The sequence below is a fragment of the Agelaius tricolor genome, unplaced genomic scaffold (assembly GCF_023055355.1).
Source record: "Agelaius tricolor isolate 1412-34295 unplaced genomic scaffold, bAgeTri1.0.p SCAF_5, whole genome shotgun sequence".
In the NCBI taxonomy this organism is placed as follows: Eukaryota; Metazoa; Chordata; class Aves; order Passeriformes; family Icteridae; genus Agelaius; species Agelaius tricolor.
This window is the reverse complement of record NW_027269265.1, coordinates 19,001,611-19,145,789: the sequence shown is the minus strand read 5'-3', so window position 1 is coordinate 19,145,789 and position 144,179 is coordinate 19,001,611. Positions and strand designations below refer to the sequence as shown.

Here is a 144,179-nt window from a genome sequence, read left to right as displayed (position 1 = left end):
GATGATATTCTACTCTGGCCATATTTGATAGTTCCTTTTCTCACTGCCAGTATTTAATACTTACTATAACTTTCCACCAAATTCCTGCATTTTCTCTTCAACTTACAGGCAGATAAAGAACAAAGCATATATATGAAGAATTTGTAAGAAATTACACAGCAGAACATGCTAGAACTAAAAATGGATATGCTCAGCTATCAACATTTTCTAACAGTGCTTGAGTTTGGGCAAAGTTTCCATTTCTCACACCTCTAATAGGCAGCAATAAAATTGCAAACTCTGGCTCTAGACAAACATTTATAATATTCCTACTTCCTAATGACTTCCCTGGGACTACTTCTTTTATACAGAGAATAAACTATGGAACATAAATTGACAAGAGACGAAGATGACATGCAACACTGAGATTTTTTGTTAAGAAGGAAATCTCTCAGAACGAAGATTTTTTTCATCTTGTTAGCTTGACAATTTGTACAGGCTTTCAAGATATAAATGTTAACATAACTGTGTTAATTCCTACGTTACAAGATTAATGCTAGTGACTTCTGTGGAAGTTTTCTTTAAGCAAAGACAGCCTGAACCCTGGATACAAAAGGATTATCAAGCATTAACCTGGATCTCTCCCAGGAGGGAAATATACTCAGAGCAAATAACATTCTTCCCCAGTTACTTGTTAGATTTGTAGTTCAGATACCAGCTGAGATTGCTGCATCTCATTTAATAAGGACCATAGAATATGACTAGAGAACAATGGTACTCTGATAGGCTTGGAGTCTGACCATGCATTTTTAGTCTGTCAGACCTCTCTCAGAAAGAGGTGCTGTCCATTGTGTGGTAGGTCTGAGCACTTTGCTTCTTAAAATTAAATTAGAAATGAAGGTCAAATCATTTATATATATATATGTGTGTGTGTGTGTGTGTGTGTGTGTGTGTATGTATATATATACACTTATATATATATATATGTAACACATTTTACTTTTTAATAATCTGATCCTTAAGGTGGTGTTAAAGGTTAAGTTGAAGAACAAAGTTCCAGTTAAAATAATATATTTTGCCTTAAGATTGCAGTATTAAACAGTTTCCTGGAGAGCCTCTTGGCACACAGGCCCTTAAAAACAAATGGGACAGTCTCAGTAAAAGGCATTTTTGCATTCCACATTGCAGGGTTGGTATCATACCATAATAGTCATTCTCATGATGAGACTTGATGGCTAACCTGCCAGAAAATAGCTGACTTTTTTTGGCTTTCTTCCTCCATTTTTCACCCGCCCCCCTCTGCTCTTTATAATATATTTAAATAGAAAAAAAAAATCACACATTTTTGACAAGTAGGAACTGGGGTCAGAACCAACCCCCATCTCCTTCCCAGCTTTCATCTGCCTGAAGCAACATGGCTTGTTTCATCTCTTACCTAGGAAACAAGCCAAATGGAGCATGCCCTTTGCAAGAGCTGCCTCTCGTATGAAGAGCCTGTCTTTTCTGAAGGACAGGCTGCTCCTCCCCTTCTCCTTAACTCAAAATTACTTCCTATAAGGTTCTCAAAAAAAAAAATTGAAAACTTTTAATACTCCACTAAATATCAATATTTCCATCAAAGTACATGAAATTTGGATTCTTGTGGACTAAAAGATGTAGAAACAATAATCTTTCTTTCCTCTGGAACAGAAAGAGGCCATAAGTGCAATGCTAGTATGAAATGGGCAACTTCATGAAAAGTTTGCCTGTGCTATGAACAAAAGCACATAAAGCCTCAAAAACACTAAGTGATTCATACAGAAGTCATAATAGCAAGTGCAATTTTGGTTTAAAAGTCAAAGAGCTGTGGGTGCGGTTTGGTTTAGGTTCTGGGTTTTTTTCAGGTTGAAATTGTTTCGCTGTCTTCACAAAAGTGCAAAAGAAAGCATTATTCATACCTTGTATACACATTTCAGCCAGTCACCTATTGCACTGACCTGCATTTCAGGTGTGCAGTGAAATTAAAGTTCTCATTATTCTATGAAGGATCTTAGCATTGCTCACAAATTGTACATGATAATTGGAAAAGGGTGGAATGGACTATTTTGGCAATGACTTTGGCACCTCTGGACAAAAAAGAGCTGTCTAAACAAAAACATGTGCACAATATTCTTGTTACAGCAGTGTAACAGAGCTTCCTGTCTCATCATTTCTTAGCTTAGTCCTGAGGAATTTGACTGATGTAACCACACCTTAGCATGCATGTGTAAAATACTAAGGGAAAAGAAATATATTTTGCATACATTCCAAATATTCCCCCCTTTTTGTTGGAATTTGGAGGGTTTTTGTTGTTTTTTTGTTTCTGGAGATATGCTTCTATTGTATTCCATATACTACTTTTTATGTGAGAGATAGTAGATAAATTTCCAGGGAAGAAGGGCTCACAGAAGCCACAGAGTGACACAGGGAGTTCTCATGTATAGTGTGGACCACAAGTTTTAGGAGGGAAATTGTTGTTGAGTTAATGATTTAACATTGTAGTCAAATAGGTTCATACAAACCCAAAGCTTTCAGATGCTTCCAGTTTTAGTAACTGGTCTAACAAAAGACAACTGATGAAGCAGAGTTGCAAGCAAGAAACTGTTCACTTAACAAAATCAACAAAATAAAATACATGAAAAAAGAAGTAATAAACACTTAAAGTGTGATCTCTTAAGTATTGTACTAACAACGCTCTTTAACAGGGAATTTCCACTATACAGATTGGCAAAGGGGTGACATAAGAAAACTGAAATACGACATTCTACAATACTTCCACACTTCTGTAGGCTATTAGGCTAAAGGTCTGGATGCTGAGAGAAGAACTCTTTCAACTATTAACCCTATGTCAAAGAATTTACAGTCTACCCTACGTACCAGTTTGATGTCCGGAAAACTAATATTAGTAGGAAAAAATTAAGAAGAAAGCAAAAGAAACATGTCCAAGTTGCTTCAGCTATAATATAGAATAGTTTTTGGAGAAGAGTTGCCTAATCTCTACCCACTAAGACACTTAAAAGCAGACTGGAAAAAAAAGCAAACAAATTTCAAATATTCTGCTTGTAAAAAAATCCTGTTCAAGCTGGAAGATGTTTAGTTTCTTTAATTCCAGTACTGCTTAGTGAACAATGAAAAATAAAGTGGTTGGAATAATACATTTGGAAAGAGGAAAATCATACCATTCATTAAAATTTGTCATCTTCATTGCAGCTCAAATTAACAAAGGCATCATTATTTAGGAATGCATTTACATTTGTATTTAAATTTATACTTTTGCTGAGACAGACGAATTACAAACTCTGTGGTTTTGCTTAGCTTCCTGCATTTAGATGCAATTCTAGCATATTACTGCCCAAAGGCCATCGTGAATTACATTTCAAAAGTGGGCAAAAGTCTGTCTTCTAATTCCTGTAAGTAGCACTGAAAAGTAATTGGATCACCAATGTTGATGGAGTGATTAAACAAATTCATTCCTCTAGCAGTTGCTCATGAACCCATTACCTAAATCATGGTAAATTATGGAGTAAGAGTCAGGTGATAAACTGGTTTTGAGCTGGCCCTTTCTAGTGCCATCAGAACTTAAATCTAGAACACTCTAGTTTAGTTGAGAATTTTTGCCAAGGTAAGTGGTGGTCTTTGGACATTTTCCCTAAGCTATCTGTATGAGAAAAGCCAATACCAGAAATACTCCAAGGAGTGAAAATCAGGCTTTCCCATTACTTTGTACTCCATTGATTCAGTTAAATACTATTACCTATATGTTATCTATTCCTTTAAAAAGTTATTTCCATTTCAAACACTTCAATAGACACTGAAGCTTGTAATCAATATTAAAATGCACACACACTTATTTATAATACACAACCCCGTAATGTGTACGAAACCCAGCTTTTGCTGCTAAGATGATCCAAACACCTTTTATCACAGTAAAGTGTCTCAAAAACTTCAAAAACATAATTTCTTGAACACTAGTAGTAAAAAAGGTCCCCTTCAGTAACGTCTTTACAACTTTCTACATGATTTAATATAATGGAAGGTACCTAATCCCTGAAAACCATTATTTAAAATTATCCCAAATCTATTTTACAGCTCAAGGTAAAATCAGGGAAATAAATGCAGCTCTTCCACAGGTGTAAAATATGGGAAACAGGTTTGCACTGTCTTTACTTTCCTTACTTTCAATTTATCCTATTACAAGCTGAACTGTCAACCTGTTTCTTGAGTTTTCATGTTTTCCCCACTGCTTTTTTTTGCCCTTTTCCACCTGTATCTGGACAAATTAATCAGTCATATCAGGGCTTTGTAATGAGCTCTTCTAGAGAATCAAAAGTTTCTTCAACTCTTTCAAAGAGTGTGGGGGTAAGGGTGAGCTCAACACTAACCTCCACAAGGAAGAAATCAGCAGGAATTCTTCTGTTAGAAAAAAAGAGGATGAAGAGGAAGAACATGGCGGATCAAGTTATTGTTCCTTATTTATTTTGAAGCAGCATATAAAAGTCTTGATTTTTGACATCTGTTTGCCCTGTGCAGTTGTTCCCATTCAGAACCACCTTCTGAATTTCTTACTAACAAGTTTTGAAGAAAATGCTGTTTCCTTATCCCCTCTGAAAATGTGTTTTGGAAAACTTATTCTGTTTTTGAAACATGCTTTGTATTAATGATTTAGTAAACATTGTGTTCATGAGATTGCAAAGGTACTCTTTGAGCCCTACTGAAATGGAAAAGAACTCACTGGAATGAAAAATACATGGAAACTACTGTTAAGAGTGCAGAAAACCTGATTTCCTGCAGTCATGTCAAAACCTGATTTAACATATGTATAATTAATATGTTATGAAAAAAAACCCTTAGTCTTCAGAAAACATTGGACTGAGCCTGTTTTGTCGGCAAAAGATGAATCTAGAGGTAATCTAAATGAGAGAAATTGCTTATCTGATTCTTTTAATTTAAGCCTTTGCGTGGAATTTCTAAGTATAAATAAATAAGCAGAAATACAATTTCTAAAATGCCTAGTCCATATATAATGTGTAAGTAGAAGTGGGTGGCTCTCATAGGTGGACCTATGAAATATAGTAACCTTCAGAGGCTATACTTGACAATTAAGGCTTATACAAACTCTTTGGAAAACACTATCTTAGCTAAGGATTGCAGCTGAAGACATGAGAATTTTAGTTAGAAATGAAGTAAACAATTCTTGGAGAGAAAGTGAAAAAGCGCTGGAAGAAATTTGGAAATAAGCAACTAAAGGAAGCTATGTGATTCTTCTGATTCAGGCCCAAATTTTTTTCATCCAGGTTCAAGTCCTTTAATAATGTAATCACCATAAAAAAGCCTTCATTCTTCCAGTATCCAATTGAGAGGAGAAGGCATCTTGCAAGGGTGGTTCTGGATCTCAGTGTCTTTACAGATGTCACTTACACAAGACACCAAGTTCAGTTCAGGGGAAACTTGGTGAACTTAAGTTTTCATATGGAATATCAGAACAGACAGTTCAGTTGTCTCAGATGGTTTTAAATTTCTCTGTTCTACCTTTTCCATATTACACTGCAGCATCTCATTTCTGCTTTGAAAGAGCTGCTTCTAGGGCTGACAGAGCAGCTCTATCCTCCATTCCAGTCAGGTCTCTGTTTCTACTGCAGCAATGAGCAGCTATGCCAAAGGCGGCCTGCCATGGCAGTTATTTTAAGTAGTCCATTCACTAAAACAAATATAGAATAACAATTCAGAGACCACAGAAGAGTCATCAGCTAGTGATGATTTACCAGAATAAAGTTCAGTATATACAAACTGTTGACCTAGAAATGATTGTATAAGCCATTACTAATTTTCTGAGTCACCTAGTCAGATCTCCATTGGGTCTTAGATAATATCTTGTAGCTGAACTCAGAACTGCTAACACAAAGCTATAGCAACTTCTCACCTAACAATTACTCATCCTCACTCTGTTGGGTGTAAATTTGATACGAAACATTCCTTGGTAGTTTCTGCCCCCATGCAGCCTACAGAACTTCTGTTCTGAGTGAACACTTAACGTCTTCAACATTTCTGTAGCCTTGAGGGAATAAACTTATTCAGATGAGCAGAACAAAAAGGCTGGTTCGTGCCCCAGTTCTTACTTCCCTTGAATTCTAAGCAGTCATCCATACAAATGTTGATTGTGATATGGATGTAAAGCGAACCATCGTTTTAGTGTGCTGCTGCTCACAGTGTAAATGACTACATAATGTGAGTACTGAAAGGGGCCCCATCAGCTACAAAGAGCAATCTGATATTGAGGTACAAAGTTCATATTTTGCTTCAGATAAGTGAATTATTTTCAGATATATCAAACACTTGACTAGGCAGTGAGAAGTTATTTATGAAATTAAATTAAATCTTTTGTTTTGAACAGAGTAGCCATAGAGATCTAAAAAAAAGAAAAAAAATCTGAACCTCAACTCTCTGCTTACTATAGTGATTAGCAAGCTGCATGTTGTCTTTCCTATCAAAAATATATCTTTTTTTTTTTTCTATAAGACTTTGAGCATCAGATTTTCTTTGCCTTTCTGGCCTTAAGCACATGTTCAGCTGATTGGTTACAAGAAATTCTTTTACAGCCTCTGGCTAGCTGCCACCTTCCAGCTTGCTTTTCCACATTCTTGAAATGATCAGTCTGTTCCCCCTGTTTTGGGGGGATGAGACCTTGTGGTTCAATCACCTTTTAACTGAGTTTCCAGGAGCACAGAGGTAAAAGTTTCCTTTTACCTGCCTACTGTTGCACATATGCCTACTACATTTATTAAATATACTTTGTCATTTTTCACTAACTAAAAAGCAATACTATTTTGGAATTGCAGTTTCTTTTGTTTCTGCTACACTAAGCAATACTCATTATGTGTATGTGTATGTGTATGTGTATGTGTATGTGTATGTGTATGTGTATGTGTATGTGTCCTGTCATTTTTTTTCCTTCATATATTAGCATTAGTTCAAGACAAAATAGGTATGATGGAGTTTGTTATTTTCTGCATTCTTAATGACAAAATGACAGCATGCTGAGTGTAGACCCTGTCTCAGTCCATATCAGTCTGAAGGAGCCTGGAATTTCCATTTTTGGTCTCCCTGTTGGAAATTAGTAAGTCACTGATTTCTAATCTATTCCATTATCATTGGCAAAAACCTTTCCATAGAGAAGGTGGACAATAAGAAATTATTATTAATATATTCTTATTACACATACAATAATATAATTCTTCTATTAATTATCCAGACCATCTTTGAGGAGACGAAGTTTCAGGGTCACTGTTTTGTCATACTTGTCTGTTTTTTCTAACAAATTCTTTTGATTTATCTCCAGGTATTCAAGGAAGCTACCACACAAATACCTTGTAAGCTATAGAAAGTTTTACTGCAGTACAAGTATTTTCCTTCCTGCCTACACTTGAGCAATTTTTTCCATAAAGGATTCTGAATTCTGAAAACATAATCTGGTTATTTTGTTCCTCTAAGAAGGATTCTACATCCAGCACCTCTATAATGTTTTTTCAGTATATAAGTCACCAGTAGATCAAGACTGTGTCACAGACCTATGCTTTTATTATAACCCCTACACTATTTCTCACTATACCTGTTTTGGCATTCTCTTCACCAAATAGGATTCAATTTTATTTTCAAATTCAGTGAGAAAAACTTTTAATATGTTAGACTAACGTACTCTCAATCATGGCCAGAAAGATAAATCATCATATCAATTAACATAGCTTTATTATCCCTATGTATATTTATGTCTAAAATATATATTAGATATTTTATCATGTGACAAAGTTGGCATTGTGCTCTTCCAGTTCATCAGTCAAAATGTACTGTGAAAATGAGTTAAATAACTTACAAAACTACGTTTAAAAATGTACAGTAGATGGAAAGCCATAGTTACATGCAAAGTGTATTAACCAAGATGTCATCTAAAGCCATAAAATGACAAGAGGGAGCTTAGAGTTGAGAATGTAGATGAAAGACAACTATATATACAATTTATATTCATATAAACTCACTTACATGGTTATATATATGCTTCACTATATATAATGATGTCTGAATTCATCTTAGATAAAGACATTGGTTATAATACTGAAATAGCTTTGTGGATGAGTTTATAATGAAGTCAGTCACAGGATTATATGAATGAATTTTCATTGGTGAAGGATCACCAATCACCAACCTAGGGTAATAAAACATTCTCTGTCAAAAAATTGTCACTTAGGCATATACTTCCAATATTCAGTACTAGGCTTTCTCAAGACTGTCTATAATAAAACTGAAAGTTACAATTGAAATCACAAATGATAAGAACCTAAGAAAAACAGTGAAAACTGTGAATTAGAGACTGACTGCAAGCCATTTCTAAGTTGGGCTCAAAAAAAAATATTCAATATCAAACAATATTTTCAATAAGGAAACATAAAACATTAAGATCTCCTCTGAAATACAAGATGGCAATCACCAGTTTTCAGAAAGACTAACTAAATGCCTGGGATGATTGAAAGAATGAAAAAAATATAGAAAAATAAAAGAATTTGATAAATACAGAAATAAAAGGGTTTTGAGGAAAATATTATTTTGATATATATAAGTAGAACAAACAAGTTAGATGTTATGCAGGTTTAAGAGTTATTGAAATAAAAATTTTAGCCAGTAGAGAAAGCAGTGGTTTATGAACAGAACTAATTTTTTATGTGACTAAAAGATCACAGAATATTCAGAGTTGAAAGGGACCCACAAGGACCATTGAGTCCAATGTTTAAGTGAATGGCCCATACAAGGATAAAACCAAGAACCTGGGTATTATTAGCACCATGCTCTAACCACCTGAGCTGATCTCAGGGACAAAAAACTCTGCATCATGATCTCCCTGTCCAACCAGTCTTCAATAATAGTGCCTCTTTGGTTGATCCAAAAAAAAAAAAAAAAGAAATATGAGATTGTGTTTAATGAGCCAGGAGGTCCTAAGATGCAGGGTCTAAAAAAACCTCACCAGTTGTTACCCTTGTCCACTCACTGGGAATGTTTTTAATTGAAAGGCAGTAATTAACATCCTGAACAGTAGTTACATAACTACCACTACATGATATGGCAGCCAGCTACAAAGGACATATACTGAATTTCATCCAGCAATTTTCAAACAAAATATCCCACATCCTGTTAAGAACCCCATGGTATTTTTTGTGGCCTAGTGTCAGTCTTTGTTCCTATTCTGATCAAAGTCCTAAAATTTCCCAAAAGTTGCACATTGCCATGTTAGTGGAGCAATTAGCAATCACCACTGTGTTTTCCTTGTTAATTTATGTTTGAATCCCTTTTAGCCTCAGGGCTTTAGATATCTTTAAAATAATTGTGGCCTAACATTTACTATGTCCATTACAGTTCCAGTTTTCTAATATTTGTTTAACTAGAACTGTTTCACAATTCCAGAGCTATAGGGATTTACTTGTGCTTTCCCCCATTTTATGTTCTTTAATTCAATCAAGCATATGCTAACTAAAGCTTAGGACTGTGAAGGCAAAGATATTATATGATTTTGATTCTATCTCACTTTTTGAGAGCCAAGACCCATTTGGTTTTTTTGATTGCTCATACAGAATACAAAATAAAATTAAGTTCAGGAAAGTGCAGCTGGAAAGAAAATTCTAGTTGCTTTATTTCCTCCTCAAGAAAAATTCTACCATTGCCTGGGTGATAGATCTTTTTTCCATAAGTCTGAACAACTTTGAACAATATTGAGCATGAGCATTGAGCCCACCAAGATCATGACAAGGTGAAAATGAAACCTTTTTTAAAGAGGGTTCAGGAGATTCAGCTTTTTATGGAGCCAGATCCCTGATACTTTTGTGCTTCTTACTCAATCTGTTAAATGAATTTCAATCCAATGACTCAGACTTGTAAGATAATACCAATGTTTCATGCATTTTGAATTTCATAAGTTTAAATATTGATTTAAAATAAGACCATTTTGAAATATATGTAAATTTCTGTATTGCTTGTCAGAAATACATTAGGCCATTTACATCTATGGAACTATTCAGGTTTGGGAATTCATAAAACCCATAATCTTTCTGTGACATCCTTCAGATATATTTTAGGACACAAAAATCTTTGTTTGGGCCTTAGCATCTCTGTATATGATACACATGATCACAGAAAAGTGTTGTTAATTGTATAAAAACAAAATTCAAATATTTTAGTAGAGAATAATACTATTTGAATCATTAGTCTTCTAGAAAGCCAGAATAGAAATGCTCATACTAATTTCATCAGGAGATATAATTTTCACCTAGATTGTGTTGGTGACAAATCTCACAGAATTTGTTGAGATGAAGGACAAAAGTCAAATATGATGCTCAATTTTAACTGAGATAGAAGCTCCAGGTACAAAAAAATCCCACCTTCTTTCTGGACTATTTCACCCTATATGTTTTAAGGATCATCATGGTATAATGAACTCTTCAACCTTGACACATCAGTGAAGGGAACACTTTTCTTTTTAATTTCTGTACAAGATGAATTTTGCCTCTAAATCCTGCTGTGCAGGGGAGTTTATAGCACTAATGAAAATGTAAATGTAATAATAGTCTAGAGCTATGATTACTACATGTAGGATTTTGTGACTAAGCAACACCTACTAGCTAGTCAGTCTGGGTTTTTAATGTCTTTGAAGGACACAGACAGCTACCTGAATCACAAACATTTTTACATGTCTCCCAAAATACTTTTAGATCCAGAAATTTTCTGTAATATAGTTTGTGCTTTTCAACTGCTTAATAGTTATGAGAAGGGTTTTTTCTAACTTCTTGGTTCTGTCAAAAGAAGTCCAGTGAACAGAAAAACAGCTAAGAAAGCAGATCATAACTTCAATACATGGTGCCTGGTTGGGATTGGAAACAAAGGCAGAATGGCTGTTTTGAGAAATAAAGCTTGACAATTTTTTTAACCTATTAACAACCTTTAAGAGACACTGAAAGGGTTCATTAAGTGGAAAATTACCAAACAAAAACTTGCTGCTTTTTTTGCAAGGTTGCAGATTTTGGAAGACTTACTAAGCATTATTTTCATTACAGTAACATTCATAAGCACAGTCCTAATCTTTTGCAGCTCTGTACATGACTCAATATCTTATTCTATGATTCTTCTGCTTTCCACACAGCTGTCTAGACAAGTAAATGATGTAGATACATGTCTCAAATCATCATACTGCTACTAAAAGATGTAAAAAAATCCTGGACAATGTAAGTAGAATCATCAAGGGAAGTTAGACTGAATATTTTTCCACAATGGTGGAATTAGGAAGACTGATTTTAAACTACAACAAGATCTACTATTTATACAAGACTTTGAGAAAGAAGAGAAGAGGCTAAAAAAAATGCAATGAGGAGATGCCCAGAGAGATTAATCTCTTTTCCTTACCAAAAAGAATGTGTCTTATTATATATGTTTAAAGACTTTGAGATAAAAATACTAAATGAATAATCACTGACAAGCAAAAGAAAATTATTAACTGAAACTAGAAGATACACACTGAAAGTAGCAATAAGGTATAGGGTTTTTTTTGGTTTTTTTTCTTTGTTTGGAGAGGGTACTGCAGTGAGCTACCTTTATTTTCTTTAGATATGTTCTAATTAAATACAAGTTAATATGATCACTGTTGATTATAGTTTCATGACTAACAGGCAGCAATTAACTTTAAGTATCTATTAATTTATTGTAATCCTCCATTTATTGTAATCCTCAGTCCTCCATAGGACTGAGATTCCTATAACAATTGAAGAAAAATATCGCCAAGAGCAGCAGATAAAAATTCAGTCCTTCAAAGGGATGGAAAGAAAAGATGCTTTTATATTTAGAAGATTTTTGGGAAGGATGATCTGAGGAGGATGACAGTGTTATGGTGTAATGAATGCAGTCTCCACTGAAGGGAGTTATTGAGATAACAACAACAACTTTACAATTCAGGACCGAAATTATCTATTTTTGTCTTACATGGAGAATAGTGTAGCCCTTTGCTAGTACTTGGTTCAGAGCCATATAAAAGGCCAGAAAAAATAGAGCCAGTGAAAATCTATTTTTGCAACCAGTGGGAAAGACATGATCAGACCTTGACACACTGAAATTGCCTTGTTTCTGATATAGGGAAGATTTTCCGATTGCTGGTGAAACTTGAGTCAGGCACTCCCAATTCCTCCTACTATGCACACAGGGCATATACAAAACAAACATTGGTTGCATGATTTGCACTTTTGTTGCATCAACAGTAGCAAGCAATTGTTTCCCATCCCCATGTGTCTGGGCAACAACAGGGTGCTCACTGAGAGCGGAGGTGGGGAGACCCCATTTATGTGTACCAGCTGAGACTGGCTTATTTGGCAAGTCCACAAAGACTGGGGGAGAATTTCCTGAGCAATGAAACAGAGGTCTAGTCAAACTACTCCTCCAGGAGGCATTGAAATGTGAAGTCCAAATTTGTACAACTAAATACAACCACATATTTGAGGAAGAAGTCCCAGCTCACTTGCTCTCCTATAAGGAATAGAATTCCTCTACAGTAGAATTTTTCAATGGAAATCAAGAGTATCATCCAATGACGAAAACCTACCAATGGGTAGGAATTAACCAGCTGGAACAATTCCCTTGCCAAACAAGCTCAGCTGCAGCATCAGAGTCATATGAGGCCATCAGAGCTGCTCTGGATAAGCATCTGTGCAAGGTTATTTTTAAATAAGATAGAGCTAACAACAGCTAGAGAAAATAACTTAAATAGGATTTCTCACCTGATTAGGAGATAGCCATTTCTGCAATATTATGAAGATAGATCTTTCTTCCTCTAAGCTTCAAAATTTCAGTACTCAGTCTTACAAGAGGGTTTTTCAGGCATTGTACAAGCCTTAAGAGAAATCTCTTCTTAGTTTCAACTTCAAGGAGAATATATTGAAACTGAGCTGAGACAAGGTGTTAAGGCTGGTGCTGCAACTTTTGTAACTGCTTCTGGTCTCTCCCACTTTATTTTTTTTTCCTGGATCACAAATAGTATTTGCTTCACACAGTTATTCCTGAGAAAATTTAAAGCAGCAAAAACATAACAAAACCTCTACAACGGATGTCAGCATAATTACAATATATAATTAAACTGTTGAATTCACAGTCCCAAAAAATTACTAGGGTACATTCTTGAAATGGATTATGTATTTGTTAATATAAAAATCAACTTTTACAGATATTTACAGGAACAAAACTATAGTGCTTGTCAATAAATAACTCAGTATTACAGGATCTTTCATAGACTTGCCAATTTAATGCTAATTTTATACAAAAAGAAATTAAATGCTTCATAAAAAGGTAAGTAAGTTTCATAATCAAAGTGATAGTCATCATAAAAAGAATGATGTAAATCTAAGACATACTGTTACTGACAAATGGTATATCCTAGACAGACAACTTCACCATTTGATTTTCTCACATACAGCTCCCCAGTCTATAGCCTGCATGTCATCCTGCTGCTCTTATTTAGGAATTCCAAGTAGGAAGCACCTCACTGTCAATATTAACTGTATATTTTTTAGGAATCTGAAGTGGGGTTTCTTTTATCAAAAACAAGGCTTATTTTTGGTGCGTTTATTTGCCCTGTGAAATGAACTGAATGTATTTCAACTGGAAATAACACTGCTAGATTTCCTACTCTAATTCCATACATTCCCTTATCTCGTTAAGAACCTCCCAAATAACATTGATAGCCCTGTCTCTCCGTGTCTAAGACTGCCACTGACCAGTCATTCATCTGCTGAGGGTTGTAGTTTTTTATATTGAATAAAGTTTACAAACACAGGCTTTCTAATCCATTATTCTACTGAATGAAGTTTACCAAATAGATGAAATCAAAAGACACTTGTAAAATCCTTCCCAGGAAGCCAGGCTCCAATGAATGTTTTGTGATAAAAAGTGATCAAGCAATATCTTGAAGCATGGGATTTGATTATTCACAAACACAGAAGTTTATCAATATAACACATCTAATACAATTCATGCAGTACACTACATTATCTATGCTTTGATTTAAACATAACCCTGACACAAAAAGAGGACAAAGGAGCAAAAAATTTAATTTAGGATCAGTCTGACCACAGGCATATTGCAAAAATAAAGATTCAGAACTTGACCCTGGGGGACATTTGGAACATTAACTGCAATGTGAATCAGGCCTTACTTTGAACAGAAGTCAAGAATGTTTTTCCTATATTTATTTATTATATGCAATTTATATTTTCCTCATTTAAAAGAAAAATCTCCAAGTATCTTAGTGACCAAAAATTCATATCAAGTGCCTCAAACACATGATATTTATGTGTAGCAAGGGCCTCCAGATACCATTTCCAAACCTCCCCTTAAAAAAAAAAATACTGAGTACACTCCGTAGTTCTGTGCTTCACCTATTTAATAATGGTATGTCAGTAAAAACCACAAATGAAATGCAGGCCCATAAAAGTTTTGCTTTGGGAAATTTCTTCCAGTTCTAATTCAGCACTAAAATAATTTCTGCATGTCTTAATAATCAAGATATAATCCTTATTGAGCAGAGTAATTATAAATACAGAATATCTTTTACATGTTATTATTTATTTTATAAATTACAAAGGATTGTATCAAAGTACTAAGGTAACCAAAGTATTGTAGATTTCTCTTCTTAAATGAAGGAGGGAATTTTTCCTGCAAACATAACATAGAAAACCAACAATAGCTTTATCACTTCTCAAAGTCTCTTAGCTGGATCTTAGGAGCCTTCATCCTCTTCCTGCAAGGTCATGAACAGTCCTGAATTTCTGCTTCACTGAATCTGTTTGAGTCCTCTGATTTCTCCCACAAATATATTAACCTCTCTTCTCAAAATATTGTCTTTCAAAGCTCCCAGACCACACAGTTTCAATACCCCAGGAGGTTTTTGTGTTGCTGTTTTAGTGGTTCTGTGCTATGTTTGGATGGGTTGTTTTTTGTTGGGGTTTTGAGGTGCTTTTTTGTTGTTTTGGGTTTGTTTGTGTTGTTTGTTTGTTTGTAGTTAATTAGCCCCCTCGTTTTCTCACATTTATCTAAAAGAAAATTTCATTTGCATTTGCTTTTGATATAGCTTAGAGTATTTTTAGTACGATATCATCATGGACAAAAGGGGCTAACAGAGACCTGAGGAGGAATTACTTTGTGCAGTTCAAATGCATTACTTCTTGCTTCACCCACCATGTAAACAAATAACAGATTACACCCTCCTTATTATTCCAGTTTTGTAGGTTATGTCCTGAACTGTTTCTTTGGCTCTCTTAGTTGGGCTAGCAATCACACGAGCAATGAGCTCATAGGCACTAATGGCTGAAAGCCTAATGCTTGCAGTTTACCCTTGCACCTTCCACACTACAGCTTTGTTCATATGTCAGATTGGATGCTTGCTTTTTAGTAACAGCATGTATGCTTTTTACTCAGTTTGTGATCTATATTGTTTACTTTTTCTGCTGACCTTGCACATGCCCAAAGGTTTTCAATCTTATATTTAGCAGCTGATTGTTTTCTCCTAGATTTTTCCATGTAAAACAGTTTAAAAGAAAAAGAAAGCTTTAGACATTGTCAGAGGAAGCTTATTCTCTAAACCTAAGTATTTTCCAGAAGAAGTCTGGAAATTGATGTTTTTCTTACGATTCCTAAAATTAAATCCTTCACTTCATAAGTAAGTATAACTTACTTGATTTATTGACAAAAAAAAAAAAAGGAAAGAAAAAGAAATTATTAAGGGACCCTTGATATATATGGCTTGTCCAACCAGATTGAACAGGCAAAATGCTAACCTGAGTCCCAGTTTCTTAATAGGGACCCAGTCTTGGTCACTACGGGTATCCACTCCTTGGTCAGAGCAAGTATCAAGTGACAGTGACATCCACCTTGCCTTTACATTAAGCCACTTTCAGCAGTAATAACAGTGTCAGTTGTTACAGAATTTTTTAATTGCCCAGACAGTTATTCTCTACCTCCCCTGTCATAAAAGCACAGCTCAGATGAAACATCCCATGGGTCTGTTCTGGCTTAGAGACTGCCTTTAGGACTAAATTTTGTTGATGAACTAGATTTTAATCTTAATTGCAGCCCTCAAACTCAAAGCTACATGAGATTTCAGGGATGTCAGCATTCACAGCAGCAGCAACATAGAAACCAAATCACTCCTCCCCTCCCCCAGGTGCAATCTGGCTATGGCACTCTCAATTCTATTATCACTTCTGTTCTTGCCAAAAAAATGCCAAAAAATCTTTAAAAAAAATCACAGACATTAATTCTCAGATAATTCCAGATGGAGTTTTGGATCAACATCTGAAATATTTATTAACTGACCAAAAATATTCTCCTTTAAGACAAACATATTTATTTTTCAATTATAAAATCAGGTATTGAAGAAGTTTGGTTTTAATGCTGTGTGCTGTCACAGGTTAATGGAGCAGACAATGTTTGAAATCAATCAACCTTGCTGTGAAAATATATTCATTAGTACAACTAAAGAAAGAACATCATCTTTAATTCAGAAGTCAATTTAAGATTAAATTGGCATAATAGTTAGATAAAATATTTTAGGCCTTAGAGGAAACTGTTTAGTGGCTGGGGTAGTAAAGAATTAATTTTTATAGCAATGGAACATTCCCTATAGTTTCTGGGCTTGCAGCATGGAAAAAGTAAAAATGATCCAATCAGTTTTGACAGGGTGCTTGCTACACATGCTCAAACTCCCCTTTACTAATCCTGATCTTTAGGCTGAACCAATATCAGCCACCCTGAGAACTGGAGAAGGAAATTCTGTTGAATTTTTCCTCAGAAAACAGACTGCCTGCTGAAAACTCCGGAGATATCCTATTCTACTATCAAACAACTTCAACCATGCTTGCAATGAATGAAATTAAAGTAAGCAAAGGCACAGAAAGTACCAAGGCCAAACTGGAGAAAGAAGGCAGCTACTCCAGGATCCCAAAGAACCCACAACCACATTAGCTGGGTTTATGTTTTTAGTGCAGAAAGGTCATAATCAGCTTTGCAGTTCTCATATGGAAAGGTGGTGTGTAAGGACAGGAATTGTTCAGAAAAATTGTTCAAAAAAATGCTAGAAAGAATGCTCACATGGCCCTGCCAGGTCACTTTGATTCACAATCACATCACTCTCATTTCTCAGGAAGGAGGAATTGTTTCTCAGAAAATGCAACAAGAAAGGAAGCTTCTTACTGGTTAAAAACTATTAAACCATAAATAATTATAAACTATAAGACTCTAACAAACCCTTTTGCAAAAGCAGCATCCTATCTACTTCACAGGTGACAACTCATCTGAAGAGGAAATCCAGGGGAAATCTACCAACCCATATCTGTGACCTTGTAGCACATTCCTAATAATTCTTCCAAAAACTGATCCAATTATCCCTGATTAACCACATTTCTCATAAATGGAGATAAAATAAAGGGAATGCTTGCCTTTCTGTTGACTTTGACGAAATCCCAGGAAGTCAGAATAGATTTCTTTTAGGATGTGAAAACACTGATAAAACACATACTTTATTCAAGAAACACTTTTAAAGAATATTAAACCAGAAAACCACACTTTAATCTTTTAAAAGACAATAAATAGTTCAATTGAGTAAAAGGGGAAAATAAACTAGCTTTAATTATTCAGACAAGACATGACAAACATGACTAGAAATGAAAACATCCTTAACTGAAACCTTTTTTCCAAAGTAACTCCAGTGGTGGATTTTTTAAAGAACAAATACTACTTGAACATCTCTTAAATAGATGCCAGGAAAATCATTCTGGGAAAGAATTTTAAATTCTGCAAGTGATCCCGTGATGACATTAGATTATCCTTCCATTTATGCTTAATAATCTGTAAAACAGTGGATAATTTACGCCAGTGAAACCTCAACTTGCCATAATTTCATTTGCAGTCCTTAGTGAGCCAATTATACAAATTCTCTCACCTTTTTTTAACTGACTGTCTTTAATGCATATTGATCTGATGGTATACAGACTATAAATCTGTCTCTCTTCTGTGGAGAGAGAATGAAATAAAGTTTATAATTGACAAGACAAACTTGAGTAGTTTAACCCAATCAATCTATCTAATCAAATGTCACTCACACTTACTGTCACTGTTGAAGTATCTCCTGCATTTAACTCATGAGCAGTAATAACAGTCACCCCAAAATCTCTGAGGATAAAATATAGGACTCAGGTTCAAACTAAAAACCCGAAGGACATGCATATATTTATGTTGTTACATAAATGTAAGTGTATAATCAAAAAAAAATTATTATCCTGTTTCTTGTGCACCTGTGAGGGAAAACCTTTTAGATAATACAAATTAAATTAAAATGAACAAGTACTATACAAGTTTGTGCATAAAATAGAACAATGGGATTAATACAATTAATGCTTCTTTCTGGATCCAAGTTGATTAAGGCTAAAGATAATTATTCTCTCATGAATAGTTGACAACTTACAGGAATACACTGTATTTTCCTTAGATTTCATCCTATTCCTCTACCTACAAAAGGCCACAACTTATTGTCAATGTCAGACTGGCAATCAAGGAATGAATAGGCGGGAAAGTCGATTGCATTTTATCAAAATATTAAGTTTGGGATAAAAAACTGTGAAGATACATGTGCTACTTAATATGTTTGTCCTGTTATTTTTAAAGCATTTCTTAGAAACTGACACTTTTCATACTCATTTAGAAAAACCTATTTGAAAGGTTCTCTACATTTTCTTTATGTCTCTGCTAGGATGGATCACAAGTAGAAAGAATGTATTCAGCAGGTATTCGAGACAGTTGTGAACTAAATTACTCACAAAAAATTCTTGACATTATTCAAGTAGTGTTAAGTCTGAGTAATGACAGAGACCGGAAAGGACCTTGTTTTTAGCTGTCATGATCCATTAATACAGCATGTATCTTTCCAAGATGTTTAAGATTATTAATATCTCCTCTAAAGCAGCTGCACTGGGCTTGGTTTGAGCCATTAGATATTTCCTGGATGTGTGCTAACACAGCCAAAAGCCATTTCAGTCTCTCTCCAAAACGTTCTAAGAAGTAATCTGAAAATATTTGAGCTGAGGGGCTTAGATTAGCTTTCAGAGAAAGTCAACAGCCTCAAAGCAAAAGTTAACTAAAATACCTTAAAAAGCAGGTCCACATATAGCAGAACAATCAATAATTTAGGATTCTTTAATTTCATTTGAGACTACATTTTCTCCAGCATGTTCAGAGTTTCAGGAGAAATTCCTAACACTCAGTGTGTTTTTATTAAAAAAGTGGTTTTATTAGTAGCTTTTGTCTCAAGGCATCTCTGAACTTGTGGTCTCATCTTACTGTTCATCCATTCCTCTTAGTGCCTTAATCTTCCCAACCTCTTTCACTATAGATAAAAAATAGCTTTTTAAAAAGCATTGTACCTCCATAAACATGGGCCATGATCTCCAGGAGCCTCAACAGGTATTACTTATTTATAGGGGTCATGTCACCCCATCAGAGAAGACAGGCCAAATCAAAGGACCAAGCTCAGTCTTCAAATTTGTAATCTGCCACTGAAATCAGCTTCAAGCATTTTGTTAAGAGGAATTCAAAGTATTGCACACCTTGTAATAATTACAGAATGACTCTACCAAATCAAGAAATAGCAAAATCTCAAAATAAACAACAAAACCACCATAAGGAATAATATCAACTCAGCTGCAGATATTTTTCTGCCCCATCCGGTGCTAGAGGAAGCAGGTTTCCTTTTCACGCTGAGTATATAGAGTTTTGACTCATATTACCAGGAAGGCTGAAAGGAGAGGCCTCCCCCAAGCTTCTGAACTCATCTGGTATCTACTCACACAAAGACATCAATGTTCTGAGAGAAATTAGCCACTGGAATGTTTTTGTTTTCAAAACTGTGTTCTGAAAAGGCAGCATTTGCCGCACATCTGGAAAAAGTGCTCATAGGTTAAGGATGAAAATCAGAAAGTCTTGAGAAAACAAAACATGAAAAGGGGCAGACTGGGTGGGAAAGCTGCTGCAGACTAAGTGAGAGGATGAAAGGGAGCTATCCTATCAGGAGGATGTCTTGCAGAGAAGCTTACAAAGATAGCTTTCTCTTCTGGGGCTTAGAGATGCTTCACTTGACACACTTCACTCCCCAGCAGAGTGGGAGGACAGCTAACTTGAGATTTTATAGGAAAGTGAAATCTTTGAGATATAAATACATAGAAAGGATCACAGAAATTTTGCACAAGGTTGGTTGGGTGTTTTGAGTTGTTTTTTTTTAAGATATCCTATTTTGCTAGAGAAATGCCTTACTACATTCTGATTGTAGGGCATAATGGGTGGGAGAAAAGAAAGATACAGAGACCTTAAATGCCATTTTCTTCTGGCCTTCTTTTTTGTCTGTGGTCTTCCTAGCTGTATTTAGTAGTAAAGTATAAACAAATAGGTATAAACAAATAATATGTGAGGTGTTCTATAGTACATAATATTCCCATAATCAGCAATGCACTGCCTGCTGCAGCCTTTTCTCCTGCTAATCACTAGACCTCAAGCCTGTACTTGAAGTTCAGCTCATAGTTATGAATGCCTCTACAGTTCTTGCAATCCTTCCAAACAATTAAATGCACATTAGTAAGGGGGAAGTTGAAGCTCTTTTCTAGTAAGCAAAATTTGCCATTGCAAGAAGAATCATCTGACTTAGATTTCCAATATGGTCTTCACAATTGATTTCATATGATCTGACCATTCCCATCTGTAAAGACCTACACAGATCTTTCTGTTCTTTCTGTACATACAGAAAAAAAAGACTAGGCAGCCATCCAGCCTTTGTATAAATATGACCTGTAATGAAGTGGAAGGGAAGAAACATCTAATGCTATATAAATACAAAAACAATAAGATGTCTGTTAAGGCATTAATTATAACCAGTAAGCTCAAGGGTATTTACCAACTTGCAGATATTACTGTGATGCAAGAAAAAAACATCATCCATGAACAGGACTGAAATCAAAGAAAAGGTCAGAAAATAATCTCCTTCCATCACAATTATGCAGACAAGTTACCAATATATGAAAAGGATTCCAAGTGCAATGGTAAGTCTCAAGAACAGTTATATCCAGTCTGTGAAATTATAAATTTTAAAATCAGGAAAATATTTTAAAGCAATATAATATAATATCAATATAATGTGCACAGAGAGAGAAAAAAAAACACTGAAAGTGAAATCATAGTCTATTGAAAACTCTAATAAAGATTAGCGGTTGACCTACAAGTCAAAGACTCTTGACAACAGATTTTAAGGCCAGAGGTGAGTAGTAGATTGTCTGCATGCTATAATCTAAGGATTTTAACTAATCATTAGCAGAGAGCCTATGTCAATTATGTAGTTTCAGTAAAACATGCACCTGACTTGAAAGCAGCAAGATACAATCTACCTCTTTTCTAAACAGTTTGTCCTCTAAGTATGTTGGAAAATGCTGATCGGGATATCCATAGACTGACAAGATCTGGGATTTCAGTCTACCATTTCAGAGTGTCAGTCAGACTATCTCTCCATAATGATCAATAAATATGAAGTTCATCTCTATCCCACACCCAAAGCACCATTTCAAAGGAAAAGATTGAATAAAATGGAAAATTATCGAGACTTCAGCCTAGAAATGAAAAGGCAGAGGGCCAGAATCAAACAAAAGCTTTCTCTCTGTTTTTCTTATTGACTAGATAAGGTCAATAAGACCTTAATAATAATAATCTATTTTTTCTCCCCTGTGCCTACCCAAATTAAAGTCTTGACTGTTGAGAAGCCTGGTCCTGCTGTTTATCTCTCCAGGACATTGCACAAGAAATTTGTTTGGTTAATGTTTCAAAACTCAAGTCATTTGCCATACAAAGAAGACGCACAGCAATAATGACTTTTATCACTCTTAGAGTTTTCGCTTTCAGCATTTCAGTTCAATTTTCACCTTTGCAGAGCACAGAAAAGTGTCTGTTGGTATGGATGCCATACTGCCTGGGTTCCCTTTTAATCTTGTTGTTTATAAATACATACATGGTATGTATGTATTTATACACCTGATGAGCCCCTGTTAGTGACTGTGACCTTGGTAACAATCCATGACAGATATCGTCAGATAATTTTTTTATATGCACATTTTTAGCCTATCAAATCAAGTATATGTTCTTCTACATACTTCTTGAAACTTAGAAAAGAACATACCAGAAGTTTAAATTTTCTGGAAACTGGTCAACACTTACATGCTCTCTTTACAGTCACACAGCATTTTCTACCACTTTTGTGCTTACCTAATAGTTTTTAATCAAAAATTTCTAATATAATGCAGTGCCATTGTTCAAACAAAGTGTTAATATCAGTTTATTTAATCTCATTTTGGAAAAAAAATAACATTTTTAAAAGAGGGGAGAAAAAAAATCTAAGCACAGATGAATGAAGGAGAGGGTGATGCACAATGTACACGGGGAGGTGAGGGATGAATGAGAATCCAAGTAGATATAATAATACTAATCTTGTATTCAGCCATATGTGCACACTAAAAATCAAGGAGCTGTGAAAAATGCTTGAACTGCATTGCATATATGTCACATGTATGTGTCAATGTTAAGGCTCCTTCAAACATAAATCTCTCACTTTACCTGAGAAGGGGAATTTAACTGAGCCATATTACAGAGAGAAATTCTGTTTTGACTTGTTTCCCCCGATAATTGTATTTGTTTCACAGACTTAGTTAAACCCAGATGGCAGATGAGAACAGTGTACAAAAAATTTTTCCTTGTAAACATTGCTAGCAGAGATTGAACAGCAGCTGACAATTCAGAGAAAAAGACCATTTCCTTCGGTCTAATTCCAGTCTGAACAAGTGGTTCACTGTGAACTATGAAAACTTGAGATATTCCTTATTTCACACACAGAATTGCTCTTGCAAAATGAAAACTAGCATCTGTTAGTGGTTTTAAACCTGCGCTAATAAATAAGCTTCAAATATTTTCCTCATCTGTGTTGGACTGGTATAGCATATTTCACTTCAACCAAGTGCATCAAGTGGGTAAATTAATCTCTTTTTCAAGCTACCACAGAAAAATGCAAGGGACTTAAATCCATCCTTAGCTTTATCTGCACTAAGATGAAATGTATTCTGGTGATTGACACAAATGCTCATTCAGTATTAATAGAGATTTAGACACAACATGACTGACACAAACAAGGTTAGCCTGTTCTGAGACATACATATTCTCTCCACCCCCTTTCACTGCTGTGAAGGCAGAAATTGGATTAAAGTCAATCCATCCTGCACCTCCAGCAAAAAAATTTGTCCCCTGGCTGTCATAAATGGAACATGGCTCTTAATCATCTATTTCTTGCCTCTGTTATAGGACCTGGTTAAGAGCACAGTCCAATTACTAAATGCTTTAATCGCCTCCAAAAGATACAAACCATTCTAGAGAGCAACAGAAAAACTGGAATTATCGAAACTTTTCCACGTGGTAGGCCAGAGCCTTAACATATATGGGGTTGAATTGCAGAAGAGCTGAACCCCATTTGCCCCTGAAACTGGTAGAAACAGCTTTTGCTGAGTGTCTTGAGAATTAGATCACTGCATTGTAAGTTATTGTGTAATCCTTGATTATTTAAGTAAAATCATCCTTCCTTTCCTGCTCGAGACAAAAGTGATGCACTAAACAATGGTCTGAAGGAAAACATTTCCCAGAACATAGCAGCAAAGGCATCAAGATTGTCCCTGTCTTCCAGAGCACTGCACGGGGATCAAATGACATATATGCACTGCACCTCAGGGCACCACAAGGACCACTGTCCCCTTAGCAGCTGAGTGCAAAGGGGAGCAGGGGCCCAACACAACAGGCAGAACCAGTGCTGGCAACAGGAACCACCAGCATGGCAAGGAGAAAGCCCAGTCAGTGACAGAAAGCACTGGGGACAGGAGAGAGGGCTAGAGACAGAGCAACACACCTAAACAAGGGGTGGAACAAGACTAACATGTTCACATCAGGAAAAGACTGAATTCACAAACCTGAGCTTAAATGAGACCATTTCAGGGGTGAGTGCCTCAGAGGAGACAGGTCAGGGCCAGTAAAGCCTATTAGCATTTTCTGCACTCTGCCACTCTTAAGCTATTCTTGCTGCCTCTTACTGCAGTGGTAAGGGAAGGATTTTGGAAAAAAACCCAACAACGAATAAACCCAAAAACCTCATTTTTGTGTCTGTTTCCTCTTGAGCTTAAAGTTTTGTATTGTTCATCTTCTCTCTGCTGAGGACACAAGGTCTACAGCTCTTAGAGAAATTAAAAGAAAAACACAGACTTAGCCCTTTAAAAAAGAAAAGCTCAAATGAAAATAGTCCTGCAGGTCATGTCCCTAATGCCTAAATTATTTGAACAGCTGTATATCAAACCTAACAGAATTGTGTCCTTTAGTTAGCTGTGAAACATTTTAAGTAAAAGTCCGAAAATGTCAAAACATTTTATATTTAGTCTATACAAGTGCAGATTCAATGGCATGTATGGGGGAAATATTTCTTAATTTTTTTCTATGACAACTGCATGCACAGCATCTTTTCCTCTACTTGAATTTTTTGACAATTAATTTCCAGTGAGAATAGTTTGACTGGTGATAACATCAATGGGAATGGCATTGTTATCAAGGGTTCAGGAACTTACAGTCTCATTTTATGTCTGACTGGGTATGAGCAGTCCCAGGTTACAGTTTAACTGTAGTTATGGACTATATAGCTTCATTTTTTTAATCATGAGTTCAGGCCATCACTAATTTTTTCAGCACCATCATTGTTACAGAGGATTCTTGGAAGAACATGTAGAATGTGAGACAGTTCCCCACACTGTAAAGATGATAAATATTATCATAGATTTAAAAGACATTTCAGGTGCGTTTTGGTTTTGATGTGTTTTCCTCTTCTAACATTCCATTTATAGCCCAGATCAAATTAGAAATACTGGCCATAAACCATATTTGAAATCAAAGGAACAAATACAATGATTATGCCTTTTAAAGGAGGGATCTTGGCATAGTACTTTGTTCTCCTCTTCATGAAAAACAGCTGAATGATGCCAGATCCCCAGCAATGGACCAGTAAGAGAGAATGATTGCCAGGGAGAGAAGGTAAAGGTGCCTGCCACCTCATGGAGGGTGCCTGCCACCTCTGCCACCTCTTTATGACTAGTTTCTTGTTTGGAAGAAAACTGAAGCAGAAAAAAAGCAAAAATTGTATTTGCCACCTTTACTTTGAGGATTTTGACATACCCAAAGAAAAAACTCCCTTCTGTTGTAGCCATTCTGTGAATAACAAGAAAATTTCTGCCACTTTCTCACTTCCACAGTTAAAACCAGTTACACTCTGGCATCAAAAATCACAGAATCACTGAATATCCTGAGCTGGGAAGGGACTCACAAGGATTGGTGAAGTACAACTTCTGCATGAGACAGTCCAAAGAATCACACCATGTGAACATTGTCCAAATGCTTTTCAAGCTTTGTCAGTCTTGGTGCTGTGACCACTTCCCTGGGGAACCTGTTCCAGTGCCCAGCCACCATCTTTGGGTATCCTGTGGGTGAAGATACCTTTTCCTGATATCCAAACTAAACCTCCCCAACACAAGTTCAGCCCATTTCCTCACATCCTGTCACTGGTCACTAAAGAGAGGAGATCAGTGTCTCTCCTTGTAACTGCAGTGAGGTCTTCTCCAGGTTGAACAGACCGAGTGACCTCAGCTGCTCCTCATGAGGCTTCTCCAAAGCCTCATTCTCCTCTGAACCTCTCTAACAGTTCAATGTCTTTCTTATATTGTGATGCCCAAAACTGTACACAGGACTCGAGGTGAGGCTGCCCCAGTGCAGAGCAGAGGGGGACAATCCCCTCCCTTGCCTGGCTGGTGGTGCTGTGTCTGGTGCCCCCCAGGACACTCTTGGCCCTCCTGGCTGCCAGGGCACTGCAGACTCATGTTCAACTTTCCATTGACCAGATCCCCAGGTCCCTTTCTGCAGTGCTGCTCTTCAGCCTCTCCCTCCCAGCCTGTCATTCATCCAGGGTGCCCCATTTCAGCTGCAGAATCAGTCACTTGTCTTTGTTAAGCTTCATACAGTTGGCAATTGCCCAGACCTCTGATTTGTTGAAATCTCTTTTCAGGGCCTCTCTTTAAGAAAGTAAGCAGCTCCTCCTAGTTTTATATCATCTACAAACTTTAGTATTCCTTTGAGTCCTGCATTCAATTTGTTAATGAAGATATTGAAGAGAGCTAAGATGGAGGCCTGTGTACCCCACTAGTGCCTGAATAGCAGCAGCACCCATTCAGTGTAACCCTTTGCACCTGACCCATGAGCCCCTTGCTCACCCATCACATGATGCTTTTGTGCAGCTGAAGGCTGGACATTTTGTCCAAGAGGACATCATGAGAAACAATTTTAAAAGCTTTGCTGAAATTCAAGAGTGCATCAACTGGCTTCCCTTGATCAGCTGGGTGGGTTACCTTGTCATAAAAGGAAATCAGGGTTGATAAGCAGGACTTTCCGCTCATGAAGCCATGCTGACTGATGACTGTGTTGTCCTTCAGGCATTTTTCAATACTGCCCAGAATAATCTTCTCCATAACTTAACCAGGCACTGAGGTGAGACTAACAGGCCTGTAAAAATTAAACCCCATCTGAGTTTTTCCTCTACTGTGCACTATGACTCAGAAGTAACCCCCAAAATATTTCACAGAATCAGAGAGAAAGATTTAGGCTGCAGTTTGAAGGAAATGTAAATATAATTCTTCATTATCTTTATTCATAAAAAATTATCTGTTTATAATGAGATAACAAAAATTGGGACAGAGCAATGAAGAAAAAAGTAACAAGATATAAATATCCTTTCAGTTCTATGGAAATTCCCTTCCCTTCCCTTCCCTTCCCTTCCCTTCCGTTTTAGGACATGACAGAATTCTTAGACTTCTCCTATATGTGCTTTTCCCCTCCTAAGAAAGCTGAAACTCATAAAATTTAGTATGACTCTAGAAATTGTTAGGAAAAATAGCAGATGTCATAAAATCTGAGAGTATGTGTCAGTGGATTTGTGAGAACCCAAGTAGCTACAGGGAAAGATTTTCCTGCCTAAGGAGAAGATGGTATAGGGAGTTGTGTGATATGAGGTCCAGCATGTTGGTGGGCAGCTACACTTCAAAGGAGGGAGGCTTGAATCACATAAGGCAAAGAACACTTGATTTTTAAATGAACTAAGAAAAATTTTTCTTGCCTTGAAGATCATCTTAACAGTTTTCCTAAATTTTTTTATATACTGCATTCATTCCACTTTCATGTTACTTTTATGAAACACAAGTCATAAACTTGTTTCATTGCTCTTCAGAGGTACTTTTGTGTCCAATTAATTTGGTACCACACTTTGTTCTAATTAGCCTGGAAATCTGCATCATAGTTAATTACACTGTACACCATTCGAGAGCATGGAAATAATTAAATATGTTTTCATTACTCAACTGGCCTGGAAAAAGTATATACATTTCAAGCACTAGTCCTGAAATGCACTTTCAGATGCTGGCAGTCAGTTACAACAAAACTTTCAAAAAAGCCTGAATATGTTGTTGGAAATACACAGCAACAGTCAGAACAATGAGCCATGTGAAGTAATGTAAAATTTACTCTTTCCTTAAAGGGACCATATATCCCTGTAGAACATCAAACAAAGAAAAAAATCCAAGAGACTGTGTGAAATATATAAATTTAATAGCTATGAAGTATACTTAACATAAACAATAGTATATAAGCAGTAAAGTTAATTGAAACTATAAATACAGAAAAATTTGAAAATCAAACCAGCAATTTTTTTTTCAGATTCTTCAAGTAATTAAAATTCAATAGTTTCACTACAAAATAGTGCACTGTGATATGTGAGCAGGAGATTATCTTTGTTAAACAATTTCATTTTGGTAGTTCTTCCCCAAATGTCCTCTAACTCAGCTGGAGTTTTATTTTCACTGAAGGCCTGTGTCCTCAAATGATTTAGGTGACTAAACAGTGGGCACACAGGTTCCCTTGCAGAGAGCATTCAGAGTCCCCACAGCAGCATGCTAAAAGGCAATCATGGGGGCTGGAACCACTCAGTGCTCCCCAGCTCAGCCATCACTGGACAATAATTAGCCAGGAGGGAGACTCTGTGGTCAGGAACATGCCAGAAATGTCACTCACACCTATGTCCCAGTGGCATGTACCTGCCATATCTCACCCCCAGCCCTGAGCATCCTCCTGGAGGGAAAATCAGTTTGCTGCCTTCTCTGAATCACAGAAAGGGTAAGGTTGGGAGGGACTGTGGTGGGGTCATCTAGTCCAACCACACTTTCTTTACACTGAGGTGGGCAGATTTAATGTTTTACTTTAAAAATAACCCACAGAACCAGGTCATAACTATGGAAGTGTAAGCTTTTCAGTTTGAACAGCCTGGTCTGTACTGAATTGCCTGAGATCTATATCTACGACCTCCTCAGTGGTCTGTTCACCTCTACTGCAGGTGCACCAAGCATTGGACACTTTGAGAGAGTCCCTTGCAGAATAATCACTCTTTTATATTAAATCTGTATCAAACAATGAAGAGCTTTTAGCAAATTAATCCTTAGAGCTGTGGAGGTGCTGATAGTTCCATTTTTGGAAAAAAATTCAATGTATAACAGATCTTCCAGACTCCAAACCCTCCAGGAAGGTAAGTTTTAAGAAGAGAGACATAAGGGAAGGAAAATTCCTGTGGTTGGTTAAACTTTTAAAGTATTGTAATTTACACAGTGTGGGAAAAAATCTAAAATAGAAATCGAAAATGTAAGTAGTAAAATTGTCAGCAAAGCTTAATTGTTATGAAAATGGTAAAATGAGATTTTCTTTAGCATTGTGGTGATATTTTTCCCCCTCAAAATGAAATTTTGAAAATTGCATCCCGTATACAAGAAATGTAGTTTTAGAAGAATCATTAATTTCAGCCAAATATGATCCCCTCAAGATTTTTTTTGACCTGGACTATTTCTTAGCTCCTGCAAGAGAATCATTGTGAATAGACACAAAATTTATATTTCAGCTTGCATTTTGTCAGAGCATTTAGAAAGGTTATCAGGCAAAACAGAGAACTAGAAGAAAATCTCTTTCTTTATCATGGACTTCAAACTAGCTTTCAGAACCTATCCTCCCCAATGGTTTGGGAAACCAGGAGATATGCTTACTGTGAGCATCAAGCAGGGAATAGTTTGCTTCAGCTTGCCTTTACAAATGAAGCAAATCAGATACAAAATTTGTTGCTCATGGATTTGCAAATTTGAAATAACCCATTCCTTTTTGAAGCTAAGCCAAATGAAATTTGACCACCTTATAAAATATTTTTCTATTTAAAAATGTTATTTGTATGATCTTTTTTCTCATTACTTGACAGCTATATTAAACAAAGAGAAATTTAAACCTGAAACATATATGCCTTCATTGTTGTAATTTAAACTTCAACAGTAACAAATTCAAATGTCAACAATGAAATGTATTCAACCTAAAACAATATCAAGATTAGAAGAGGCATTTTTTTTCTGTTCATTATGCTAATTTAAATTTCTAAACATGATTGTTTCAAATTATTGACTTACAGAAATTAAACATATTTTCACTTAATTGAAGCCATTTGTGTGCCACCAAACTCTTTTTTGAAACTATGCAAGGAGGCAAAAAAGTTTTCAGTAAATTTTTGTTTCGATTTTACAGCAATGAGAGTAAAGCTGTGTAAAAGCGTCCTGAACCAGACCAAGCAAGTTTTGGTTAGGAAGTGAAAGCAAAGTAGTCATGCCTTAAGGATGATACCTGCAGCTTAAACACTTTTGTTTACTTCTGCAGTTGAAGTAGAATCTGTGGTGAATAGGTACATAACACCCAGAATCCAGCTGAAAAGCCCACTGTACTCATTAACATTCTTTTCATTGACCTCAAAGGGTCAATGCAGTCTGATGGCCCAACCTGTTGATATGCAACTGTGTTTGCTTTCACAGGCCCATTTCCAGCTATGGGAACATGCAACAGATTGTACAGAAGCTGCTTTACTTTTAAATGGAATAAGTAGCAGCTCATTTATATGCACTGGATATATATCAGCTGTTATTTCTCTGCCCATTGATATATAGCAGAATTTATAGGAAAAATAGAGATGATAGTATAATTATTGTAGATTTTCTATCTCAATAATGATGGTGTGATTTACAATAGCAAAACCATAAATATACTATATGGTGATTTCCTCTGAAAACTATAACTTAATTTGAGAGCAATGCTAGATGAGCTAGGTATAATAAAAATCACCCCACTGCATTTGTTTCTGTCTTATTATATTTTAAAAAGCCTCCATGTGACAAGAGAAATAGAAAGCTATCCGGTTCTAATTGCTCCTGCACAAAAGGCACTTAAAAAACTTGTGACTTCCTGACCTAGTCCAATATTAAGCACATCTGATTGGCAACTTTACTGAACATCCACATTTCCCTTAATGAAAGGAAAATGAGAGAAAACTGAAGATCACATAAGTACATTCTAGTCAGCAGCTCTATGCAAAGTTGAAAACTTCAGGAAGGAGAGGTTCATAGTTTAACCTCAGGCTGCAGGTCAGAATTTTTACCCACCTTGGAGTCCACAGAGAGTCCATGAAACAAAGGAAATTTCTGTCACAAAGTCCTAGGTAAACAACAAAACTTTAACACTTCAGCCTTAAAAGAGTATTTTTCAACCCTTATTTTACTCTTAAATGTAAATAACAAGCACATAAAATTCCATCTCTTTTTTTCTCTGTGAGGATTAGGCTAACAGACTTTTCACTGTTTGCTGGGAGACTGAATAGAGTGTTATTGATTTCAAGCAGTTTGGAGGATGAGAGGCTGCTGAACAGAGGCCTCTGCAACAGCAGAAGGTGGTGTTGGTGTTGTGACAAGTAATACAGTAGCAGCAATTTAATGGAGCATTTCCTTTTGTACATTAGTTAAAAATTAATTTAGAACCTGGGAGCCTGATTCTAATTTCAAGAAAATCAATGTTTAAACACCCACTGAATGGTACAAGTGAGAGATAAACTTCCAAATTATTGACTGCTGCTGCTTATGTCATCTGTTTGCAGTTCAGGTGTCTGGTTTCTTAAGGGATTTTAGCAAGATTCAAAGTCTTTCCTTATCTCAAACACTGAGCAAACTCAGACAGCCTCAGATATAATCTGTGCCACAGAAGGACCAGTCTGACAAGCCAAGGCGATGCATCACTCCCATGACATTCTGGATTTTAGAACACACGGAATTACACTAAATAGCTGACGCTTCATCTTTGCTCTCCCAGCTGTTCAGAGCAAGCAGATCCAGTTCCAACTGTGCTAGATCATCACTGCTTCTCCATACTATTAACAGAAGGGTATCTTACCTAGACAAATAGCCATGCCTCCAACTTCTCAGCCGTCTCTCACTCTGCAGGTCTTTCAGAATCTCCTTATTTCAGCAGCATGATCACAGACATGATTGCTTAAGGCTAGGAAAAATCAAGATTTTACAGGAAGAGGAAATATTGTCATTGAAATGAATGATAGTCCAGATTTCTGAGACAGAAAGGAAAAGGCTGTTTTTTTAAGAAAAAAAAAAGCCCCAGTTTCTGAGTAAAACTTGTCTGCTTTTACCAACTGCAGTTGGTTTAGCTTCAGACAGTTTAACAAAATTGCTTCTCCTTAAGGATGGATGGTCACACCTATATAACATCCAGATTTCTCAAAAGTGTTAATATTACCATAAATATGAACTATTGCAGCTAGGACTTTCTAGATGTAATGTGGAATTAAATTTGCAGAATTAGAACACCGTCTTTAGAGGCAATAAAGTCAGTTTTGTTTCTCACATGCTGAAGATTTGTGCTCTAATTTTTTTTTCCCAATTCAATTCCTTTTGGTGCAACATTAGGATTAGGTGTGCCCTAGTCTAATAGATCAGGGTAGTTCTGTATCAATCACCAGAAAAGGCAAGCTTATGCTTACTAAGAATTTGAAGGAGATTAGATAATTAGCTACAAAGAGTGAGCAGAAGAGACAATTTATTTTCAGGGCCGACCATAAATAAAATTCACTCACTTTGTTTTATTAAAGTATTCAACTTGTAAATTGTTATTTTAGCTGACTGGATCGTGAAAGTTAGGTAAACTGACTGAGGCAAGGAGAACAACAAAATAATCCTGAAGTAAAATGTCACAAAAACAATAGGAAGAGATTCTCTAATTTTTTCAGTGGAGTTGGTCCAAAACTCATTATAAAATTTTAAACATGGTCCAATATAAAATAAGCCTAACTTTTGTATTATCTTATTCTGCCTGTTTTACTACTTTACTTGCTATATTTTTTGTGCAATTATATGTTTAAGTATCCTCACCAGCAGTATGTTCTTACCTGTAATGACTGCAAATAGATATGAATAGATGTGGGAGGAAAATGAGATTTTCTGTTTTGTAAATAGGTAGTTTGTTTTTTTACTGTTTCTTTTTAATTTTATTCACTGAAACCTGGCCAATATTTTTCTGACAACCAAAATATTTAGTTTTGGTAAATTTTGGATGTTTGTTCAGGTTTTTTGAACTCCAGGAAAAAAGGTAATTTTTTGGGGTAGAATAAAATTTACATGTAGTTTTTTGCTTTCAGGATTGATCAAGGGAAATGCAAGAAGGTAGTTCCTCTACTGAACAGCATAGAAACACAGCAAAATATATTAAAGACCTACTTTCCTAGTACAGTCTAACAGCTTCCTCTGATCTGAAGTTCAAGGTCTTCCTGAGTAGCAGGTTTTAACTTATATTTATTAGCCTTTCAAAGATTATTCTTCTTTGAGTCTGTTTAATGAGCTTTAAAATTTATGTAAATTTTTGGCATTGGCAAATACTTTAGCAACAAGTTACACAGATTAATACTTTTTTTTTTTTTTTTTTTTATGTAGAAGAAAACCAAAACATGCTGTTTGGTTTGAGCCTACTATATGAAAACATAATCTGATTTCCGTTGCTTCCTGAATTTAGAGAAGTAGTGAATAGTCATTGCATATAAACATGTCTTCCCCAGGCAAATAATGCTGCTTCAGATCTCTGTAATTCCCCCCTTGTTTGTGTTTTTCTGTCTTGTATAATCTTAATCTATTTGTATGTACTTAATATAGAAACAATTTGTTTCCCTAATCAGCCTTTTCTCCTTTCAATGCACTTTGTCTTTTTTACTACATCCCATTTTAGGGTAAAATGAGCAGAAATTAACTAAATATTGAATCTATGGGCAGTTAAACAACATGGCAATATGGTAATACAATTATGTTTTCCTTTTTATACTCAGTCCCTATCCTAATACTTCCTAGCACTCGAATGATTTACATACATTTGTTGGGTTTTTTTTTTAATATCAGAACTTAACAAGATTAAGTGTGTCAAGACTTATAAAAGATCTCCTTTGCTTTCTAGGGAGGAGATGAGGGAAAAAAGTTTAACATATTTAAAATTTAAATCTACAAGATCTTGAAGTAAAAAAAAAAAAAATTTCAAATTAGAATTTTGTTATAAACTGAGTGATCTAAAGAAATGCAAACAATAAATAAGCACTATATTTAGTTAATTTATTGAAAAGAGTTGAAAAAGAACTGTCTAAAATGCCCTGTGCAGAATCTCTTCCTCACCCTAGCATTTTCAGGCTGACTTTTCCTATCAATATTGTATTTGGATATATTTTTCAGCAACCGTGAGGTGTTTAAATTTTTGCCTTTACATAAGAAAGCCTTCAGTTCTCATAGGAAATTACTGGAAACAATAAACAAGAACAAAAGTCTTTTGTGGACTCCAATCTGCCATTTTGGAGAATGGAGCTAGATTAATTAGCTGGTGCCAGCATTCCCATGTCTTTGCTGGGAACAAACTATCTCTATCTCACTGCCTGGCTCTCTGGAGTGCTTACTTGGCTCCTGTTCTGCCCTTCTGCACTGTGGAATTTGCACCACCAGCCTGTGCACAGGGGAGCATCACTCAGGATATCAAAGCTGCTCACATCACCCCCACACACAGCCCAACCCTGCCTTCTTGGCCATTTGCCTCTCCACACCCAAAAACAAGAAGGGAGCACTGGCCCTCTTGATTAATCATAAATGTGACTCCTCTTTTTGAAATAACTGATGCTTTTAAAAGGATTTTTTTCCTCCAAAGACTCACTCTGAACACTCTGATTTTGTAAATCCTATTTGCTTGAGTGATATTTGAAAAGAACTGCAAATCTCCTTTCCATTCTTATTTGAACCCCACATTTAGATGAAAAGAATAAGAAGATTTTTCAATTAAAAATAGAGAGAAATTAGGCAGGTGACACTCAAAAGTTTTATCAGGTCTTCAGTGATCTGTAGAAAGTTAAATATTTGTTTTCCAAAGTAAATTCCACAGCACATTCATCACCAGTGTTCAGCTCTGTGAGATAAAATTTAGCTGTGGGAGCACAAGGCAGAAGTCAGGGGCATGCCATTGAAAAATACAGGTGCTGAATCTCTTTCTGACCTAGAAAATGTCACTTAACTTTAAATCCTTCACCTACCAGATTTAAATAGACAACAATTGCTGTTACCTCAATCAAAAGGAGCTTGTGGAAGTCATGTTTTACCTGGCTAATATGAGGGTGTGCAAAGGAAATAGAGATGTGCTATCCTTTTCTCTCAGCCTCAGGATGTTTAGTCATGAATGGTGATGTGATATGACAGGGAGAGCAAATATGGTAAATGCTCATCTGCAATAGTTATTATGATTATTACCTCTGCAGCAAGTAAAGAACACATTTTAATGCAAACTGAAATGGGACAGACTGCATTTTTGTTTCAACTTAGTAGCACAAACTGAAATTGCTGCTAGATTCCAGCTGCTGAGGTGCTGACTTTGGGCTTGACAGCTGTTTCCCTATTCCTTCCACCATATCACAGGCAGCATGCACAGGCCTTTTCCCAAAGAATGGGCCAGATACACCTACTCTGCTATCATCCTCATGGAGAGGGTCTCTGCTGTTGCTGGCCACCTAAAGGAATGACATTGTTGTCCACACACACACAGAGCTGATGAAGACAGGCTGGGTTTGAGTTCTGGGGAGACTGAAGTAGATTATTTCCCTTAGTAGATATTTCCTTTGCACAGTCAGGGTAACCCATTAAAGATGTTTTACCTCCATGATCTTTCTGAGAGGGAAATCTCTAAAATAGGTGAATCAAGGTCTTAATGGAACAAGCTGGCTTTAGTCTGTGTTTATCCTAAAGCCTCAGCATGCTGTTGCAACAGCATAAAAGAATATAAAATTCAAATAGGTTATATTTACAGCCAGTGTAAGGCCTCTTTACAGTGTGCAAGTGATAGAAACAAGAAACAGGTATGCCTGCAAAGGACTTTGAAGGGAGCCTTCTTTTATTGGAAAGCATCATAATCTTTCACTGTCTCAAGAAGGGTTTTTTTCAGCCTTTTCTCTTTTTGTTGTGAGGAAAGGTTTGGCTGCAATCACTTTACACTTATGGCTGACAAGAATACATGGCACTGTTATCCATGACAGTATCCTCACTAACCTGATGAGCATGCTGGGGAGGCTTGCTCTCGCCAGATCTTTCACCACCCCAAGGGCTGTCAAGCCTGTTGTCACTCACATGCTTTGGAGTGCAGCAGATCCAGCATGGGGGTTGTGTATGTGGGAAGCTGAACAAGTTACAAGAAAAGGGCATAAATTAGGAAAAGAAAGGAAAAGAAAAAGAAGATAAGGAGGTATTTCTTAATGGTAGTATACAATAAACAATAAACAATGATCCACAGTGTGCTAAAACTCTCTGGTAAAGGAATTGTAAATGCTGTTCTAATGAACAGTTATGCTTCAAGCATATCTCTAACTTCCTTAGGCCAGATTTTAAATTCTTTATTCATTCATTAGTGCAAGTCTTGAAACTGATAGGATTTTTTTTTTCTTTACTCCAGATAAAGAACTGTGAATTTGGCCTTTTCCATCTGTATGATTCATTCCAGCATTGTCAAACTGAAATCTTTAATGTTTGGGTTTGATAACCTATTGTATACAAGCAATTTATCAAAAGTGTTATTAAATTAAAGGGTAGCTGATTACAAAAGATTTTTCTCTTTGATTTACCAAAAGTGACACAGTAACCAAACACACATACTCTGTTGTGTGCAATTCATCTATACAACAATTTTATCTCAAAAAAAGGAACAGAAAAGGGATAAATAGGTCAGACACTGTGAGCTCTACTTTCGCATCAAAAGTTAAACTGAAGTGTTGAATATGAAATGAAGAAGTGCTCATGCAAATCTCTGGCATGACAGACCTTAATCTCTTCTCACCAAAATCACTGCAAATTAGAGGGCAGCCCAGGAAAGCCAGTACTCCAGTATCAAAGAGTACAGAAGAAAGCCACTCCCAGAGTCCTAGTTATGTAAAAAGCAGGTTGCTATTTAGAAGCCTCACCCTTAGAGGAAATCTGATATGTATAAATTAACTTTCTTAAGAGAAAAGAACCTTGATAACTCTGTCAAGGAGGGCTGTTGATCTGGATGTTGGAAGTAGGAAGCAAGGGTGGCTGAAACACCACAGTGCAGTGGTTCACACTTCAAGTTTAACCAAACCTATTTTAAGTTTCTTAAACCAGGATATGTAGCATTCAGAAGATTATATGCCCACAAATTGTTAGAAAGGCTACAGAAAAATCTACAAAGAGGAGGCCAAAGTCTCTTAATTTACCAGATCACTAAGGTACTAAGACTCTACTTACAGCCACAATATTCAGGCTAAAAATCAGTCATGAATTCTCATTAATTGCCACTGGAACTTGCTGTTTCATGGGCCCAGAGCACCAAAGCATTGAGTGTTCCCTACCAGTGGCATGCCTATTTAACACTTTGCAGGAGTTCTGCTCCCCCAATCCCCACTTAAAAGATCCTGATACATATTCTACTCAAGCCTTGCAAGAAATATCAAGGAAAAAATAGCAAAATAAAAATAAATTAGATATGCAAACCGAGATTTTCTAAAATTATGTAAAGATTATATATACTAAGATAATTTTCCTTCAGAAAGGAAGGAAAATTTTCCTTCATGAAAGCATGATCTTGCCCTTGCTGCTATTAAAATCCATGGTCTACCGGACTAAAAGTATGCCATAAAATGCCTGTAACCTTTTCATTCTGTACCCCTAATTTTGTGCTGCAATTGATTTCAGGCAAGTCAATCCTTATTTTTGACCATATTGAGTTAGGAATTAGGGGCACAGGTGGTAAAACCTAAGAGGTTTTGTCCAGTATTTCACTAATGAGCTATTCCAAGGGAGAGAACTGGAAGGGAAATTAAAGAGAACACTGACTTGAGATAACTACATACAACCAGCTGTCCAGTGAGGTAAAAGCCCTGAGGTATAAATTGGTTAAAATTCCTTGGCTTGGAGGAGAAAGGATATTTGCAGTATGAGATCACACAATCCTCTCTCTGAGCAACAGGTGTTTTCCTCTGAAATCTGTGCTTATGCAAAGATAGAACAGCAGCAAAAAGCAGGTAACTTTCAGAAGTCATATCCTTTAATAACTATAAAATCTTTCTCTACTGTACTTTTGTGAGCCATAACTCACCACTTTTTTCAATCCCAGTTACAAAATTATAGTGTTATTAGTTACTAAATGTTGAGCTAATGCTGAGTTAATGTTGAATGCATGCTAGCACAGTTTATGAGGGTGATTCCTAGAAGACCCTCTCTGGGAGATAAGAGTAACCTGAGATATTTAATAGGGAAATGAAGCAAGCACGTGAAATAATTTATATAAATATGTTTTACATAATTGTCTCACTCTGCTGAGGTGCTTGATAAGTTGCCACTGTGCCAAAAGGAGCAATATTAGTGTCTAATAGCTATATCCTCAAAGGTACTAAGGCAATTTTCTTCTCTTTTTACTTCAGAATATAGCCAGAGATATGCAGAGAGGCAGAGTGACTGATGCCTAAGCCTTGTTTAAAAGTAGTATTCAGATCCCATTTTTTACTCATGGGCACAAACCAGAAAATTTTCTCTAGAGAAAAGGTAGTGCAGAGATGGTTCTTTGGATATCACTTATAGTGTAGGAGTTCAGCAGTGCTAGGAAGAACATTGTCTCTATAGGATCAGAAGTTCAGAGCAAAGTTCAAGAGACAGCTTTTGCTGGACAGAAATTTGGAGCTTATTTCATTCTTTCAGTACTCACTGTCAAGAGAATGTGACATGAGAGCAAAGTCATTGTCTGGGTAAGGAATAGTGACTAGAATCCCTATTTCCATCTATCTATGGTGTCCCTTACAACTGATACCCTTTTTCATTATCCCTAGACCCAGAAAGTGATGTTGCTGTGCTCATAATTAACATATGTAGAGATGCTAAGCATTGTTCAAAGACACAACAGCAAAATAAAACTTTGCATTCACAACCACTGTTTGTTTAGGAAGAATACAAAGATACTGTACTAAGAAGGCAGAAATAAAAATATGAGAGATACACTGGACACAGAGATTATTACCCTTTCAGGAGTTTTATAAATGTGTCAAGTCTTCAAAACGGAGTTACAAGTTCTCTTTGGAAACATTCTAATGAAGAAATTTATAAATGTATTTCGAACTTCTTCCTGGAACTCATGAATTATTTCTCCATTTTTCACAGATGCAAACAGTGGTGAAATTGCTAATGTAGTTTGGTCTATAAAACACAACTGGAAAAATAATTGCTGCAACAGTGTAATATCTCTTTAATTTTTCTTTTCTCCTCCAAGTTAATTCTCATTAACTTCACCTCAAAGTGAGTTTCAGTGCTCCTGAAACTGCTGTGGCTGTTCCTGTCACAGCATATGCCTTGTGCTAGCTGTTGTCTGCCTGTGTCCTTGGTAAGAGAAGTTTACACTTATCCTGTCATCTCTCTGAGGCAGCTGAAAACATACCAAGAGGCAAAAATCAGAGTTCAAATCCAAGTCACACCAAACTCTGAACTAATGATTATCCAAAGTGGACAAACAAGGAAAGATGTCACCACTGATACTCACATCTTATCCAAATAGTCAAGAAGGGAAAGAGTAAAGAAAACAAGGACCTCCTTATATTCTATTCTTCCCCCTCCTTAATGTGGATGACCAGGGTACACCCTGAATACAGTGACAGCATTTGGATGGCTTCCATGCAGTGCTGTCAGGGTGGGATACCAGCTACATCAACACTCAGCCTGTATTCTGGGGGTTCTGAGGTTCTCAACCATGGCTTGAGACCTGATTCACTTGACTAGCCCACCGATTGTATTTACATGGAATTCTGAGGATTAGAAGGTGAGTTTTAATGGTGAAATGTAATGCATTCTATTTTATGTTTTGCAGATTGGTGTCACCTACTCTTTTCATTTACTAACACACTGATTCCCAAGCATGCAAGTTACTAGATTCATTTAAAGAAATTATTCTTAAGGCTATATTTTTTCCAGTGGTAACAGAGAGGTCCAAACTTCAGTCTTAAGCACCATAACCTGGATCAAATAAAACCAAAATATGGTCTTAGAATCATGCCACAATTTGGCGTAGAATGGACATCCAGAATCCACCAGTCTATTCTTGCTGTGAAATCAGTGTCCTTGTAGGATGCCAGTGACTGACATAAAGGGGAATTTGTATGTGGTTCCATACACGTGAGATCTTTTGTTGAAAGTGCTTTGATCAAGCTTGATTGTTCCCTTTCATTTTGTTTAGTAAAACAATACAGATGGAGCTCTCCAAACAATGAAAAATTGCTCTTCTGTGTGCCTAAGTGAAAAATACTCCATGGAGTTTTTAAAGGGATTAGCTAATGCATGTAGAAAATAGATCTTTCCTGAGAACCATGTCACATCTTTCAAGCAAATATTACAGGCACAAGGAAAAGGGAGCTGGAGAAAATAATGTTCTTCTTAGTAGTGTATAGTTGTCCTTTGTTGCTTCAGATATCAGATAAAAGAAGAAAAGTTCAGCAAGACCATAAGTGGAATGGGCCCAAACCCAAAATACAGCCATCACAGTATTAGACACAGAAAAAGATGGAGAGTAGGGAACTCAGGATATGACAGACCCATTGACTATTTCATTTCCTTTGAAACACAGACTTTTTCTGCTTTTCATTAAAGATCTCAATGAATATTTCTACTCTGAGAAATGTTCATGAGCTCTCCCTTTGTGTGGGACAGTTAATAACTTTCAATCAATTAGACTAGACCTTAGAAAAGCTCCTCTCTTCCTGGCTTGCTGTGACTATGATGCAGGCATTTCCTAAGTAAGTACACTTCAATACATTTCTATTCTAACAGCACTAGTAGTGACCTTTAGAGCTGAAGCCAAAAACAGGTGGTGAGGTATAACATTAATACTGTTACAGTGATTTACATTATCTCATTCTATAGAATCAAATATGAATTTATTTGATTAATAAAATAGCAAAAACCTGACCCAAAAAAGACTTGTCAATAATCAGGGAATATGCTGTTTTCAATGCAGGTAACGTCATGAAATCAGGAATAACTCTGCTTAATATAAAGACTGAGAGAACATAAACTATTTGTGAACCAATCAACAAGGTTGTAGTGTGAATTGTTCACTGATTCATATGCCATTTTTGATTTTTTTCCACATTAGATACTTCTATCTGCTATTTTTAATTCTTGGTTGAGAAAACTGCTCACTCAAATTTCATGTGCTTCCAAAGCCAAATAAAGATATGAATTTCTATGGATTTTAGACATATGTATGGTGTTAAAATTCACAGTGATGCATGTTAGGGAAGGATCCTGTTCTCATTTCACACTTATGACAATCTGGAGCACCTCTTTTTACTTCAGTGAAGATACAGTAGTTCAGTCATAAGAGAATGTGGGTCCTAGATTTCAGTATAGCTTTGTACCTTTGAAGGTGTATTTTTCTTCACCCTAAAATATGCATCCCCTGAACAAAAACTTTATACACCAGTCTGCCCTTTAAAACCAAAGAACAAGAACAAAAGGGATTATGTCAATGTATAAATTTCAGGCATCAGACTTAATAAAATATTTCAAATCCTAAAAGTGAAGAACTATTTTAGAAAGATGAGGTACCTTTGCAAATACCATAGCAATTAATCTGCTCTCTAAAAACAGTTCCCAAATAATTCAGAATCACAGTCAACAAGCAACTATGCAATAAACATCTACAAATAACTATGCACTCTCTTTATAAAAAAGAATCCTAGCTGAAACAAGTAGATGGATTTGGCTAATGTTACATGTTTTTGCATATGTAGGAACTTCTTAAATATAGGGGTAATGTTTGAAGAAAATGCCTAATTTACCCATGCAAGGGCTATTAAGACTTCAACAAAGCAGAAAATTAGTTAATGCACTCAAAACCTTGTTGTTCTTAAATTACATAATGTTGCTAACAGCTTAAAGGCAGTTATTCAGGTTTACAATTCTTCCCATGCCTGATACCAATGCAGATGAATTTAGTAAAAAACTGCTGAAGATGACTACTAAAACTGTGAGGAGATGAAGGTGTCCACAAAGAGCATTTAATTTTGTTTAGTGAATTATTGTATCTTCAAATTTAACTGGAAATGAAAGAAATGGAAATGAAAGAAAACCTCACCCTACAATTCAGATAGAATTTTAGTCAAAACTTCCCTAGGAAATTGATTAAATGAAGGAGAAGAAAGAAAAATAAAAATTACTAAATCTAGGTAATGAATTCTTTACTAAGTATTCTTAGGGCTTCATCTTACTATGCAAATATGTGCCAGGGTGGATCTATTTTTCCAATGAAATAAATTCCATCATTCTTATTTATTTTCTGGGGTTTTTTTTTTTCATGTTAATTGTGAATCTTAGGGACACAATTTGGTATCCCCAGGTATCCTGTAAAAAGCAAAAGCGCAGGAAGACAAAGAAATGTAAAAATGTCTCCTGTACTCAGAAGAACCATGGCAAGAGAAGTATCTCCTTGGGCCACTGCCATTATCCCAGCTCTGCAGCTGGCACCAAAATAGCACAGTAACTGGAGACACATAAATATCATAGATAATTATATTCCTTTCAGTTCATTCCAAAACCAGGGCCACACTTTTCAAATGTCACAGTGGTGCTGGCAGATCAACACTTGCACGCCTTTGACTGCGCTATGCCGAGTTCTCAGGTCAGCCAGGGCTACCCTGCACCTGGCCCCAGTCCCACCCTGCCCCAAGAGATCCTGCTGATCACAGCCATGGAAAGAGCCCCCGTGGGGGCAGACTGCTGGCTCCTTTAACTGCATTTACACACAAAAACTCTTTCTGATGCCTTGCTGGTTCATAGAAAATTGTCTCACCAACATTTGCTGTAGATATCTGCTTTGCTGAGTCAGTTTCCCTTATAATAAAGATTTGTTCACATGAACATCAGCAGTAAGTCCAAGTGGCCTCAAATTCATTATCCTCTTTGGAGATGTACTATGTAAGTGAGCTTCCATATTTTCTCTTTCTTCTAAGTTTATTCCTTGTACTTTATATTTCTTTTTTGACAAAGAACAATGTGATAAAACCTTATTTCCTCTTTAGTTACAGGATCGCCCAAGCTCTTATTTTTATTTTTAAACTCAGTGCCATATTTAGCCTCAACTATATATTTTTTCTTTTAAAACACTTGTTTTAAGATATAATGTTAACCATTTTGAAACAGAAACAGGTAATATATTCCTTTAATTATTAATTGGGTAAATATTTGGGGGTTTTGAGGGGTACAGTTTAACAATGAGCTGAAAATGGACCATAACTGTAGCCACCAAATAGGCAAAATTTTTCATGACTTCATGTCTTTATTATTGAAAAAGGACTTAATAGACAAGTTAGGTGGCATTAATGTTCATCATTTTAGAATGACTATTACTATCTGGGAGATGTGCATGTGTTAATTCAAGGTTGGTTGCAAGACTTCATTTAGAAACAAGTGAAAAAAAGGATGAAAATTATAATTCCAATCAAGAGGAAGCTAGTTGTATAGAAAGGGAGTTGAAATTATAGTGGAACACATGATCATTCTACTATGTAATAAAAAATGACTTTCTTTGTCTTGACTCCAGTTTCAGAAAGTATTAGTTGGACTCACTCCTGCACCAAAAAAGCTTTTGGCTGCACTGCAAAATCTTCTTAGTATTAATTGAGATTTGAATGCAAAATGAAATAGCAATTTAATCCTAGAGTAGGTTTACTTATTGTGGTTAGCTACCTATTTACAGTTTACCTGTAAGAGAAACAAAATAAAATTAAAAAAGCATATCATACGTAAAAAATATTGTTCATATAATCGCTAAATTCTCTCTGCCTATAAAATTTAACTTTACCAGTATCTAATACTAATATACTCTGCAAAAAGCTTACATACAGATCATACCCATATGAATACCTTTATCCTCTTCTGTAATTAAATACATAAATACAACAATGACTTGATGAAGGCTTTCTATCAAAATGTGGAGGAAAAGAAAAGAAAAGAAAAGAAAAGAAAAGAAAAGAAAAGAAAAGAAAAGAAAAGAAAACAAAACAAAACAAAACAAAACAAGAGAAATTTTAAAAATAAAAAGAAAAGAAAAGAAAAGCTAGTGGTAGATTTTTGAGCAAAATGAACAACACTTGATGAAATATTTTTTGGCCAAAACAATTGCATCTAGTTTTCCCAGAAAAGCAAAAGCTGGATACATTTCTTTGTTTTGTTTTGGGTTTTTTCACACTTTATCTATATATGTTAGAGGAGCCCACGTTAATGTCTTCCCAAAGTCTTTACTAAGATAGTTTATATCTCCTTTACTCCTCTTCCTTTGTTCTTTATGCTTTATCCCACTGTTTTATTTGTACTTCAGATTAACTTGAAACTTGAGTCTTACTTTTGTTATAATCATGATCTAAGGCTAAATATTTTGGTCAGGTTTTGGGGGTTTTTTTAATGATTAAATTGGTGTACTATCAGGAGAGGTTTTAAGGCAGTAGAAACTGAGATTAATAGGCTTATGGTTCTTTATCCTGCAGGAATTGCCTCTGTACTGGTAGTGTTTCAACAGACATGTTTCAAGTGGTACAGTTCTGGAGCTGACAAGGTTTTACATAGCTCAGTTGGCAAAAGAGCAACTTACCGCAGGGTATGAGTGTGAAATTACAGCAACGTGGTAACTGCCAGGTGCATGTTCTTATCCCACAGAAAATATGGTGGAGCTTTCCTCTTACCTGCCAGCTTGTCAAACAAGGCATCAGGGCAAAACATGCAGCGTGCACTGGATGTAAAAATCTTTCCAATAGAAAGCAGAGCAAGAGCCACAGATGAGAACAGTCATTACAAGTAACTGCAGAACTGCTGGGTTTACAAAGAGGGATGGGAAGCGTAGCCTTTAGTTACTTATTTATAAACCCCACACTCACTCCTCAGAACACAGCTTTTATCATGCTTCTTCCATTCCATCAGTGCCTTTGGCCCAGCAGGTCTCATGGAATGTGCAGGATTAAGCAGTCAAATTTAAGCAGTCAAACACAGACATCTTTACTCAGGGGTACAGAGGTGTAGCAAGAAAACCAGCTGAACATTAGAAAGTGCTCATACAAAGTCTATTCCCTCCTATAGGTAATACCTTCTCACTCTGCCAGCTCCTCCACATGTAAATCACATCAATTTACACTCCATTTCACTGACTTATACTCTAGTAAGTGAGTGTAAGTAGGTCTTAAGGTGTCTAACTGAGCAGAAAGGACTCTAAATTACACATTTTATGCATCACCTCTGAACTTAGCTTATAGGTTTTAAACAAAAGCAGAGTAATAAATCGATAGTTTGGAGGAGGGAGGACATGAAATGTGTGTCCATTTTGGCTTCTCGAGGTTATCACTGTATTTCATCAAAACTAATAAAAAGGTCCTGCCTTTTTACTTGAAACACTATTGAATTCAAATTTAGATATGCACCAATTTCTTTAGGCAATTATTTAAGCGGGTAAAATTAAAATAGAAAGACATGAAGACACTAAATAAATCAGGATTTAGCTTAGGTTTCTGTTGGTGGTTTGTTTTTTGGTTTGTTTTTTTCATATCTCACTTTTGAGCTGTCCCTAAAATCTCTCAGAGAAAAGCATGATATTTTCTGTTTGGACCATGCTCTGAAACCTCTATTGTTAAACTTCGTTCTGATTCACTGTCAGTTCTGCAATGGAATATGCATTTAAGTAAATTGCTAATGAGATTTGTGGCAAAGCTATGAAGCTATGAATAGCATCTCCGAGTCAGTAAAATAGTATTTAGAAACAGTGGAATCTATTTATTACCAAATTACTTACTCCTGAGGTCAATTATTGCTACAAACATTTAATTAAATGGTGATGTAAATTTGATGAGCCTACTCAATACAAGCAAAGCCTGTTCTGCATTTTGAAAAGGTGAATAACAGATCTGTCCTTCCATCATTCCAGTTAAAATTAATTGGTCTCCTGGAAGTCTAGTTATAGAAAATATGCAAACTCCCTAGTTCATCTTCCCCAGAATCTCATCTCCATTAACTTAAAAAGGTACTAAGAACGAGGTTTCTCAAAGCAGAATAAAAGAACAATGTACATTAATAATAGGAAAAATCCTGAGGGTTATATCTTGCTATGGAGGGGTTTTTTAGGATTTGTTTTTTGTTGCCTTTTTTGTCCCCTGAGGTAGGGGGAGGATTTCTTTAAGGTATGGTGTAGAGCTGGAAGGGAAAGAGTAAAGCTAAGAAAGCTTTTATTATTAGTGCTCTGCCTCCACAGTTTTAAAACAAATTCTGGCATTTATGAGAATGGGGAATGGCATTGCTCTGTGACTTCCCCCCTGATAACAAGTTAATTAGATGCCAAGTGCTAGATGCTGGATTCTATGCATTCAAAGGGATACTAAGGAAAACAAAAGAATTTGGCATCTAAATAGCCTGTGTTTGCTTCTGGAAACAATTATTTATTTTAAGACTTCAAAATTATGACAATTCATAGAATATAGAAATCACATTTTAGAGTACATATTTCATCGCAAAGATCTTTTATTTCAATTCATTCTTAGAAAAGATAATTATACATCAAGGTTACCCCCATAGTACTGCACTGTACAGCTATGAAAATCAAGACTTTCTTTTATGCATTTGCTGAACCAGACATTTTCTTAAAATCCCTTTGTTGAAAGAATGCCCAGTATGATGAATGACACAATCTTTTGGTCTTCATTCAGACAACATTTTCAGTGAAATAAAAGACATTTTCTGGTGTAGAGCCCATCAATTTACCTTTGTTTCAGCTGGTCAGAGTTAAGAACAGTTAGGAGGGAGACTTGTGAGTGTCAGAACCAGAAAGACAGAATGAACTACTTGAATTCTTGAAACACTAATGTTGCATTACGTATCTGTCTTGCTTAGTGTCTCTAACAATAAGCTGAAGGAGGAGATGAAGTGCCCCTTCTTCAGGTTTGCAGGTGACAACCAGGAGTGGAGGAACAGTCAATACAGTTGAGGATGGAGGGGCCCAGGCTTGCTGACGGAATGGGGTGAAAAGGAGCCTTATCAAATTCAGCAAAGACAAATGTAGAGTCCTATACATGGGAAGCAGAGCATTTTGCAGTGTTACAGGCTGGGATGGATTGGTTCCAGGCAGTTCTGCTGGAAAATTCCTGGAGTTTGCAGTGGTTAGCAAGCTGAACATGAGCCATCAGTGTGTGTCTGCAACAGAAATGGCTAACTGCCTTCTGAGCTGCAGGAACAAGAGGAGAGCACATTTGAGAAACCAAGACAATTGCTTATTCCCATTTACATGCCACTCTTTAGAATGCTATAGAGCTACTTCGTCCAGTCTTAGCCAACTGCATCCTGTAAAGACATTGAGAAAGAGCATCATAGAATAATCAAGTCATTGAATGCCTTGGTTTACAAGTGACCCTGAATATCATCTATTTCCAAGTCCAGCTGTGGGCAGGGATGCCACCCACTATATCAGGTTGTACAGGGCTCCATCCAATCTGGCCTTGAACTTTGCCAGGTATAGGGCATCTACAGCTTCTCAACACAGCCTTCTCCTGTACCTCACCACCCTCACAGTGAAGAATTTCTTCTAAACATCTAACTTAAATCTGTCCTCTTTTTGTTTAATACCATTTCCCCTTTCACTATCCCCTCTATTTTATGATCACTCTTTAAGTACCTAAAGTCCACATCACGTTCTCCCCACAGACTCCTTTTCTCCAGGGAAATCTACCCCAGCTGTCTCAGCTGGTCTTCATAGGAGGGATGCTCAACTCCTCTGACCAGCTTAGTGGCACTCCTCTGGACTGGCTCCAACAGGTCCATGTCTTTTCTGTGCTGAGGACCCCAAAGATGGATGCAGCACTGCAGGTGGGGTCTCATGAGAGCGGAGTAGAGGAGAAGAATCACTTCCTTCAACCTTCTAGACACTCCTCTTTTGATGTAGCCCAGGATATGGTTGCCTTTTGGGGCTGTAAGCACACACTGCAGGCTCATGTCCACCAGAAACCCCAAGTTTTTCTCCTCAGGCTGTTCTCCAAAACTTCGTCTCCCAGTCTGTGGTCATGTTTGTGATTGCCCCAATTTAGGTGCAGCACCCTGCACATGAACTTGTTGAACCTCAATATGTTCTTGTGGGCCCACTTCTCAAGCTTTTTCCTGGTCCCTGTAGATGACTTTCCATCCTTTTGCTCTGCCACACCCACCACTCAGCTTCTTGTCATCAATCTCACTGTCTGTGTCATTCACAAAGATATTACAGAGCACTGGTCCCAAGAGCCCTGAAGGACACAACTCACCACCAGCCTCCTAGACATGGAGGTGAGGCTCACCATTTTGTAGTTCTCAGGGTCTTCCTTTTTACATTTTTTAAAAATAATAGTGGTGGTTCTCTTTTTTCCAGTCACCATAGGCTTTACCTGAACACCTTGACTTCTCATAATAAGGGAAAAACTTCTTCCCAGAGAAAGAAGTCAAGACTAAATAGATTGCCAAGAGTACAGTCTGCATCCTTGGAAGTTTTGAAGTTCTGAGAGGATAAGGTTCATCTGACAATGAGTTGTTCCTAATTTCAGCAATGTCTTGAAACAGTATTAAACAGTACTGTAGTAACAGTGAGAAGAAAACCCCTGGAAAAGATATTCTGCATGTCAAGCTGTCTTATTGAGGATTTTGTTCTGAAGGACCATCTCTCTCTCTAGCACTGGTGCAAGACACTACTATAATTGATATACATCATTCTGAGTAAAATCTTTTTCATACTTATTTCCCACCATGGAAAATAAAATATTCCAGGCCCAGCACATTTTGGAATGACCATGTCAAAGGCATTTGTGCCAGTCAATCTGTACATATTGGCCATGCACTTCTTAATATGTCTGTCCATCAGAAACATATTTCACAAATACTCGTGATCTCTGGTCTCAAGAGATGTGGTTCAGTGAATTCACATTAAATATGCTGCTTTCTCTCTGGTTTTGTTGCATTTTAAGTGGGAGTTATCTTAAAATTTTATTTACCTTTAGATAAGTAAGCAAATTAAATTAAAGCCTTACTTATGACTCTTCAGCCTGTTTCCTTTCCATTAGAATCAAAGGGGACACTATTAAAGAGGTTAGCTAGTAATTGCTGAAAAATCCTTTTTAGCAGCATGAGTCTCACACATAAATGTACACAAGAAACTCATTTAAATGTCCTTAATTGTAATTATCTCATTTACCCCTTAATACTATGAAAGTATTTTTGGATGCTTTAAGAAATACATTTTATTCACCCAGTAGGCTCTGGAACCATTATTCTACATTGTGTAAGTAGATATTCAGTCACATAATTATATTCTTTTATCATTATATATTTAACTGTTTTTTGAGTTCTGTTTACTTTTCAGCTACAAGTCCAGCATATGTATGAAAAGAAATGGTAAAAAACCTGGATATGTGCACAAAATCCAGTAGGCGCACACAATTAACCACTGGATCTGCAGAGATCACTACAGCAACTTGCTCATAATTCAACTTTTCTCTTACCACTACCAAAAATCATCTGCATGTTTTTCTGAGATCTAAAAACTAATACAGCTGCTATCAATGTAAACCCTTTACTGAGATGTGGAGGATGCAGAAAATCTGCCATCTACTTTGCAATAGGCATAACCAAAACCAAGGATTACTTCAGTGAGAACAACTTCTTTCTTAAAAGAAATCCACAATGGAAGGGTGAAGAACCATTCCTGAGAAAATATCAAACATTTTGCAACATCATTTGTAAGGCTTTTTCAACTTATATGAGATGTTATCATCAACTGCTCTTAAAATAACTACTGCTCTTAAATTAGAAGCAAAACATGTCAAAAGCAAGCAAGCAGTGAGACTGATATTTTTTTATGATTTAAGAGTTCACACCTTATAAGAAAACAAAGTTTTTGGGGTTTCAATACAGCAAGACGCCTACTGCCAGCCATTCTGACTTGTTAGGATCCTTTCAAAAAACTGGAGTCCATGAGGATTTACCTTTAGCTAGTTATATTCTTCTGAGAAGGGAGAAGAATTTCTGTCCTGATAATACCAAAAGACTCCTTCCACACCCAGCGTTCAATGATTAGCCCCCCAACAAAACATCCAGAGTAGATGCTCTGTGACTTACACTGGCTTAAAAAGGGCATTGCTCTTTACTACCCAACTAGATTTGGAATTTGTAAAAGGCTGACACACAATTTGACAATTTCCACTAACCTGAGTGGGAAACAGTCCTGTGGTGACAGGATCCTTTCACAGAACACTACAGGTAAGCAATCAAAAAGAGCGTGCTGACACGTTCATCTGGAGTAGAACATGCACCAGAAAGTGATGTTTTGTCTTCTTCACACTTCCAAAATCATCTCCCAGATGTACAGTCTGTGCAGGGTTGGAAGGAAGAGTCAGATCTTTTATTAGTGCGCCAGTTTTGCTTAGTTGGCAGATGGGGTTAAACCATGACAATTAGAAAGCTGCAGACTTGTTTAATCCAAACACACTAGAACTACATGGAGAGACAAGTTGTATAAATGTTGAATTTGGCTTAAAGGTTGCATCAGTACAGACAGATCCCTGGCTATGTAAATATATTTATTTGTGTATACATTGCACTTGTACACTATACACTGTATATATGAAAATCTCTGTGCTGGAAAAAACTAAGGAAAAATTATTTTCACAAAATATTGTGTTGGAAAAGGTAATAAAACAAAAAACCCTAATTTGCATTTAACACTGAAAAGTGATTTGTTTGCCATGGATTTTCATGGTTTGAGAAATACATCCAAGTGAAAATAATAAAAAAAAATTGACAGGCTGCTGGTTAACAACACATTGAATCTAAATTAATAGGAAACAGCATTTAGATACCCACGTGTTCCCAAACTTGCTTAAATTCCTACCTCACATTTTCAGTTTTTGTAACTTGTATTTTCTTTTCAGACTTTTTCTCACACTTCCATTGAAGGCTGCACAAATAGTGTAAATGATACTGTTCCCTGCATCTTTTTTTTAGGGAGGTCTTTTTGTAAATATCTTTCAAATCATGTATGGTGCTATGAGCCATCTTGTCACTCTTTCACAAGAGGAGGGGAGAGGAGAGCTGATGAGAGGGGAGCTGATGAGAAGTGAGAGGTCACAGAGATATAGAAAATACAACATAAGGCAGATAGATTATTTAGATAAAAGAAGTGGGAGGTGATTAATTTAGAGGGCCATCATGATCCTTCCTCAAAACATGACCAAAATCCTGGCACTGCATTCCCAAAATGTAAAACAAGTCACAGCCTTCTTTTTTTCCAAAATTCTTTTGTGCTCTGGCGGATGACCAGAAGTATCTGCTGAGTTTCAGAGACAGCAGAAACCTATTGTTTACCAAAAGATAGGGAAGGACTTTGGACATGTGGCCTGAAACACTGGATGAACCCAGTTAAAATCTTTTTTGCCTCAATTTAACTCATGAAGAAGACTTTCAGTGGCAACTACATAGCGCAGTAGACCCTCTTCTTGATCAGGAATTGTGCCACAAGGTCCTAAATATAGCCAGTCACCCTCTGGCTCCATACTTTAATTTACAGCTCTCTCGGGCCTGTTACTCATGTACTTTCCTGGCAGTTGTGTGGCAGGAGTAGGAAAGCCAGAAAACACTGAATTTGAGCAGTTAATGTTAGGTGGAGAGGTTGAGCAATAACCAGTTGAGCAGACAGTAGCTGGAAATGATGCTGTCAGATATTCAAGAGAAGAGGGTTTTTGCTTTCACCTGCCATTACTAAGCAGCGTGAGAATGAGGACTGCAGTTTTCCCTGGTACACCATTTGCTGTGTTTAGATACAAAAAAAAAGTGGCGGTAACACATGAGGAGAAAATTTTAAGAGATATAGCTTCTGGGGAGGAAAAAGAAAAAAAAACCCTGAAAATATGTATATGTCATTTATAGAAGATGTCTATGGGGTAGGGTCATTTCATCTTCCACTTCATATTGTCTCTGCCTATAGGCAGGTTGGGATGGAGTTTAAAGCTGGCATCTTTTGCTATCTATCCTACAGGGGCAGAAACAGCTGTATAAAATGCAGAGATTAATGGGGGCATTTTCCCTGACCCTTTTTCATTTTCTTTTGTAAGTTATAACAGCACAGCCACTTGTGCTTATTACATTGCACTTTGTGATTTAGGGCTTGAGATTCTGTGCTAAGATAAAAGGAGGTTAAGAAATGAAAGGGTGGGGGAATGAAGGAGGGAAGAGGAGTACAAGAAGAGAAAATCAGACAACATGAGAGGACTTATGTCCTTTGAAGTAATAAATAAGCCTAAGTTGGAAAGTAATAGAAATAGTTAATCCACAGTATACTTCAGCACAGATGAATAAAACAACAGCCTCAATGACACAAGTGGCAGCAGTGGCACAGCCAATCTATTGGCAGAAAGGAGGTGTAAGGTAGCAAAGGAGATTAAATAGCAATGAAGAAGAGACAGCCAGCAGGCCTGGCTGTGCTATAGCATTTAGCTGCACAAATTATGTGGCAGGAAAAAGCAAGCTGAACAAAAAAATTAAAGAATTTTCCACAGAACACCAGAGAAGCAGAGAACATGGGAAGTCAGAGATAAAGTCTTGTCTGTGGCCCTGAAGGACAGAAAAATAGAGTTCTTTCTATCTGGTACGGCTGGAATTTGGTTTTTCACCACTTGCTCAGGAAAAAAACTATGAACTTATTCTATTCACATTGTGTTACTAGCTGTTTCTAGTTGAAGTTTGGAAGTTTTTCCAGAGCCATGTTGTACTATATGCTCATGAAGATCACGAAATAGACCAGAAATAGAATTCCTCAATCTTTCAACACGGGTGGCTGCCAGGAGCCTTGGATAAGTACCTATTTCTTGATTGTTTCTTAAGAATGAATGGCAGCATTGATAACAGGTGATGTATTCTGGTGTTTTGGAAGGAAAATGAGAGAGTAGCAGCTGGGATGTGTGGGTGGGTGATGCTGTAGTTGACAAGGAACCGGTAACCAACAAAAGAGTGGAGAAGAGGAAAAAAAATTTGTTACTAAAGGAAGTTAAGGAGATTATTCCAATTTGTTTGCGCTGAGAAGGTTCATATGTCATAATCTGTAGTAAGGTACAATAGCTGAAAATTCAAGGTAGACATACTCAAATGTATAATTGGCATTGAAGATAATTAGTCATCATGATGGATTATCTCATTATGTGTCCAAGCTATGTGTTCTTTTTCAGTTAAAATTTACTGGCTTAATAAAAACATTTAAAAATCAAATTAGACATACTCTAGAAATACTTCATAGACCCCTTAGATTATTTCATTGGTAATTAAAAAAAAAAAACTGTTAAAGATTAGCTTAATTTCATAATACAGTGTACATAAAATATTTCTAGTATTTATAAAATTAATTGAAATTAAAACAACATATGAAAAATTAAGAAGGCTGGTGAAGTATTTGTCCTGTTTGACCTGGCTTCTGCTCTTTGTATTAAAACTATTTAATAGTTTGCACACACTATCAGAAATTTCACTTTTGGTGAAAGTAGAAAAATTAATTACAGAGAGACATTAATGTAAACTGAGTTTCAGCAGATTTCTTGTGACCTGATATTATTTCTAGTCTAAATAATTACCAAACATGAAATAGTGTCTTGTTCACCTGAGCTCAAGTAAATAAAGTCCCCAGGCCTCTGAAACCTGCCTACTTGAGGTAATGATACCACTGTTAATCTGTCTGACTCTCTGCTAAATGCAAAACCAAACCCATCCGCATTTGTTTTCATGTCATATAAACCGCCATAGTTTCATTGATTCCATTGTACCAATGTGCCTTGGTTAAGAATCTGAAATATAAAGTGTATACTATTTTATCCTCCTACAGTAACCTTCTGTCTGATAACCTTCACCTACTTATGAAAAGGATTTCCTTGTGAAGGAAAGGTTGCTTATTTGTCCCATCTTACAGATAAGGAACACAGTATCTGTACAGCCCAAAATTAATGTTTCCACATTTACTTCTTTCAAAGCAGCCCTCTGAAATCTGAGTTCTTTATCTAATTTGTAAAAATTTGTTCTATAACCCAGTTTTGCTATGTCTTTTAAAATAAGATATAGTAAAGATGATGAGACAGGTACCTAGGAGAAAAAGGACAAGCAAAAGCAGTTGTATGATAGGAAAAAAAAAGGAATATTTTAATTAACTAAAAAAAACCCATGATGCATGATAAAACCAAGAATAAATGAAAATCATCAGTAACAGTCCTTATCACCTTCTGGCCACCAATCTAATATTTATCAGCTGACAATTGTGCAGAAATTACTTACAATAAGTGCTTTTGAGTTTTAGGCTATGTCAAGGATAATGTCCAGAGCATAAAAGATAAATTCGGAAAAGGTGTGTAGGTTGTTGTGGTGTATAACAGGTCCTCAATACTGAGATTTATCCTGCCTTGCTGGGGCACATTACTCTTGTAGATAAATAGTAGTGTTGACTATAAACTATTGCTAAATGCAGAAAAAAAAGCATTACCAATATTTCTGGGTTAAAACTGCCAGAAGATTACAAAAACACCTGGTAATTAAAAACAATTAAAAGCAGAAATCAGCTAGCAAGAAGTAATGGATGGTCCAGGAGAATTAAATGAGGAAGAATGCAGACAAGTGCAGAAAGATGTATAGAGCGTTCAAAATGCTAACGGATGACAGACAGTTCAATGCAGATAAATGAAGTGCAATTATGACTTTGATGAGCCTTCATGACACAAGACTACTCTTTGTTCGAGATAAAATATGAGGAATATAGATGAAAACAGATGAAAAAAAATGAGAGACAAGTCATTGTGCATCATTAATAAGAGATAAGAAACAGAAAGAAAAAGACAAATCAATGCATTTAATGAATCTTAATAGTCCAATTGTCTATGTCTCTGGATTAGTACATGCATGCTTCATAAAATATGATCATTTAGAAAATACTGAGAAACAAAAGGGAGCTTCTTCATGTTCTGTTAAATACAAGGTGTCTAACTGAGCACTCGACTAGAAAAAGATCATCAGTTTCCCTGACTTCTGCTTCATCATCCATAACTTTTTTAATCAAGATATGTAACTTGAACAATTGGCCAGGTGGTTTATGAATTTTTTGCACGTTTCTCTGAAGTGTCAAATAATGGCACGGCCAGAAGTAGTAGGGTGTTGGCACAGCTATACCAATTCTCTGATTCATTGCATCAAAAGTTGTGCAGCCAGTGTGATCTGACTCAGCTGACTCAATAGAGTTTGCCCTGCAACAGCAGGAGACATTTTTGTTCCATTTATCTCCAAGTATAGAATTCCAGATTTGTGATAGTAACCAAATGGGTAGAAAGCAATTTAATGGCCTGCCTCTTAGTACAACTACAGAAGAGATGTTCCCAAAGGATCTACTCACATGTCTCCAATAAAAGATTTCCTAGGAAATGATAAATTTAATAAATAAATAAATTTAATATCATCCCCTGCAAACCTGAAATAAACCTAGCTAAGTCAAATAATTCTATCAGAGGATAAGGTAGGTGACAGTAGACAACAGCCTGAGGCTATAGGTAATGAAGAATTCACAGGTACTGACTGCAACATGCTCCTTGGCTTGGGTATCACAAGGCACAAACATTATTCAGCATTTCTGGACAATTTAAAATGTAAAATAAAAAGGGAGGGGAAATCAAAACAAACAATCCAATAATGCAACTTTAGCAGTAACAAAAAGTGAAATAAAACCAGAACTGTTAACTCCAATCTTTTCTTAGTTACAAAATTGAAAATCATGATATTTAAAGCCTGCATTTGTAATGGAAATCATGACAGCAATCTATGACATGATGTGGAATTCTAACCCAATATTCACTAGGATTTCCTTTCTTCAAATAATTATCTCATTCGCTTATTTTGTCTTGGTTTGTTAATTAGTTTTTTGGGGGTTTTTTTTTAACTTTTTTCTTGTTTGAGGATTTGCATTCTTGAAAGTTGGAGACTTTTTTTTTAACTTTAAATTAGAGCTGTGACTATTGACTCATTTGCAGTGGGGGATAAACACTGGTTAAAGTTATTACCTCCCCCAGTTGTCCACCCATCCCTTTCCTCATTTTCCCTCAACAGGAAGAGCTTTTTTAGACTGGCAGCATCCTCTGATAGTTATCAGTTTACAGCCTAGCAAAAAAAAAGGAAGCTGGAAATTGACCCTGGTCAGTGCTAGTACATATTTTGCTGTCATCTGCAGAGGTTCAAGAATACATCTCAGTAATGTCTGCTGCAAAAAAAATGTACTTGCAGGAACACAGAAGAAATTTTTGATCAATAATTGCTTGAGTGTCCTCAGATCAGGTGACTGTAAAATCTGTGTGTCTCAAGCAATAGCCTAACCCTATTATTAGGGTATTATCAGGAATTATCTCCATCACATCAGTTCAAAGAATTATAAGACAACTGTTCAAAATGGTAATGGTGTATCTCCTCTCTGACTGTCCAGTCTCATGCACAAAAATGAAAAGACTAAGAAAAGAGAAGCACTGATAGCATCTGAAAAGAGCTTACAACTTTCTTACATGTAGATGAAATATTCTATCTTTCCAATATGTAGCGCAATAGACTGTCCAGTATATATTAGTAAAACTAACTATTGTTGGAGGAAAGAGCTTGATCTTGTTTGTTACTTTATGAACTGGCCCTTCAGAGAACTGATGTTATGTATTCATCAAGTATTACATGTTTTCAGTAAGTCACTGGTGGCTAGTGTCATAAATCCAGAGTCCTGGGCCCTGACCAGATCCATCCTTCCCTGGGAACCGCCCTCCTCACTCCTTCTCTCCAACTCTGCTCTAGTGCAGGGCTTTGTGTCACCTTGGGGGTGCCCAGATGCAGTCACGACTGGACATGTGCAGGTCTCCAGTCCTCTCTTCTGGATGGACATTGGACAGGCATGATAGCCTTCTTTTCAGTCTTGTCTCCAGCCCTCTGTGAACACTGAACCTGAATGTCCATCCTGGTATGCCTGGGGATATTAATGAACCCTGCACCAAGACCTCTTTTTTGTCCACCAGGTCTCCCTTCTGCAGGACTGGCTGAGGGCACTGCCTTTTTCTGGGATCACCCTTGACTTCCAGCTCATCCTCCCTTTTTCTTGCTGTTCCCTACATCAAGTCCAGAAATAAGCTGAAAATTATGAGAATGCTAAGACTGGCCATAACAGTGTTCAATAGCCAACAACCTTTGAGACCAGAGAAATCCAAGGACAAAGGCAATAGGAGTATATAGTCAGCCTATTTTGTTCAATGGTTGCTAAGACTATTTGTGTTTGACAAATGCAAGAAACAAACACCAAAGATGCTCCTATAGTGAAACCCCAGCTTCTCTGAGCTTGTACAAATCTGTCCCTCTGATGAACAAATTCTGACAAATATGCATATGCTTCAAAATTAAAAAAGAAAGAGCCAAAACCGGAAAACTCTTCTCTCCCTAACTCATTGTTTGGACTTACTAAAGTTCACCAATTAATGATTGCATACTCAAGCTGCTTCATTTTCTCCAGGGAGGATTTCACTCTCTTCTCTAACCCTACCAAAAAGAATATCTTAACTTCTTAGCATTCTTTTTGCCTGAGGCATAGAAAGGAGGATCATTTTATGATGTAAGTAAAAAGTTCAGTTTATCCTGGGGGTACATTCCTGGCTCTTCTTCATAACTACTCCACCTAGGACACTTTAACTGTGGCATGTTTAACTAAATAATCTCATGGTAGATTTCAAGTGCAATTTGTCTCCACCAATTAAGCAGAATTAACTGAATAAAAAAACCCATCATAAACTGAAGAAGTGTCTGTTTGAGTTAAAACAAAAGAAGAAGCAGACCTCAATTACTTAGTTATAAATTCTGCAAGACAATTCAATATATATGTGCACACATGATTCAGAAAATGAATTTTCCATATGCTGTTATCTTTACATATAGCTGGGGTTTTATATCAAATGGTCAGTACTCTTTCAGAGGTTGGATGTATATGGTATATATAAAAGGCAAAATTGGTCTTTCCTCAGGGATTGTTCAAGGTCTTGAGAATTGCAAAGACTGCTGAATGGAAAGCACAGTTCCACAAGAAGAATGGGATTGCCTAACAATGACTCCTAGCTGAATTAATTTCACCCTAAATTTGCAATCCTGGTGCAATTCTGCAGATGGGTTTTCTCACCAGAAGTTCCTTCAGCATCCCATCAGTGAAGCAAATTTAGACTTTCCCAGTTCTGCTATACTATGGGAATGAAATAAAAAAAATCTACTGGCACTAGGCACCATATCCTCCATAATACCCACTAGTAATCAGCCTCATAACTTTTAGCATCACATTTCTACTTCAATGTAACACGTGTCACTCATAAGTGCACATCCCTTCTCTTTCTCTCAGCAGGCCAAGCTTACCTGGATGGGTACCTTTCACTGGTTCAGTAGATCTAATCAGAGATCCTTGTTCCTTCTAACAAAATTTCCCTTAAATCTAAAAGGCAGTGTCTTCCTGTTCATAAAGAAATTACTGAAGTGACATAGAATCTCTTTAACTAAATTCTAACAAAATGTTTTTGGTCTGAACAAAATTAATCTGGTGCCCTCTGTTTTAAAAGAGTTGAAGTTGTTGACTGTTGTGACAACCTTCCTATCCCCCTCAGTCCACAAATCTGTGATGTGGGTGCTTTGCACTGCTAAAGAGCAAGACAAATGGTTTCACAAGATATTTTCACTGCCTCAAAATCCTCTTGAAGACCTGAAAGCTTACTGCTAATTTATCAGGATTCAAAATACCATCTGCCGAGTATTCTTTTTTTTTTCCTTTCAGGTAATCAGTCTGTACCATGGTGACATGTTTTTCTGCCCTCTAGTAATAGTCCCTGGAAAGGGGACCTCTTGTGCATCAGCATGCCAAGATTATTGCTCATTTATTTCTGAGTTTGGAGGTGAAATCATGCCACCTTGACCCTGATGGTCAGGGTAACATTTTTATTGCTTTTTCTTTAGGTAATTGAAACCAATTTTCCTTTTCACCTAATCTTTTTACAACAATGTGTTCTTAAATAAATAAACAGAAGCTTTACCAAATGATGCTACCAGTTTATCAGAATCTAGGGACTAATCCAGAAAAGGTAAAAATCAATACATTTCAATAGAAAACTTGCATTCGCCATGGTATCTTATTACATATAATTAGCTGATACTGGAATTGAAAGAGAGTTAACAGTTGTCAGATAGAGCTTGAAATATTTTGAAATACTGTAGATCAAAGTTTGCTAACTTTGTGTAAAGTGACACGTGGAAATCAAGCAGATATAAAGCCAAAGACATGCCATGTGCCTTGGGGTCTATATTATAAACTGTAGCATTTTTTAAATGTTCTCTCTTTAAATAATATTGTGACATTTTGACCACGTTAATCTTTTAAAAATAATGTTCTCCTGTCCAACTTTTATATATTCTCATTATTCTAATGTTCATCCATGTTTATTGGGCTGAAAGAAAACTGGTTCCTTGTCCTGGTTTAGGGCAAATCTGGGAGGAAACATCCAAAGAGCTCCCTCTAGAAGGCAGATTCGAGTGACCCTTCCCCCTACTGGTTCAGGCAAAGATTTCCTTGGTGAAAAGTGGAAAAAACCAGTTTATTTAACAAGCAAAGTATTCTGGAAGTTCACTTTCTGAAAACAAACTCTGTGCTTCTTCTCCCCTCTTCTCTCTTGGAACCAGTCTTAAAGGTGCAGAACTTAATATCCAGCATGAACAGAACAGACAAGTGGGGATACAAGCATCATAAAGTCACTCTAGGACATTCCCCTTTGATCATTAAGAGGCACTCTGTCATAATTATAACCATCCTCTAGAAAATAAAAAAGGCACAGAAATTGACTTGACAGAGACAAAAGTGAAAGAATGATTTGAGCTTGCCAAACCTGTGGATAAGAAAGTACAAATAAATGTGATTTTTTTTACTCAGTAGGAAATTAGAATGAGTGAGCTCTTGAACACCCATGGGAGATTGGGAGGATAGCCTTGTGATCAGAAGTTTTCTCTACAGTAGATTGATAGTCTGCCTTCTAGGGTTCTCCACTTAGAATGAAAGAAGAGCACTGAATGCAGAAGGGGCAACTTAATGAATGCTGTGTGACTTTCTGTCACACCTCAAAACTGAGGTGTTTTATCTTTATATAGTGAAGTAAGAGTTGTCTGATAGAAGGGTGTGGATTATGTTTTTCCAGAAACATAAAGGTGCAGTGACAGAACCAGAGATGGAAGATATTCCTCTATTTTAAAAGCTGACTATGACAATGAAAAGGACCTTAATGATTACGCTTAGAAAATGTGAAAGTAAAAACTTTTGTTGGCTATTTGTGTGTTATTCAGAAGGTTTTACTGATGTCTTCCACTCACCATGCTAGATTGTTAGGTCAATCATAAATTAATTCTTTTTTTAATATAGGTGTCGATTTCAGTTTTTCTCATTATTCTATTTTCCCTTGCATTGCCTTTACATGAAAGAAAAAACAAATAAAACCACAAAGAAACAATCCATAACAATGTTTAATGACTGCTGGATTCTTATGTCATGATTTAGCCACTTTAATTACCTTAATTTTATCAAATTCAACTAAATGTTGGTTGGATTGATCTACATTTGTGCAACTGTCATCAGCATGAAAACTATTGTAATTAACATCAATATTCTATAACTATGTCTACCTGGTTCCCTTCCCCTTCCCCTTCCTTTCTGCCCCTTTCCTTCTTTTTCCATCCCTTTCCTTTCTCTTTCCTTCCCCATCCCCTTTCCTTTCCCTTTCCTTCCTCAAAACCTTTTTTAATAAGCTGATTTTCCAAAATTTGATGAAGAATATATTTAGTGATTTTTTTCCTTCTGTCAGCTGCATGAATTTAAGGCCTGAAGTAAAATTTTTCATTACAGACAAAACTGAGATCATTCAGTATGATTTAGACCAACCTCTCAGTTACAAAATGATTTCCATTTCCTTTTACCCTCTTTCTTGCAAGCTGCAGAAATCAATCTAACAATATAGCTGGAAGAAAAAAAAATATTAAAACAGACACTTTCATTTTTATAACTTTTCTTAATGTTATCCCATCTTACGTTTTCTATAAAATAAGTGAGGTTGTATTATGGATCAGTGGACCATCACTCCAGGCTAGCCCTCTTGTATGATCACAGATAATTTAAAGAGAATATATTTCTATAATGTCCTTTTAGTTTACAGCTTTTCAACCATGCAAAGCGGTTTGCTAGCAAATAAATAAATAAATGCATCCTTGACACATTTATAGTCTGGTGATGGTGAGGGCAAAAAAATTGTTTAAAGTCCAAGTAATCAGACTATCACCAGGATTACGTGGAGAGGGGGAAGGGGTGCGCAGCAGTTTAAGCAGAGCGTGTTGGTAGGAGCGAGGGGGGACACGTCCATCCTAGCGCTGTGCTCTGCTGCCACCTTGGCCGCGCCGCGGGACGTGCAGGTGGCTCCGCTCCGCGCCCGCGGAGCTCTCGCTGCGCACCTGCGGCAGCGCTCCCGCTCCTGCCTGCGGAACCTCCCTCGGCCAGGGCTGCTCACGGCCCCAGCCGCGTCACTGCGGTTACAAACTGGAAAAGGATATGTGGGATGTCTAAAGGGTCAGTTTTGGGGGGAGTTTTGGGAAGGGGGGGTTGAGTGTGGCTGGTTGTTCTTCAAATGAGGTTCATTTGCCTGCTGCGCTTCAAATCGGAAATTGGAAATGTGGATGGGAGGAGAATATTTTTTTTTCCAGTCCTTTTGCTTACTGTAGGATTCATCTCCTCCCTTGTCCAGCCTTATCTTACACATCTAATGAAGAAAGCACTGAAATTCCCATTCATACACATCTACCTGCCTCTCCATCCTTCCTGCAGCATGACCACAGGGGCTCTGGAAGGACCGCCCGGAATACCAGCTGCAGTCAGAGGTCGTGTGTTTCCCCCTCCTTTTTTTTTTGGGGGGGGGGGGAGGGAGGGGGTTGCGGGGGAGGGAGGGGATGAGGGCAGAGTAGGGTGACAGAAATATCATAATGCACTTTAAATATATATAAATGAGTACTAGGCAACCAATAGAGTTTGTTAATCTTGTTTCCCTGTTGTCTTGACGTTGTCTTGACATCGGGCTCTGGGCTGGTGGTACACACTTTGGAAAGCTTTCAAGCACTTCATTACTTAATTTCATCTTTGAATTGCACATGCTTTTCCCTCAGTTTCAAGATTTCTTGTGCTTAGGAGGAAACATGCTCTGACATGCTGGAGTTTGGTGGTGGCAAATATTTCCTTTGAGTACAAAGTGCATGTGTGAAAAAGGCTTTTTTTCCTTTCTTTCTTTCCTGAAAATATGTTTCTTTCTCACTTGCTCCTTTCTCTGTTGTAGTTAATAACCTGTAAAAGAGCTGATTCTGGAGATCTGAGTGAAATGGCACTTTTGGAATTGTGCTTTTAACCACACCACGCTGGGGAAAGTGCAGAAGCTCTCTATATGTGCGTATAAGAGGAAGTCGTGCCATGCAGATGAGTTTGCAGACACGGTGACAGAGGGGGACCGCAGGTGAGTCCCCAGCGATCTGCTTTGCCAAGAGGATTTTTCCAGCCCCTAATCACAGAAAAGCCCTCCATCTGCTCCCCAGAGTTGGCGGTTCTCATCTGTTTCAAGTGAAAATAACCAAGAATATAAAATGACAGGTAAAAAAGAATGCCCAGCCAAGTAGCCGTGTTGTCCTGCATTCCCCCCAGCCAGCATTCCCCAGTTCCGGGGTCTCGGTCCCCGGGCGAGAGAAAGAGCTGCAAAGGGTTAAGCCGCTGACTTTCTTGCTAGGCAAAGTTTGAGGAAGAATATGTCTGAGGCTGGATACGCTGCAGCCCCGCGTTTGAAATCTGTCACCCTCACTTAGGAGCGCTGCATCTCTAGTTGTCACCGGTGAATAATGATCGCACGGCGATAAGATCGCTCGGCGGCGGTGCGCCGGGGCCGCCTGGGGGAAGAGAAGACAGGAAATTGCGAGGCGTTTAGCCGCTTCAACGGGGTGTTCTTCTGTGTCATCGGTGGGTGTCAGGGTCAAATGACCGGCTGGAGAGCAGTTTGGCAAGATAATTTCTTTCCTCCTTTCCTTGAGAGCAACCTTGGGTGTTGGTGACCATTGGCAGCTATGGAAAACAGAGACCTCGGTGGTGATCCTTAAAATAGTACCATGCTGGAGCCCAGCCGTGCTGCCACTTTCTCCCCTTTCAACCTGCCGGACCCGGTGGGCTTTGGGTGACCTACCGAGAAGGAACCCACTTCCGCAGGAGCAGGTAATGCCTGATTAAGTCACTTTCTGGATTGACACAATCTTGATTTGACCAAAACGTATCCTGAGTATCATTCACTGATTTGAAGTAGAGGCTGGTTGAGGGTCCAGGGACAGGGAGAGGAACAGGAATAATTCCGCCTAATCCCTCTGAGACTGCGGAGCAGGGCAACTGCCTGCAACCTTGCAGAAGTTTTTAACATTTCCACTTTCCTCCCTCATTAGGGGCACAGAGGGCAGAAATACTTGTGATCGACAATGGCCAGCTCTGCCTCCTGTGCTGACGACAGGTTGCTAGTATCGGGGACGTGGAAAACAGAGGGACAGGTGGATTACACATGAGAAAGAGAGGTTTTTTCGCCAGAAAATTCACTGGCTGTCCATCAGTTCATGAAGGTGATATAAATCATACTCAAATGAGAACTCTGAAAAGTATGCAGGGGCTAAGAAAGAAAGAAAGAAAGATCTTAAAAAGTAAAAAAAAAAAAAAGTACCTAGCACATTAGCCTTTGTACTCTACAGGACTCCTGATCCTTTCATCCCTCGGGACCAGCTGGCAGCTGTGAGCAGTTTCGGCCACAGAGCAGCCCCTGGGGATGCGGGCTCTGACCGAGGGACTGACCGGTGTCACACCCTCTTCTTGCCGGCCGGCTGGGACCCGCGGAGGGCCCCGGGCTGCCTCCCCTCCGTCCTGGGGGCGTAAAGCAGGGAGGGAAGCGGGGTCTCGTCCTTAACTCCCTTCCTCTTGCTGAGTGCCCTGAGAAATGCTGGCTACCTGCGCTCCCCGTCCGTGCTCGCTCCCCACCCCCATCACTCCGCCTAGGTGAGGGAGGGCACGAGTCCTTCTCCGAGCGAGCAAGCGGCGCGGCTCGGCTCGGCTCGGCTCCGCTTCGGGCTGTCCGTACGCGGGCACTCTCCGGAGCCCCTCGGGGGGCAGGAGGTGGAGGGCAGGGCGAGTGCGGGGGCAGGAGCTGCGCCGAGCACACGGCGCTGGGCCGACCCTCGCCGGGCTCCTCGGTACGGCTTTATTGAGCCTTTGAAGTCGGGAGTGGTTTAGCCCCCCCAAGCGAAGGGCGAAGGAGGCGCGGAGCTAATAGCGAGTGATTCAGCTTATGAGGTACGGCCGAGCACATAGAACCACTGAGCAGCCAGGGGTGAGGGGGAAGCCAACCCCGAGGCATTTCGGTTCCCTTTTCTGTTTCCTCGACACATGGCATTGATCAGCTCCCTCTCCTCCATCCCTCCTCAGCCCGTTTCTTAAAGTAACTCGCAGCAAAAGCTGTGCTGTGCGTTTTCTTTACTGAGAAATGTAGGAGTTTGAGACAAATTCTCTTCGCACACCCCACGTCCTACCTTGACGGCTGTATCCTATCGCTCAAGTGCTTCTCGGTATTAAATAGCTTTGTGTTTAAGTGGACTTTCCAGGACAAGGCAGTAGCCTACTAGGAAGCTGGACGGCGGGGGAAGGGTTACTCTGAAACAAGCGCAGACAGCCCGGCATGCAAACACACACACACACACACACACACACACACTCACTCTTATATGTACACACACTGAATGTGTACAGGAGAAATAGGAGGGTGGAGGGGAGTGGGTGTTGTTACCGCTTTAGGGCAAAAGACGGTTTCTCCAGAGGTTTTTAAGTCTTTATGGCTGATGATGAAAATCAGACAGAATACTAGACGAGGTCCGTCTCTTCCCTGAGGGTTGGAGATTCTTTTATTCTGTGTTATATTTGTTGAATACTGGTGCTGTGTATCTAAAAGTTCGCAAGGGAGGAAGGAGAGGAAAAGAAGGGGGTGGGGGAGGCGGGCTTGTCGGCGGCTGCACATGAAATATCGCCATGTTGGTGGAGAGCACGGCTGTAATTATTGCTAGCGAGGGCATCTCCCAGAACCGCCGCTCGGGGAGTTTCTCAGCTCACTTCCCGGCTTCCCTTCCGATACGCTCCGATACACTCGGAGAGTCCCCGGAGCAGCGGCGCGGGGCAGTCCCGCCGCCAAGGACGCGGTGCGCGCACCCTCCTCTCCCGCAGCGCGGCCCCGGCGGTGAGGCAGGGCGGGGAGCGGGGTCTCCGCAGCCCGAACATCCCCCGGCAGCGCCGCCCGCTTGGTTCCCACTGCTGAAAGCGGGGGAGCCCAAACAGATGTAGCTGGCTAAATTGTCCTCAGCAACCTAGGGGTTAAAAGCAGCCGGGGGGGGGGGGGGGGCGCGGGGGGGACGGGGAGGGAAATAAGGAAAGAAGAAAAAGAGAAAATCTAGCCTGACTTTGCCTCTTGGAAAGCTTTAGGTTGCAGCCCTGCCTTCCAAGCATTCTTTAAAGTAGAAATGTGGGAGGGACTCCAGGAGAGAGAGAGATGGCTATCAACTGAATTCATTACTGTAAACATCTCCCTGGGGTGTCAGGCAGGGAGGAAAAAAAGGCACGACTTACATTAGCAGGGAATAGTGAGATGTGAGGCATCACTACTGCTAAGATCATCCTGCAATCCCGGCTGGAGGCAGGCGCAGGACTTGGAGAGAGCCAGACACACGCTCACAAATATACTCACATACATGTGTCCGATGCCTTCTCCGACTTACGAGGGTCCTGGGTCGCCGATCCTACTCCTCATGTGATCTTTTCATCATTTCCAGAGGATAGAAAGAGACAAAAAAAAAAAAAAAAAAAAAAAAGGGCAAACAACCAAAAAATCCAGAAAGAAAGAAACCCCAAGACCAAGCGTAGCCGCGGTCCCCTCTCGTTTATTTTTTTACCGGAGAAGGAGGAACGGCGGGGGAAAGAGAGAGCGAATCGAGGAGAGAAAGTGCGTTGGGAATGCCAGAGCCGTGGGCTGCGCGCCGGAGGAGGAGGTGGCGGAGCAGGGGGTAGGACGATGCCGCCGCCTCGTAAGGGCGGAGGAAGGCGCGGGAGGCGCGGGGGTCGCTCGGAGCGGCGGCGGCCGGCGGGGAACGGGCCCGCGGGGCCGGCCGGGAGCGGCGCCGGGCGGAGGGCGGCGGCGGCCACCACCGAGGAGCGGCGGCGGCAAAGTTTTGGTGTGGGGGGCCAGAGGCGCGGAGGGGGATTACGATCCGTGCCGGCGAGGGATTCCCAGACACCGCCAGGTACAGTTGGGATTTCATTTCTTACTCTTTTCCTTTCTGGTAATTCTAGCCCCGGGCGATCTAAAGCCGCGGTGCCCTTTGCCGGCTCCCAGATGGCAAAGTTGCGGAGCCGGGATCAGGCTGTGTCAGAAATACCGCCTTGGCCACGTTAGAGCCCCACGTCCCCGGCGCCGGGCACGCACAAGTAGGATTTATGAATGGCCGGCGGCAAGTGCGAGCAGGGTCCCCGGGCTGCTTTGCGCCAGCGTGTGGCTCGGGAGCGGCACTCGGAGCTGGCAGCTGCAGCCAGGTCCCGGGTGCCCGGTCGCGTTCCACCGCCGAGCAGGGAGGGTGCCGAGCCTGGCCCCCACCCCGTGGGGAGGAGAGAGTCGAGGACTACCCCTGCGGCAGGGGCACCGGCAGAGCGCCCCTGTGAGCACCACCAGCGGCTCTGTTTGGGAGGTGGCTCGGGGAAACGGGACCTTTAGAGGTGAGCCTTGCTTGGGAGAGGTAGTCGGCTTAGTTCGGCGCTGCCGAGTGTTCAGGAATCTGCGGGGAGAGTCGGGAGCTGCGCCCGGCAGGAGGATCCACCAGATCCCCATCAGCAGCCTCCGGAGCGGGGCTGGCGGTGAGTGGGTGGGGGAGAGGTTAAGGGAATCGGATCGAGATTCGGAATACAAAGGAGCCGCTCAGAGACCTGACGAGTTAGACGGAGATCTGACAAAATAAGAATAACTACTACGGGGGGGTTGGGTGCGTGGGGATAGTGCGTGAACAAGAAATAGCAGATGGCAAAAGGAAGTCAAGCAGCTGAAAAGACCCCTCTTGAATATGATATAAAACCCCATAAAAGATAAATAAACAATCATTAAAGTTAGGAGAATAAGATTCTCCACCTTCTTTTCAGAGTGGGAAGCAGTCAACAGGAGCTTTTAATTAATTTTAATGGAGGAAATCTGTTTTAGGGCTTACAATAAGCTAATAAATCCAAGGCACAAATCCGTGTAAATTCCTGCACTGGATGTGGAAGGTACTGATTGTATTTCTTCAGATACTGCCTTTTGCAATGCAGCGTTCAGCCAAATGGAAAGGGAGAGGTTCCTTACACGAGGAGCAGGAAAAGATACTAAAAGCAAGTCAGACCTCTTCCTCTCTACCTCCCTCTCCCTCTCTCATTCCTTCCCTCTCCCTCTACCCCCACCTCTCTCTCTGAAAGTGAGCGTGTGTGTTAAAGAGAGGTTTATTTACTGTAACTAACTTTACAGTGCTTGCAGGGAAATTAAACCAGTTTAGAGGTTGAGATTGATCAGTTCTTGGATTTAATAAACCCAACTAACCATACAAAAACCCCCACAAATTTCCATGGACTAAATTCCTTGCTGCATTCACTGACATGGTCTTTCTCCAAAAAAAGACCTTTACATATTTGTAGTTTGAGACAAAGCTAATGAATTAATTTTTGATATATGTATTTTTGGAAGGAGAAAAGTTCATCCTGGCTTTTTTTTCAAAACTCTTTTAAGGTACTGTACCTATATCTCTATTCACCTTTCTGTCCTTTTTTCTTTGAAAGAGTCAATATATGCAATGTTATCACAGAGATATAAACTTTGCATAATGAAAAAGATCTAAACATTGTACGATAAAAAAGATATAAAAGAGGTGAGTTTAAAGTCATTATTTCTATGTGACAAAAGTGATGTCAGAATGTGAGTGTTGATCTTGTTTCTGAAAATTATGTGAGGAGAGATTTCAAGAGGCTGTTTCAATGGTTGTTCTGTGTGCTGATATGGTAGCGAGGCAGTTAAGAGAGTCCAGGCCTGGAGTACTGTAGGTAAAACAAGTCAGAGCACTGTGCAAATACAGTGTCTATAAAACTACCTGTGACTAGAACAGTCATCAGTGTTTTCCAAAGTCCAAGGCTTTAGCAAGAAGTGGAGCTGGAATGCACCCAGCGTTCTTAAGAGCTGCTCCTCACGCACACATACACCCTGTATTTTGTATAAGGTGATGTTATCTGTGTTTGGCTTGGGGAAGTCTGGATCTAATTTGAGCCACTGTTACAAGTTACATTTATATCCTGGCCTGCTGGATAGCTTGATTTAGGATGTAGACATATCTCCTTTGCGCAACCCTACACCCTTCCAGTTGGAATCTGCATTACATAGGCTGTGCTTTCCTTCAAGAACCAAGAATGTGCTTGCATTCAGCTGCTTAAAATAGCAATATCTAAAACGTGGGATGTCATTAGGGCTGACTCCCCTACCCTTCCCGCAGCAAAGGAGGACAGACAGAGTTTTACCAAGTGAAGAAAACAAAAAGCAGTTAAAACAAGTACAACTATCAGGCTTTTCCTGTACTGAACTGTCTATTTAAAGGACTAGAAAGAAGGCACACTTAAGATAGGACTGTTTACAGGAAGGTGAGAGCTTTATTTCTTGATCATTTCTATTACCTCTTTAATCTCAAAATGAGTTCATTTTTGCCTAGGATACTTTCATGTAACTTTCAGGCTTTCACTAGGCAGATTCAAACCCAGTCCATTACTGACCTCTATCTGTGAGAAGGGTGTAGTCAATGGTGTATTTTTCCCTTCTCCATAGTGGATAGGAAGCACAGACTATAAATTGTTTTAGTCTTTTATATCTGCAAATCACCTAGACTTTGAGGTTATCAATCTTATATTCCTTGCAAACAATGTGATTTTTCAATTTTTTTAAGCAGGAAAACAAAAACAAACCCCAGTTCCAAACATGAAAGCGCTTTCAATCAGTTTCAGCTATTCCAGTGGTAATATGATAAATATTTGCAAAAATCAGAAAAACAAGAAGTAACCAGTGCTGTTGAACATTAGTAATAAAGGAATTGCATTTATATTTGTTTGATGTTATAATACTTACTCTGAAGCAGGCTGAACCTGTGTGAAATTTTATTGCCCCTCAGTGCTTACATAATTGAAACTTGAGAGAAACACTCAGATCAGATATACTATGAGTAGAGTTTATGGTAGTAGGGTGTTTAAAAAATGTAAGGAAAAAAATCCAGTGCTGTCTATATTAGGAATACATGTCAGAGATCAAGCAAAAAGGGGTCTTTATAAAACAGATGGACTTTTTTAGGGGATTATTAAACCCAGCTTCCTGATACTAATTTGCCTCTTGTTTATATCCACAACTATATTCCATATTTTAGTTAGTGATTGCAAATGGCAGTTAAGCACTTGACCAGCAAAATCTTTGAGTAGATGAATACCACTGTTTGACATTTCTCAGATTGTAGTTGATTACCTCAGCGCTTGGTAATGTGATGTTTTAAGGTGTTTCCTTCCCTCCCCCTTGGGCAATTTTTTAGGAGTCTTTCTGCAAAGCTTTTTATTTATTTCCCCAAGAAACCAGAGTTGGAACTTGCCCCAGAGGTGTAAAAATTGTTTTTTCTTTTCTATATGTTTTTATTTTTTTCTCTTATTAAAAAAAATAGAGAAGAATAATATACAGCTGTTGTTTTTTTAAAAGAATACTAATTGGACATGCACTGATGGTTTGAGCCTCAGTTTCCCTACAGCTATGTGTAACCGACACATTTCAAGTAGTTGGCTTATTTTAAAGAAAAACAACCACAAAAAGAACATAATTAAAATGATGGCATGTTTTATTAATTTATTTTAAACACACCGAAACCTTAATCCATTGATGATACTCAGGAAAGAAGTGTTTGAAATAAAAGCTCTGCTCTGTTTAACAAATTATATTCTAATCACATCAAATAATATGCCTCAGGAATACTACAATTTAATCTGATATTTTCAGCCACTGGTGAAAGGTGTTGGGACCTTCTTATACCTTTTCTTTTTTTAATTGATGGTCTTCCCAGTTAACAGGTTGTTTATTTGGTTTTTTTCTGTCTTTGATTCCTTCTTCTGATGTGGCCCCTTGAACTGTATCAAAATTAAATACTAGCAGCAACTTAAATCCATCATGCTCTATTCAGCATTCCTGAAAACTTAATGATGCAGAACAAGGTCTGTAAAGTTTCCCTTTTTAAAAGAAGTCTTGTGTTTCAACTCTACCTAGAAACAGTCTTCTGTATATTTTACTTCAAGCTATGACTGCTTTATTTGGTTTGAGGTTTTATTCATAAATCTTTCCTAGCCTAGTGTAATGCAAGGATGTATTTAAAAAGACATATGACACAGAAAATTGTTTATCAGTCTTTGAAACTGTTTAAGTCCTTTCAGAAAAAAACCCTCTTTTGATATACATGATCAGATCATTGCCAGATTTGGTCCTGCAAAGTGATGGCTTTACTTTGGCCCCAGGTGAGAGGTGACTTACTTCCAACAGGTCAGTAGATTACTGTGATGGTCTGCAGTGTGTTTTTGCAAATCCTGACCCAGGCAGAGACATACCTTGAGCCACAGAATCCAGTACTTACTTTCCAGTACTTACTTTCTTTTAACATCATTTATTTTTTGAAAACATCACAGTGAAAATGTTTGGGTGAAGTGACAGAAGTTCTGCTCTTTGGCCAAAGTTCTTTATTGTGTCCAGGTTGTCATTGGTAATCTAATTATCTTAAAAATATCATATAGATATCAAGCTAGTTCCTTCTCGATGACTGAATTAATCTAAAGCAATTCCAAAAAATCTCTTCAGAAAAAATTTTCAAGATTTTTTTAATGACTGAGATCTTGTGGGAGCATTACAAGGAAAAGATTTTGAAATTCCCTGTCTGATTTATTAGACATTCATTGTCATGTACATCTGGGTTCAGGAAAGTCAGGGCAGCTGATGCTACACATTTCTCTCATAGTAAACACGGTAAACTATGTAGTTTACCACATTTACTATGAGACAAGTGCTACATGACCTCTTGAGAGGAGAGAAGGTGAGAGCGCTGAATGAAAAGCCTCATCAGCGCCTCCCAAAGCCAGAAATCAGTGTGCTGCAGTGTTACTCCCAATCTCACTGGCAGATTTTATCATTCCTTCACAAAACCAACAGGTCAAATTAAACTAAAGAGTAGAGCTTTTTCTGACAGTGCTTCCAGTGCTGCACTAGCAGCTCACTAGCAGCTGATACCTGGCCAAGCTGTTCCATAAGATCTAGCCAAGAGACATCATCTTTAAAAGGGTTGTCTGTGTGGGAAAGGGCTCCAGCAGCATGGCCTAGGAATGCTGGGGGGATTTGGTGATGCTCATGTACAGTCTTCAATCTTCACACAGGTTGCAGAGGATCAAAACATGGTCAAACTGGAGTCATGGGGTCATCAGCTGCAGACCTGTATGTTCAGAGTACAAATATTTCTTTCTCTTAAGATGTCCTGTGTGTTTTTCCTGCAGAGAAAAGGATGACCTTTACAATGTCACTGGAAACTACTACCAAAAAAAAAATTATATCAATATCATACTGACAGAACATGAGAATTAATATGCAGTTTTGAAAAAGAAATGTAGGTTATATATGTGTACATGCATATATATACAGTTTTTGTATGGGTTACATATATAGGTGACTGTGACTGTCTAGTCATAGAGGTCTCCCTCAGACCATTCAAAGCATATATAATTAATATTAATTAGAAATTCATTTTGTTGGTGAACTGCAAATCAAATTAAACAATAAGAAAAAAGGTATACTTTTCCTACAGTGTGTTGGAAGCTTCTATAGTGGGTAAAAAAGCTGAGGTGTTCCCAAGGGGTATTGCTCCCGAGATCAACAGAAAGAGTCTGTCCCAAACTCACCTGTGCTTGTGAAATACAACTTCACAGCTGAGGAACTGCATTTTGAATTATTGTGCTGGATTCCAGACTCAATCCTTCTCTCTTTCACTGGCAAGTTAATTTCACAGACACTCTTCTCATTATTAGGTAATACTCATGTGAGTAATGATTTCAATACCCCAAAGTGATGTCATTTAGCTGTAATTGAAGATGATACAACCCCAGCAGCATGTCTGATTATACTAATGTATATATGCTCTCAATAGGAGTTTCTTCACATATGTAAAGGAAACAAACTATGTAGGTAAAATTAATTGAAGTTACTAGAATTGTGTCTTTGTTAGGATTGAAGCAGTATTTGTGTTTGTCACAGGCACAGCATACATAGGTATACCTCTGTAGAAACTATCTGCAGATAAGACATTGTGTGTGCATATAATTTAATGAATTATGGTTTTGCTAGCTGAGGGAGTTTTAGTGAGCCTGTTTCATGCCCTAAATGCTAACTGAAACCATGTCAGGTGTCTCTAAATGAAGGAGTATGTCTTAGCCATACCTCATAATTTCATTTATGATCTAGGAAGTTTTTCCTAGGTGGTGCTTCTTGTGTCACTGAGAGATTTGCATCCAACTAAATGTACCCTATTTGTCTTGTTAGGCTGGTTTCACAGGCCATCTCATTGGCTCATCCAAGTTTTACCTTATTCTTATCTTTAACCACTTAGCTTTGGAGTTAGTCACAAATGCTCCAAGACTACGCATTATTTTTTGAGCCATATTGGTTGATAACTTGCTGTTAAGTTTAATCATTTATGATGTAAAAAAAACCTAAAAAAACAAAACAACAAAAAAACCAAACCCCAAATCATTTTGATGCCTGAATTGGTGTTACCTTAGATCTGATGATTGTAGGACTCCAATTAAATATATTACTGTTCTATATGCATATTGCATCATGTTGTACAGATCCATTACAGTAAGCCCCCACATCATTAATTGGAGAAGAGAAAGTGGAGGCAGAATTTAATTTAAACTTTTTCAATACTTCATCATTTTATGCTTTGAACTGTCCATTGAAAATTTATTTCCAAATCAAAATAAGTAAACTAAGCAAATAAAATGTGCTGTTGTCCGGCCTGATAAATTTCTCCTCCTTTAAAACAGATTTAGTTGTCTAAGAACAAATTTTCTCACATTGAAGATGAGTATACAGTGAAGGACTGTTAAAATTTAACAGAACATGATCACATACAGACAGTCATTCTCATCTGTATTGCTGAATCTTGTGTATCAAATTGGTATATGCCTAACAGGGATTTTTGAAATAGCTCATTCTGGCCCTGTGCCACGCTGCTCACTGAAGAGCTGCTTCTTGAAGAGTTCAACAGTAAATTGTAAAATGCATTTTGCCAGTGAAAGTCTTTTTTTTTTATTTGAGAAATTATTTTCACTGTTCAACAAAACTAATTTCAAAATCTTATTATTGATCAGTGATGCAGCAGAATTACAATCTTTACTCATGGAGAGAAGTGCCTACCACTATAGCTTTGAAAAAACTTAGGAAAGAAAGAAGCATAATGGACACCTCTCATTCCTTTAAGAATGTGCACTTTGAATGCCACAGACAGAGTCAAGTCCCTTATAATTGCCCAGAGATGCCTAAGCATCTGTGACAAAGCATCTGACAGTAATGTTACTCTAGTTCTTTCAGCCATGTTGAGCCCCATAAAATCTCCTTTCTAAAATTTTTTTATTCATGTGGTATTATGTATTTAAAACGGTAAAAATGTAAATACAGGCATGTGGGGAGACACACACACAAAATATAGAAAAGAAAAACAACAGAAAAGATTTTCAAGATAATTAGAGTTAACAACAGATCATTTAACAAAATATATTTCCTTCTGGAGTTTAGTTAGCATCTTCCATTTTTTTAATTTAACTAGGTAGTGGGGCAAAGAGTGATACTGAAGAATTTTGAAATGGAAACTGTTACATAAGTTTTTCTAGTTTGTTTGGTTTTCTACTCTAGTGCTTTCCCTCTGCAGTTAATACAGAACAGTTTTCACAAGTACTACTCCATTCAATATACAGTCTTAAGAAAAATGTTGAAATTTGGTTTAATTTTAAATTCTGGATACGGGGTTCTGTATCCCTTCTTGTGTGATAACCTAGAACCTTAGATTTTAGTTATGTATAATTCCAGTAAAATGCTGTCATTGAAAACTAAGTAGAGACCAAATAAACAACCAAAACCCACTAAAACAAACCCAAAAGCAAAAACAAAGGAAACCCAAGCCCACAATTCAGGAACTGTGGAAATCTCAATCCTAACAAGATGGTTGTTTTCTGTTCCACACTGGATAATCTTATCAGCATCTATTTAACTTTATATTTCGTACCACATCCAGTTTTGTCTATTATCACAGAATTCAAACACTCAGCTCTATTCTCAGATCAGCACAGTGGATCTTTATAAATCTGGAATAAATGAGATGTTAGAGTTGCTGCCAGCAGCTCTGGCAACAGAACTGTTGATCTACCCAGATTCTCTTTCCTGCAAAAATGTCTTATCAGCAGATCCACACATCCTACATGGTGTGACTGTGAATTTACAGATAAGAGGATAGAATGACTGAAAGTGGATGGATGGCATGATCATAAATAGGTCATGAGTTACCAACTGTGGAGCTTGATCCTGACACCAGGAGAGGCAATTATAAATTTTAGAGCCCTTCAAAGGATAAGGAGGTCTCTAGGTAGTAGAGTTTTAACTCTTCACCCTTCATTTGTCCAAAACTGAAAGTACATAAATCAGTCCATACGAGCAGAGATGACTCTGAAATTCATAAGCACTCATCTCTGTGACATTGATGGAAACTCTATTGAATCAAATGCATAGATATTCTAATTATGAACCTCTGATATTCAGAACTTCCCTTAGGCCATCAATATCTCATATGCAATCATATTTTACAAGCTGCCGAATGATTGTCTGGTTATGCACGTGCTGACCTAGGGAAGGCATCCTCTGGTATAGCCAACCAGCTGCAGAAAGATGATCCTTTTTGAGCTCTAGGAGAATAAACACTTTTAAATTTCAGATAACATCAGTGTCAGTTCACAGGCTGCTTAAGTCTTGTGAAAAAATACTTGGCAGTCTTGGGAAGGGGTGTTTAAATATAGCACTGTATATTGTCTTGTGTTGATTGATAGCCAATGCTTGTCGAAAGACATTCTTTTTAACTCTTTCACTGCCATGCTAAAAGATTATGTCCTCTTTAGTACAATAGGAAATAAAAAAAGACCTGGAGCCTTGCTAAGAAATTTGCTTTCCCACAGTCTGGGGTACTTTTATTGACATATGTTTGTATTCTGGTAGCAGAATACTACTCTCCTTTTTGTCTCTTTCACTGCCTCTGTTTTTTCAATACATGTGGCAATATAGGCTGAATCAGAATTTTTAGTTAGCTCTTCAGATAAGAAGGATCTTTCTTTTAAGCTGGAGTTCATCCTCTTATGTCTGTCATGTCAGGTGCATTGAGGACAAGTAGCCTAAAGATACTATCAAAACTAATAATAATGCTCACAGAAGCTTTTATTTTCATTTAAATACTTCTCATCATTTTTGAAGGTCAAGTATTGAAGTATTGTGCCAAAGGGAAGATAAAAGCTGAAAAGGGAAAGTAACTAGAAAATAACTGAAAACCAGGATGGAAGTGAGTAATCAAAGTTGTCCGGACCTAATGAAGTCCAGAGATAAACGGGTTTATGTGCAACAGAAAATCAGAATGTCCTAATTATCACAGTTTTAACCACCCAAGCTGTTACTTGTCTGAGAAGAAAAGGACTGCCATGAGAGGGAGAAGTAGGACAGTGCACCTTCTAGGACAAGCTAAGATGGGACAAAACGATCTGTTGGATTTCCCTATTTGTTTCTGTTGTGGGCATAGCACATTTGAATTGTCAGGAAGAGTGTGTTGTTACCTCTAGAACAGAGCCTTTGCTGGTTTTGTGAGTCTGTTGCTCTTTAGCCTAGTCCCTATTAATATTATTCTGTGTTCTCGTTTTTGTGTCTTTAGAAACTATGCATTTTAACCATAAGAAAAAACAGACACAGAGTAAAGATGGGATGGATAAAGAAATTAGTGATAAACTAGTCTTAAATTTTCCTCTCAGGAATGGGTTTATTCACATAAAATTTCTTTATGTGAATAAATCAAAGGGGAATAATTACTATTATGTGTTATTTAAAGTATATAATATAGATCCTGGTAGCTTTTTTCGTTAGACATCCCATCTGAAAGAGATTAGGGATCCCTTATGTTACAAAAAAAAGACTGAATTAGGGGAGTAATGTGCCAAGAGAGCAAATGACACCAAAGTGGGTCTTTATTACTGTTGTTTCTAAGAAACCCAATGAAAGAAATGTTCACTGTGCACTGTAACATTCAGAACTGTGATGTTTTCTCTGCATCATCAGTGCATTCATGCTGTCCTGTTGATTAAATCACTGTCTAGGTCAAACATTGATCAAACTCTGTACTATGGTCTGCAGTATGCTTTTGCCTCTTGCAGCTGAACTCAGGGCAGAATTCAGCCCTGTCCCCTTGTCAGGGGACAAGGAGGGTACAGACTAAACCAGCAATGGCTGCAGAAACTCCCTGTGCATGTACATATGGGAGGGTTGGCATTTTTCTTCCCCCAGGCACACCAAATGCCCACAATCAGCATCAGTACCAAGTCTGAGCCCTTAACATGAAGGAAGGAGATAATTCGTGGTGAAGGCTATACTAAAGATATATGTCCTTGCTTTGTTAGGGAGGGTATGCAATTTTTTTTTTACTGTGTTAGCCTTCTCCACGAGTGTTGTGGTAGCAATAATATTTGGAACAACATGTAATTCTAGTTATTTGCTCACTTATTATCTTGCAAAAAGTCCAACAAAGAATCTGACTAGAATTCAGTTACTGTAACTGCAAAACAGAAAAAAAAAGCTCAGTGGAAAAATGGCACCGTATGAGTTAACATGTTAGCCCTTCATTCTTTCAGATCAAGCTTCCTGTGAGTAATAAAACACAAGGCAGATGAATTTGGCTGGTCTCAGTCAAGCCTCTCATGGATAGTTGCCCACACGGGAATAACTACTGCATAGATTAGCTCTGTGAATAGTTCCAGGACAGGTGTGGGGCTGAACTGCTTTGGCAGAACCGTGCCAGGGAACTTGTGTGTGATGATTCACTTGGTGCTATCTGCCTTCCCTTTTCATGAGCACTAAAATTTAACCAAACATGTTTTTAAGTAATTGATTTTAGGAAATTGGAGAGAACTCAAATTTTTTTCAGGTTAGCAAATACTTTTTTGGACAATTCAGACAAATGAAGTACAAGTGGAAATTAGAATTATCCTTACTAGGATAAGAAATTATTCAACATTTGATTCCTGACAACAGAAACAGTGTTAGGGTTTCTGATTCATCTTTCCTAATTGACTAAAAGAAATAACAAAAAAGTGCAATATTTAAAAGCTTAAAAGGGGAGTAAATGACACAGGGTTTCTCTTGCTGAATACAAAATCTTTTTATTACTATTTAAAATCCAGGCATAGTCTTTGGTGATCTATATGAAATGAGAGGGCGACTCAGATAAACCCACCACTATTAACAAATCCTTGTTTTCCAGTCCCTGTCAGAAGTGAAAAGATTTGTTAGGTAAGGAAGACAAACTGCTCTTTGACCTCCACATGCTCTTCCTCCTCTGTTCTTACAAAGCAGACGTGAGCCTCAGTCACACTGTACAAGTCCTCATAAAAAGCACATTATCAGAAACAAACTCTACACTATTTTTCCTGACATAAAAAGAGGGAATGTAAACATAAGATAGGAGGAACAGTAAAGAACAGCATTTGATCCATGAATTCTGATGCACAAGTGGCTTGATATTAGATGTGTAGTAGCACTTGCATAAATCTGGGCTCAACCAGTTTATAGCTGAATTATCTACAACATAAAACCGAAAACTCTGTTGAGCTCCTTGTTAGAGCTATGACTGTAGGCCAGCCTTCCTTCTTAAATAATAAGGGGAAGGATTGCAGTCTGGTAGCTGACACTGCTGTTTATGCCCTGGCTTCCTCAGAATCAATAGAGGACCCTGCTCTTCAAATCTCTCACACAAAGTAAATATTTTTTTTCTTGATTTAACTGGAAATGCTTGGGCATGCAATTGCCTAAGGTCAGGTTTACAGCACTTCTCTAGTTATTTGCTACACAGTTTGGAGTTTCAGAGTCATCTGTGGAGTAATTTATAGAGGCATCTATTTTATATTGCAGTTATGATCCTTATATCTGTCTCAGCAATTGCTCTGCCCATTGTGACTGACATGTTTTCCATGACATTTTTCATGCATTCCACCATTGCTATAACTACTGTAGATTGATTTTCACAGGCATGTGACCATTTTGGGCATGTAATATGGCTCTAAAAAATTTACCAGCCTAACCATCATCTCCTTCTGCTAGAGGACTACAGATATAATGGCTTTATCAATGCAACAGTGGACTTTTGCAACTTGTAGTAAATTTCAAACTTAACAGTTTTAATGAATTAGGTAATTTCTAATGCTGCAGGAGCTCTCTATTGCAGGAGTAGGGAGAATAATGACAGAGGTCCTCTATCAATTTACCATTTTAAAATTTCAGTTACGTTTATAGTTGTGCATATGCTGATGGTGGTGTTGTCTAAGAAAGATAAGAACAGCATGAGACAACTGCTGTAATGTTACTGGAGAAAATTCAGTATTGCTGTGTAGCAGTGAATATTTATCTCCAGAATTTACAGTAAGACTTTGCTATCTGGAAACCAGTGATGTTTTTTTCATTCAGGATTTAGTGGCCTTTTTTCAGTACAAATTTCAGTAGTACCCCAGAGGCTGTTAATGCCTACTAATAAATGTGTCCTTTAATTAGTCATTGTTTCCTTTATAGAAACTAGTACAATGTTTTGCAACCAGATATAAAACAAAGTGAATAATAATGAGCCAGATTGCATTCTGTTCTATGTGATCTCATTCTGCTCATCACTGTATTAACCTAATGCCAATATGAAAAGCTTTAGTGAAAGCTGCTCTTACAAAAGTGTTCTGCAATGTTCAATAATATTAGATGTCATTATATAATGCAGAGAATTATTAATACTTAACATGAGACCTGGTCAGTCAGAATTAAAAATCTTTAAAATTCCTTCTGATCATGAAATTCATGGCAGTGGTTTGTACACACAATAATTTATGGGTACATCAATCATGTTTATAACTCCACTGACTTGATACACATGCACAGTCTAGATAAGTAATTAGCAAAATGGTCTCAATCGTGCTGCATATTCCAGCTGCAAATAACAATGTTGCAAAAATTACTCCCAATGGATTGTTCTTCTAGAAATGTTATATCCAACATTTCTCTCACCCCTGCTCTCTTGCTCTCTCCCTCTCCCTCACTTTGCCCTTCTGTTGTAACCTCTAATACTTAAAGCCCCAGACATGCTGAAACCTGGATCTTCCCAGCAAGATTAAAGGGTTGCATTTTCATGGTACTATGATTCCATCTATTTTAACATCTCCTATCAGAGAAGAAGGAGTCCACAGGTTCACTAATGGATATAAGTACAAAGCTGTCATTTTAGGCTGTGGGAAAATGAGATTAGAACTGATCTGACAAGAAACAAATCTCCGCTTCCTTTCTCTCAGGTAATTACACAGGTTGAATTCATGATCCCAGTGTATTTCTTGCTTTTCAGGCAATTTCCAGGAGAAAGATTCTCCTTGTTATAAACAAGTACCCGTATTCTATAATTGCTGACAGTCATTTGGGGAAGTTTTCCCTCACATGCATTGCTATGCTGCAAATAAAAAAAGTGAAATAAATAACACCATATCTCATATTACTGCTCTTAAATAGAGAGGGATCTTTCTGATAATTTTTCACTCTGTAAGTCTTCTCGTGATTTATCATTACCAGTAAGGGAAAAGGAACTGTAAAACCTGAAATAGCAAAAACTAAAGGGTCACACTTTCACCACAGATATTTCTCCAGTATAAATATAGGTTCATTCTTCTAAAATCTGGAATTACCTTACATCTACATAAACGAAAATGAAGACACTTACTCCTTGTTTCAAATCTTTACCTATAGGATAAAGCAGAAAGAAGGTGAACATCCTTGTATCAGACATATTGACAGTGTTACGGCAAAACATATTTGGAGTTGTAAATAATCAGAAACACAGTGCATGTACAGACCTGAAGTGCCTGAAGTAGAGAGTGCTCGTGGTTTATGAATCAATGTATAGATGTCCTACATTGAGAAATCAAATGGGCAACTACAGTCATCTGCCTATTTGTGCATGCTACTTATATCCATAGTAGTTTAAAAAGCCATTTCAAAAATCCAGAACACTTTTGAAAACAGAAAACAGAATCAAAAGCACTATATTTAGTCCAAAAGGGCATGTTCAAAAATTCATTTGTAAAAGTGTGTAAGATTTTCATTAAAAGTACTAGGTAATAGGGAAATGTAAAAGAATCCTCTGGTTTTTAATATAAACTTTAAAAAAATGGCATCCCACAAACAGCAAAATTTTCACATAGTTTGGACAGGGCTTCTTGATTTATTTTGCTGATTAGTATGCCATCCAGTAGAGAAATTCATACATGTGCTTAGTATATATTGCCATTTTGCTATATGAAAGGCTTGTGAGAATAATAAAAATAAACCCAGCAAAACAATTGTCTGCTTCCAGCCCAAGTACAGGCATTAAAAATGCTACTATAATCAGATGATTCCTAATGAAGCTGCAGCTTCACAATATCAGATTTTTCTATATAAAGAAGTGAATATGGAGTAAATAGGTGAAGGAAATGCAAGGTTCTCCATAAAGTACAGCAAAAATCTGAAGAATACTGTGACAAAGAGACTACGACTGCAACATATGTATATATCACTTTTTACATACATCTCCAGGCAGCAATGGCTGACTTCTAGGGGCTTTGCTACTGGGACAATTAACTTCATGTTACTTGTTTAAGTTACTTACTTAAAAACATTACTTACTCAGCAGTACCTATGATTGCTTCCCCCCACCATTGCTCAAGAATCATGCAGCTGTACTGCAGTCATTTCATGCTAAAGCAATAGAAAATTTTTTAGATTTCTCCTCAACCTTCCCACTCTCTCCCAAAAGTGACTAAGATATTATTCCTGTGAAATGTAGGCCTCTATTTCATGCTGGTTCTTTCTGTTTCTAGTTAGATCAAAAATGAATTTGAGAAGCAGTAGTCTTTTCACTGCTGAGGTCAAGTCCTTCAGAATTCTGCATACTTTCAATCCCAGTAAAAGTCAATGAGTTTTGAACACGATAACTATTTTGTGAGGTCTCCACACATACTTAAACACATTTCTTTCAGTGGAAATTTCTTTCAATTTATCTCCATTGGAAGGACCAAGAAGAACCACCTTTATATTTTTATGTTTTTTGAGTGAGAAAGATTTAATTTTAAAATGTTGCATGGCCTAAAATATAAATCTGAGACAGTTTGAAGTAAAAGCTCTTTCTGAAGATCAAGTTTTCTCATGGTGACTTTTTTTTTTAATATAAATTGTAACAGTGTTGTCTTCAAAGTCCACCATATAACAACAATAAGTAATAAAAGTAATAAGAATAGGCAGCAGGTTGTCTGGCATGGAATGAGAATTTGAGCAAAGACAAATCTCCCTAGGTAAATGTTGATGTGAATAATTAAATGAAACAGAGGCAAAATACAGTCTGTCAAAACCAGTTTCCTTCTAGAGACATGGGAGGAATTAAGATTTATTTTAAGGGAAAGCTTTTATGCATGTCTCCAAAACCTTGGTTTGTACAACTTGTCTCTGCTAAAAGTTCCCAAAATAATTTCCCTAATAAAGAATGTTGGAATAATTTTTTGCAATATGAAGTTTATCATAGCAATTCCTCGTATATATGTGAAATTTTCATTGCCAATTGTGTCCTGAAGAGAAAATACTGCAATATCATACTGGCCGAGCTTCAGTGGGCTGAAATATGACATCCAGTTACTGATTCAAAATTCAATGTATCTGGTGATGGTAGAGTACCTACTCTGTTTTCTGAACATGCAGCTCTGCTCATCAGTTAATCTGTACTGAAATAATTTTCTTAGATTAGTTATGCTAGTTCAGAACTTGAACAGAAGAATGAACTGTCAACTATATTATCTGATCTGATTAGCTTTCCAGAATAAAACAGAATATTATTCCAGAATAACAAAAAATTATAGAGAATGTAACATATTAATGCGGAATCCACTCCTCCTAAATTCGATACAGTCATAAGTTTTCTTTCCCATATTATGTCCAGAACTGGTTGAAAATTTTAGAAATATTTAAATAATTTAAAATAAAACATTTTGATTTGGTGAAACAATCTATCTAAATTGATGCAGAATTACTTACTTGGTGCTCCAAACACAAATTTGAGCTGCATAAACCCCTGAAATTTAATACCACCCCATTTTGACAGGCAATTGATTAATTTGCTTGTAATCTATTTTTAGGTATTTGTGTGGCATAATAGCACTGATATAGCTTTATCTCTGTTTTAATAGAAGTGACTGAAGTTCCTGGTGTTAAAGACTTAGGTGATGATTTGTCCTTCAGCAAAATCAATGGAAATTCCTCCCACTGACATCAAAGAAATGGGATAACTTCTGACTACCCTCTCCATGTCCCTTATGGTTAGTTAAGACTTCATTCAAGCACTTCATTGAGTATTTGCTAAAACTCTTAATATGTTTGTGAGTTCATGCAGAGGAGCATCCATTCAATAAATGGCCACATGTAAAAGCTTAACTTGTGATTTGATTGCTAGATTTAGCTCTACTGTAAAGTCCTACCTGGAAAAGGATGTATTCCTTTTCTTCTTGTCACATTGGAACATGAGCACTGAGACGAAAATGCATCACAAAGGGAGCCAAAAATTTATTATATGATCATCTAGAATCTAAGCTAGTACACAGGAATTCTGAGTATGATTCAGGCTCAGTATTGCATCTTACCATTTTTAATCAAAACATTTTAAAAATTAGTTTGAACCTAAATGATCTAAAGAAAGTTTGTAAAACCAGGATCCAATACATCTATATGTATTTTCCAGATATACTTGTAACACTCAGGCTTGAATTCTTCACAGACCTAATAAACTGCTTTTCTGAAACGTTTTTGTTTCCAGATATTATCCAAAAAAAAAGAGTGAGACATGCTGAGCATTTTTTCAGAAACTGAAAATCATTATACTTGTCCCACTAGCTGGAATGACATCTTTACTCTTTTGGCCTTTGTCTCAAAAAGCAGAACATCAGGATATTTTTCTAAAAGCAAAAATTAGTGCATAGTCTCCAATAAATTATGTAAGCCTCATTTCTAGGCACAAATGGAATTAGCTTTGACAAAGCACTGATATATTAGTGTTGAAAATATGTCTGCAGTGACAGAGCAGCCACAGCTGGCATAAGGAAACCTTCTCACTATTTAAGATAAATTAATTAACCATGTTTGGCCATTTGGAATAACGAAATTGATTGATCAGAGTTGAGCCATACCATAAGATTCATATCTTCCCCTCTGACAGAGAGAATGCACTGACTACAACATTGTCTTCAATTGGACCTTAGGTAATTAAGAACTCAAGGCACTGAAATAATAGTAAGAATCGATTGAACACTGGAAGAATTTTTGTCCAGACACCTATTCATAAGATCTGTTATGTATATCTTCCAGATATTATGTCCTTAGGCCTCAATTGCTAAAGCCCTAAAAATGTCTGAATTTCCATTCACGTGAGGAAGCCGCGATCACACAGGAAAGGTACCTGCAGTGCAGCCGGTAGCTGAAATCACACTCTGTGGGAATCTCTAGAAAAATACTTTGTAACTCATGTTATTAACACTCAGTGCATTTGTGTCTTCTTTCTTTTCCTGGTCCTCTCTTACTCCCTTGTGCATCTCCTCAATCTCCTTTCCCTTTCTGATGGACATCAGTGCAATAAATCAGTTTAAAATAAAACATTGCAATAGAAGCAATGCCTTGCTGATTTAAACTGCTGCATTGCACACAAGACAGGCAGGTATATTTCTATTTGGAAACTTTCAGTGGATACTTTAGGTGGCATTAATAACATCAATATTTATATTACCATAAGGCCAGCTTGCACAAGAGTGTCATTTATAAAGTGTTATGTTTCCTGAAAGGGTTTTTCCTGTCACAATAATTTCTGGCTTTTTGAAGGTAAACATTCAGGGCAACTAAGCTAAATGTATGGAATTTCCAGTATTTTTAATGTTATAGCTATTAAAATAATGACCTTTATGCAGCCATCTGTGGCTCTATGCAATGCCTTCAATCTCAGAGGTTCTTTGAGATTATTAATAGCAATAACATTATCTCAGCAATGTGAGAACTGTCGCTGTCCCACTTGAATGTCATTGGTAAAATTGCATCGGAAAATATTCCCATCTGAATTGGTTGAGAATATAATTACTAAATCAAAGAATCACTTCTTCAATTTCAAATATTTCTCAAGCATATTGAACAAAATTCTGGACAGTGACTATCATCAGCAAATTAGGATTTTCAAGAAAGTATTGAAGGGGTCAAAGCTAAGCTTCCACTGATCTCTGAGTGTTGCTGCAAAAAGACTATAAGCAATTTGGCATTTACAATTTTTTGTGATGAGTTTATCAAGTGTAGTAATGATCTAAAAAAAAAGTTATTTTAAGGAAATATCTGAATAGCTTTTTTGCTGTTGAAAGAAGAAAAAGTTAATCTGATGGGCTATTCAAGGTTTTCCAGATCGCTCAAAAATCCAAAAGTTTTGCTTTATTTTATTTCTTTTTTGTTTCACAGTTTCCAAATATTTATGAAAGAAAATGTTACCCTTGTTAGACCTGTACATGTAAACAAAAGTTGCTAAAGTGTTTCTATATCAAGTTCACAAATATAGTCCATTGCCATCATGTGCTTTGATACAAATAGCCTGATGTGAGATCTATCTTTCTTCAGAAATTTTATTTATCATTTATTTTATTCAATTTTTGTATTATACTGTCACTCTCTATAATAAGTTAATGCTATGCTGGAACTATTTAAAGGAATTATAGTGTCAGTAAATTTTAAATCAAGATACTTGCCTAAGCTTATATTACTGGAATAATGATTGATGAGCACTTTAGTAAATTCATGTGAAATAAAGTACATGAGAGGGCAAAAAATATCACCAGCAACACCATCAAAACAGCATTTAAAAGTTTAGTAACTGAAGAGTTTAAAAATTTAGTAACTGAAGAGCCACTTAGAGCCATTGTGCTTTAGTGATTAGAGGAGGCAGAAGCATATAATAGAAACTGAAGTGAAATCCTGGCTAAGCAGAAAATGTTGGGAAAATTATGTTGGCCTCAAAAAGATGAAATTTCACTCTTGGGGCTTATTCATTCTGACTCTGCTGCTGACTCACTGAGCTTACTTGGTCAAGTAATTTAACCTTTGCTCCTAGCTGGTTAAAAATTCTGACCAGTCCCAGAAGTTTTGTTCAGAGTTGTGTCATCTTTTGTCTCTTAAACACTTAAAGATGGTGGGGTGAAAGATTATCTTTGTATGAAATGTCCCATAAAAATCTAAATATCTCAAATTCTTCAGAATTGAAGTCAACAGAGAGAGTAAGAGAGAGATTTTTCTGGTTTTATTACTTTTATCTTTTTTCATGCATTTTTCACAATATAATCTGTTGCAATTGTAAGGAGACATTCACAAAATAGAAATATTTAGCTCAGAAGGGAGATGATATTATAATACAGAAGCTCCTAGGTAGATAAGGAGAATATTCTTAAGTGGTTTTTTCCTTAGATCAGATCAAGGGTCTGGAAGTCAACTACTTGTTAAAGTGATTGTATTCTCTATAGTTAGGAGCTATCCTGCTGAACAAAGTGCTGCAGAATTTATGGTCAGAATAAGTACAAGCTGTTTATATGCATTACAAGACATTCTTAGGTAGGAAAAAAAAAGTGATCCTATGTGTCCTTGTATGGGAGTGAATGAGACAGCAGTTAATCATTCAGGAGCTGGGCAGAAGCTCAGAGACCTGTTTACAAATGTGAACAATTAAGACTTCAGGATCTGTGGTGCTTTAGTCTCAGGACTTTCTGAGGCCTTTGGTGATGGCCACTGCTTTTGACTAATCTGTCTTGCCCTTTTTCTCCCTTATGTGATGTTTTCCATATCAAGCAATTCTTTTTCTGCTCAGAATCGTGCCATTTACCATATGGTTAAAGAAGTTGTACTATTCTCTTTTTCATGTATTTTTTAACACTAATCTGCCATTCTCTCTACTGCTGTGTGCCTTTCCAGCATTTACTTGCCAGGTTAGTTCTGATTAGTCTGCATATATCTAAGATACCAGCCTATGTTACTAAGCTACGTTTTATAAAGATGCTTTACACATAATACTCTCTATGCAGCTTGTATTTCTGATTATAATGTTCAGCCTATGCAGCAGTTCCTTCTTCTCATTTGCTTTAATGAATTATGAACTTATTATAATAAAACAGTAGCAATTTTTGACAATGTAGGATTAGTCTGTAACAATAGTAATATTATAATAACTTTTTATCATAGCACAACAGTGAAAATATAGACTGCAATGATTTAATCTAGATGGACTCCTAGAAAATACCTACTGTGAGAGTTTTTCATTCAGAACAACTTGCCAGGATCCCAGAAGGGTACATTTGGACGCTTGGAAAAGGAGATTGTAATGTCATTCACTGGAGATACAATAGTGGGTTTAAACACTGGGGTCTATTTCTAAAGTGACATATAAATGCAAGAAAAACAAGCATGCTCTGAGTGGCATATTTCATTATTCCTATTGCAGGAACACAGATGAGATAATTTTTTATAACTCATTCCAAATAAGTTAAATTAAGTCTTACTCTCAGGATTAGAACTCTGTCACTGAATTTTCACTGAGGATAATGCTGAAATATGCAAAGGCAGAGAGAAAAGCTAGTGGAAGCATGTATTTAAAAACTAATATTTCTTCACCTGAGAATGCAGCAAGTATTAAGGATGTGCAAATTACACCTTGGAGATTTGAGGCAGTAAGTCCTGCGGTGTTCTTCACTAATTGGAGAAGATATGAAAAGGAAGAAAAAGAAGGAAGTGATCATCTTTGTTAGTGTGGCCAGAGGTTCTTTTTCCTTCTCATAAGCAAAGATTTAAAACACATTTTGGGACAAATGTTTAAAAATATAAATGTCTGTGTAAAATGGGATGGAATACAATTTGCATCAGCCAGAGATAGAGGGGGAGTGATGCTAGGCTAGCCTGATAGCTGTGTTTAACAAGATAACTGGTTTTCTTGAAGAAAATGATAATGCACTTTTTCTATCTAGACTTCAAAAGAACATCTGATCCGGTGAAATTCTTTAGCATGAGGAGGAAAGTTAGAGACTTAGAGACTGGAAAAAAAAATTAAGTGTAAAACAACTAAAAGGAAGAGAGTTTAAAATGCAGTAACTTATCTTAATACATATTATTATTATTAGAATTCCTCTAACCTTATCTTTGGTGCTGAAATTTATTAACATTTTCATCTATAAATTTAGTTTACTAGAATAAAATTAACCAATGGCACATAAATAAGAGGAACTCTCATGAGAGTACTGCTATAATATCTGAAAACTCTTTCCCTGTTCTAAGACAGAATTATGATGAAATTATTAAAATACTGAAACATTTTAATTGTTGATGTATTTATATTGTTACTTAACAAAAGTTTTGATTTTTAGGGTGGGAGAACAACTGTTGGGAAGGGAGACTTGAATGTGTGAGTCAATCACAAACCACTTGAGTGCATTTGCCAAGAGGGTGGGAGGGAGGAAGGAAGGAAGGAAGGAAGGAAGGAAGGAAGGAAGGAAGGAAGGAAGGAAGGAAGGAAGGAAGGAAGGAAGGACAGATTAGTATGCTTGAAGTGAACTATCTCCAGTAGGTAATGAAATTTTGATCCTTAGTATAGGAAGAGTTAAACCTATTTGGAGCATTAAATGGAGTATTAAAAAAACCCCATGTTTGAACTGGAGCAGGTACACAGACCAGCTGCTTTGATAACTAGAGGAATGAAGAAGCTGTTTTACATGAGGGGACTGAAAGAGCTGGATTTAGCCTAGCAAAATAATAGCTGAGAAAAAGTATGATTGCCTTCTATAAATAAATGGGGGCAGGAGGAAGATGAGTTATTTTTGCTGAAGGACAAGGTTACACAAGAACAAATTAATATAAACCAGCTATGAATGCATTTATTCCACAAATTCATAAAAAGGGTTTTAAGATGGAGCTCAAATGAGATGAATGGGATTATATGACATGATTATTTATGATAGCAGGGAATTGGATTCATTGACCCAGGATGCCTCCTCTAGTTCTGCAGCATATGCTTATACAAATCACAGTTCTCTGACTAGTACATCACCTATTTCTGTGATTAGCTACTTCCTTTGCTGAGGTATTGTAAAACTTTGATTTTTGTTTCCAGCAGTGATGCAGTCAGAGAGTTGGGTTTAGATCTGTTGTCCCCCCCACACTTTTTTTCCCCTCTTTTTTTTAATGTATAAGAGAAATAATGTTATGCTTCTGCATTTTCCAGTGTTTTTGGCAGAAAAACAGATCAGGGTAAGTGGAGGCAAAAAAGTACATGAAAGGTAGGTGGTAAACTTTCTGAGCAGGAATTATGTATGAGTAGGTATGAACAGGTAAAACAACAAGTTTTATGCCAATGTATTTCACATATGAGCATTTCAAATCTATACATGCATGTTACACATTAATGTTGGTATAAAAAGTATTGTGAGCTGCTTTGATTTAACATTAGTGTTTTATTTTTACAGACATATAGGAAATTCAAATATAGAGAAATTCAATATATATTCCTGTTTGTTTTTTTTAAGTTCCACAAGCTCTGCAGGAATGTCTTGCTCTCTCAGATCACCAAGCTGATTTTGTGAGTGACCTGATGCCTTGAAGTGCCACGTTTGCTTAGGGTGACCTAATTGGCTCAAGTGACCGAGGTGCATCTGCTCATCTTGGTTACTCACATTCCTTTCTGATGAGTTGAATAGACAGAATTATCTTTTCAAGAACATGCATTGTTAATAATTTGCCTAGAAGGGCATGTGTATAAGTCTTGAAAAATTACCTCCATAGTTATTGGCTATGATGTTGCAAGAGTTTGTCAGCCAAAAGAAAATGATAAGCAACTGGTTATGTGCAATACATAAAAAAATTCCTTAGCAGACAAAAAGTTTCTCTTCGCCTTTTATTTTGTTTTGAAAAATAAGTACATATATCTTTGTAGTACTCTAGCTGAGTGATTTGGGGAAGTGATAACAGAAAAAAAGGAAATTTTAGGAAGGCTTAAATGCTAAATTTTTTATTCATCCACTGTGAGTTGTGAGGGCTGTTAGTCAGAAAAAAATGGCTCATCAGTCATAATGTTCAGAATTTCAGCTCTTCTCTGGTACTGAGCATGTGCTGGATCTCACTGTGGTATTGTCAGGCATGCTAAGCAAATATTAAGGAGTGTGAGAGCAGCAATGCAGAAAAATTCAAACTAGTGTTGCATTATGCCCTGTCAGTCACAGTGAATGTGGCCTGACACAGCATGGTATTTGTGCCCAGATGGTCTCAAGGGCTTAAAATTCTTAAAAGGAAAGTTTCTTGTGAGATAGGTTATTAAGAGTTTCATCCGAATAAGGAATGAAGGTTGTGGCCCTTTAGAAACACAGTGTCCCAAGAGATTCCTATGTCTTTGTCAATTTAAAATGATGGCAAGCAGTGGCATCATATTTATTGTATAGCAGTATTCATATTAATAGCCACCACATAACAGCTGAAAAACATTCCTTTTCTATCTGGGCATGTCGCCTCAGTACATTAGCAAGGGTTCAAGAACAGAAGATGACAGGCTTTCATAGAGAATCATGCTGTTAAAATAACATTCTCTCCTGTGCCATAGCTTCTGGCACTGGAACCCACCATCCTGCTGTAAATTGCTGACATCAGTGCAGTACAGCATTAATATTATAACTTTAACCCTTTTGAAACCGTTTCTCGGGGTAAGCCTCTATCATATTTAGAAGGAAGAGAAGAAACTTCACAAGAAAACGTACACATAAACATACATACACCCATAAAGTGTATTTCCTCTTGACAAATTTCAGACTTTCGATTTTCTTTAGAACTCTCACTGCTTTTTCAAAATGATGGCATTAATGATGATGGCTCTTTAATTTATAAGTGAAAGAAAAGTGAGATTCTGTATATTTAAAACGTTGTCCTTCAGAAATTCCTGATAAACTCTGTCAACGTAAATGAATTAATTTCAATAACAGAAGAGTGAGAAAGAGGAAAGAGGGGAAGAGGGAGAAGCACTCAGCTGCTTCCAATGGTGTTCTTGTTTTGTTTTGGTGACTGTGACTGCTTTCAATATATCAATCATAGATCACAGTTCTTCTCTGTTTAATGTTATGCAACTTTTAGATTACATCTGTTACTGTGAAACATGGTCTTTGTGATTTTTTGGTAGACATTTTTCTCTGACGACTCTTTATTCATAAAGAAATAATCTAAGTATAGATATGACTGAATGCAAAATAAGAAGACAAAATGGACACCCAAGTTAATGAAAGTTTCCTGATCTGCAAGAGGGAAAAAGCATTTGCAATGTCAATTTACAAGTTGTAGATAAATTTCTGAACTTCACTACAGAGAAACTGAAGTAGAAACAAAATGTGATTAGTGATTTGAATAAGTGCAGCAGGGTTTTGAACATTTTTGGAAACAGGCATCATACAAATGCTGACCAAATCACACAAATACTAAGCAAATATGAGTTTCTTAATAGAATCACAGTGCAAATTACAATTTGGAGAAGTCTCTTATATTTTAAATTAATCCCTGAATTTAATTCTTCCTGTTCAGCTCCTTAAGAAGTTGGCCTTTTCCTAGGACACATGGTAGATGAAATCTTTATTCATTTTCCCTGCCTTGCATTAGGACCCTGTTCTGCAGCAAAACTCTTCCAGGTGTAAGAAATACTTTCTCACACCACATGCTATAGATTCCCAGATACTCTGGATCAGACTGCTTTAAATTCAACTTCTTTTCTGCCTTTCAAATATCTATTTAATTTAAAATATATATATATCTTTGCAACCCCTCATGGCATGAAAATGAAAAATTCTGACATTTGTTTGTCTGTAGTTAAATAAAAGGTGGTAACATAATAAAAAAAGTTTATTAGATTTTCTGCTCCTGTGATGACCTTCACAGGCAGAAGTTCTGTTATACAGAACATGGCCCAAAAGTATTCTTGGTATAATTCCTTTAAATCTAGCTTTCTGTTTCCATCAAATTCTGCTAGTTTGTAGGGGGTCTGAATTGATGTGGGATTTAACTTAAAAGATGTGAGATAAGAGAACAGAAGTTGTTAAAAGGTAAAACAGCTTAGATTGTCAAAATTGACATATTCATCCCTGAATGTGTCTCTTTTTTTTTTTTTTTTCCATGCAGCGTCCTTTTTTTTTTTTCCATTCAGCCCTTACAGTGTGTAGAGACATAGGAAACCTGAAAGAATGAACTTTTAAGCTGCAAAATTGTGTTTAATATACAGCAAGCTATAAGAAGAGCTCATCTGCTTTAAAGCATTATTTTGAGGTTTTTTTTGCTTGGAAAAGCATAGAGTTGTTCATATATATCTTCTTCCTTGTTGCCTTTGCTGAAGCAAGGACAGATAAATTTCTTCCCATGAAGATAATTACCCACTAACCAAACAATAGACCAACAGAAAGTGTCACTTTGATTCATCCCTGGAAAATAATACCATATCTTCCAACCTGCACCATCATTGAGGCATATGCCACTATTTCTGGAGGTGATGATAGGCTAGTGAGCTTCCTAAGCTTCTTGGACTTCTGTCACTCTTCTTCACACCAGCTCTATTTTTGCCTCTTCAGGACCCTGAATCAAGCAACCCCATTCCCCTGCAAACTGTGAATTTCTGCAGTGGTTTTGCTGTCCCATGTTGCAATTCCTGTTACTGTTTGATTTCTGATAATTTTTTTTTTGCTATTTTTTATGTCTTATTCAACCATCTTTTTAGTTCTTGACTAAATTATTAAGTGTAGGTTTCTGCTGCAGGGCTTAGGGATTTAGCTAAAGGCTCTCATTAATGTTAATGGAGGTCATACATAAATCTATGTTCAGCATAGAGAAATTTTTTCCCTTCATTTTTTTGGTGAAGGGTGATATGAATGTGATAATTCTTCCTTTGATATCATATTAAAAAGGTTAAGAATAAAGGCATTTAAATGACTTCTCATTTTGATACAGAGTAGAAAATATACTAATATGCTTATAAATTGTACTGTGTTTTACCATCTTGTCATTTCAGTGAGTAGAAAAGATTTATTTTCAACTTTTTCAATTATTAATTGTTGTAGTGCTGGTTTATCAGACCGAAAGTCTCAAACCATGAATGTCTCTGTTCGAGGAAGAAATACAGCAGAGGTGCTCTAGAAGTATGAGCCATGCTTTCATCCTCCTTTCACACACACACACACACAATTTGATTCTGTCCCTCACCTTATCTCAGAGGGACCTTCTAGGGAATAACTGGACAGTTTCATCTCCTTTACTGTTTGGGGATTTTTGGTGTCACAAGGGCACTGTCACTCCAAATGGGAATTGTGGTTTTGGCTGTAGCCAGTGGTAGCTGCAGTGGAACCTGGTTCCTTATTTCACACAGAACTTCCATCAGCTGGTAACAGTTGTCAGGTCTGGTTGAGATTAATTTGAAATACCATGCCAAAGTTTGAGGGATTTTGTAATCTATTTTCAAAGTTTTCAACCAAATATTTCCTCATATACTAATCTAATAACATGTGTACAATCTGTGCTCTTTTCTGGACATTCTTTCCAGTCTAAACTTTTATAGGCTGAAGGTAGGAACAGGTCATGCAGAAACTCTCATAGATCTGTCTGACTTTGATGTGGAAACCAGGGCTAATTGCATTTGACCCTTACTGCTTTGGGGTGAATCTAAACTATCCTAGCTCTAAATCCTGATTATTTTCTATTTGTACCTCAAAAAACCCATGTGAAAATGAGAACTATGTTGAATTTTAGAATATTTTTTTTTCTCTAATAGTAATAACAAATAGAACTCTTGATTTTTTCCAAAGCATCTTACCTCAGCTTTAATAATTTTTCCCCAGATTTACCAGATACTTAAAGCTATTGGTTACTATGATACCTGAACTAGGCAATGTGAAAATGACCATGGCACTTGTTTGGTTGTTTTTTTTTTTTTTTCAGAATATAGGCCCAGAATATTTTTTAATCCAAATCTGTGTAAATCCAGATCCACTTTTACTACTTTCCTGGCTCCAAGGAGCCAGGGTGGTTGGTGGAACTTGGCCAAGCAAGGTGCAGTGGTTGATTATCTGTTCTCTCTGTGAAAAATTGTGAGACTGATTGAAATCAACCCTCAGAGTTCACGAGTCCCAGATCAGTAGTAGGGGGATACTGGTTTGCATGAGCACTGGAAATATCAGCCATGTCTAAATAGTGCTTAAATCCAAATTGCAATTAAAAATTTAATTATAGCAATGTAGTACAAAGCTTTTTAATGTCATTGATTCAGAACTTTTCACCAGAAAATATGCACTGATGAAAAGTACATACCAATCAAATGCTAAATATCTAAAATCCTGTTAGAAATCTTGGGGTTGCTCAAAATCTTCAAAATACAGCTATTCAACTTTTCTGCTCCAGCTAGTTGTTCTATAGTATTTATCTAGCCTACAGAAATATTTGGTGAATTGTTCATGCTTACAACATGCTTTTAAATGTAAAAGGCATGTAAATCAAGTTTCACTGTTATGTGTGCACTGCTAACAGCTCTTAGTCTGAAAAACTCTAATCTTCATTAATCTAACTAATCTTCATTAATTTTTGACAGTTCTTCATGGGTTAAGATCTTATTTTCTTTATGTAATTATGGTGTCTAAATGGTGGGTATAATTTGCCATTGAGAAAACACTCACATGTGAACATTATTAGGATTATATGCTTGAAAATGTGGAACATTATTAAAATATTCAAACAAGTATTCAAATGTAGTCCTAGCATTAGTTATATCTGTATTTTTAATCAATATAACTACAAAATTTGATTTTTCATGTATGGTATTCCCATCTGGGTTTTGACTCAATAATTATAGTAGTAGCTAATTGAAAATTCTATATTTAAGTTGGCTAGGAATTCCTTTACAAAGGATTACAGTGACCTCTTCTTTCAGAAACTTCCATATCTGTCTTATTTACAGCAGAAATCTGATATTAGTTAAGAGATAACCCTGTGATTTTTTTTCCCAAACAATTCAATTTCTGATTTGGTTGTAATACAAAGTGTTAAACCTTGTAATTTCTGTTGTCTTTTTTATATAATCAGTAAGTACATACGTTTTTTAATCTGTCTGAAGCTGCTGGTAAGTTTTTGAGAACATTCTTCTCTTTTGACAGTGGTTATAGTAGTTGAGGTGGGGATGAAGGCCAGAGCCTCCACATGTGCACGTGCTTTCCTCCCCATTAATCCAAGAAGGGACAAGTGTGCTGAGCACCCATCACTGAGTCTGGGGACACCCTGGAGCCCTCCCTATAAACTCCACCACCTGATATATGTCCACATTCTGTTCTGCTCACACTGTCAGTGAGGTAGGAGCTCCTGCATGGCTCTAACAATGCCTCAGTGATTTTTCAAGAACATATTGTTTCCCCTGTAGAGGTACGTTCTGAACTTGTCTTGCAGTGCAGATTTTCTCTGGCAGAAAAAAATCAAGTGCCTCTAAATTTTGCAAGTACCAGAGTTACCTTAAAGCAATAGGTCAGGTGTTGTAGTAGAGCAGAGATATCAGAGCCTAGGTCATATGAGGTCCAGGGATTTATAAAGCCTTTCTGGCAGCATTATGTCCAGTAGAGGTGTGAGGAGAGTATTGATTCTGCATTGGTATTTTTAGCATTGATAGAAAAATACCAGAAGGAGCTTTGCAACCATTCACATTGGTTGTTTTGCCTACTACTATAAGCTACAGGCTAGAAAATTTGTTTTAAAGCCCAGTTTAAGATGAAAAGTCGAAACATTTCTGGCAACACAAGTAATATGGGGTTCACAAGTAAGAGCAACTTCTTATTTGTGAATTTATTAAAGGAAACTCTCCATGTGGTCCCCTGTGTGGATACAGGAAGTAGAATACTACCCACACTAGGAAGGAAAATAATGCCTTCTCTCCAAATATAAGTGGAGTGAGAAAATGGGTTGAAACCCAAAGCTGACAATAGATTTAACTGAAAACATATTTTTTTTTTCATCCTTGTCAAGTGTGCACTTAAGAGACTGTGCTGCTCCAAGGAACACAGAAGAGTGCTCAGTAAAAGAGAAGGTGCATTCATTCCTTCTCCTCTTCACAACTGTTGTCCAGCAGTTAATAGTAGAAAATGTCCCAAACTCAGAATTTTTCATCTCAACAGAAGATCAAATATATACAATAGGAGACCATCAGTCTTTGAAACAAATATAATACAATCAAGAGACTTAATGCATTCAAACCTGTATGGGTAGTAACATACTAGATAATCAGGATTCTTATCACACATCTGTCCTGTTTTTCTGTAGAATTTGACCATTCTTTTTTGAGACCTTATTGATGTACAATTTTTCTTCTCTGTTTTATGCATTTTTGCATTTGTCCTAATTACAGAAGAGAAGTCTACCTGAAGATATTTCACTTGTAACCATAAAAAATGTCTCATGATATGCTGCGCTTTCCATACTTTTTGAATCCTTCACTACTTTTTCATTCCTGATTCCTAAACTCAACATCTGCAATACTTTTCCAGTAAATTATCACTAAACAATGTTTAATTTTAAATTTAGCGATGTTTTTTGTTCAACTCATTGCAAGCAAATATATTTATGTGGTGCTTACTTCCAGGTATCCAGTACTCCTTTGACACCTAGCCTCCCCCTACTTTGACATTTAATTTTAAAGAAACATTGCAACACATGTTTTTATTAAAATCAGTAGGTCAAGAGAACCTTTGCACATTTGGGCTTCAGCAGGGAAGTGTCTGCTAGATATTATTGTACTTACAGAAGAAATCGAGTCAGACCAAATGCAATGAACTGGCTTAGTTACATGTCAGGGATTTTATAGGTTTTCTAATGTTCATTTCTTCTTGATTATGCATTTGCTGGTCTTCATTTGGACTGGAGCATCCTATAGTAGAAACATAATGTTTCTACTATACTTGAGAGGTGAAAAGCAATTTAGCACAGAAGTACATTTACTGTAAGAGTTAAATGTTCTTGCTATTTCCTGTGGGTAGAGCCTGGACATCCTTAAATCCATTTATTTAGCAGAGACCTCATTCAAGAAAGATGGATTTATTTCTTTTCATTGATGCTGTTTTGGAAAGATAGCAGTAGACTAAAGGAAACAAAATGTTCAGCTCACAAATCTAAGGGGAGCTTGGAGCTGCTGAGAAAAAATTACTTTGATATTTAAGAGGGATAAAAGAAACCCTTAGAAATTCTGTTTCGAAAAATTAAGAATAAAAGAAGTATTCACTTTGCAACCAAATACAGTTCTTTCAGAAATCCAAATGCCATTTAGTTTATGTAAGTCACAGGAGGGAGAGAATATCAGCCCGTCCACGCTTGCTGAAATCCTCAGAAACCTCCTGGGGTGGATTGTGCTTCATGTTGGGGGGTGCAGAGATGAGGGAGGAAGAATGTGGAACAAATGTGCAGCAGAGAAAAAGGGAATGAAAAGGTGGAAATACAGACGTGTGTGTGTGTGAACTGAGGTCATTGTTACAGAATAGGGGAAAGAACATCCAGTACAGAGCTCCAATTGGGTTCTTCTTGGCATCATGCTGGTACCAATGAGAGCTTCCTCAGGTGGAGGAGGTGGAGGGGGCATTGATTTTTTTAGAAGGATGTGTGTAAAAGTAAAATGCAACAATGCCTGGAATGAGTTAAAATTTTGGCTGACATTAATTAGTGAGACTGCTGTTAATACATGGTGGTGTTTTTATCTCTGCTTCCAATTAAATCAAACCATGGCAGTGGAATTTTACACGGTGCAGGATGGTGCACTGCATCACCAGATGAAACTTTAGGATAAATTTTTGTTTTGGAAGTGAATTACACCCTTAAATATCCCATGAAACTGATAGAGCCCATTATCTTGTTTATTATTCAGGTCTTTAAAAAATCCCTTGATGCAGCAATAATTGCTTTCCTGAATCAACTGAATTTATGTAAAACTAAGTTTCAGCTAGTTTCTTGAAAATATTTCTTTCAAGCCTATTACTCTAAGTGTTGTTCAGAATAGTCCCAGGAAACTTGGAGAAAATTGCCTTTTTGTTTTTTTTTCCCTTACACATTGAAACAACTTTCTTGCAGTTTTATGTCCTTGCCATTCCACAAAATATTAACTGTGTTTTTTTACTGAGCTGCCATTGTTAGCAGCGTAACCGCTGCATAAGCTGCACAACGACATAACTCGAATTATAAAGTGGGATGGAGAAGTCGAGGCAAGATATTGGCATTCTATGCAGTTAACAGAATATAGCACTATAAGTGATGATATTTGGTCCAGCCCTTCAGGCTCATTGGCTTCAGTAATTCTCTCTGTTCATGGGCATAAAAATTCTCTCAAGGTCACACCCAAGGTTAAATCATGGGAACTTCAAAATGGGAAACTTTAAAAAATGCTTCTGAAAATAAAACAAAGGGCCCACTGAAACTAATGGGAAATTTTCCATTGCCTTCAAAGGCAGTAGAATAGAATCAGAGCCATGAAGCTTCATACATGGGAAAGGAATCCATGACTATGATTCTCTAGTAGTTTCTCAAAATTATACATTTCCTATGGATCACCTTCTTTTACCAATTTTAATAATTTCTGGCTTCTCTTGAATTAAATAACATAGTCTTGCAACCTAGTGCAAATAAACCTGCTTCAAAAATAGAAAATATGAGAAATAAAGCAATATAGAACTTGAATATTCAAAATTAAGCAATAAAATAACTCACAGTAAAGTCTTTTTAAAACTCGACTAAAAACATCAATATTAATTTTGTTGAGAAAGCATACAGATGACAGATGTTATGATGACATATTAGCACATGACATTGGGAAGAAAGTTACAATGGAGAGTGTTTGGTTTGGTTTGTTTTTTTCCTTTTTTTCTGTTATTTTTTGGTTTGGTATGGTTTGGTTTGGTTTGGTTTGGATTGGTTTGGTTTGGTTTGGTTTGGTTCTTTTTTGGTTTGGTTTTTTTGGTTTTTTAAAGAGAAAGAACATTCACATTCTCAAACTTCATTATCACATTGTGGCATCTGTTTTAAAAAATAAATATTTATCCACAAATCTTAGATATGCTTAGAAATATACCTGAAAACAAAAGAAAAAACCAAACCAACAACATTTTACATCCTTTTTCTGATTTCCTCAAATGTACATGCCATAGCTTAGTCAGACTTCAGTTTGAAGTGTCATAATATTATGCAGTATGTTCTCAGCCAGACAAGCACAGGAAAATGGCCATTTTCTTTGCAGGAGAATTTGGCCCTGGAAGCAGAAATTCCTGAAAATGGGAGTGATATATTTGCATTCCTTTTTCCTTGCTTTTTGGGCACATTTACATGAGTCTTGAGAAGAGCCTTAACAGTGTAAGGCTCTTGTGTTGAGTTGTAAGCTGTTGTGTTGAGTTTGTCTTACACAGCTTTCTATGAGCATTTCCACCAGAAAAATCAATCCTAGAAATTCTGAGCATTGAGCATGAACCCAAAAACTCTTCATGTGATTAAAGTGACCAACTAATGTGCAATTAATGACACTTTCAATAATAAACCATCTCAAAGCTGTAATTTACAGAAGACTTTATTGTACAATTCAAGATCATACATATATTTTAGAAAATCATAATATTTGCTTCAAGAGGACTCCAGGAACAGAATAAAAGGTTATTCTTTTTTCTCTATTGCAATTTTTTGTCTCCATCTGAGGTCTAAGGTTGCTCATCCAATGAATAGTAAAAAGAGTTGCAAGAAGTGGTGAAAGACAGAAAGATTATTTAACTTTGTCACAAAGTTTTCCACATGATATAGCTGAATCAAGGATTTGGGGTAGTCTGCAGCATTAGCAACATGAGGTTAATTTGTTTTGCTCATGTAATAAAATAATTGCCATGAATTCTATCATGTCTTATTCAGGCCACATTAAAATCTGCATGCTGTATACTCTAGGCACTTGAATCCATACGAGTCTCAATATGTGAGGTTTATATTTCTTTTTCTTTCTTCTGTGCATATTTGATATAGTATGAGCAACTATTCCTTCCAGTTTTCACTCTGCATAGTTATTGAAAAGCCAAGAAGACAAATTCCCTTTGCAATTCAGAAAAAGCAGACTTGCAACTTCTTGGGATTTAGAGAGCCTTTTGTCACCTACTGTCAGAGAGAGCAAGGTAAAACCAGAATGGTCACTTTAATAGTTGGTGCTTAAAACAAAGATGGATTTGAATAATTGCCTTGGCTTTCTGCAGTGTATGTTTGTGCTGTTCTCTGCACAGCACTATAGTTTCCAAGTTGTCTTAACCACGATATCAGGGGAAGTTGTGTACTTGTTTCCCTGTGTCCTTGTAAATCATACTGTCTATTTGCACGCTTTCAAAAAACAAAAAATTTCTGCAAGTGCTCTTATTAAATCAAGTTCCCCCGTAACACCAGTCTTTTTCCTTCTACTGGCTTTGAGGGACTCTGTCTGAGGTTGGTAGTAAAGGCTAAAAGGAAAAAACCAAACCAAAATAACAAAGCTGGAACAGTCAAACCTCAAGCCATTAAGGGCCACGTCTTCAAAGCTCTATGTCTAAGCAGAGAGGACATGTGGTTTCATTGATTGAATGCAGACCAAGAGACAGGAACTTGTAACTTTTAATTTTACTTGTGCTCCCGTCTCACTTTGCAACCCTTAAGCAAGTTTATTCAACTCTGCAGAAGATCTAGCATTGTCTTTTGTGGAGTCACAGCACCACTCCCAAAGGCCAAGGCAGATTTAGGCCACACTTTGAGTTGTACTCATTCTGGTCTGCTCCAAGGGGGCAAGGAGGAATCCTGAAGGTCGCTCAGAATAACCGCCCAAGCTAGTGCTTGGGCATGTTACTAAATCACAAACTTACTTGCTATCCTCAAGCCTTTGGCCTTACTCTCCCATATCCCATATCCTGGGTCTTATCCTGTATTTCTTGGGAAAGTCTGAGCTGCTTTTGCTACCAGCTGTGCAATTGAGCAGTGTCTGCAGTGTGTATATTTACCATAGGGCTGTATGCAGTTCACAGCTGAACCCAGAACACACAGCCCCCTGTCTCAATTTCTCAATTTAAACTGAAAAATAAAAATGCCTTTTGAATTCCAGGAGGAGAATAATGATGCTTGTCCTGCCGTGACTTTGCCAGGGATCTTTAGCTAACCCTGGGAACACAGGCAGCTGAAGCACATACTCTTATCTCCCTGGAGAAAACAGGGAGGGATTCACAGTGGGAAGAACAAACCATCCATCAGCTCCTGGCCAAGGTGTTACCTTTCAATGGCAGGGCTGCCTGTGAGAGCAGGAGTCTGGGCTCTGACCCAGGAGGTCAGCTCCAGGCCCACGCTGCCATAGCCTGTGGATGAACCAGGGAATTAGCTCCAGCCCTGCTGACAGCCATCTGGTCAGAAGCATGGCCAGTGCTGCTGTTACAGGACTGATGCCTGGTGAAGGCTGACCTAGAAGCTAAAGAATAAAGTAGATATTTATTAAGAGGCCTCAAATAGATCCACCTTGGGCAGCACAATCAAAAATGGCCACAAAATGGATGACCGGTCATGGGGTGTGACATTTTTATAAACTTTGGTCCATTATCATATTGGAGCTCATTGTCCAATTACAGCTTTAGCCCATGAAGTCCCATCCTTCATGTTTCCTCTCTTCGGCCCACCATTGTTTATGCTATTGGGCGTGAGATCTGGATCAGCTGTCCTTGGTCCCCAGCTAGAGAAGGAATTGTTTTGTCTACCTACTTTGTGAAAAGAGCTTACTATCCCCTAATATGAAGCCTAGGCTTACACACTAAAGCAGAATAGAATCTGAAAAATATAAAAGCTAAAACCTGAGGCATCATTTCCCCTAAGCTTGAAAACCCCAAACTGACATGAGTAAATGAGTGCTAGGGTGAATATAATTGACTGTAGCTGGTATTAGCAAAAAAAAAACTTCACAAAGCCAGCACATAACCATATGAGGCCTGACCTTTTGATTCCTTATTTTGAGGAGGGAAATCCAAAACCTTAAAAGTTTCAAAAAAAAAGAACCAGAAGAGGAAAATGTTTTCTGTTTCTACCATGATACTGTCTGAATGAAGTCTTTTCTTTGCCTGTTGAGCACAGGCAGCAGAGAACACTTAATCTTGTGAATTTTTGTTACATTTTAGTGAGATATCTGGGACATTCTACCCACACAACTTGATAGAGAATGCTGCTTTCAGGTGTTTCGCTTCATTTTACCTTTTATTATGCTCAGGAGAGATAGAGTTGTCATAAATATTTAAGTGGGAAGCTACATAGGATAATTGAATTAATCAGTCATTTTTTTACTTAATGTTCATACTTAGTTTAAGAAACACATCCACTGGTGTTATGTCTGATTATAGGTTCTGACTCTGCAACCTGATTTTACTGTGAATCTAAATATGCTTGTCATGTCTTTTATGGCATTTTCTCCTTGAACCAGTCCAGAAGTACTTAAGCTTGTCTTCCCTGAGATGCAAAACTTTGTGATTATAGGTATGAGAATAAGGATTGCAAATGTAAATGCTAAGGGATGTCCAGGCCACCATAGCATTTCTTAGAAAAATTAATTACTTCATTGATTGAAAAGCACAATTTAGAGGTGCAGGGGCATTCTACTTGCCAAACATTAGAAGGATGGTGTCATTTTCCATCCTATCTTTATCTACTGCTTCTAACTGTAAGGTAGTTTTCATCCAAAGAGCTTGTCACGGAAAAAATCAGCATCTACCAACAAGAGAGATTGAACACTGGAGTTTTTTCTGTCAGTGGAGTGACACTAGTCTTTCCAAGCTCCCCTTTTAGAGGCCTGGCTGTCTGCTTCTGGTACAGTATTTAATCAATGGTTTGCCATCAGGAAAAAGAAACCATCACACAAGCATTGACTCCTCTTCACTCCGCTTTGGACTCTGCTTCTCCTATGGAATAGCCTTAAGCTGCCACCTCATTTTTCCATACTTATAGACTGATGGCTGCACACTACTGTCCTAGCCTGGATTAGAAAGGATGATGAGAAAGGTGAATAATGCTGTATACAATGACAAGTATGACTGTGCCCAACAGATCCTGGGATATAATTATGTTTTAGGAAAAAAGCAGTTTTTGAACTCTCACGGCTGTGTTAACATTCTGAGATGATATTTACCATGTCCTGCAGTAATTGATGCAAAAGCTGACCTGACTCCCTGAGAGAGAGAGATTGCAAATATAACGTGGAAAGAAATATATCTTCTGGGATCACAAATTTTTAACCTCATTTTTTTAGACAAGAAAATAAACAATTTTTGTTGGCTGTTACCAAGCATTTACTAAGTGCCAGTACCACAGCTGTCAAGAAACCATGTCTGGATTTTATTTCTTTATTTTTAGAACATTCAAACACAAGAAAAGTAATGATTGTTAGAAAATAGACTTCAAATTTTACTATTATTATTGCTTAGGTTAACAATGGCAGAGAGTAGTGGAAGTTTTTGAAGAGTTCATCCACAAAAAGAGGAACGACATTGATCAGGATGGATGTTGATGTGTTATGGGTGGTGAAAGAATGGAATCAAGTGCAGTATCAGAAGAAAAGATGTGGTTATCCTCTGCTTTTTTTCTTTTTATCACTATATTTATTCTGAAATTTTCTTTGTTATAAGTATCTTATTTAGAAAGGGAGACATTTTTTTCTAAACTGTCCTTACATTGAAACCCAAGTAAAGTTATGGATTCTATGTTAGTGGAAGATGAGGATATTTCTAAATATCTACCTCAAAGGAGGTGAAGTGAGATGGTGAGCAAGTCTTTCTTCAAAGGATTGTGTTTGACAACCTTCCCAGCAGTCAAAAAGGAAACGACATAACCTAGAAAGTTCACAGACTTCATATAGAGTTTATGTAGCAGCTGATTGGATGACCTCTTTCACCAAAGTTTCACTGAGAAGAAAAATCCCATTTTATATAATACAAAGAATAGAACTGGAATAGAAAAAAAAAGACATTTATTCAAAAATTAGCTAAATAAAAATTACAGGTGTGTCCTAACTGAACCCCTAGATTCAAAACAGTCTGAATTTCAAGTCAATGCAATTTTATATACAGTAATTTTGGCTTGGCTTGGGTTTTTCTATATACGAAAGGTGCAGAGGTCATTGAAGAAAAGTATATAAAACATGATGATATGTTTCAGTTCCTTCTGTGGTCACTACTTCACTCCTTACAGTTTCCAGTCCTCTAAAGCTAAAGCAGAACATTGCTATTTAGGGAACCAGAACTTAGCCCTTGAAGCATGTTTTTGCATCATCATTTTACCATTTTATTTTCTTACTTGCCTTAAAAACTCATGGTCTTAAAAGAAAAATAGACCAGTAAAGTCACCCTCCTTGTTTCATTTGGAATGCTCCTGGGAATACATTATTTGGTCAGTTTAGGTTTAACATTATATTTATAGTCATTAGGAAATACCCAGAATTTCAAAATGCAGAATTTGAGCTGTTTCAATGACTTTTAAGCTTTCAGATACATTATGGGGTACCACCAGATCTAATTTCTGTCTCAAACACTCTGGGAATGGAATGGACAGATCCATGCATGCTGCATTTCTGTTGTTGCGCTCAGGCCCTAGTTCAGACCATAAGGTATGACTGACTGAAACAAGCAATTCTCAGCTGAGACAGACCAACAGTCCATCTATCTCAGTGTTTTGCCTCCAACAAATACAAGAAATTGTTGCAGTTGCTTTTTGCCATCCAGTTTCCCCCCTGTACACATCCAGAAGTGCCTGAAATAGTGGAACTAGACATATTAGAGGACGCATCTCTTTCTCTTCTCTTTAAGGGAACCTATTTAAAGACCAATATATTGTGGAACCATTTCCACAGAAATTTTTACTTCACTGTCTTGTGTAAAGGAACCTTACTAATTTTAATGAATCACAGTTTCTCTTGGTATTCAAAATATAATTTTTATGCAAGAATTTTCCTAATTCCATGCTTCTTGTGAGGCAGTGTGAGTCAGAAGCTTCCCAGGTGGAGACTGGTATTTGCAGTTAATTTGCTGCAGGTACCTATTAAAATCACCTCACATTGTCTTTTGTTCCAGCACAGCTTAGTGATTTCTGGGAAGTGAACTCAGAAAGTGACCAGAACAGCCACAGTGACTGTGTTTAAACAGTGACTGTGTTTAGTCAGTCCTTATCTGTGCTTTAAAAGGAGTTTGTTATTCATAATAATAACGAACACTATTGCTTTGACAGATTTCCTCCTTCATATAAGCCCTATGCAGAAGATTTGAATTTATTTTTTTTTTAAAGAGGGCTAATGCTTGAAGTATTTTCAGTGAATATAGAAACAGATTTTTTTTTTCTCTTGAATGCAGGATGGTTTTCTATTTCACTGGAGCAGAGGAGGGCAATATCTCCCAAGAGACTTAAAAGCCTTGAAGGTAGTTTCTGCCAGGGTGGGTTTGTTTGAGCATGTAGCAGCATCTCTAAGGATGTATGGTATTAGGAAATTAAGTTTATTTTAATTCAAATAGGAAGGAAAGAATTTTTAAATAATACTTTACAGTAGACAAACTCAAGTGTTGTAGGCTGAACTCTTATGAGTCAATAATTCTAATCCATTGGAATAACTATAATTGTTTTAATTTTTGTCCTTTACTACTTTACACTACTTTTTGAGTTAAAGTCAGCTATTTGCAGTAATGGGTCAGAGATGTCTAGATAGATTTGAAGTGAAATGTCTGACAAATTCTTGCCACATCCAAACTGAAGGTGTATGGGGGTGCTGGTGGTGATGGGTGAAGCTTCAGATGCCTCTCCCCTTCCTATTTATTCTAATTGCCAGTGCCCCTTTCTTGTCTAAGCTGTGTATTCTACACAACACAACACAGATGCAGTAGCGCAAAGACAGAGGTGGAGTAAAAAGGGATTTACACTAAAAGAAAATTTCCTTTGAGTAATCAAAGCAACATCTGCGGTTAGTCAAGTTCTCAAAATCCTTTTTCCAGGCTGCATATAGGCTCTTCTGCCATTCATGTCTTCAGAAAGCAGATGATTTTGATATTTTTCCTCATCTGCTCTGCTTCCACGTACACATGTATGTATCCAGTGTATGCCATGAAACAAGAAGGTGCAAGCCCATGTCTGCTCTTTTGCATGTAGCAGCAGCAATATTTCCGTGGCCATCAAAGTTGATTTGTATTTAAATTATCTTCATTTATAACCCCCTATAAAAAAGGAACATGTAGAGGTCAGAGCAGATGAGCAGAGGTAATATTGCTGAAAATACCATGGATCGCATGTACTGTCTTTGTACCCTACATCAATGGGTTATGCCAACTATGTGCCTTATTAGCAGAAGTGAAAGTAAAGAACCCGTGCTTTTAGTAGGTAAAATTTTGGTGTGGACACAAATCAAAATCCAAGATTTCCCATACTTACAAAGATATTTGTATTAGGGACCTACCTCAGTTTTTAGTACAAAGAAAAACCCATCAGCAAATCCCCAAATCACATAGCAGATCTTTATATGTAGTTCATTTAAAGTACCCAGAGGTCTGCATAGAAAACATGAGTGTCTTCTTATTTGATTCATGCAGTGACCTGAAAAAATAGAGTGCTCGCAAATAAAAGAAAACAATAATTGCATTTTTGAGCAGGCATATTTCTCTGCCTGCAGAATAGCTTAAAACTCTATCCCACTTTTTCTTCCTATATTTCTCCCTCTGGCTCACTCTCAGGTTTTATTGTGCACTGCCTTTCTGCCTTTCTGAACTCATTTGAGAGGTCCAGTTTTGTATAAGCACAAAATGCTGATAATATTTTGCGATTCCTTGCAATAACAACTGTGCTGAAAAGTACCACAAGGACACATATTCACATATTGATAAGGGCTCTGCTGCCTGGAATTATTTGGCACATGTCAGGTGGAATTTGCACTTGAGCTGAAGGCCAACTACAGGCCTCTGCACCTCTTAGGACCCACTTAAAAGTTGCTAAGAGAGTTTAAGTGGTTTGCAAGTATCTTGTTGGCTGTCTACACATGGCTAAAAATAACCAACCATGAATCATTAATGGCAGAAGACTATGGTTTTTTGCTTTACTCTTGGTATGTGTCATTTTTGGGCCTCCTGGCAATTTTGATTAACTGATGCAACCACACACAGACCTCAAAGGTAAACGGGAGAAGTGGAAAAACAAAGCAGAATTGCTTTCTGTGTCCTTTTCCATCTTTGTCAGGATTTGTTCAACATAAAGGCTTTGAACTTTATAGTTGAAATAAGCCTAGTCAAGCTCTTTTAAAAATGTTTTAGAGAAGTTATTGAGAAAATGTAATGATAGAAGCTTCAGGACAGAATAGCAGGGCTTTATTCTGTTTTGAGCTGCTTCTTCATAGAAACACAAAGATGGCAGACTCTTTCCTGTGTATCTACTCTCTACATTGTGGACAAAATTAGACCTATTGCCATTACTGTATCCTCCTTTCGCAGTTCATGGTCAGAAGATTTGTGATTTGATGTCCCAGGTGAAACTATTCACAGAGAATATTCGATCCTACAGTCATCAGCATGGGGCAAAAGAAAAATTGGCTGGAGTAACACATCCAGCTTCTGGAAATGATGTCCGTTTGGCTCTGCTTTGTCTTTGAGCACCTTCTGTGTTGGCAGCATCTCTGCTCCTTCAATGAAATAGTACACCAGAAGGAAGACTGAAAAGTGACTTAAATCACAACTGCAGATGTAAACACCATTTCTTCTTCTGCTCTGTCTCTTCTTCCCCAGGGAACTGAGCTGCTGCCAGAAATTAAAGGCAGATAGTAGTTTCTTGGTTGATGTAAACTGTTGCAGTCAGTGTTTAAACGTATCATCCGTTCTCCTTCATCCTGCAGGAACAGTGCTCTTGCTGGCTAACACTGCCTGTATGTATTATTTTGTGATCCCTTAAGAGTTCTCGGGAGATTCTTGTGGATTCTCTCACAGCTGAGAATCCTTGGGTTAGAAATGTCTATTTACTATTTCTAGCTTGCTCTTATTTCTACTTGTACCTAAAACTGAAGCTGTCCCATGTTAAATTCTGTCCTATGCAGCCTTCTTTTCTCAAAGAACTTTCAAGGATAATTTGGACATCTGAATGGCTCTTGGGGACAGGTAGTAGTGTAGCCTTTCACTAAATGAGAACCAAATCAGAGCAAAGTGACAAAAAATGTTTGCTCTCTGTCAGAATCAAGACCTGGGGAAGACTCACATCCCCACCGCTACAAAGAAATTCTTTAATCCTATAATCCTTTTAATCCTCAGATGTATACATTCTTTGGATATGCTTGACCAGCAACACTAAAAAGAGACAACAGGACTCTCTCACTGAAAATAGTTATTATCATAGAGTTACTGGAATCTTGAATGACAATTAGCAAAAAATAAATAGCAGAACCAAACAAAAGCAAGTGAGGTAAAAAAATCTGCTAATGGTCTGTACCCTTGGTAAACTCTTCTATCCTACTGCCTCTGGTGTTTCTTTCCTTTCTGTACTCAGAAAATCACTGGGTTTACTGGTGTGCAGATAACCAGTGTATGGATGTTTTTGTTTTGCTATAAGGAAGTTCCAGTTGCAGCTATACCTTTAGTGTTTAATATAACTGATTTTTTTTTCTGATGATATGTAGGAGCACAAGTTGTTTCCTGAATGAAGTGCTGTGTCATATTTGGTGCAGTGAGATTATTGCACTTTCTCCACCTGTGCATACAGAAAAATGTAATTGGATATCTGGGAAAAGATATCCAGATATCTCTGGATATCTGGATATCTCTGGGAAAACAAATCCAGATCCCCAGGCTCTTGTCAGGCACTGTTGATGCTGAGATATTGTACAGTTGATAAATAATTCAGCTATTTAGCTGAACAGGAATTTCAGAGGCTTAGCTGTACATTCTTCATCCATCATCTTAATATCTCTCTCCTTTTCTGATAACTGGCTATCTGATGGCATTGATTTAAGAATTTTGTTTGATAACCTTCTATTTGCTTATTACCAGGACTGTCACGTAAGCAAGATTTCTTCTATATCTGGGGAAAATCTTTTGTTCACTGCCCTATAAGTGAATATACCATACATGACAGGTTCTCTGAAGCAGAAGTTAACAGTGTAAACAACTTTAATAATCCTTCTTGATAGCTCCTAAGAAGTGTTTATGGAGTAGTTCTTAGAGCTGTGAAGGAGCAGCATGCTAAGTAATATTAAAATAGGAAGGAGAGACCTCCATCTGCCTTTGCTGGAAAGATGAACATATGATGACACTTTCAACTTTATTTATATTGAGGTGTCTGAGAAGTTGAGGGGCAGCTCCTTCCATATTTTCTTTCCAGGCCATATGCTTCCAAGTATGGAAGACAAGAATATGACATCTCACGCTCATTTGTCTGAGATCCTGAACGAATGTTACCCCACAAGGTGAAGTGACGCCATACAGGATCTCATCAATGATGTAGCACCATGCAACACATTTAAAATGTGTCAAAATGTTGACTCCAAAGCAGCAATGCTTCACTGCTTAGGTCACTAAAAGCAGCTTTCTCAAATTCTCCACAGATGTTTTGCCAGGCTGCCCACATATCTCTAGATAAAAGCAAACTGTTTGCTTCACAGTGTAGAATAATTTATAGGTAGGGACCAATTTGTTTGCAAAGAAACAGCAGGTTGCCATCAGTTTTTCTTAGTACAAAATGCATTATGCTAACCACAGTACAGAATGTATGTGTTCCAAAAGGGGAATTACTTGAAATTAGTTTAGTATTAATAGTTTTTCTCAAACAGTCGTGTCCAGTTTTATCAAGGAAAGCTGTAAGCCCTCTGGAAAATGGTCTAGAAGGCAAAGAAAGATTATCTTTCTGTTTCTTTCACTGTGTTAAGTGCAGCTGTCCAGAGGCAGACAATTCCGCAACAATTTCCACGGTTTTAAATTGTGGAATGTAAACACTATTTTATAAATGCTTTTATAAAGTAGAATTGTGTCCAAACCTGTGTTTTAGAGTAAAAAATTCAATTTTTATTCTTTCCCTATTGTTTTTTCTCTCTCTGTCTCAGGTCACAAAGGACCAGAAAACATTGGACCTCAGGCACATTTCCTATTGAAAACATTATCACAACTGACAAATCTACATGCAGGTTTTTGGCTCCAGTGAAATAATATATTTTAATAAAAATGTATTTTGTTGAAACGTTCAGGATAGCTCCTCATGTGAGATTCTTTTCATCTGCCATTTCCAATTTTCTCAAACCAACTTCACATCATGACATGGTACATTGGTGAGTTAGAGAGTCATAGATGAGATCCATCAAAACTATTTCACCTAAGATACGAGAACAGCTTTTGGGGATGAAAGACTAGGGAATTAATTTACTTCCATACTAAATAGATCGTTCTCACTGTTTGACAAATTTGTTAAGTTTTGAACACTGCAGCATTAGACTGGTGAAAAATTAAAGTAGGCCTTGGGGCAAGGTTAATAAAGACACCAATAACCTTTTGCTAGTAGGTGCAATACTCCATTTAATATGAGTCCTGAAGGTGATCATCTGTTCCTCTTTGCCCACTGGAGTGAAAATATCATGATGGTCACCATCTGGAGTAGTTTTTCAGCAATCAGCAATTTTATAATGAAAGCAGGGATATTTCCCTATAAAAATATGCTTGGGCTGTCAATGACTTTTGGCTGCCTTGACGTCCTACACAACTCAGAAGCTCACATTGGTTAAAAACCTGGAATTCTGCACCTTTTCTTCTTCCTTGCATTCTGTGAGGGAGTCCTGTCTGCTCATGTATAGGCAATTAAAGATTTTGCTTTTTAATTTGCCATGTATATCCTCATTAACTTTTACTTTAACAGCTACAATTAGTTGTAATACTAGCCTTGGATGTTTCTTACATTAGAATTCAGGACTTCACAGGCAGGATATTCTTGATGGCAATTTTCCATTTCTAGAACTCCTAAGATGAAATTCTCAATAGAAATAGGTCCATGCAAGATTAATTCATGCAGACAGTCATTCAGATAAGACTGAATGGTATGACAAACCAAAACATGAATTTGGATAGATATCTTTTCCACTAGACCTTCTACAGTATTTCATTGATGGGCTTTATTACTAAAAATAGTCTTATTTTTAAAACTATTTAATAACTAAATTTGTAGTTACCTATGTGTGTGCAAGCAAGAATTTTTTTTTTTTTTTTTTTTTTTTTTTTTTTTTTTTTTTTTTGCCACAGGCTGCAAACACAGTTGTTTCTGGGCTCAGAAGTTTATTAGTTTTCACAGATGAGGTAGTCTTGATGAAGTTGTGCAATGTCATATTTTCAGAATAACTTCCTTCTATTACAATTCAGTAACTGTTAAACATAGGAATGAAGATAACATTAGTCTAGGTAGTCTCCAAACCTGAACTTTGGCACTTCAACTCCCATTTATGGAGAAGTGCGAGGAGCTGAGCAGGGTGTGTCACACAGCACAGTGCCTGGCCAGGATGACTGGCAGCCTTCAATTCATGGCCCCACCTGAGGCATTAATGCTATTGATCTTGTAGCTATTTCAGCTCTGCTTCCTGAAGTACAGCAGTCACTCTAGTGATTATGTCTTGTAGTAGGTTCTCTTGACCTGTTACTGGTTCCTATTACTGCAAGGAAAAAATCTGTTCTACCTGAGCTTTTTCCCCCTAAAACCTATCTATTTTCCATCATTTGTTCTCTTTTGTCTCCCTCCCTCTTACATGCCTCCTCATGCCTATGAAGCAATTTCACTCTGCAGTAACCCACAAGTAAAGTCCTGAACCATGAAGCTAGGAATAGTGCTTTTATGAGAATACATGAACATTAATTTTCCCAGTAACCAAGTCCTATAACCAAGTCCTATAACCAAGTCAGTTTGTCAGGTATGTAACAGAGGTGCCATCAAACAAGTGAGCAGTGACAGACAACTTTGAAGAAGTGTGTGCATGTATGTGAGGACAGACATAGTGGGAAGAAAACAAGTGCCACATTTATTTATTTATTTGTTTATTCAGGGGAGAGAAAGTTTCCTGCTGGCTTAGCTCCCTCTCCTGGCAGTCAGGAATTGGGCAGTATCAGAGTCTGTTAAACCTATACACTACCCAAATTTCCAAAGACAAAGCTCTTGTTCACTGTAATAGCATGCCTTTTCACATGGGATTTCCTGAAGCCTGCATCCTTCTGGGCAATGTGTCCGCATAATAATTTGCAGGAATGTAGCTAGAAAGAGAAAAAAGGCTTGGAGGACCAGAAGATTACAGAAGATCCAGAAAGAGAAGGATGGCAAATAATGTCTTTACACCAGTTGTTGCAAGATGTACCACTCTCTAAATTTTCTCCTGTCTCCACCAAGGAAGATCCAAATCAATTTCACTTGCATCCTCAGGCTGCCTGATGTGAGGTTTTGAGAATAATTATAAATGCAAATTGACAAGTAAAACCAGAAACATCCTGATCAGAGTAGAAGAAAGCACAAGAGTTCAGATGTGTACATTTGCTGAATCATTTTGCTAACAATATTGCAAAGACAGTAACTCATTTCTCTGCCAAAATCTGTTCATATAGACTTCATTTGTCTGTAACAATGTACAGAGACACTAGAAGGTTTCCTTCCTATACTAGCTACTCATCATTATCCTGTCATCAAGACTTATTTTAGAGGAGGGCACCAAGGAGGTTTTCTTCCTCTCTATCTCTTTTTCTTCGCCTCTTTTTCTTCCTCCTTACCTCTTCTTCTTACATAATACACACCCATAGCTATGAAGGAGCCAGTACAGCAGGCATGCAAAAAGGCTTCCTATAAAAGCATTTTGATTCCTTTGGGTCATTTTCCCCTTGCCTTTGATGCAGAGATTATAGACTCTAATTAAAATATGAGCACAAAGTTCAAACCCAAGTAACTCATAGAGAAATATATACAGCAAACTATCACCCAAGGCTCCTAATCACTTAAAAAAAATTAAAAAACAACCAAAAAAAACCCCCAAAAAACCAAAACACCAGGATATTCACTAATGTGTGCACTCACACATATGAACTCTACTTGTATGGAAAAAAGACATATGTCAGGTGTTATTCTGTAATTTTTCCTGTTACCACTTGATAGATACACAGGGATGTTTTTCTTAAGAACAAGGAGCTCTGTACTAGATTTCATATGAAAGGAATTAGATTTGTTTTCTGTTTGTCATTCAATTACAGACATAATAGCCTTGTACTTACTGTGTATTATAATTATGTAGAGTAAGATTATATGACTCGATTACAACCCTGGTCTGCAGTACAGCCAAGAAAATTTATGCCAAATGGTTTAGTGCTAAAAAAGAGTCACTGACTCGTAATAGTGAAAAAAGTATGACTGTTTGGTTTTGGCTTTGCTTGCCTTTCAATCTATGTTGCATGGCACTCAGGTCCAGATAAACAGGTGAACTGCTGGGAAAAGTGATGGTAACTGGTTAGGCTATCAGAGAAAAAAGGCCTTGGAGTCCTTTGACCTATTTTTTATTATTTTCAGCGTTCCTTGAAGGAAAAAATAGCCAAGCATTCTTAATTTTATTACCTCTGAAAAATTTGTAGCCTTAATGTAAACCATGCTTAGACTAATGAAGACAGACAACCTGGCTTCAGGAACACCTCAGAACTCTGTGCTTATAGGTAACCAGTGTTGCCATAGGTAAAAATCCTATGCAGGCTTGGTTCCACATGTTATCTTCTCCCTTTATTCTCTGTTATCTTCCCTGAATTTCACTAGGTTCTCAGGTAGCCACAGGGACCTTGACTGCTTGTTTGGAAGACTGCAGAGTGAAAAATGGCAAAGATGATTCTAAGGGCAGCTTTGGAGATTCTTTTGACAGTGTAGGCAGAGCCACTGAGGCAGTAAGTAGACCAGCAGTGAGGTAGGAAAAAGTTCCTTAAGCAGACTACTAGTGAGATAGTTTTTTTTCCCCTAGACGCCACAAATTTATAATTGAACATCACTTTCAGTAATATATTAATTATTGCATGGCTGTATAGTGTGACAAAGGCTGGAAGTTGTATGGAGGATTCTGACCGGTAAAGGTATGACTCATAAAAACTTTCACCTTTCCAACTTGCAGCCAGATGTTTCAACCTATAAAATATCTTTAACTGAAACACCTTATATTTTATCCAGTACATAAAGCCAGAATTTTTCTTTTCCAGCTAGCATCAGTCAAAAGGGAATTTAAACAAGGCAGGTTTGAAAAAACACAGTGGATAACCATGTCGATCAGAAATGTATTGTAAGTTATGAAAACAAATATTTCCATTGATTACAGGAACTCCTAAGCCAAATTTTCAGACTTGGCCACCTAAAACATGTGATAGTTTATCATCTATTTCAAAGCAGTTTTCTTAACTTCATTGCATCATTCCTTAAATTCTAATGGGATTTAATATCCTGGCTGCAGTAAGGCAGGAAATGTCTTACACACTTGGAAGATACAACTTGCATCTAAGGAGGGTATAGTAAGAAAAAATAGAAATCAAGCCTACAGGGGAGGAAATAGATACAAAAATTACCAAATTGTTGATGAACAGATGTGTTATTATTGAGGCATTTCCTTGATAATTTCTTAAATTTTAAGTTAATTGTGACACTTGCCTTTTTCTCTACCTAGACTGGTTCATAGAACTTTCTGACTTCAAATAAGAAAAGTTATTGCCTCCTATAGCTTATCAGTCAAATCCCAAGATTTAAAATCACAATAGCTAAGGAATGCCTTTAATTCCTCCACTTATAAATTTCTATTTCCAAAAACATTTGCAGAGAGAGACTCAATTTAGTATTTGCAGTCATATTGAAAACAGAGCTTACTTTAGGAAGCCAGCATGCGAGGAATGGTGGGGAGAGGGGAAGCTGAGTGTCTCTACCTGCCTTCAGTTTTGACAGTTTACTGAAGAAAAAAACTGTTTATACTTTTCTAGCCTTTTGGAGTTTAAATTCAGAAAGTTTCTTCTTTTTTAATCAAGCAGGTTTCCAACTCTTCTGTCTTTTTAATGTCTTTGGGGTAGAGATTTCTGACACACGGAACTCAGATTTGCATTAGGGTCCCCGAGATATGCCGAAAAGTACAGCAACTATGAGCCCTATTTTAAGTTAGTATTAAGCAGTTGTAAAAGACTACCAAAGAAAAACCCTTCCCAAAAAAGTCATTTAAATACATTCAGTTTTATCCTTACTTCCTCATTTTTTAGCTCTGCCACACCACAGTCAACTGTGAGGTCATAAATATCTAGTTAGATATGTCCTTGTACTCTTACTTAGTACAATCAAGAGTAGTCCCAAATACATATAACCTGTACTGTTTTTTTTGTATCACTTTATTAAGGATTGATATCTAGAGTTTAGGATACCGGCATTAATAAGAGGACTACCTTTCTTTCCCTCATGGGGGAAGAAAACAGGAAAGTTTTAACAGATTTCTAATAGCAAAATCCATGCAACAAAAAAAGGAGAGAAATTCCAGAATCTACTTAAGTTACTGTCCAATCAAAGCTCTTTTTCTCATCATATCTAATGAGAAATGCTGTGTGCTTGACCTAATATGTTTGAACCATTACTGAAATCTTTAATTCAGGTGCCACATCTACTTAGGTGAGAAGTACACTGTACAGAGTACTAGAAGGAGGTGAATGTATAAATCAGTTTTAATATGACAGTCCCTTCTTAGGACATTCCCAGCAAACCAGGAACTGCAGCTGCCTGTGGCTGCATGTTCTCAGCTGGGCTTTCTATTGTACCCAGGAGTGACATAAAACTTAATCAGTAACTGGACTTAGACTCGGAAGCGAGCTTAGTGCAGGGTATTGGATCTCTGAGGAGGTACAGGCTGTCTCTCTCTGATGATGACAGGAAAGTGAGAGAACAACTGTTATTACTCTCTGTGGTCCTGAGCATCTCAGAGGATGCTCTGCATGTCCATTCTCATTTTAAAAGAGAGTGTCATGATGGATCAGAGCACTGTGATCTAGATGGGAGCCAGGCCGTATTAAAGGCAGATAAACTGTCACACTTGGGCTCATGTTAGAATGTAATCCTGTTAAGAGTTTCTCTACAGTATCACGTCATCTGGCATAATTGAAAAGAAATCTGTCTTGACTGAAATATGCCTGTGAGAGAGAAAACCATGAACTGTGGGGTACCTAATCTTACTGTTTCTATAACAGGACAATACATTATAGGCTGTATTACAGTATTACATTTACAAATCTTAACATTTAAATTCATAATGATAAACAGGATTTTTCAGGGTCTCACTTTTTTATCTCCAGCTGTTTTAACCTTGAGGCTGATACCTGATGATGCTCTAAATAAATACAGTAATCTGCAAGTGCAAGGTTGAAGGTTTATAACAGTTTGACTCCTAAGGATGCTTTCTACACTACCAGTCCATAGGATTCCCAAAGGTAGCATGAGGGACATGTTATAAACTGCACAGCTGTATCAGACTAACAAGGTTTTATGTATGACCAAAGTAAGTTTCTTTCTGAATGACCTGAATGTTCTTAATTTGTTTAAATAAATATAAATATAACAATAAAATTTTAAAAAAATCAACCACCATTAAGAAACAGGATTTTGTTCACTAAAATTCTATTTTCTTGAAATCCTAGCCTGAGCTTTGATCTGGATAAACAAAAACCTGGAAAATTACTGTGCTTATGTCTCTGTAATTGAAGACCCTTAGATCTGCACATGTTTTGTACTTGCCAAGGCTGATATCCTTCATTAGGTCCAACTATGCATTTGGAGGGGAGGATGGGATGACAATCATTGGAAACAACATATAACAAGACAAGACAGCATCAAACAACAAAGTACCTTTCATTGCATGCTTTGGAGAGTGGGAATGTTTGGTTATAGATCTGAATAATAAATAGTAGCTGTGAACATAAAAAGTATGCTTACAAGCTGAAAATACACATTAAGGAACTCAGCTATACTAAAGTTAACACACTTGTTTATGTAGCCATTCACAGATAACTGTGTAGCAAAATTAAAAGCCATATCTAACCTTTATGGTTTCAAAGGAAGTGTTCTACAAAACTGCCATAGTTTGAGCTGATCTTCTGAAACAATAACTTAGCAGATGTGAGCCTGTTTCATTTAGTGGAAAGTTGTGGAATCTGTTGACAGCACAGTTCACATCAGAACCAATATCAAGATGATTGTTTTAGCAAGTACATGTCTTACATTCATGGACTACCATACTTGTTTAAAAGACTCTTCTCATAAGTCTCTAATTCATTAGAGCAAGACAAAATAATCTGGCAGTGTGCATTAATTTGGACAATATATGTAATGGTATTACAGAAATAGAAGCAGAATATTCCAGAGTCTGGTAGAAAATGAAAAAAAACATAGAATGTGATTAAATAATACAGGCCAGAGTCTACTCTGTCAGGCATCAGTGAATAGTAGTCATTGAAGTCAGTGGTTCGCAAAAAAAAAAATAATTACCTGAGCAAAAATTACCAGTTAAATGGTTTAGGTTTTTGGGTTCTTTTTGGTTCTAAAATTTTAAACAGACTGTGAGAGGACAAAGACTGGAGGTATAGTATGCAAATGAAAGCAATAGATCTAGCCTTCTCTGAAGTCACTGAAAGTCCTTCAGTCATTGCAATGACTTTGCATCAAATCTATTTCAAGACTATTTAGCAGTAATATTAAGCTAATGTTTAATATTAATGCCCTTCTTTTCCTTTTTTTTTTCCCCGAAATCCATAAAGAGCTCAGACTTAGAATAGTCTTCTAATGGGCTTAATCTTCCTTATTAAACGTTTCATGCTATTCAGATTTTTCTTTTCTCTTTCCTTCTACAGGCAGACCAGATCTGGCAGATAGTGAATATGAGGACTTTGCTGACTTCAGAAAGCTGACAGAAGCCAACGGACTTCAGTGAAATACACCTCCAAGCACAGAGACTTTTGGTAGCTTTAAAGTAACCTGTGGGTCATTTGCAAAGACATAGCTACTGGTTCTTTCAGCACACATGGAGGAAGGCAACAAACATTGTAACCCTGGCTAATAGGACTGTGTTTTCCTGTTCAGAAGTAGGAGGCAGGCCAATTATAAAAGGATTATTTTATGCTTAGCCTCCAAGACTTTAACTCTGGCCTGAACACTGGACATAAATAGAAGCCAATTTTAATGACCTGAGATTTTGTTACCTGTGCGTTATTATTGTTATCAGTTCTTAAACACTTTGGTACTTTATTTCTTTAAATTAGAAATGGGTTTGTGGACTAAAATGTGGCCCACAGATTGGGCTCTTCTCATGAAATCATGGCTTATCTTTTCCCTGGGGCTCTACATACAGGTCTCCAAAACTCTGGCCTGCCCAAAAGTTTGCCGCTGTGACCGAAACTTTGTCTACTGTAATGAACGAAGCTTGACCTCAGTGCCTCTTGGGATACCGGAGGGTGTAACCGTCCTCTACCTCCATAATAACCAAATTAATAATGCTGGATTTCCTGCAGAGTTGCACAATGTCCAGTCTGTGCACACAGTCTACCTGTATGGCAATCAATTGGATGAATTCCCCATGAACCTGCCCAAGAATGTCAGGGTTCTCCACCTGCAGGAAAACAACATTCAGACCATTTCACGTGCTGCTCTTGCTCAGCTTTTGAAGCTGGAAGAACTGCACCTGGATGACAACTCCATCTCCACTGTTGGCGTTGAGGATGGGGCATTCCAGGAAGCCATCAGCCTCAAGCTTCTGTTCCTGTCCAAGAATCACTTAAGCAGTGTGCCAGTAGGCCTTCCGCTGGACTTACAAGAACTTCGTGTAGACGAAAACCGAATTGCCGTCATTTCAGACCTGGCCTTCCAGAATCTTACAAGTCTGGAGCGTCTGATCTTGGATGGCAATCTCCTCACTAATAAAGGCATAGCTGAAGGCACCTTTAGCCACCTCTCCAAGCTCAAGGAATTCTCAATAGTTCGGAATTCACTGACTCACCCTCCTCCCGATCTTCCAGGTACACATCTGCTGAGACTTTACTTGCAGGACAACCAGATAACCCATATACCACTTACAGCCTTTTCAAACCTCCACAAACTGGAACGTCTTGATATTTCCAACAATCAACTTCGGATGTTGGCAAAGGGAGTATTTGATAATCTCCATAGCCTGAGACAACTCACTGTAAGGAATAATCCCTGGTTATGTGACTGCAGCATTAAGTGGGTCACTGAATGGCTCAAATTTATTCCTGCTTCCATCAATGTACGTGGTTTTATGTGCCAGGGACCAGAGCAGGTCCGAGGTATGGCAGTCAGGGAGCTCAATATGAATATGTTGTCATGCCCAACCACCACCCCTGGTCTGCCACTTATCATCACCCCAGTCCCAGCTACAACCATGCCAACTACATTAGTTCCCAGCCCATCATTTCCTCCCTCAAGTAGTAAATATAATCCTCTCACTCCCATCATAGCCACACTCCCCACTGTGCCTGACAGGGAGGACAGAGAAAGGGTGACACCTCCTTTGTCTGACTGGATTCAGCTCTCCATCCACTTTGTGAATGACACTTGCATCCAAGTCAACTGGATGTCACTTTTTACCGTGATGGCATATAAACTCACATGGGTTAAAATGGGCCATAGTCTGGTAGGAGGAATTGTTCATGAACGAATAATTAGTGGTGAGAAGCAGCAATCGAGCTTGGTAAATCTGGAGCCCAAATCCACTTACCGGATTTGTTTGGTTCCACTGGATACTTATAACAACTACCGGACTGGAGAAGACACTGTCTGTTCAGAAGCCACAACCAAGGCTTCCTTTTTCAATGGCAGCAACATCCCTTCCAGCCATGAGCAGACGACTTCTCAGAACCTAGGCTCCCCATTTCTGCTGGCAGGGTTGATTGGGGGTGCAGTGATACTTGTCCTCGTGGTCTTGCTCAGCATTTTTTGCTGGCACATGCACAAAAAAGGTCGTTACACCTCCCAGAAGTGGAAATATAACCGGGGCCGTCGGAAAGATGACTACTGTGAGGCAGGGACCAAGAAGGACAACTCCATCCTGGAGATGACGGAAACCAGCTTCCAGATTGTCTCCTTAAATAATGATCAGCTCCTTAAAGGAGATTTCAGACTGCAGCCCATTTATACCCCAAACGGGGGCATTAACTACACAGACTGCCACATCCCCAACAACATGCGATACTGCAACAGCAACGTCTCAGACCTGGAGCACTGTCATACGTGATAGTGAGGGACCATGGGGGTCTCTAGGACAAGGAGAAAAACTCTAGAAAAAATTAGCCCCCCAAGAATAATGAAAAAAATTACATTTGATAAATGTTACACAGATGCATTTATGCATTTGAATACTCTGTAATTTATACGGTGTACTATATAATGGGATTTAAAAAAAAGTGCTATCTTTTCTATTTCAAGTTAATTGCAAATGGTTTTGTAACTCTTTGCTTTTTAAATCTTTAAAAACTATTGCTGAGTACTGTACAGGGTTGTACAATAAGAACCCAATGTCATGGCAAAGGAAAGAATGACTCATTCTTCAAACATTAACCACTTTGCTGTCGAAGCAGTCTGAGGGATGTTAAGTTTCTAGGTGTCCTGGAATACAGGAAAATAAGTGCATATTAAAACAGGGTCACTAGGAACAGAGAAAAGCAATTCAGATAAAATGGGCACAACCCTTCTGACTTGAACCCAGCAGTTGCTGTTGAGCTTCAAACAATTGGAAATATATCCTTTCCTCTTTGTCAGGTCTGCACTTCTCACCTCCAACTGAAAGCTGGAGTTCTGAGTGCTGCCAAAAAAGCTACTCTCATGTTTGATTAGTTTTCTTTCAATCTACTTGGAATAGGAAATGTGGAAAGAACTGTGTCAAACACAAAGTGACCTTGATTCCTATTTGCAAAAGTTGCTCCAAAAATGTCCCCAATACTATATACTTTATCTCAGAAACTGTTTGTGCTTTTCATTAGGATTAAGAAGCTTTAGGCATTCTCTGACCCTTCTCAGTGGGAGGTGAAGGTTATGTAAAAGTACCTAACAGAAAGCTGTCATTAAGTTGCACCTCTTAATAGACCATCATTTGTTGACATAGCATGTTCAGGTAAGGCCAGAATGAGGGAAATTCTGAGTGCTCCCAGCTCTGCAGTATTCATGTATGTGTTCATGTAATTTGAAATCTAAAAGTGCATATTGCTGAAAATGTAATGGCAATGCAAAGGTTTTGCTAATAATTTGTATGGTTCAAGCCTTGTTTGACTTAAGGGCCTGAGTTATGTTCAGTATGGAGAAATAGGAGAAAAAAAAGACAAAAAGAGAAAACAAACAAGAAATATATTGTAAAAAATTATTAGTACTGGGAAGACCTCGAGGGCTATTATAAACTGAAATATCTTCAGTGGGGAAAATCATGTACAAATCTTTGTGGGTTTTGTTTGTTTGTTTGTTTTGCTTTTTTTCCTTCCCAATTAAAGTATACAGAGACTGACATTAGTTAAGCATTTGATTGACTGGGGAATTTTGAGAACACAAGGTACACAGTGTCCCTCTGAATTACCCTTCTTTTACCTTGAGCATTTTCAAGTTTTCCATAATGATTTCTGTTCCACAAGAAGTAGCTGCGTTTAGAATTTGGTTTTGTATACCCTCAGATTCTTCTCAGTCCTTGAGCTTAACATGCACCATGCAAAACATCATGCTTGTATTAAAACCATAATGCAGCTCTCAATATTATGTAATATTTTAGCTGCTCTGCAAACTCAGTGACTGCCAAGAACTGTGGTGGAATCTAATTATTTGGGGGTTTTTCAGTTTGCTTTTTTAATGTAGCTAATTTTCTCCTGAGTTTGGGGACAAGCTAAAGCGACATCACATCAGGAAAAAAAAAAAAAAAGAAAAGGAAAAAAGATAGAGACAAAACTTCCCAGAGGTAGTAGGGAACCAAAGAGAGAAAGTTTTACAGTGATCACCAAGGGATAGAGAGAAAGTTGCTGCATGTGGATTTGAAGTAAAGGCTGAAGCACAGTGGAATGCTTAGACTTTTCACTTTATGAGCTCCTTATGCTGGAAAAGAGGGTTTTAATCCTTTCCTTCGCTCATTTCACTCAACCCATTCTTGAAACTCAGCGGTCTATGAGCACGTATTTTCTGTAATTCAGATCACATGATAACACTAATTGTCTGCAATGACAAAATGAACCCAGTTATGATTGATGGCAAAGTACAACCATTTTGTAAGGAACCACTTCCTCTCAGCAACACCTTTTAAAATAACATTTTGAAATTCCAGTCTATATTCCATATATTAGCTATTTTCTCCAGCTATAGCGGGTATTCTAAGCAACCTGTGTGGCTACTGTCATAGTTAAGTCACTAAAATTTGGCTGATTAAAAGTTTATATGACTTCAAATAGCATAATTCTAGGCAGAAATGTCTATGCAAAGTGGACGGGTTTTTTCTTTCATCTATTTACTGATGATAAGGTTTATACTTTTGGGCTTTGGTTTTTTGTTTTGGTGTTTTTTTGGGTTTTTTTTTTAATTTGTTTTGGTTTTCTTTAACATATTTTAGATGCCACAGCTCAAAAGACAAGCAGCAAACAGTTGTGCTTCTGCACACTTCTGTTGAATGCTGGAGTTTGCTTGAAGTTAAACAGAGCCAGTGATTCCCATTGGGTGTGGACATAGTATTTAATTTCAATGAAATAATTGGTTGTACATTTGGTTTCAAAAGGCCTCCTTTGAAAGTACAAGCTGATTAGTATTTACTGATGCAGGAGGAATCTTCTGTTCTAGACCTCAGTATACTATAGGCACCTTATTTATAGCAATATTCAGGGAGTTTGACCTGTACTGCAGGTGAATGACCCACAAGCCCAACCTGATGACAACAAATCTGGTTACTTATAGAATAGGGTGAAAAGAGAAGGCATTCACAAACTGTTTATTTTGATCTTGAATGATGAAACATATATATGTATTTGTATATATATACAGATATATATATATATATATGTAGACTATGACTCGCTTACCTAGATCAAAAATCACAATGATATTAAAGATAGCCTACTTTATGCTTCTCTTCAGTATGAAAAAAAAAATCATTTGTATGTGATACTGACAAAAGTTTCTTTACTATAAAGGCTCTTCTGAAAAAACATTGCTAGTGCCTCATACCAAAATTTGTGGATAGAGCTGGGAATATTATCTAAAAAATTCAGAGTTGTAGTCAACTGAAAGGTCATATCTGTAATTTGAAGACTGTTTCTCCCTATTTAATTGTTCCGTAGCTCCAAAAGGGTTAATGTATTTCAACCTACAACAGAATTTTGGACTTTTCAAAGTGTCAGCCACACAAACATCTGAGTTTTCATTTCAGTTCCCACCTAGATAAGCACTTAGCAAGCAAACTTCACTAGGTAAAGTATGTAGAAAAAGTCAGAGTTAAAAATGGACAACAATCTCTCGGCAATATCAAGTTTAAGACTAGTAGCTTCTTCCTTGGGCTTTGTAAAACTTGGGTGATCTTCACTTAGGGCAGATATCCGACCACACATAATAACTAAAGGCTATAGAGCAGACGTGCCAAATATGTATATGTGCAACTCACTCAAAATGTTCACTTTTAAGTCATGATTTGATCAAGTTCATTGGATCTAGGGACAAATTTTTTTTCAGTCAAAATCTTACCCATCTTCCATTGTATACTGCTAATAGTTGACACAGACATGCAGAAAGATTGGTGTAGAATAAAATAAGCATTTAAATGAAATTGTGTTAAAGAAGCATCACAACACTGCTGTTCCCAGTACTTGCTTCCTTCTGAAGACATATATATTTACAAACAGGTCCTTATTTTCATGGATTCTGTCACTTTAATAAGTGCTACTTGCATGTGGCTTGCTGGCAGAAACAAACACCAGATTAATGCATGGACTTTGTGTTGACAGGTTCTTATTGGAACATTATTACTGAATTTCTTTATAAGAATATTTACGGAATAAGCTACTTTGATCTGAAAAGATACTAGCAGTTTTCCATGTAACCCAATAAAGGACTACAGTGAATATCATGAAAAACAGAAAAATGAAGTAGCATATGATATTTGCTACTAGAGTAATTCAACTATATTTTTCTCAGAAGAATTTTCTTTTTTTCATGAGAACAAGTTTCTCCCTCTGAAAAATTTATTAATTTAAATTTTGCAAACAGAAAAACTTTATGCATAGTGATATTATTGTTTTAAGGGTCTACATAAGGCACTTTATTAAAGGCATTGAAGTGAAAGTTCAGTCTCAGCTTTTGACAGTAAAGTGGTTAATTCCCATTGAATTCTACATTTATAGTACTTCTTCACCTTAAATTTAACATGGAGATATTAAAGTTTTTTTATTTAGAACATGAGAATAATGGTTTTACACATGACTTATCTTTACAGCTCAGTGGAAAAACAAAACAGAAGTGAGTGCCAAAACCAAAAGTTATGGCTCTGAACCTCATCAAATCCTGCCTGATGCTCTCTTCTAAACACAGAGATAATCCTAGGAAGCTGATGATCACTCCTTCCCTGAACTCTATTGAACAGGGCACTTTGTATCCCAGATGATACTACAGGCAATTTTGAAGCATTTGGCATTAAACTTTTGTACAGCAGAGAATGTTTTACTCTTTAAAAGGACGCTGGCTAGTAGTCCATATGGAAAACTAGCACAGAAGAGATTTGGCAACCTTTTATTACACTGGGGCTCTGTGGAAATGTGCCTCATGAGAGCTGAATTCTGATCCTCTCAGAAACAGATAAGCTACTAAACAAATTGTTATCATGAGTTGATCCCAAATATCTGGAGGTAATCTTTCATAAAATTGATTTAAACTGAGATATGCACACTTGATTCTGTTCTGTGTTTGGTATACTTTCTATCTTTAACATGGAAAAATAGATGGTTTGAAGTCTGCGTTACCTGTTTTCTGCAATCTGCCATGTTGCACGCATTGTTAACTTCAAAACCTCACTATACACTATATATTATCTTGTTGACATATTCAGTAAAGAGTTATTTAAAAAATACAACAACTTTGCTGTATTTATATTAGCAAGCTAATTAAAATAAGGATGTGGGTATCTGAAAGGGACAAAAAATATCCATTTTCTGTACTTTCCTTCATGGAGATATTTTCAGATGTTCTACTGAAACTTCTGCCTGTTCAACCCTCTCTTCGGTTTCTAAAAGACAAATAATATTTGTCTCTCAAAGAGTTAAATAATTTTTACCTCAGTTTCTCAGATTTAATCTTATCTTTAAAAAGTTATCTCTTTCTAATATGCATATAGAAAAGCAATTTAAAATGAGAACAGACTGTACTCCAGTGTTTGCAATTAATAGGTACACTTAAGGAGTTACACATGTCAATAACAAATATATATATATATATGTGGAAGCTGTGACTCATGATATGCATAGCCAGTTGATAAATGCATTTTACATTTATTACATGACAATCATGAATCTGTTTTTTAACTATTGTTATCTATTTAATCTGTTTCCTTGACATGAAATATGACTTTTTTTTCCAATTCTCCCTTCAAAATTGTTCTTGAATTTTTAGAATGCACAACATTAATACATAAGCCTTAATAAATTTTTGTATAAAGCAAATCTTATACATAAGATATATGGTAATATATACTATATATAAAGAGATGGTTTAGCTGCTTAGAAATGGAAATTACCTCTCTTCTACTTCCATATACAAGAACTAATTTTTTGCTTTGCCAGAAGGTAAGATGCTGAGTGCTATTTTATTTCAAAGCTTAGAAATTTAATATTTCTGAGTGTCACAGTTCCTCCACAAAATATCTTACTCTCTTTCTTAACCCATAGTATCATGTAAAACTACCTAGGGCTGGTGTGCAATATATCCTCACCTAGCCCTGCCTCTTTCCCCCTGTAATATCCCTCTCCTCATTTGATGTTTCTACTCAAGCACATTAGACCCTGATAATTAAACCTACTTGCCTTACCACAGGAGGGTGGACAATAGAGATAATGAGAATGATAAATGCCTGCCATCAGTTATGTATTTCTGACTATGAGGAAATCATCATTTTCAATTGATAATGTTTTCTGTCAAAAAAAGGAATTTACAACCATTGACTTCATCAGGTAATCTTTTAATAACCCAAAATTATTTATTGTAGCAAAGATAAAACTTTATTTTCAATACTTCTAAGCTCAATTATCTGGAATTTTTCATGCATGTGCAATTGTGTATGAATTTCTTGTGTGTAGAGGATTTAACTACAGAGATCTGTCAAAGAAAGCACATGGAGGAGTATTTTTCATTATTGTTCAGTCAAAATTGTTAATATTCCACTTTAAAAAGTTCTTCCCTTGAAGAAGAGTTATGGTACCACATGGAGAAGGTACCACATTGAAGAAGAGTTATGGCACTGCATTCTACCATTAAAGTAGGTAACAAATATTTTAATTCTACTTGAAATGCCACTGTCAACAAAGACTGAAACTAAAAAATACTAAAATACTTCCATTACACAGATAGAGACTTGGTGAATTTCTTACCAATAATTCCTGAAACAAATTAGCACATTTTTATAGTGAAATCCTGACCCCACTGCCTTCAACTATAAACCACAATAATATATAACAGAAGGATCATTAAAAACATACAATATGACACATTGTATGGCACCTCACACTATGTATCCCCAAATGAAATACATCAACTGAATAAGGCAGAAGGCCCATGTGTCCCTTATGAAAAGCTGGGAAAGCTGTGAAAAAGACTGTGCAGAAAATGAGAGGGGAGCTAAGTATGCTCTGAGCAACACTGCCCAATATAAAGACATGGAAGATAAGGACATTTAAAGCCACAAATGGGCCCGTGGGCATAGCAAAAATATTCTTTTTTCACATAAACACATTTTGGTTTTTTTATTATAGCCTCATATTGTGGCTAAATTATGACTGAAAAATGCATGCATGAATACTGAGAAAGAAAAAAGAAAAGAAGAAAGAATGGAAGAGAGAATGTTGGTTTGACTAGAAAGTCAAACAATTTAAATGACAGTCTTATAATCCTGACCTCACATATTTTTACAAACTGCTTTGGGCATTCACAGGTCAGAAACCAATACATAATTCATTGCTCTCTGACTTACAATGCAAATGATAGGAATTTCTCTCCATTTAGGAAACATGTTAAGAAAATTTGAGAGTTGATGTGAAGTCAAGTTTGGCAGTAAATGCTGACGTGAACAATGATATTTATTCAAGCAGGGCATTAGCATGTGTTTGTAAGTGAGGGCTGCAGAAGCAAGGCATGCACATTATTTCATTTTGAAGAAAATACTATACCTGAAAAAAAGCACATATGGGTTATCAAGAATAGATTACTTAGAAAAATAAAGTAGAAACCTGAGTAAGGGGGGATATTCCATATTATTGCAGTTCTTTTAGTAGTATACAGTTAAGTACTTTTGGCAATTAAAAAAGGGTTCATGAAAGTATTGAATGTTTTCATATTTCCCATCCCTAGGAGGATATATTTAATTTTCAATTCACAAAAAATTAGATTAGATAGCTTTTTACTTACATTTTTGTTGGAGGTTAGTTTTGAAGCCCGTGTTTTCTTTTTTTTTTTTTAATTGGTCATGATAAGTCCTTTCATGCTCTGATTTCTTTTATCAGCTATGAAGAAATTTGAGGAATAGATTACTATACGTGCAATACTTGCTTTCATGAGAAACAAGTAGCAAGTATATGTCTAGAGCTTTCTGATTTTGTTTTGGCTTTCCTTTTTGTGATTTAACTTTATAAAAAATGAAGCAAATTTGAAGTAGAGCAAATTTTAACTATTTTCTGCTGTAATTAAGACAAAATTTCAGAATACTGAGTTAAGAAAAATTATCTTAAAGAACTTTGATATAAATTTTTGAATTATTTTTCAACATTTAGTTACAATAGCCATGGTGAGAATTTGAGCTAGATACACTGAGTATCTATCATTTAGTTACAATAGTCATGGTGATTATTTGAGCTAGATACACAAACTCAGGTTTGTGGTTATAGGAACTTTGGGTTCTTATGTTCAGTTATACAGATTATTATTAGCAGCTGCACAAAGAGAAGGGAACAAAGGTTTCTTCTTTGAAGTATCAGATTCCTTTCTGTAGAGATTGAGGAGGAAATACAGCTACTTCACAGAGATCTCCCTCAAGAAACAAGGTGGTCAGAACAGAAGGAAAGTTCATGCAGTCATGGTGTTTCTCTTCGATGACTACAGAAGCTGGTAGAAGTAGAGCTGAATCATATTATGAGGGATGCAGCAAATTACAGGTGTTCTGTATTATTATAGAGGATATCTGGCTTGTCCAGAACCCTACTAAGGTGCCTTCACTGAGGTCCATGCTCTTGGAGGGATTGTGTCAAAAGGTAAAACCCATGCCCATAAAAGCAAGGAAGGATCTGGGTTTAACTTTGTTTTGTGCATCTTTAATTACTCTTTCCTGTAGGTTCTAGAGTGCCAGCTACACCACAATGTTCAAGAAGGAGTGTGCAACAAGGCGGGTTTGAAAGGTCACATTTTTGATGACTCTCCCTTTTATCATTGCAAATATTAGTAAGGTCCTTGCAGGCAAGATTCCAACCCACAGCATGTGATTGATCATTCTGATTCCACCCCACAGATGTGATTGATCATTCTGCCATCAGATCAGACACTACTTTCAGGATTTTTTCCCCTTATTCCACCCCACAGATGTGATTGATCATTCTGCCATCAGATCAGACACTACTTTCAGGATTTTTTCCCCTTATTTCTTGTCAAATTAATTTTTTCCTTAATACCTGAAATAAAGCAGTTTGTACTATTGCTTATTCATCACAACACAAGGAAAAGGTTTCTGCAAAACCATTATACCTGCAAACTGTGATGATTACCCAGCAAAGCTAAGTCACAGAAATGCTGCCAATACAATTGGCAGTGAACCATTTTTCATGAAGTCACATCTTCTACTGTGATATCAATTCAGTTTATAGCCAGACTATGAAAAATCCAGAGGCACCAATCTCATAATTTCTTTTTCTTTTACCTCATATCCTTTGTGTTGCATTAACCTTCTCTAGCATGATTGGCTTACAGGACAGATTGCTGCTTGATGCCTCATATGGTTATCTGATTTATTACTGTTTACATTTAAGATTAAATCAAGAAAAACTAAGCTTTTTTCTGATTGTCTGCATCTTTGGGCTGCTCTAATTTACTTTGTACCTGTCCCCTGCACTATCGGTTCCTCACCATTTTACAAACACATAAGGCACAATCACACTATATTTATAGATTTTTTATGTTTATGTATATTCAAATATACAAATATATAGACATATGGTATGCATATCTGTATTGTAAGTATAGATTGATCTGTGTTGAGTCCATTACAAATCTTTTACTCTGGATTTTTGCATCAATTCAGTTCCACTTTAGCTTGTTCAAGAGAGTAAAGAGGTAGAGCAGCATGATTTTTTTTTTTAAGCACTGTAACGTAAGTATTAGTAAGAGCATGTTTTTCAACAGTTTATGTACTTTGACAGTCTATACACTAAAACTTGAAATTTACAGAGAAGACTATCACAGCTCCTGGAAGCAGACAGTGTGCACCTTTTGGAATACACTTTGGAATGCACAAAACACATCTGAGGAATCAGTTTAGAGCAGGACTATTCTGTGTGGTCTCTAAGTGTAGACAGAGGAGAATGTGAAAGAGGGCAGTATGAAACTGAAACCCAGTATGAACAAGAAGGGAAAAATTCAGATATTTCTACATCATTAGCATTACTGTTGACTTTCTATGTAATTTTTTTCTTTGTGGTCTATTTTTCTTTCCCTGTATTTGACAGTTTTTCCTTGTCATATGAGCTGTCTTTTAATTCACTCTTCACTTTCTGCTTCATGAAGAACCTGATTTTTCTACAGGATTTTTGTGGAATGCCCCAAATGAGCACTTCTGTTATACCTGAGAAAATGCATTTGTGTGCAGCAGCCCAAAGGGAGTTTTCATTGCCACTCATCCTCCTTAAGTCATTAATCTGTTTGAAAAAAATCTTTCTGAGATGAGCCATGCAGCCTGTGTGCTATTACAGGAAAACTTAGAAATTTGGTGGGTAAATATTATTTTAATGTTTTACTTTGCAGTAATAGTAAATTAACTGATATAAGTAGTGAAGTTCCTTCTAGTTTATGAAGTTCCAAGCACAGCCTACTCTAAGCATCAAAGCTGCTTTAGTATTTGAAGCAGGGGATAGAGACAGAGAGATAGATTTGAAAGACAAAAATCCTGCAAATAAAAATGACTTTTAAATAAATATGGGCCAAAATATAAGAGTTCTGTTTAGACCTAGGGTACCAAACAATTGTGGAAAATACAAAGATGCAAAAATTTCTTCTATTTCTTCTCTATTTGTGGGATTCAATTAGGGTTGCTGCTTATTTTAAGTGACTAAATTAGTACACCATTAGAAAATCTTTGCCTGGGTTGAAAAAAATTGTTTCATACAATTTAAAATCTGCATTTTCCATTAAAAATCTGCATTTTCTTTTTCCATTTTCTGCTATGTTAAAGCGAATTTGGAAAGCTGCATGCTGGTCATTTAAAAAAAATATCGCAGTAGACATTTCTCCACCTTGCTATAGAAGACAAATTGTTTAGAGAAACATTTCTTCAAGCCCTGATAATCCAGCAAACAGTTGGATTGGGGGAAAAAAATTAACAATGTTTGAAACAATGATGTTAATTTGAAGTAGTAAAGAAATTCACTGTCCAATGAATGCTTTCTTTGCATTAATTCTAAAAATTATATGCACTCATTTCAATTTAGATTTAGACAGCTGATGAAGGATAAGTGAAATAACCATAGCAAATAAAATTATGAGTAAAACACTAACAGCATTAGTTTAGGGCAAAGTACGATGTGACTGAAATAACATTAATTTCTTCAAGTTAGAATTTACCGCTTGCTGTAAAATGCAGCTGTATTTTCTAATGAACACTATGCCTTCAAAACTTTTTGATCAGGATATTTCTCATAATTATTCAAAAAATTGTGTTTCAGAAGCCATCCTGCAGAAAGATCTTTTAGCCTTGCTAAATACTCTGGTCTTTTAACTTCTTCCAGCCCTGACAGGTCTTGATAATGCTCTGTTGGATTTGGTTGCAGGGTTTTTCCTTTTGTTTTTCCTGCTTGACTAACCTGGCTGGAGCCAATCATGTGAAGTATATGCCATTGTTCCGTGTGCATGTTTTTCTCAGGACAGCCGGCCAAGAGGGAAGAGGCAAATCAGGACAGATCCTTTCAGTCCTCTGCTGGTGACCCACAAGGAGTTTGCCAGGCAGTGTCCCCTGCCCAGCTGCCACAGAGCCCTCAGCAGGGGCTGCAGAGAGGGAGGGTGGCAGCGCTGCGATGGACGATGATGGTGCCTGTCACCTCTCCTCAGCATCACACATCATTCCTGCCACCTGCTCCTGCAACGTTCCATCTAACACACCTGCAGCAGCAAATGGAGCCCTGCTGAGTGACCTCTGGTGTGTTTATGGGCCTGTTGAACAACGTGAATGGCACAGAGGGGACTGGGATCTGCTACTCTGGGTGTGAGATCCACATTTTCCAGTTTCTTTTCACCAGCTACATGCTCTACATTCCTGAAAAAGTGTTAGAAACGTAAATTAAACTGACAAAAGCAAAAGCTTTTGTAACTTATGGCAAATTCAAAGTTTATGCTAAAGGCTCTAGTTTTGCATATTATATAAGATTTTATATTAATAGTTTTAATAGGATATCCACATCCTTAAAGAGTACTTGGATGCATCTCTTTATAAAAAAGATTAACAGAATGTAAATTGCATGGGAATTTAAAAGGACTGGAATAATCTGTGGATCCTGTTACAGTCTTCTTCAAAGGGAATTATTCTAAGAGTTTCACATTTTAAAATGAATCCTAAAGTGTATCTTTTTAGCCAAATACCTTATAAAACCACTGTCAGATTAGAATAATTTATGTAGAAGGCCATTTAGGTCAATTATGATTTTTTCTGTAGATCCATAGATAAATTTCTAATCTTTAGTGTCATCTAGTGCACTGGAAAGACAAATTCCGACACTAAAAATGCTAATGATCCTGAGCCTGCATACTTGTTGATTCTTGCTTATAATGGGAAAAAGGATACATCCTCTACTAACCTCGAGATAAACAGGGTAAAAGCTCGGCATTTTTCTTATTTCACAATATGCAGCTCTGCTGAAAACCAGTAAATTTAGCTAGAGCCATTTTAGCAGAACATAAGAAGCTGTTTTACCTTGATATATGGACTCCACAGGAACTCAATATACAAAATCTAATCAAGATATCCATACTTTTGGTTAAAAACATGATAGGTAAAAAAGTAAACAATGTTTGTATGTAAAGTCAGGACTTCATTATATTAATAATGAAGTCCTGACTTTACGTACAATCATTTAAAGTTTAATCAAAAAGCCAGCCAACATCTAATTATAACAGAAAATTAAGAAAATAAAGAGCATAAAGAAAGGATACCACCATTACTGAAAAAGCCCCAAACCAAAGTAAAAAAAAAAGCAAAACAACCCTCAATAACAGTACAGTTAGAAGTGTATCGCACATTTCCTAGCTGCTAATGGTTTGTTGAACCTTTCACTCGCCTTTGGAATCCTTCCACCTGTTATGGTACCATGTAGAAATCACCAGCACCCAAACTATTTCACTGGGAAGACTGTGATGAAATTGTTGTTTTCTTCTTCACTTTAGGATTTGCTGGGATAATATTAGTTTGTTTTTTAATGGTCTTTCATATACTGTTTCTTTTCATTGCTGTGCATTCAAATTTACTACATATGATGCACCTGTCATGCCCCTATACCCCAGTTTTGTTCAGGTCTGCATTTCTTAAACTGACTGTTGATGAGCTGTTCATAGCCATGGGATCTCTGGTGGGTGACTGTTGATGAGCTGTTCATAGCCATGGTGCCAGGCTGTGACTCTCCTCTTGTCCCACACCCCTATTCCTCTGTACTGCTTGCTTTGCTTCCTTTTCTCAAGGACTCCACCAACACACCAACCTTGTGATTCTCTACATTGCTACATTGCATTAGGCTCACAAATTTTATATAGAACAACTACTTTTTACAATTATATGTGAAACTGGTTATACCATAGGAAGACAAGCCATATTAAAAAAAAATTACACATGGTTATCCAGTTATGAGACAAAAATACTGTTACAGTTAAACTAGGTCAAAGCAAAGTTGCAGGCAGATCAAGAAAAAGTCATACAAAGTAAGCTTGACAAGCCATAGTCCTGAGGCCTCATAAACTCAGTACAGATCCTGTGGCCCATTTCTAGCCACAAAACTACTGTAATACTGAGCTACAGGCTAGGACACATAGTGCACATGATAAAAATGCTGTAGTGAAGCCACTGTACATCCTCTGTACCCTAGTTTAGAGATTAGTACCTGCACAATTGTAAGACAATCTACTAAAGATTAGAAAGCATTATTTAGCTGTAGGAGTACCTACAAATTTGTTTAAAGAGTTTAAAAACACAAAAGTGTGGATAAAAAAATTTGGCTTTTTTGGTTTTCTACAACTATTGCTCTACTATTTAAGGTTTATGGTCTAGTCTAAACAAATCCTACTGAAAGGGAATGTATTGTAGAAATCCATGACAAAATAAGTCCTAGTTTCTGCAGTGATTCTGCAACCTTAACTTAGATAGCAAAAATTTGTTTCTGAGAAGTCTATACAGGTTGTCAATTCCACTTTAGAAGACACTATCCTTCTCAGTGTGATGGTTGGCTTCTCTAATGAGATTATAATTCTTCTAAGACTTTCCTAAAGTCTTACTCTCATATTCTGTCTAATTTTTCTTTTCTGAACAGATTCTGAATCTTTAACCTTCCCAACATTTAAAGTAATTGATTAATTAATCTCATATTGAGATATTGCTCTCTAAGTTAAAAATGTAGGGAATTGTTGCTTAATCTGAAGAGGATAAATATTCCATATCCCTTAATACTTCCCTAAGTAGCATACATTTATGTGGTTGTATGTTACATAGTGATTGCTTGTTCATCTAAAGAGATAAGGATCAGAAATCTGGCTTAAAGTTAAATGCATTACTAGATAGATATTAAAGGAATATCATATTCTAATGAGATGTTTTAGTCTATGCTATAGGGCATCTTCCATACTTTTATTACTTAAATAGAATCCTTAGTAGGCTTCCCAAAATGTCCTGATTTCTTATTTTCTTATTTTTTGAAAGGAAGCCTTTCTGTTGCCTCTTTCTTGTTTGCTGAACATCTAATTATATCTTGTCTGTCTTACAGAATAATATTTCTATTTGATGCATTTGTAAATTTGTATTAGAATCATAGGCTTTGTTTTAATTTAATTAAAGGTTATCAGATGGTTAAATCAGCTTGCCTTTACAAAAATAAAATATTCCTCTCTTAAAGGAGAAAAACACAGTCTCAAAAGAAAACATTTTTGATTTTATGATTTCATTATTGCTTTGCATTCTCAGACTTTCTGCTGTTAAATAAAACATCACTGAATAGATAGTGCTGAAATGAATAAACCTCTATAATAACTGTTTTCTTAGAGCTAATATAACTGAAGACATATCTGTACTTCAGCTGTAAATATCCGTATATTGAATTTTGAAAAAAAATGCTAGAGAGAAAAAAAACCAATATAAATTGATTAGAAAACCTGCTGGCATTGCTTACATTCCTCAAATTATCAAATGAAACAATTCGAAGTTGTTTTCAAAACAGACTTTTAATATAGCTAAACCACACTCCTGAATATGCTTCTTTGCCTCTGATCATTGCTCGGCTACATTTCCTATGCGTGTCTTTTCTCTTTTATTCTTGAATGTCACTTCTTTTTCCATCCCAGATATGATGCAAAAATAGTTTATTCAAGCTGCCACAAATCTGTTTTAAGCTAGTGGAAGAATGTATTCCAGTCACACTTTTGTGCCCTCCTCATCCATCCAAATATGGCTGTAAACAGCATTAGATAACTTCATCAGTTTATCTGGCAAAGATTTTTTACGGTCTATTTTCTAAAGCTTTGCTTTGTCTTAAGTACTCCTCAACCGTTTTTCTGAATCTAAATGTTAGATATTTTATCTGTTTTGCTTTTCTCATGAAAAAATCTGTTTATTAGCAAACTTTTCCTCTTGATACTTCCATAATTTCCCTTATGCTTAGTGTTTACACTGTTAATAGGTAGAAGACGTAGTACTCAAAGTACAGAGAAGTATTAGAAGTCTATATCTGTACCTCTTTTTACTCCTGTTTATTCCTTTTACCCTTTGTTTTATCACTACTTATAATTGATTCTAACTGTGTAGAATCTTTAAGTGAACATATCACAGAATTCTTTCCCAAAATGTATCTCAAATTGCTGAAAAGCACAAGTTCCCAGGCAGCGTTCTCCCTCCACAATAAAATCCTTGCATGGACAAGTGATGAAACCAACATGATATGAATTTAGTTACTGTGCCCCATATTCTTCTCCACTCTTCTATCCTCTCTTTTTTCATGTTCACTTCCACTTTGTCCCTATATTTATTTCAGTGCCACTACTAGTGTAACATCTCTGTTGTGCCTAAACAGCTCTTCTAGCTCTTTCTGTGTTATTTACCACCATTTAAACATGAGTCTAGCTGGTTAATAGGCAAAAGCTGCCATTGGTGACTGACAGAAAGTAGTGATGAAGTGACACAGTGATAAGCAGTGCATGGCCATGGACTGACCAACTGGTTGAGTTCTTTCCCTGAGAATGGACGTTTACAGAGTCTTTGTAATCTACCTTGGCATCGATTTTCACACATTTTAAAGCAATCTGGTTGTTTGTGATACCTCTTATTTTACTACTTCCTTAAAACAACCAAAACCATTCAAACTGCGAGAAGAAAAGAAAAAGAAAAGAAAAAGAAAAAGAAAAGAAAAAGAAGAGGAAAGAAAAAAAGGGAAGGGAAGGGAAGGGAAGGGAAGGGAAGGGAAGGGAAGGGAAGGGAAGGGAAGGGAAGAAAAAGAAAAGAAGAAAAGAAAAGAGAAAAGAAAAGAAAAGAAAAGAAAAGAAAAGAAAAGAAAAGAAAAGAAAAGAAAAGAAAAGAAAAGAAAAAAGAAAAGAAAAAAAAGAAAAGAAAAGAAAAGAAAAAAGAAAAGAAAAGAAAAGAAAAGAAAAGAAAAGAAAAGAAAAGAAAAGAAAAGAAAAGAAAAGAAAAGAAAAGAAAAGAAAAAAGAAAAGAAAAAAAAGAAAAGAAAAAAGAAAAGAAAAGAAAAGAAAAGAAAAGAAAAGAAAAGAAAAGAAAAGAAAAGAAAAGAAAAGAAAAGAAAAGAAAAGAAAAGAAAAGAAAAGAAAAGAAAAGAAAAAAGAAAGAAAAGAAAAACAGGTGTGACAGGCAATCTGACAGGGAGACACGGCTCATAAAATATCTGTGCTCTACATAAAGCAATCAAAAATAGTTAAGTGATGCTGCAAGAAAATCATCTAAGGAATTACACTAGACCAGCTGAGTAGGGAATAACTGGGTATTGGTATGATAAAAGAGCAAGAAAATCAAACAAATTACATCTAGAGTTGTGTTTACAGCAGTGCCACATATTAGAAAAAATCAGGGTAATTGCATAAGCCTCACTTAGGGACAGAGTCTGAAAATTTAAACACTAGAAAGGAAAGGAGAATAAGAGGAGAATAAGAGGATGTAATTCACCCAGTGCATCACTTTGTTTTTCTGTTAAAACATTAACAAATGGACGGCATATGTGAAAGCTTCCTTGAATTTAAAAATATGTCTTTGCAACAAATTTTTATAGCCTATAATTTGGCATATGTTAAGCTAAACAGATGTGTCCCAAATGGAAAGATGTAAATGTAGATTTTAATTAACCTGTGTGTTGAGGGGCCTCTCCACAGAGGTTTGATTTGAGGCTTTACTCTAAGCCTGTTTATTATACTATATTGTGTAATAAAGCACTGAATGCAAGCCCATTTTCTGCACTTCAGAATATGGTTACTTTTGTGTTCTCTAATTCAGTTAAACTTCAAACTAATAACAGCACTTCTAAAAAATACAGACAATTAACTATATTAAATTCTTAGAATTTCTTGGGAACTAAATTGCAGTTTATATTTGCTGAAGAACATTAGGAGGCTTGGAGAACCTTGATCTGGGATGAAATGGGTTGATTTAGTGAAACATTACCAAGTCTATAAACAAAAAAAAAATATGAATCAAGACACCAAATCTCAGACTTTAGTATTAAGATAATAAAAATTTTAAAAGTATACATTTTGTCCTTTTTTTATTTTGATGTGGGATATTTTGTTGTCAGACATATTTTTAAAACTTTTTGCACAATTTTAAATTTGAAAAAAAGAATTAGGCTAATTATATAATTTTGCTTGATTCTAATTTTAAAAGACAGCAAAACACCAATATCATCAGTTATGCCACTGGTAACAAATTCAAAAGAATTAAAAACCCAAACAATTTTCAGAAGAGAATACAATACTGATTTCCTTTTAAATCAGAACTCACTCCACTGAACAAAAGCCTAGAAATGTGGAGAAAAAGTAAATTCTGGTCTCAAAGGAAAGTGAATTTCAGCACTTTGATGCATCTTAAATGAAATGGAATGCTGAAACTTTTAATTTACATCAATCCACAGAAATATCTAAGAAATATTAAAAAAACAAAATAAATCCCACAACATCTTTTGATTCTGACCTTACTTCAGTGTCCTACTTTCACAGTTTTATTTGTTCCTACAGTTAGTATGGTGAATATCATATTTATTTTGGCTAAAAATATCTTTGCATTAAAGTTCAAAAAAGACAATTAGTAACAAGAATAGGTTCCTATGTCATGCCTCCAATATTCAGACTTCTCAGCATGGTTTCACAGTCCAAAAAATTTTCTTAGTCATTGATTTTCACCTTTCATTTTTTCCCCAGTCCACTGTGCCTTTTGCCTGGGGAGTAGAAAGGCATTTGGTCTTGTGGCCCAAGTGATTTACTCTGAATACATCAGATGTTCTTCAAACAACCAGGTCCTAGCTTTTCAAAGAGTCCATCCAGCTTCATGTACTCTTTGTAGCTGCTTCTGTAAATGACTGGTCCCAAGATAATCATGGCATCTACCTAGTTGGATTCTGAAACATAAATTTGGCACTGGACAGACAAATCGTCCATGGTGAATGCAGATTTTAACATTTTGAACAGAGCCTGACAATATAAACTTATCAAACCAAATGAAGGTTTAGTTGATATAGGTGAATCAGTTCAAACTTACCAGCAGATTATTTGTCTTGAAAAAAGAAAATAGATGAAAAGTTGCCAAGTCATATGGAAAATGCATTTCCAAAGTATTCTTACTATTTCTCAAGGACTGCTTAATTTTGCCTTAGTCTTTATTTATAATGTTAAAAATCCCTGACTTCATCTTAGTGTGTGCAACTTTGTCTGATAGGATCTTCATGATAGCCTGCAATTTTATTAGAAATATTTTTCTATTGATTATGCAAAATAGTGCTTTTGTTGAAAGAGGCTCCTCCCAAAGCAGAATTATGTTCTTTAAAGAGCTTCCTTTCATTTTTGGTGAGAATCTGACAGAAGAGGGCTTACGGGTGCGTCCTCTTTCCTACTAATCATATTTATAACCTCTTTACATCTGCAATAGACTCTCAAATTATTATTGTGCATTGCTTGTGGTACAGCCTGATTGTGTCACTTCCACTCATTGTATGTAGATTCATTAACCTCTTCATTTCCTCAAAGGCTTCTCTCCCAAGAAGTTTTCATCTTAAAGTAGTTTTCAAGGATTGAGGGTAGCACGAACACCTCCACTTCAAAAGAATGCTTGAAACAATTCTGGTTGCACCACATTTTCCAGGTCCTTTGGCCTTTGGTCGTGTATTATTATGTCAAAAGTAATGTTCATTTTAAATCATTACATAACGCTTGAATATATAATCTTGTGCTGCTTCACCAAAAGTATCCATTGAGATCTGAAAGTTTATGTTTTATCCCTCTGTGTGGGTGTACAAACTCCTGAACCACAGAGATTCCCTAAGTACCTTGTAGTAGCCAGGAGAAAATGAGGTAATACTATGCTGCCATTGTAATCTTTTTGGTTGCATATATTTCAATTTAGCCTTAAGCACTTTTAGTGAAAATGTCTCTTAAATAATTTATTTCTGGATAAAATAGGAGACAAATGTCATCATTTTATAATTCTTTAATAGACCATAATTTTTTTTTTCATTGTTATCTGAAAGGGCAAAGAACTTGCTTTAAGATGTTAGCAAAATTTCTTGCCAGGTTTAGAGACAGAGTATTTTCCTCCATCTAGCCTGATCCATAAGGGCACTCATAATGATGATGGAGACTATCAAAATGCCTGGGTCATCTGAGAGAGTAGCTTAGTGGGACTTTCCTGGAAGCAAATATTCTTTTCAGATTTTGAGTCTGGTTACAGAAGCTGCAGCAGTGCTTACTTCACCATGCCTGCTAGCATGAAAAAGAATAACTTTTTAAATTAATACCATAATAGGATAGCTGTAAAAGTTATGTAAAGTAAATGTGTCTTAGAATCTACAGATCCGTCTGTGATGAAGCCCTCATCTTTGTAGTACCTCTCTGTGTGTCTCTCTGCTCATTTTCCATGAGGCATTTCTATTTTATGCCTGTAATGGCACATTAAGACAAGAATTTCTTTTCTGACACATAAAACCTTCCTGTGGTGTGTGCTGGTGCCTCACTTCTCTCCTCAAGGCTGCCCTATGGTCTTTGATCTCCACACCACAACTACTCTGACCTTCCAGTAGTTGTGTCAGTGAGTGGATTGTAGTCCCTAGCTTTTCTTGGCTTGCTGGCAGTAGCAGCTCTATCTGTGCTGTCATCCACAACTTCTCTGGTTTCAGCCATTCAACATTTATTATGGAAGAGAGGTCATAATTTCAGTCAGGTGCTTGCAAATAAGTAGTAACTCCCACTAGTGAGAGTCCCCACACACTTCTTACTCAAAGATAATTTTTATCTTTTCCCCAGCCAATTCCTCCAATTGTGTTGTCTTAATAACACTCCCCATTCCTGATCATGCATTCCTGGACCATAAAGCTTTTGTCTTTTCTAGCATTTTATTCTTCCTCACAGTCCTATCTTCTACATCTATGTTCTCAATAGACACGTTATGTCTTGGTTAGCTGTCATCAACAGCAACCAGTTTATTCTCTCTGTGCAGCCCTAGCTGTGACCATTCTCTTGGGTAGAGCATTTCTTAGTCATGCAGAGGATTTTTTATTTTGCAAATTCCCTGCTCTATCTCTGCTCCCTGCAGAAGCATACTGGGTGAACGTTTGTCTTTTTCTCTTGCTTGTTCAGTAAAGCAAGCATCTCTCCTTGATAGTACCTTCAAAACTCTTATTCATGCTTGTTTAAAAAACTAAGATTCAGGTGGCTGGGCAGTAGGAACAGAAAATACCTTGGCTGCAGCACTTTTGAACAATTCCTTTGGGACCATCAGGTTTTAGTTGTCCTGTTCACTATAGTGACACACTCTTACTACTGAGAAATAGTTATTTCTTTCTTAATCTCCTGGTATAGCCTCTTATCCATGCAGTTTAAATAATAGATTTCTTACCTTTTAAATTTTTTGCATCAATATTTAGTAAAGCTATGAACTTGATAAAAATTCAATTTCAAGGATCACCACATCTGTTGATTTAAAATAGGTTTCTGTTAACTCTATGTTTTTTAATGTCCACAATCTGAATGAGATTATGGTAAAATACAAATAAAAACTATTTATGTCTTTAAATAAACAAAAATGTTATGGACCCTTGTAAAATAAATGAACACTGCTTTATTGAATTATGCTAACATTTTTCTCTTGCTAGTATTTAGCTGAAGACTCTCTCATTCAAGATGGGTCTCTATTTTAGAGAATAGTCACTTTTTCAAGGCTTCTTCCTGGACCATATTATGTTCTTTCTAAGACACACTGAACTTTGCTTGTTTGTTTTGGTTTTGTTAGTGTAAATCTTCTCCTAGGAACTGTTTAAGCCTATAATATTTTGGGATTCCCTGTCTTTCCTTCCAAAATAATTTTCTTTTCCCAAAGCTTATTCAGCTGTAAGTGCACAGAGATATTTTTGACATTTTTCCTATTAAATTACAGAGGTACTCTGGTTTTATTAAGATTTTTTTGGAAATGAAAAGCCACCTGTTCTACAATTGCCTATTTACATATCTTGAATTCTTTTAGTAGTAAAGTAAAGCTCTCTTCCCCATCTGCTTACTAAATATGTACATTCCAATGTAAAACATCTACACATAAAAAGACTTAAATCTGAAACCAACCTGCAATTTGAAATACATACCTAAGTCAGGGTTACAGTTGGAAAAAATTCCTGTCATTCATTACCAACTCTTGACTGAGACCAGACATGATATTAATCCACAATTTGAAACGATGGTGGCTTGGGAAACACTGGACCTGTGATTTTCAGTGAGAAAACAGAGACATTTTGTTGGAAATATAAGATATAAAGTCACAACCAAATTATTGCAATTATTGAGGTTAAGTGCTTAGATCAAATTCCTGAAATAAACTTGAAATGTGTGGATATAATTATTGAATCACAAAAAATTAATCTGGGAACTATATTCTAGGCCCTGTAGTCCTTCCCTCTCTTCTGAGTGATGAAATTCCAGATAGGTATCCATCCAGTGCTTTATATTTAGTGAAAAAAATATCATGTTCCAGGGAATTGCATTAGGAGTTTAGTTACCTTGTCTAGCTCTTGCTGAAACTTAAATACATTATTACTTATCCTAGCAGCCCTGGACATGTACAATGAAATAACATTTATAGTTGTTTCTACATGATCTCTTTGATTGTACTAACTACTATATTTCTAACCTCTGTCATGTCTTGACTAAGCAAGGTCAGATTTTTTCAGTCATTGCTGTTCATGCCTCTAAGATCTTTTCTTTCCTGATGAACATGTCCAAGCAACTTGTTTGATATTTTTTTTCCTTTGGAGTGCATTACAACAAAACTACATGTAAGACTAAGATGCAGCCAGTACTAAGGAAATCAGAGTTATGTTGTTCTCACAGCTGTTGCTCAAGTTTGGCATTATCTCTTTCACAACACAGCAATGAAAAATTGATTCCTGTTCAGCTTGTAATAGCATTCTCTCCTCATGTTTTATCCATATGTTAAGTGATCCTTGAAAGACTTCTGGTGACTCTGTGAGACACAAAATTTTATTTATTTATACTGACCTCCCCATGTACATTATATTCTCTATTAATTCTATTTATTTTTATACTTTGTTTTCAAGCAAGTGGAACATGTTGGTCCTTAGCTGTGTACATCCCTAGAAGCACTTTTTAAATTATTTGCATTTATTTCTGTGAAGTGTCTTTCAAAATTATTACATTTTCTACTACCTTTCAGAAATTTAATTTCTGAGTGTCTGTAGGACTCCAAAGATAATATTGCATGGCTTGGCTATTTATTAATGGTAATTTTATCTGTTTATTTTAAAAACTCAGTTTGATGCTCAGGTCAAAAAAGTTCTGTGATATTTAAGAAGTTTCTAAGCTCACATGTTCTTAATCTTCTAAACTGTGTTCTTGTCAATGTGCCCTGAATATGATTATGGACATATCGCATCCTGCCACTTCACTCCTGATTGTGTTTTGTAATTCTAGAATGGTTTGGGATGGAGGGGGCCTTAAGTAAAACTTCATAGCCCTTTTCTCTGAGCTACCTGCAAGAAATGTGTACCAGAGTGGCAGTACTGTCTCTGGAGACAAAGAGCAGATGGGATGTGAGCACCCTGTGCACCTTCAGCTGTCTCTTTTTAAATCTTCTAATAAGTTAATGGAATGTATCTTCTTCAGAGCACTCACTAGAAATGGGCACGGAAAATGACACTCTGTTTTTCACTCACTGCTTTGTGGAAGTAGATACTATTAAAATTTTCAAGATTCTGAGAAAATATTTTTACAGAACTCAGCTCTGTATTTCATTTCACTGAGTCACCTGGGACCTAAAAATAAAAGTGCAAAATGTCCCCCAGGCAGAGTATAAAAACAGACCCTCTATTTATAAGAGGCCTTTCTAATATTTCTATAGTCCTGGTAGATGGGGTTGCCATTCAAGCTCTCCTGATCATAAGGGGGAAAAAGCATCATATTGGTGATGTGTTGTCTTATTTGTGGTAAGAGCTATCAATCACAGTCTGCATTCTGGCTTTGGTTTCTGGAGCAGTTCCAAATGGGAAGTGTGCAAGCAGGAAGTAAGCTTATTTCACAGTGAAAAAAAAAAAAAAAGGAAAACATCATAGATTTCCTTTTTCTGGTAAATTCTGACACTGTAAAATGTTGAGGTAGAATCCTCACCCTGTGGAAGTTAATGAGGATTTCTTACAAAGAAATTTTATGTTAAGTATTAATGGACTATAGGAAAACGAAGATTTCATAAAGAAAACAAAATTCTGGAACTGAACTCTCTGCTAGATTCTATGAATTTGTTTTGTCCATTTCAAAGGCAAAGTTACTTTAATAAGGAATAATCATGGAAGTAGTTTAATCTAACTCATTCTCATTTAGCTGAGAGAGGATCCAAGCGGACACATCATCTGTTACCATCACCCACTTTTACCTTCTATTGCAGACACAGTGTAAGAAACCCACGTGTGCCATGATTACAGCACCTAAAACTGCTGTTGTAGATGCAGTAGCCAGCAGTTAAAACAGTAAGAAAAGATTTTTTTTTTTTGGTCATATTAGGACTTAAACTCCCTACAGAAATTAATCCATTTGAAAATTCTGATCCATATGTCAAAGTTCCTTGAAACACAAACTAAGATCTAATTCTTTTCTTTAAGGTACAGCAGTCTCGTAGATTGTATTCTAACTTCCAAAACCACTGACTCCTTTCTGTGAGAGTTTTGGTTTTTCCAGGACTAGAAACACCTTGGTGAAGGTTTTGGAGTCACAGGTTTGAATGTTGGCAAGCCTCACAGACATTAGGCTGAAAGTGGACCCACTAAGCTATTTCATAGCTTTCTTTGAACTATACTAATTAAAACTTTATTCTTTTGTCTTAAAAAACTACTATTTAAAACACTCAGCTTGATCTAAAACTCATGCTTAATGCTTATATAGTAGCAGAATTTTGCTCTAGATAAGTGATTAAATTTCAGAAGCTGTTTTCAAACTGTGTATTTTTATAAATAATGTATTTCCATTAAATGCAGATGCTAAACTTCCACAGTGTGGAATTAACACAATAATTGGCTAGAGCTGTGTTAGCTTTGTCTTTCATATGGTTATATTGAGGGACAGTTTAGCAGATGTCTGAATTACAGTTTGTTAATAAAAAAGGCAATGCACATTTCGAAGAGATGTTTTTAGGATTCATTTTTGGATGAAATCCTATACAAACAGAAGACAGGCCTTAGGCAAATCCAAGAAATAAAATAGGAAATAAATTGGATACAAAGGCCCATATGCTGTGTACAAATCAGGTCTATTATCTTTGTTTACCTTATGGTAGAGATAACATTTATAAACCATCTTTATAGCTGAGCAGAAATAAAAACTCAATGTTAGCAGTACATTGTATCTTATCTCTCAAAAA

General features: G+C 37.0%; 1 protein-coding gene and 1 long non-coding RNA gene across 8 annotated transcripts; one reads left to right on the top strand and one right to left on the bottom strand.

Moving 5' to 3' along the window:
- Positions 1-46,166: 46,166 nt before the first annotated feature.
- Positions 46,167-61,163, bottom strand: LOC139589863 (uncharacterized). The gene is made up of 2 exons (XR_011679151.1): positions 61,061-61,163; positions 46,167-50,044 (listed from the first exon to the last, which is right to left on the bottom strand). It is a non-coding gene; the product is annotated as an uncharacterized lncRNA (long non-coding RNA).
- Positions 61,164-61,207: 44 nt separating this feature from the next.
- On the top strand, positions 61,208-124,481 carry FLRT2 (fibronectin leucine rich transmembrane protein 2). 7 transcript variants are annotated; one of them, XM_071426677.1, is made up of 5 exons: positions 61,208-61,344; positions 61,520-61,652; positions 62,102-62,275; positions 62,619-63,018; positions 117,238-124,481. In XM_071426677.1, exon 5 carries the CDS (start codon positions 117,648-117,650, stop codon positions 119,631-119,633), a length of 1,986 nt encoding a protein of 661 aa, XP_071282778.1. In that variant the 5' UTR covers positions 61,208-61,344; positions 61,520-61,652; positions 62,102-62,275; positions 62,619-63,018; positions 117,238-117,647; the 3' UTR covers positions 119,634-124,481. The 7 variants fall into 7 exon arrangements, with proteins under 7 accessions (XP_071282778.1, XP_071282777.1, XP_071282775.1 ...); XM_071426676.1 differs by having other exon boundaries at positions 62,543-63,018; XM_071426674.1 differs by having other exon boundaries at positions 62,102-62,409; positions 62,543-63,018.
- Positions 124,482-144,179: the final 19,698 nt, after the last annotated feature.

Coding starts and splice junctions, on each gene's coding strand:
- FLRT2 (XM_071426677.1), top strand. CDS start 117,648: ATGGGTTTGTGGACTAAAATGTGGCCCACAGATTGGGCTCTTCTCATG.